Source organism: Leptonotus elevatus, chromosome 1 (assembly GCF_054856555.1).
Source record: "Leptonotus elevatus isolate MCC_2025b chromosome 1, RoL_Lele_1.0, whole genome shotgun sequence".
In the NCBI taxonomy this organism is placed as follows: Eukaryota; Metazoa; Chordata; class Actinopteri; order Syngnathiformes; family Syngnathidae; genus Leptonotus; species Leptonotus elevatus.
The window spans coordinates 47,887,612-48,029,411 of record NC_141239.1 but is presented as its reverse complement, the minus strand read 5'-3'; the positions used below and the strand labels follow the sequence as shown (position 1 = coordinate 48,029,411).

At 39.3% G+C, this 141,800-nt stretch overlaps 9 protein-coding genes and 1 long non-coding RNA gene across 12 annotated transcripts in view; 4 read left to right on the top strand and 6 right to left on the bottom strand.

Moving 5' to 3' along the window:
- Positions 1–4,320, bottom strand: part of xylt2 (xylosyltransferase II) — a 13,829-nt gene extending 9,509 nt beyond the window's left edge. Inside the window, exon 1 of the mRNA XM_086064886.1 lies at positions 4,134–4,320. Within this exon, the coding sequence (XP_085921012.1) occupies positions 4,134–4,265 (132 nt within the window). The 5' untranslated portion in view covers positions 4,266–4,320. The remainder of the gene's footprint in view (positions 1–4,133) is intronic.
- Positions 4,321–6,777: 2,457 nt separating this feature from the next.
- On the top strand, positions 6,778–15,967 carry LOC147182697 (uncharacterized). The gene is made up of 5 exons (XM_086084053.1): positions 6,778–7,030; positions 7,690–7,799; positions 9,612–9,704; positions 11,598–11,768; positions 15,149–15,967. Exons 1-5 carry the CDS (start codon positions 6,880–6,882, stop codon positions 15,326–15,328), a joined length of 705 nt encoding a protein of 234 aa, XP_085940179.1. The 5' UTR covers positions 6,778–6,879; the 3' UTR covers positions 15,329–15,967.
- Positions 15,968–20,753: 4,786 nt separating this feature from the next.
- LOC147182696 (butyrophilin subfamily 3 member A1) lies at positions 20,754–25,169 on the top strand. Its single transcript, XM_086064768.1, has 10 exons — positions 20,754–20,892; positions 21,277–21,383; positions 22,267–22,368; positions 22,722–22,823; positions 22,935–23,069; positions 23,162–23,299; positions 23,364–23,412; positions 23,488–23,514; positions 24,169–24,195; positions 24,287–25,169. The coding sequence occupies exons 2-10, from the start codon at positions 21,324–21,326 to the stop codon at positions 24,844–24,846; spliced, it is 1,200 nt and encodes a 399-aa protein (XP_085920894.1). The 5' UTR covers positions 20,754–20,892; positions 21,277–21,323; the 3' UTR covers positions 24,847–25,169.
- Positions 25,170–27,080: 1,911 nt separating this feature from the next.
- Positions 27,081–46,623, top strand: recql5 (RecQ helicase-like 5). The gene is made up of 19 exons (XM_086064304.1): positions 27,081–27,212; positions 27,400–27,521; positions 27,607–28,128; positions 28,710–28,806; positions 28,875–28,986; positions 29,075–29,237; positions 29,348–29,430; positions 33,491–33,703; positions 33,776–33,869; positions 36,254–36,290; positions 36,604–36,662; positions 40,163–40,233; positions 40,313–40,403; positions 40,485–40,634; positions 43,899–44,434; positions 44,534–44,576; positions 44,644–44,871; positions 44,960–45,032; positions 45,868–46,623. Exons 1-19 carry the CDS (start codon positions 27,101–27,103, stop codon positions 45,996–45,998), a joined length of 2,937 nt encoding a protein of 978 aa, XP_085920430.1. The 5' UTR covers positions 27,081–27,100; the 3' UTR covers positions 45,999–46,623.
- On the bottom strand, positions 29,451–46,682 carry LOC147182694 (uncharacterized). 2 transcript variants are annotated; one of them, XR_015091742.1, is made up of 6 exons: positions 46,494–46,682; positions 32,709–32,856; positions 32,516–32,639; positions 30,696–30,856; positions 30,279–30,397; positions 29,451–30,204 (listed from the first exon to the last, which is right to left on the bottom strand). It is a non-coding gene; the product is annotated as an uncharacterized LOC147182694 (long non-coding RNA). The 2 variants fall into 2 exon arrangements; XR_015091728.1 differs by lacking the exon at positions 46,494–46,682 and having other exon boundaries at positions 32,709–33,103.
- A 759-nt stretch (positions 46,683–47,441) lies between these two features.
- On the top strand, positions 47,442–60,726 carry cdr2l (cerebellar degeneration-related protein 2-like). Its single transcript, XM_086064426.1, has 5 exons — positions 47,442–47,790; positions 49,791–49,903; positions 54,617–54,765; positions 55,059–55,223; positions 58,515–60,726. Exons 1-5 carry the CDS (start codon positions 47,712–47,714, stop codon positions 59,383–59,385), a joined length of 1,377 nt encoding a protein of 458 aa, XP_085920552.1. The 5' UTR covers positions 47,442–47,711; the 3' UTR covers positions 59,386–60,726.
- A 32-nt stretch (positions 60,727–60,758) lies between these two features.
- Positions 60,759–73,599, bottom strand: arhgdia (Rho GDP dissociation inhibitor (GDI) alpha). The gene is made up of 6 exons (XM_086064538.1): positions 73,480–73,599; positions 64,007–64,202; positions 62,281–62,364; positions 61,951–62,027; positions 61,827–61,890; positions 60,759–61,752 (listed from the first exon to the last, which is right to left on the bottom strand). The coding sequence occupies exons 2-6, from the start codon at positions 64,194–64,196 to the stop codon at positions 61,550–61,552; spliced, it is 618 nt and encodes a 205-aa protein (XP_085920664.1). The 5' UTR covers positions 64,197–64,202; positions 73,480–73,599; the 3' UTR covers positions 60,759–61,549.
- A 2,837-nt stretch (positions 73,600–76,436) lies between these two features.
- alyref (Aly/REF export factor) lies at positions 76,437–79,267 on the bottom strand. 2 transcript variants are annotated; one of them, XM_086064105.1, is made up of 6 exons: positions 78,880–79,267; positions 77,454–77,606; positions 77,234–77,381; positions 77,084–77,147; positions 76,827–77,010; positions 76,437–76,722 (listed from the first exon to the last, which is right to left on the bottom strand). In XM_086064105.1, exons 1-6 carry the CDS (start codon positions 79,117–79,119, stop codon positions 76,708–76,710), a joined length of 804 nt encoding a protein of 267 aa, XP_085920231.1. In that variant the 5' UTR covers positions 79,120–79,267; the 3' UTR covers positions 76,437–76,707. The 2 variants fall into 2 exon arrangements, with proteins under 2 accessions (XP_085920231.1, XP_085920310.1); XM_086064184.1 differs by lacking the exon at positions 78,880–79,267 and adding an exon at positions 77,975–78,873.
- A 922-nt stretch (positions 79,268–80,189) lies between these two features.
- On the bottom strand, positions 80,190–82,890 carry mcrip1 (MAPK regulated corepressor interacting protein 1). Its single transcript, XM_086081475.1, has 5 exons — positions 82,768–82,890; positions 82,105–82,186; positions 81,859–81,977; positions 80,934–81,038; positions 80,190–80,838 (listed from the first exon to the last, which is right to left on the bottom strand). Exons 2-5 carry the CDS (start codon positions 82,110–82,112, stop codon positions 80,774–80,776), a joined length of 297 nt encoding a protein of 98 aa, XP_085937601.1. The 5' UTR covers positions 82,113–82,186; positions 82,768–82,890; the 3' UTR covers positions 80,190–80,773.
- A 2,684-nt stretch (positions 82,891–85,574) lies between these two features.
- ppp1r27a (protein phosphatase 1, regulatory subunit 27a) lies at positions 85,575–87,785 on the bottom strand. The gene is made up of 3 exons (XM_086082321.1): positions 87,080–87,785; positions 86,851–87,001; positions 85,575–86,279 (listed from the first exon to the last, which is right to left on the bottom strand). Exons 1-3 carry the CDS (start codon positions 87,483–87,485, stop codon positions 86,159–86,161), a joined length of 678 nt encoding a protein of 225 aa, XP_085938447.1. The 5' UTR covers positions 87,486–87,785; the 3' UTR covers positions 85,575–86,158.
- Between the last annotated feature and the right edge of the window lie 54,015 nt (positions 87,786–141,800).

The following is a 141,800-nucleotide window of genomic DNA, read 5'->3' as shown; positions in this document are numbered from 1 at the left end:
TTCATTCCTTCCCTTCTAATGTGAAAGCTTTTAATATAACACATTGATGTTATTAGGGGGCGCTTAAAATTGACAGGCACGTCGCAGCAAAACTAGATTATGAAGGAAGCAAGTTAATGCAAAGACCAAAAAGCTGGGCGCAATCTAGTTCAACTCACCTGCATTAGGGCTATAACGGGGGGTGAAATTTGAGTGTTCAAACACGCATTGCTGAGCATTATCTACCTACATGTAACATACGGAGCAGTGTCAGTGTGTCACATTTCTTGAGCTAAGGAAAAAGCTGCGCCGTAAAACCTAAAATGCGCATTGGAACCCATCTACTGGGCGTCACTGATCTTAGTGAGGCAGCATACAATGTGTGACATTTTTCAAAGGTGAGCAAGCTAAATGCCTCCTCTACACTCTCAGAGTCATTCTGAGTGGATGACTCATTCCTGGCGCATGTTTCAACCTGTGTGCACCTTAATCAGAAAGCAGAAGAGGCACTGGTAGTTCAACAGAATGAATTAACATCACTTCTACACTGCTGTCCCAATAACACAGCAGTGAGCACTTTAACTTAAGTGCCATACTCCACAGGTTTCAATTGATGAGCCAAGCAATTAAATCAAATCAAATATTGTACCAAATGAATCCCTTGTTAACACTTTTTAAATGTGTTATCAAATACAATACAGCGGGAGCAATGACACCAACCCTGAAGTAGAGAAATACGATGGCCACCAGAAAACTGGAAATTGAACTTCATTCAATAAGACCATGTTTGAGACGTCCCCGTTTTACAAGGTTCAGATTTTCCATTGAACTTCATGTGTTGTAATTTGTAGCTTTTATGCTGTTGGGAGTTGATATTGAATGAGCTCACACACTTTTTGACATTGTCGCACGTTACAATAACAAGCAAAAAATGCACAACATAAAAATATGCAAGCCTGCTTACAGTGTGGACAATAACAGCGTGGACATTTTGGCTAATGTTAGCATTTTATGCACTCATGCTGGACCATCACTTAGCAGCATAACTCAGTAAGCAAACTGACTGTGGATTGCATTAACAACTATATTTCAGATTTCTAAAAGTTTTTTGAAATCAATTGATATTTCATCATGACTGACAGAGTGGACATGATAAGCTTTACAACATCCAGCAACACACATAATATCATTTTTACAACCTAATTCCATTAATCTCCACTGCTAAACAAAAGACAAAATGTCACTGATATTATTCGAGTTTTTGATACTGTATAGTGGCACAATGACAGGGTGGACGGCAATTTCAGGAACAAAAATAACTTGTTGTGGACAATAACACCCATGTTGAAAAAAATATCATCAATAAAGACTCATTTAACCCAGGGGTGCTCTAGTCCGGACCTCGAGAGCTCCGAGCCAACCTGTTTTAGATGTCTTTCCCTCCTCCAACACATCTGGATCAAATCATCAGGATCGTTATCAGGCTTCTGCAGAGCTGATCATTTGATTCAGAGTTAGGATTATCATCGCACAACAAAACTTGGTCAACCTTGGAGGTTCAACTGAACCTTTCTTTCTTTGGCAACCACACATAAGGTAGGGCAGCCTGTGCAATTAATCAAAATTAGATTACCGCAATTTCAATTACTACACTCTACAATTACAAAATCGGCAATATCGTTAACTAAAATAAAAGATTATTAATACTAATTGTGAGTTGTTTAAATGTATATATTTGTACCTTTTTTAATTTTAAAATGACTAATTTAGTAAATCTTGTTTGGTCCAAAAGGAACTTGCATAATTATAGTGTTTCAAAGAAATGTATTTATGTTAATATTTTTTACATGTTTAAACATATTCTTGTTTTGTACCAAATAATAAATTATCATCCTAATCGTGATTAATATTTTCTTCATAATCGAGCAGCTCTACAAAACACAAAGTTTTCATGTTTCATATTTCAAACAAGCATAGATGCATTTCAACTCAGGTCTCAGGTTACATTCCAGAATCTGAGTGAGATTCACACGCCTACATCGGTCACAAAGTTAACAACATGCCACTCTGGCAATGCCTCGAGGTAGTGAGCAGGCTTCAGGTGTTCTATGGAGAATGGATCTGAGTTCCATGAAATAGAGTTGAAATCTAAGTCAAACGTCTCCTAATCCTGAATGAATAATAAGTTTCAAAACCCAGTAATATTGTTGGAAAGATGCTAGTCTGCTTTATGGCTGACGACTGTTAGCACTAGGGGTGTTAAAAAAAAACGATTCGGCAATATATCGCGAAATTGCAGCGCACAATTCTTGAATCAATTCGATATGCGGCCGAATCGATGATTAAAAATGGAAATATAATATTCAACAATTTAGAGCAGTGTGTGTCATCCTTTTTTGAGACAAGGCACATATATCCACTGATTATAGAGATATGGACATGATATTGGTAAAGGATATAATTGAACTAGTTATTGACCCGTTCACATACATTTGCAATCTTTCATTTTCCTCAGTGGTGTTTCCTAATAATATAAAAATAGTCATAGTAATTCCAATTGATAAAAATTGTGGTAAACATGATTTTCCCAACTACAGACCAATATTCATACTTCCACAATTTTGGAAGCTACTTAAAATTGTGCATATACAAAATGTAAAATGTGAATGTAAAATAAGAATCACTTTTATATAGGTTCTGGGGTAGGCCTACCTCAGGGATCGATCCTCGGGCCAAAATTGTTTATTTGTATACATTAATGATTTAATGGCTTTATCCAAAATGCACAAATGCTTTCTATTTGCCGATACTACTTCATTTTATTGTGGAAAAGATGTAACACAGGTGTTGAATGTGGTTAAACAAGAATTTAAAAGAATAAAAACGTGGTTTGATATAAATTCATTATGTTTAAATCTGGGAAAAACTAACTTTAAGCAGGGTTCACTAATTCCCCGAGGACCGGAAATGGTGAACCCTGCTTATGGTATTCAGTAATAAATGGAAAGACACTGACGCTTCAATCAATATAGATGGAATTGAAATCAACAGCGTAAGAGAAACAAAGTTTTGGAGTTTTATTTTGGATGATAACTTGTGTTAGAAATCACATATACAGTACATAAAGGTAAAAATATTTAAAAACAATAGCTCTGTTACACAAAGTAAAGGATTCACTGGATAAGAAAGCGCTGTTCATTTTATATAACACTATCATATGATTGTTCCATATCTATTGAGGTATGGGGAAAAGCCTGCAAAACATATACTCAGTCAATATTTATATTGCAATTTTTTTTAAATCGTAAGAATAATCGCTAGAAAGCCATTTAGAGATCCAACAAATACAGTATTCAATTAAAATTGTTTAAATGTTTTGAATTAGTATATTTATTAGTATTGTACAAATGATGAAGGCTCACAACAAAACTTTGCCATTGAATATTTAAATAAAGATTTGATAAAAGAGAAAGCAAGTACTTGTTTAAGTTAAAAGGAACACAGGTCTTTAAAAACAACAACAAGATTCAGGACCAGACTGATGGAACCTTGTGTTTCTGTAAAAGGAATCGGTTTATTGAACAATTTAAATAAAGACACCACAAAAAAATAATAATCAAAAGTTAAAAAATACATTTAAAAGAATCCAGCTTGATTAAGAAATATGAAAAAGGTTATTCGGTTTTATCATCATGCCATTGATATATCTGTCAGCTGTCACACAATTTTATTTTGTCTGTCTTTTTTCTTTTATAAATGAATGTAATAAATGATTGGGAAAAAAGAAAAATGTATACACAAATATGTCGGCGTAGCGTTGCATATTTGAAATCTTACTATGTACATCAGAGGGGCTGCTGGAGCACTCGAGCGTGTGACGAAATGATGCTACGCGTACCTGCTTCGGTCAGGCAACATATGATTAGTATTTTCTTTTTGAAAGCTTTCCGTTTGTTAGTCGTCAAGTCAAGTACGAGCTGTCGAGTGACAGGCAAGGCTGATTCGATAGCGAAGCCTGTTCGCAGCTAACCTCCCTCAGCTAGCGCTACCCGTATCTGAAGTGACGTTGAGCTAAGCTAGCGGTTAGCTAGCTCCAAATGAGCCCGACCGAATCCGTGTCGTCCCACTAAACGACCGCGTGGACAGTTGCTCACCTCCGCCTCGCCCTCTTCCAGGCTTTTCAGGCTCCACACGACGAGACCTTGAATGAGGAGGATGGTCAGGGCGGCGGCAATCGCGAGTTTATATCGTCGGAGGAGCTTCTGCACTCTGGCGCTGGCCACCATTTTTTCTTCGACTCGGTAACTTGGAAGTAGTGCGTGGATGGCGTATTTGGAGCTGCGCGCAGTCGCACACGCGCCTGTGTTGCGCGTCTGTCCTCTCCTCAGGTTGATGACGGCTCCTTCGGAAAGTCGTCCTTTTGTGCTACACTGTACTCTTACAATTAAACAAAAAATGAATATTGACTGTTGAAATACCAATACAATAGTTGATACATACCTTCAACGCCTGTTGCGAATTTTGTGTTCATCTCTTTGGTGGAGAACATTATCGTGATCAAAACACTGAACATAGAGAAGGTCAGATTAAGTTAATCAGATTGTAGTGTGTTTTGGATGAATCCAGGATTATTATTTTTTAAATGTACAGTTGTGCTTGAAAGTTTACATACCCCATACATGTAAACTTATGAGCACAACTGTAAATGTACAAAAGCTAAACATGGCTTAGTGACACTAAAATGCTATGAATGGTCACCAAAATTCTCATACACATCTCTACTAATGTCAACTCTAACCTCTGAAAATATCAAAACAATTACCACAGTAGTTTGGATTTGTTGGGCATTACGCCTGTTTCTAGCCAATTAGTGTGCTCACAGTTACATACTAATAGGGTATATGTAAACTTTCAAGCACAACTGTACACAACTGGCAGGCTGGAATGCACTTGCTGTAAAGTACCAAACGTATAGCTACCCATTTAATAACTTAGCACAATGTGAAGAAAAAAAAATGCTTAAATAAAGCCATTGGTGGACAATATCTTACTTCTCCAAATCAGTTACCACCATTAAGTCTCTACAATTTACACTTCTCCACGTGATTGTGACTTGTTCCTGTTTTTTTTCTGCCACTCCAACATCTCAACCAAGTAAGATCTCAACAACAAGTTTTCTTTACCAGCAGTTAATTACTGTTTAATGTCATGTTGTCCTCTGGAAATATTGGAAAAAGTAGTAACATTATTTTGGAAAAGGGGTACAATGTACAGTCTCTTATTTGAAATGTACAGGGAATAAAAACAAACTTTGTCAGAAAATATACCCAAACAAAGTAAAAAAATACCTGAGGACAAAAAGTACAGTAATGAAGTGTTGGCACTTTATTACTTCACCACTGGTCCTAGATATTGTTACTCGGGATTTTTTTAGTACACAGAAAAAGATCACAAATTAAGATATTGTATTTTTTTTCCACTTTGTATCTATTTTGTGTACACTTGCAGCTCACTGAACAATTTCCACTTGTATACTTAATTTTTGCTGATTACAGTACACATTCTATATGTACATGTTTTTTGACAGATTCACCTCAAATATACAATCAGGAGCTGAAAACACATTTAAAGCAATAAAAAGTTAATCTTGGCTCTCACACCTAAACCAAACGTTTACCTATTTGCAATGGTGCAGTTAACCAGCAAAAGATGAAACTCAAGCACATACATCCTTAAACTCATAATCCCCACCCCAGGCTGAGGACTGCCATAGTGGCCAGCCTCTCTCAAGTAGATTAAATAATAAGTGACCATATAATCTTCACAGAGCTGCATAATGCTGTTATATGCACATGCATTGGCGTGTGAGATATTCCATTTGGAAAGCATGCACGTACATCTCATTTGTAAGTCCAAGTCATCCTGCCATATGACTGTATGCACATTTTTAGTGCATTTAATTGGATGAATTTACAGTCAGTTGACTAGGGCAACAAAATGGGAGCATATTACATCATGCAGTTACTAAACTAAAATACATTTGTATAAACTAACTAAAAAATATTAGGCACTCTAAGAAATAAGGAATTATAATACAATATTTGGTAAATTTTAGCCCCAGAAAATTACTGTACACTACTTTTTTTTATATATATAATTGTTTTAATTGGCTTTAAAAATATTCAGTATTGTATTTATCATAATAATATTTATTATTATTATTATTACCCCTTATCGTTAATTACCTTTACTGCCCAGTGTCCTTTTTAAGTAGTTTCCCTCCAAAAGGCAAGAAATGTGCCTCCAATCATGGAAAATGCTCATAAACAGTTAGCCCCCCCCCCCTTTATTTTATTTTATTTACACCACTTTTAACTACAACAATAACAAACACTATGTATCAGTTTACATCTTGTTAAATTGTCGTAAGTGTAAAAGTAGAGCCATGATTACTAATTCTAGACTTTGCCTACTTGTGTGAGATAAACAAATCATCTCAATACGGGACCCCTGGTTTCCACGGTAACAGGAAACCAGCTCAGGCATTCAGACCTCCTGGCTGGGATGCCTCTGTGGAGGAAACAGGAATTACATTAATCTTACTATTACATTTGTAACGCCAAACGAATGACTGTCGGCCCTTGTTAAACATGTAAAACATATGCAGATGTACTTTTTCCCCCTTGGAGTTAACCAACCAGTAAGCTGTCTGTAGTCTGACTGCTGCCCGGTGACGTCAGCGCGCCTTCGCCGGCTCATAAACGCGGTGGTGTGTTTACAGACCGCCGGACACTTGGAGATCCGGGTTGCAGAGCGCATGTGGACTGTCAGCCTGTTGGATTACACCATGTGGAAGAGCTACGAAGCTTGGCGCCAGTACGGACGAACACATTTAAGAAGATGACAGCTTTGGTTTTAAACCTGATGGGTTCAGGGACATCTCTGAAAGCAACATTAACTATTTACACAGCAGAAATGTCCGCAACTGCAAGTCCAACCATTCCCTCCTCTCAGATGACGTCGGATCAACTCACCGTGGTCGCTGCGTGTTGTAAGTACATTTGTAAAACGCAAATGTTGTTCTCAAGCAATCCTTTGTTGCATTGTGATAAAGTTAAGATTATTTCATGTAATATTTCTTAGTATGGCAGGAGAGGACTTTTTGTTTTTGTTTATGTATTATTATAACTAACTGCTTGCAGTTTTTATTAGATTAGGACATGCGTTAAACTTTCACCCCATCATGTTATTATATTACGCATTTTTACACTTCATTTCAGTTTACATTAGAAAATGGGAAGGGATATGGTCAAAGGAAATTCTTGGTGAAAATAAATGCTTGTAAAACCAGTTGAAACGCTTGTCCAGCAAGTTTAAGTGAGGATAAAGTGCATTTTTCTGCTAACACTTAAGAAACACGAAGTGGACAGACTGTATTGATGGGCCACATAAAATGATGTGATGTTTGACACCTGTGCACTACTATATTAGCTTTTACTATCTAGTTGTAGTTGTTTTTAGCTGCCAGCTATATTGCAGGAGATTTGGCTTTGTGTCAATTTAATTCCAATTGAATCAACTTTGTTTTAAGTCTTGTGAAAGCATTTATTTATTTATTTTAGACCAATGGTCTTTCGCAAGTTGTTTCATGGGAGTAAGCAGCCTGGTTATCAGATATTAACCCTTTCTTTTTCTCCTGCTCACTCACAGTTTCCTCCCTGGTGTTTTTTGTTGTTATTGTGGTGCTCCTGTCCATCATTTACCGCAAGGATCCTCAGTGCTGCAGATTGTGCTCCTATCAGGGGCCACATGCAGATATGGTAAGCTCTTGGAACAACATGAAAAATAAAAATAAATAAATGCCCTTTGTGCTGTTCTGGAGTGGTCAGCATGTTCTGTCTCAAGATGAGGCTGAGGAAAGCCAGGCCCTAACACAGCACGTGATCCAAATGTGTCGCAATTAGCAAGTGTCACATTCAATTTACAGAGCAGTGTGAGAACTTGATATGATCATTGTCTGATAATGGATTTGCCACAGTTAATTGCATTGACGATAATAAATGCGGCACCACTCACACCAGTGCTATTTTGTTTCAAGAATGTGAGGAGCACAATCTCAGCCACATATGGACTATCAGCTAAAGATAATGAATTTGTAAAGCTGTTGGTGTCAACACGCCAAAGAGGTAACGTTTTCATTCTTTCTGCTTCCTCTTCCTGACTTCGTCCTCACCTCTGTGAGTCCCACGGGGTGAAGTTTGACTGTTATCTTCTTATTGCAGGGACATGACTCATAGCTCCCTCGCCACAACTGACAGGAAACTCTGTTCAGTTACATCTAACAGAGCGTTTCACCAAGAACAAACTGAAGCTTCAGCCGCAAGTAGTTGATAAGAGGCTGGTCGAGAGTCCATCCCCATCCTGTGCCCCAAACACCTAATATAATTTGGAATAACGTCCAGGCAGGAGGTACTTTAATTTGACTGATGATAAATGACGCGGCTATTGAATTGAATTTGAAACAGTTTTTGAAGAACAGACATTCCGCAAGGGAAACAAACACAAGCGCACTTGTTCATTGTGTTGCCGTGGGACAGTTCCATGTCTTCAACTTCATCGTCACATACCTTTCCCTGCTTCACTTTGCATCATGAATAGTGGACAGACCCTACTGTGGGTGTTGGGGACACAAGGCAGACAATGGGCCTCCTTTTTAGTTGGCGCTGGTGAAAAAGGCACATTGCCCTTGGGATCCTCCCCCGACTTCAGTGCTGATTTTACACGGTTGTGCTTTTTCACACAAGCTGAGTCAATGGCTGAGACAAAAGGACAACTCGCCTTTTTTCTCCTTCCTTTTTTTGCTTCTTGGAAAATGACCCCTGACATCACGTTTTTAGTGTCATCACGGTCTCCCTGAAATGATGTGACGGTTATGGCAAAGGTCATTTGTGTGTGTCACTTAATATATAAGTGATGTCATTGTGTATTGTGGCCTGGGAAAAGTTTCATAATTTAAGACAACCTGGAATTATCATAACAAAAAAAACTCCACTTGTCTTGACGTTTTAGCATCCGTTATTCTCCTGCTAAAATTTAATCAGGCAACAAATTGACTTTGTTGTAACGCCGCCCTAAATGACATACAAGGACATAATGTGGAGTGGAGTGTGCTCGTTAAGCAGTACCTACAGCGGTTAAAAGAGGACTGAAGAGATGCTGAAAAGGCCACACTGTGTGGTTTGTTGCCAAGGGACTCTGATGACACAGTAGGACGCCATATTGTTCCCCAAACAAAGGAGACTCATTTAGACCCGAGACAATTACCTCGTTTTCCTCACAGGCTTTCCCCCCCCCCCCCTCTAAGTTGCCAACACCTCATACAGTGAGACGTTGACAGGTTGTGTTGTAAAAAGGGGTGGGGATGGGAGGAGGCAGGGAAATCAACGGGTGGTCGTCTTATTGATTAGATAATTTATGGTATCACTAAACCAGCTAGTGTCCACAGTGATGAAACAAGGCATGGAAAATCGGCCAAAAGTAGCACAAAAAAATCGGACTAATTGAGGCATTTGGGGGTGCTCAGTAAACCTTTGGGCTGACAGATGCCTTTTGTGTTTCTTCTTGTTTTACAGGATGCTCCTCCTCAGTACTACAGCAGCAGGCAGACACTGGTGGGATCATCTTGTTTAGAGCAGACACACTTCCCAGATGACAACAACACCGATGTAAGTGAGACATGATGTGTTTTTGCACAATGTGAGCACATGAGAATTTTTACACCAAATTTGGCCCGCATGATGTGATCTAATATAAGAGCTGCGTTAAATATTGTTTAATTAGATAATGAGCTCAGTTTGAATAACACTACCAGGTATCACTGAATTGGAATGGTTTTGAATGTGTGGTTGTAAATTGCTGTAGTGTTTGAATTACATTGTATCATAATTGGAAACGTTTCTAATGTTTTGGTTACATTAGCAAATTCAACTTTACACCGATCTGACCAGGTGGATTGGGATTGGATGATTTAGCATTTTCTGCAAAATCGGTGATCGGCTGTAATGTCTTAATTTGCCCGATCAATCAATGATGTCATTGATCGGCTCCGCGAATGAAGACATTACATGTTATATTTACAGTAGTGTTTTTTTTGAAAGATTATTTAAAAGTAATTTTTTTCCCCATGCATTTCAATTGTTGTCAATTATACATGTGTGGTCCAATGTAAAAGTTGTTTAAATAGATATATTGCTCCACCTTCTGATCTAATCGGTGATCAGTAATCTTTTTTTTTGGAGTGGGGGGGTCAAACTCGTTACTTGCTAATCAGTGGGCGGTCAAAAAATCCCGACTGTATAAAGCAGGGATGCTCAAACTTTTTCCTCCGAGGGCCACATACAGACAAATTGAAGGATGCAAGGGCCACTTCAAAAACTTTATTAAACGCGCCAAAATCAATCAAAACTAGATATTGTTTATATATATTACAGTTACTTTGAAAAAAGATTGTATTAAAAAATGTGATGAGGCAAATAATTTATTATCCCCCCCCCCAATTTTTTTTTTATTGGGGTGGCTCTGCCTTTTATCCCATTAGAATAGAGCCACCACTGCATTGATCAGCAGTTGAATCCCATCTTTACATTCAAAATCAAAATTAGAGCAATATGTAGTAATCTAACCATTTTCAAAGCAGTTAATTAACGGTGCGGCTGTTTTGAAAGCACTATGTATAAGAAGACCTGACATGTGATAGGTTGAACCTATTAGGTTCACAATTTGGACCGAGACACAAAGCAGAAGGCGCAAGAAACAATTTTTTGCTTCTAAAAACGTATGATTTATTATTCACCACACTTGTCATTTTACATGAAGTTAAATTGTACCTTCTCATATCTAGAAAAACACTATAGAATATAAGTTAATTATTTAGTAGTAATGGTGTAGTCTCCATCAACTGTACAAATTGTGGGCCGCTGAAAAATGGACAGTGGGCCGCAAATGGCCCCTGGGCCATAATTTGGACACCACTTGTGTAAATCATACTACAAATTGCTGTCATTATAATGCATTCCAAATCACAATAGCAAACTACAATCATAACATATTGTGTGCATCAGTCAAAACTGAACATCATTATTTGTAAAAGCAGAATTTTAACACAGCTCTTGTATTAGATGCAGAGAATGCCGAGTTTAGACGAGTGGGGGGCACATACAACATATTGTAAAGAAATGTTTTGGGTTTGACTTGTCTTTCAAATAAAGAAATAATAAAGGCATCTGCTCCTATTAATCAGATTGCTTTACTTTTTGCATGAAAGCCAACTAAATTCCCATGGGACATTCTTGCAATGTGATATTAATCAAACAAAAGTGGAACTTTATCCATAGTATACACTAGATGCACTTTTATAGCGATAGAATTATTATGACACTGTATAGACTGATCGGCTTTATAGTAAATACACATAATAGTAGTTTGTGGTTGACTTCAAAATGGCTTTAAATCGTTACTAGGACAATCATTGGCACATGACAGTCAGCGTGTGTCATATGCCCGTATTCCCAAATAACGACCCCGCTGTGATTTATGGCCTTTGTGTGACATATTTGCAGGGGAGTCAGCTGTTCTATGTCGGCCTGCCCTCCAGCTACGGACTGCCCTCTCTGGAGGCCCCCCTGCCCAGGCTGCCCTCCTACGAGAGTGTCCGAAAAAAGGATCGCCAGAGGCAGATCCACATGATGATTGCAGACCGCTTTGGGCTCAATGGGCCCATTGAGACGGAGGTAGGATACATGAAAGTGGATACAGACAATGGCGTATTTCATCTTTTATGTAAAAAAAATGGGAATCAAGATGAACTTGCTCCATCATACTAATCATGATGCTTAATGGCGGGCCCTCAGCTGTGGCGCCATCATAAAGTATTGCATACACTCCAATCAGAGCTCATTCGAAGATAGATTTCATTCAGGGCCGAGTACACGGAACATGCTATTAACTCATCGAACGCTCACTGCTGGCGGCCACGTTTCAAGGTTTTACAGTGTTGATCTTTCGCTGAGCTTTTGACTCGCTTGAGCAAACAAGGTAATGAGAAAAAGGCACATCAAACATAATTAAAGCCAGCACCCTGAACACAAACAGTATCTGAGGGAGCTGCTTTGTACTCGTGTCATTTTCTGCTGCTTTGACCTTTTCTCCTTTTTCTTAATGAAACAATCCCGAGTGTTAATGCCTGTATGGAAGCACATGCACACATAGTTCTTCCTGCTCATAGAAATGTCCCCCTGTTTTCATACTTGGTTAGACTTTCAATGGATGGTTCCGTAATTTCCCTTGTCTGCCCTATGGCCCGAGGCGTGACAGCAGTAAACTTTGCAGTCTTGAATGTGTGTGTGTGTGTGTGTGTGTGTATAGAGTCACTCCAGTCACATGTGGGTCCCTGTGCAATTAAAAGATAAGAGGGGACAATCTCCCAGATATGTTCAGAGAGATAGAAAACCATGTTCCAGGTGGTTCACTTGAAATAGATGAACTGGTAATGTAAATATAAACAAATAAACATACCTAGCTTATTCTTTTTCTGGGGGTTCTTCAAACAGTTCCATTTTACTTTCTGTTATATTGCTTTAAAGGCTTTGCAGGGTATTGTAATTTTAATGATGTCATTTATTATCACATGCAACTCCTTTGACATTAAGAATCCCTGCAAAAGATAACAAGGTTGTTAATGAATGGATCAGTTTTAATAAGACAGCCAAATCAATGATCAGTTAATTGTTGCGTGTGAATTAATGGTACTTATTTGGTTTAACCGTCTTCATTACCCCCCCAAAAAAGGACAAAAATCCAGACTTATTCTGCTGATACCAGAGGATCACTGTACTTTACCTTGAACTTTTAACACGCCGAAAATAATCTCTCTGCTTTACTATAACCTTCTCAATTAATGACTGTATTTTAGAACATCTTTTTGTACAACAATGTGTAAGAATGAAATTGCATTCATGATGTGACTGAAGGCTACATTGTCTAAATACTATGCAAAGTAGCTAGGGATGTTCAATACCACTTTTCTTTAAGACCGATGCCAGTACAAGTATTCAACCCTGACTATTCACTGATACCAATACTCAGTACAGATACAATTAGTACTTTTGATACAAAAAAATATATATTAAACTGATGACTGATCATTTTAATGAAAGAATTGTGTTCTTTTTTCTCAGATGTCTCAATAAGCATTTTTCCTTATAATTGCATGAAATTAATGGCGATTTTCTCCTATCATTTTTCCATTATGTTCATAAAATTAATACTGTATTTTGTATAGGGCACAGAATAAAATGAATTGAAATAAATACATTAAATAATCCAGTAGAAAAGGTTACAATCAAAATATGTGGTTGTGCAACTTCATTCAACCGATATTGATACCAGATACTGGGACGCAAAAGCCCCGCCCCCCTCAGTTGACGTTTCTGGGTCTGACATCCTTCTGTACACTTACAATGTAAATCAACGTACCAGAGCATGTCAGTGAGTGTTTTTGGAGCAATACAATATTGGTCAAATCTGAGCGGATAGCGCAGGTGCAATACCACTGAGCCAACCACAGCACTTATAAGTCTTTTGACATTTTATCATTCAAGGTGATGATTCAGCAGCCAGGGCAATTTGACCAAGTATACTTAGGTTGGATATAGTTTAGATTAAGACGTTTTCATATGGTGCAATGGTAGGATTTTATTTATTTTTTATTTATTTAAAGAAAAGGGATAACATGTTCACTTGCTGAAACAATGTGACGTTTGGAAACATTTGGGGGCTTATTGGGACGCGAACGGCTTAATGCAACGCGAACGCAGTTTCGATTTTGCCATCACTACACACTGTGTTTCAACTTAACAACAACTTGTCAAATTCACTTTAGCTCTCGAAGCAAGATCATCCACAAACCTCATTCGGTTGCTAGTTAGCTTTAGCCTAGCCCACTATAGTCTTATAAACCAAACCTTGGAGCAAACGTACGAATGCTTGTTTTGGAGATATTTAGCTGGGGGTGAGGCCGCCCACACTGTTTAATTGAAGACATCGCTCCACTTTGTGGATTTCTCGTGTCTGATTTACACAATCTATGGGCCCATGGCTTCACTGTTTTGCTTGTTGGAGGTCCAAAGCCGGTTGAAATTTTGTTTGGTCTAGTTTTATTGAAGATGCAGAGAGGAACTTGGCGACCTTTGGGGCATTTGGGGGCGTGGTTTGCGAAAGGTCAATTGGGATGGAAACTGAGGAGGCTTCCTCCAAGAAAACTGAACAAAGAGTTTATCCGAGCGCACGTACTCACACGCGCACTGTGGACAACCTTGAGGCTGCAGTTATGCGTTAGGCCAGAGGTGGCAGTAGTGAGTAAAAAAGTGACAAACTCCGCAATGCACCTTAAAAAAGTTACGTCATTAAAGAATAAAAACTGTCTTTTCAAAAATAAGGTGTTATAAAAAGATCAGTTAGCTTTACGTCATCACTAAAGAGGAAAATACTTTTGATGGAATTTTGCCCAATTGACCATGCTAATCAGTACTGATAAAGGATGGTAACGAGGCATTTATTTGGGAGTACGGACAGATTGTTTCCATACAAACACATATAATGTTGACAATAACACATCACAATAGTTTGGCTTGTTTTCTCCCCAAAGCAATGATCAACCACTTTATAAGCTAAACCCAACTGAGCATAAATAAATCATTCATTTGTACAAATGTGCATGAAGGCGTTTGATTCAACCCAATTTCCTATTCACGGATGCATCTGTACATGAAAGATAGTACTTACTGACTTGTCGTCAAATGTATAAATGTATCTTTTGAATGCTGGCCACATAGTCAATAGCATCACTTCAAACCAAAAGTAATGTAAATGGACTTTCACATACTGTATATAGCACTTTTGCACCAAAAGGCACACTGACTCCATTCACCTTCTGTAGTGATGACGATTCTATGGGCCCATGACTGATATGGGCACTAGGATCACAATTTCTGTTACACCAATTACTTTGCTCCTGATTGAAACCAGAATCTTCTCACAAAGCTCTACATGACATATCGGTACTTAAATACTGTGTTAATCTGTGGTATTTTATTTCCAACATTTTTCACAGCCACCTCCATCATATGAGGAGAGTGTTCGTCACTCTGTGGTGCTGCCGTACAACATCCTCTCATCCAGTTTGGACACCTCTCCCACATTGGGTAGCGGCACCAACTCTGCACCTGATGGACAAAGTGAGCCATCTCATCCAGACACCTCTGAAAGCAGCCACGATGTTCTTCCTGTATGATACAGAGTTCTGAAGACGTCTGATGAATGTGACTAACAGGACAAGCGTGTGGAATTGAAAACCATAAAATGGTTTGGAACATTGTTCACAAATCTGTTGATTGAAATACCTCAAGACTAACTTCTGTTTAGCAGGAGCTGGGCAACCAAAGAGGAGCTGCCGTGGGAGAAAAAAAAAAAGACTTAATGATGCTGGTACAACTTGAATGGGATGGGGGAGTAAAGACTGCATGAAAACTGTGGACTGAAGGAATAAAAATGCCAAAAAGTTTTTTCTTTTTTTTGGGGTCAAAAGAATATTGCATCTGTGAAAGTTAGTGTTAGATTTTTTTTTTTGTGGACTGAACTGCTCATAAAATAAATGGGACCCATTCCACATAACAATGAGTAAACTATTCTAGTCAAAAATGTTACTTGTTTAAATGATATAATTAATTACAAACAAGACCAATGGAAACAGCTACATAATTCATGGTAGATAAGTATCAAACAAGTGGCAGTTATAAAAAATATCATAATTAAAATCGAAATGATAAGAAAAGTCTTTAACTCTTTGACTGCCATAAACGTTATAAAACGTTTAGCATAAACCTAGGGAAGGGCGCCGAGGACGTTAAAAGACGTCCCCTATGTTTTTTTTTTTTTTTTTCAAAAACGGGTGCAGGAAAGCCTTGGGCAGCTGTGCTGAAAGTATCAGGCAGATATGATTAGTCAAAGACTCGTTTTGGCCCCTAGAGGGCAGCGATGACTCTCTTTGCACAAGGTTGGATGGGCCGCCCACCGTGGGCGTCAGTAGAAGACGTGAGGCGGAGCTAGAGTGTTGAGGAGACAATGGCTGATCCAAGCCACAATGGCTTGACCAAGCAACCGGTTACAAGCAGCTCACGCTTGAGCATTTTTTTCAAAGACGGAAAGCATCAATCAATACTAAAAAGCGCATATATGTCGACGATGATGATGACTCCGAGCTCTACGCCAAAGTTGGAAGCTTTGGCGCGACTGTTACTATCACGTAGTAAGCCTCACCGGCTAAGCGCGGCTAGCGCGGCTAGCGCTGCTAAGGCCGGAAAACGCGCACAATAGCCGGCCGGGTACTTCTGCACAAGCGGACATTCGATCGGGCGATGGAGAGTTGGCATCGACCAATGCAGATTGATGATGATGATGATGATGACTCCGAGTTTGACGCCAAAGTTGGAAGCCTGGACGTGTTTACGATCACGTAGTAAGCCTCACCGGCTAAGCGCGGCTAGCGCTGCTAAGGCCGGAAAACGCGCACAATAGCCGGCCGGGTACTTCTGCACAAGCGGACATTCGATCGGACGATGGAGAGTAGTCGAAAAGCATCGACCAATGCACATTGATGATGATGATGATGGTCACTCCCGAGGTTGACGCCGGAGTTGGAAGCATTGACGCGGCCGTTATTCTCTCGTCATAAAGCCTCACCGGCTAGCGCTGCTAACGCCGGAAAACGCGGAGCTGCACAAGCGGACATTCGATCGGACAATGAAGAGTACCCCGAGTCCAATGCATATTCATCGGAGGAGCGGGTACAGTCTGATCACGGAGAAGACACTGTTTCTGGACTACGATGCCACCATGAATGGAGTGGATAAAATGGATCAGAACATCTCCTACCACCCGGTATAGCAACTGAAGGACACGGGGAAGCGAGACGTAACGAAACCGTAGCATGATCCTGATATTAGACTTGATGACACACTGCAGTATATACTTGCTATTCCCCGGAAAAAAACGGCCTGCAAGAAAGTGGCGCACGCGAAGAGGCAATCTGTTGTGCAAATGCTGTTGCGTCTCCTTGCACGCAGGAGAGTGTTACAAAAAGAAAAACTGTCGTTGAAACATCCACATATTTGTAAATAGCACCACAGTTGCACACATTTGTAAATAGTTTGCCAAATTGTTGTCAAATTGTTACACTGTTGAATGTAAATAAACGTATTTTGCTATCAAAAAACACTTTTTCATTCTTGGTGGTAGTGTTTTATAGAAGTAAAGCACTATTTAGGTGTTTGTGGCATCATTCATGGACAAAAAGAAGTGTCAAATTCACTAGAATGCATGAAATAATATTGTTTCACTAAAAGCTTGATTTCTCCGTATTTTGGTCGAAAACAGGCGAAATTGGGTCAAACTAACCATTTTCTATTGTTGATTACTAAAGAACGGAATAAGGTAGAAACAAACTCTTTTTTTCTGATGAAAGATGAAAGTCCAATCTTTCCTTTGGTAGTACGTGTGTTTCCATAGTCCAAACAGAACATTTTCTGTGGACCTTGAAAGATCAGTCAAAATGCTTAAATCGGCTGGCACTGACGGCATCCCTTTTCTGAAAACGTCTGGCAGTCAAAGAGTTAACTGCTATTTTTTGTTACATCCATTTTCGATACCTTTTGTCTTCATGAAAGTTGCAGGTGAGCGGGAGCCAGTACACCTTTGTGCCTTTAACTCTTTGACTGCAAGACGTTTTCAGAAAAGGGATGCCGTCAGTGCCAGCCGATTTAAGCATTTTGACTGATCTTTCAAGGTCCACAGAAAATGTTCTGTTTGGACTATGGAAACACACGTACTACCAAATGAAAGATTGGACTTTCATCTTTCATCAGAAAAAAAGAGTTTGTTTCTACCTTATTCCGTTCTTTAGTAATCAACAATAGAAAATGGTTAGTTTGACCCAATTTCGCCTGTTTTCGACCAAAATACGGAGAAATCAAGCTTTTAGTGAAACAATATTATTTCATGCATTCTAGTGAATTTGACACTTCTTTTTGTCCATGAATGATGCCACAAACACCTAAATAGTGCTTTACTTCTATAAAACACTACCACCAAGAATGAAAAAGTGTTTTTTGATAGCAAAATACGTTTATTTACATTCAACAGTGTAACAATTTGACAACAATTTGGCAAACTATTTACAAATGTGTGCAACTGTGGTGCTATTTACAAATATGTGGATGTTTCAACGACAGTTTTTCTTTTTGTGTAACACTCCCCTGCGTGCAAGGAGACGCAACAGGATTTGCACAACAGATTAGTTTCACTGCGAATGCCTCTTCGCGTGCAGAAGCTACACTTTCTTGCTGGCCGTTTTTTTCCGGGGAATAGCAAGTATATGCTGCAGTGTGTGTTGCCATCAAGTCTAATATCAGGATCATGCTACGGTTACGTTACGTAGGAGATGTTCTGATCCATTTTATCCACTCCATTCATGGTGGCATCGTAGTCCAGAAACAGTGTCTTCTCCGTGATCAGACTGTACCCGCTCCTCCGATAAATATGCATTGGACTCGGGGTACTCTTCATTGTCCGATCGAATGTCCGCTTGTGCAGCTCCGGCGTTAGCAGCGGTAGCCGCGCTTAGCCGGTGAGGCTTACTACGTGATCATAGCAGTCGCGTCAAGGCTTCCAACTTTGGCGTCAAGCTCGGAGTCATCATCATCATCATCATCAATCTGCATTGGTCGATGCCAACTCTCCATCGCCCGATCGAATGTCCGATTGTGTAGAAGTACCCGGCCGGCTATTGTGCGCGTTTTCCGGCCTTAGCAGCGCTAGCCGCGCTAGCCGCGCTTAGCCGGTGAGGCTTACTACGTGATCATAAACAGTCGCGTCAAGGCTTCCAACTTTGGCGTCAAGCTCGGAGTCATCATCATCGTCGACATCAATGCGCTTTTTAGTATTGATTGATGCTTTCCGTCTTTGAAAAAAATGCTCAAGCGTGAGTTGCTTGCAACCGGTTGCTTGGTCAAGCCACAATGGCTTGAACCAGCCATTGTCTCCTCAACACTCTAGCTCCGCCTCACGTCTTCTACTGACGCCCACGGTGGGCGGCCCATCCAACCTTGTGCAAAGAGTCATCGCTGCCCTCTAGGGGCCAAAACGAGTCTTTTACTAATCAGATCTGCCTGATACTTTCAGCACAGCTGCCCAAGGCTTTCCTGCACCCGTTTTTGAAAAAAAACAAAAAAAACATAGGGGACGTCTTTTAACGTCCTCGGCGCCCTTCCCTAGGTTTATGCTAAACGTTTTATAACGTTTATGGCAGTCAAAGAGTTAAAGTTGCAATATGGAACTTTTCCCCCCAAAATAACTTTACAATAAGCTTTTTATTTGACCATTTATGAGTGAAATGCCTTCTAATTATTAGATTAACACCTTAGCTGTTCACAGTGGGTACTCCTACAAGCCTCTGGCCAATAGTTTTCAAACTGGATTCGGGTTAGAGTTTCCCACGCCCTGTCTGCGGATGTGACGTAATGTGCTTGGTGTGTATGTGAAGAACGGTATGTGCAGTTTGATTTTTTGTCAGCAGGTGGCAGTAGCGATTCAAAATGGAACATTCTACGTTCAGTAGCTTTAACAACATTTTGTCCTAAAAAGCAGGTTATATTTATTTAAAATAAACATTTTAAAAAGTCTTCAAGAGCTTTGTGAATATGAAATTTAAAAAAAGATGTAGGAATACATGGTTTGCCATTTAGACCTCACCTACCATTGTTACATTATCTCACAGACACTTTGGTTATCATGCTTGTTTTGTTGTTGTTTTATTCTTTTTTTAACAAAATGACTGCTCATTATTCATCTGCACAAACGTCTGTAATTACACATTGGCCATTAGAGGAAATTTTCTGTCCCCCAATGGCAAACACATTATTATTCAAGTTTGTTCTCGGAAAGTTAGCATAGCAGCTAAAAAAGCTAGCATGTACTCTTGAGCAAAACATTAGCATTATTTACAACCCTATTACTTGAAAACCTGGCTATTCCTGTCATGAGAATAACACAAAAATTGAATGTGTATTCAAATAAAATATAACTTTTCTTATTCAATTCTAAAGAATTTATTCATCATGTATTTGACTACATTAGTTTTCTGGTGCCTCCTGAGTACTGTATAGGTATCTGTAACACAGTTGCGCTAAAAAGTGTACTATTGATGGTCAAGGGTGAATCAATGTGGGTTTACTATGTTACCTGTAGTTGTTTTTTGTTTTTTTTTTACGTAACAAAAATATAAAATAAATCGTCCATCTTTCAAAACTTTTGGTGCCTCTATCCATGATTTAGACTTTACTTGATTTGACTAGGATACCATTATCCAATTTCTATGAATTTGTCTCAAAGTTATTATGTATTAATTACAAATATATTGGTCTTTGTTTTCGTTCATCTCTCAAAGCCTTCCATCAAATAGCAGAAGGTATAAATAAACCTGTGTATCCTCCTGTTGCTATTTATATTGCAGATATGGATAGACAATTATTTGCTACCGATATTAGTAGGCTACTTGTACAATATTTGTTAGCAGGCAGTGGTGACCTCATAATTACCTTAGAAACATGGCTGCCGCCTGTGCCCACAATCGTGTAGGAAATCGACGAGAAAAGCCGAAGATCTCCGAAGAGCCGAGTGTCAGTCGGATACGTAAACAAGGTCAGCTTCTGCAGCACACAGTCGACGACGAACTTGAAATCGTGCAACTCTTTTCCTGCGACAACAGGATGAACTGAGTTAGTTCCTGTGGCGGTAAGAAAGGTAGGTTTACGTGTGTTTTACTACCAAATATGCATCGAAAACATCCGTACTTTGCGTGCGTAATGGGGAACGGCGTATTTTATTGCGCATTTGGTGCAGTCACCTAGTAAGGTGTATCGTCATAACTTGGTCGCTAGTGCACGGAGGATTTTTATTTATTTATTTTATTTAACCAGGCAAAATGTTTGAGAACTAATTCTCATTTACAAACATAACCTGAGGAGAAAGCTGCATGGTCATTGCTAGCACATTAATAAACATTACACGTGTTTTTTAATTCTAATATTTCTAAATTCGAATTTCTAAAGATTCCTCTAAAAAGTATATGAAAATATAATGTTTATTTTATATTTTATATAATATTTTTTATGTATTTACTTTCAGCATCAACACATTTGCATCAAAGAGGACTCCCATCACAATCTGCCAATATGTTCCAGTGTTTTCATTTTATAGTGGAACCCATCAAATCCATGAGAGTCAAAATAAAGGTAGCATTTCTCTACAAAGTGCTCCAGTGTTTAATGTGTAAGCGAAACTAGATTGGTTCATGTGTCACATTGATACATGAATCAGGTGACTATTCTTAAATATGTCATTGGGCATTTAACCCTATATGGTAACTTTTGAGCAGGTGTAAAGAAAAAAACCCACACATCACTACGATATGATGAAATACAATTACATTTGCATAGCATTTTGAAAATATTATAATGACAATCATTATGACGATTCATAACAAAGAATGCATGCACTCAGTTACAAGTTTGGATTTGTAATTAACGTTGTGGTATGGTGCGTCTGTTAAAGTTTAAACTTTATTCACTGCATGCAGTTGACTCTTTAAAAAACAAAACAAGAGAGAGTGGAGGAGGAGAGAAAGAAAATTATTGCATCACAGGAATTGGTGAAATGTGCCATAAAATCTGTGGAGGATGGGGTTTGTATTCTGCTCACAGGTAAATTGACCAAACCAGTAATCATTGATGCCAACATTCCAGTTTGACTTGAATGTAAGGCAGCAATTACAGTCACCAAAACTACTTCTATTGGCACCTTAAGGCTGCCTAACTTGCTTTTTCGTTCATTAAATCATATAACTCGCACTGTGACCTAGATACAACCCAAACACAATCACTCTCAAAATATCCTTGTGTTATTACAGAGGAAAAATGTTGCACAAATCTTTCAAAAAATAAATTCCCTCCAGTTTGCACAGTGGGATCTTTAGCGATAGAGCACAATATGCAAAATCAAGTCATGACGAATTAGCCAGTCATCAGTTCCGCAGCACGGCGTGCTCAAAACTCTTTTCTATGTCAACTTTTCAACACAAAATCTGTTCCAGGCAATTAACCCTGAGTTCCTTTTCAGGCGTCGAACGTGAAATCCAAGAAAAAGAAGAAGACTGACTACTTGAATGATGATCAACTATTTGTTGTGGAACTGGCTAGAGACCTTGGACGAGTGTGTCAGGTGCAATTGACAGTGTTTACCCAAACATGCACAGTAATTATAGTCACCCTGTGACATTATGTTTCAGAGTTGTCAAAACAGATTAACATGTAATTGTGTCACTTCAGATAGGTGCAACGTGCCCTCCCCACCCACATAAGCATCACTGTCTTCAGGTTATGATGATTTGTCAAAAGAGAGCCTCAATGCCTCTGTGCATACCAAATTTCCTCCTACAGTGGTTATGAATGCATATTTATTTAACTGTTAGAGAGTACCTGCCATTGATCATCTATGGCAGACCTTATCAGCTTGTGTGTTTTTGTCGTCACTAAATCCACCACCAACTCGTTTCTCTTTTGTGCTCACTCTAGAGTTCATCAGTCCTGGAGCACATATGGAACCAGGATGAGATCTGGCCAACCCCTCTCTGCTGGGTCTTCATCCTGGAATGGGCTTCCATGTTAGAGAGAAAGGTACTTACAGTATCTTCTACAGAAATATGGTCCATTGGGAGTGGTGGATTGGTTCAGGGCTTTGCACAATTTCTACTCATAATAACACGTCAGGTGACTTTTTGTCCGCAGAAGAGGCCCATGCAGACCGATGGCTGGCCAGAAACTGACGGTGACAACAAGTGTGATGTGACTGACCAGCAAGATGTGCAGAAGGCCAGGTTAAGCCTCCTGGAATGGATGAAAGACCTGAGGACTCAGCCCGAGGCAAGGAGCTTTCACTGATTTTGTTCCTCCCAAAATGTCCGGCACTAGATAACACCTTCCTCTGTTAATAATTATAATGGATTGTTATTTAGCAAAGCATTTGGCCTGGGGAAACAGTGGCAAACATCCTGGAGGACTTGAGGTCAGCTTGGCGTTGGGGCCGTGTGCCAAACCTTCTGAGTGCCATGGAGCTGCTCTTGTGGACTGTGATGCTGCAGGATTCAAATAAGGTCTGTACATCTTTGAATTGACACGTATCAAAGCAAAGATTGAGCTTTCATCTTGGACCCGCAGGATGCCATACCGCAGCAATGGTTGGTGTGGAAGCAGAAAGCAAAGATTGGTAAAAAATGACTAACTATATAAAGTTATCTTGTGATGACTTTTCCGTCTTTTAATTTGCTGCGTTTTTTTTCAGGTGCTCTATTATACATTCCTCAACCAGGTCCGTAGCCTTCTGTTGATTGTTAAAACAATTACCTCATTGTCTCAAATGTTTAAACTAGTGGTTCTTAATATTAACCTTGTTGAAACCCCACCAGTTTTCAATGAATATTCTTCAACACTTCTTGATTGATATAGAAAATAAGATTTAAAAAAAATAAATCTAATTTAAGATGTAGGTATAGGGGTTTACTAGTGAACAAATTGAACAGGGAGAGTATGGAACACAGGAGCGGCAGATACAATGAAAACAGCAGAGGCCCCAGAATTGAACCCTGTGGAACACCATACGTTCGGTTATACATGTGAAATCATATTGTACAAATTCATCTGACCATTTTCTTTTTTTTTGCTTGTCATAGCATGAAGGGATTACAATCATAAAGAAATCACAACAGCGGCAGCCACAAGTTGACTACTAAGCGCACTAAATTCCCTACAGCACAGATAGGCCAAGCAATGTAGCATGATCACCTGCAGTCAATGATGGCCAAGCGAGGTGTATAATCACGATTTATTTGAGTCAGGTGTGTGTCTTGACCTCCGCCGAACCCCTGTGGTTCGATCGAACCTAGGTTAAGAACCACTGGTTTAAACTTTGTATTTAAGCATCAATTCATATGAATAAAATATGTGTGTTTTTTTTTTTTGACAGTATGGGATTGGATCACAAATGCTGCAGGTACAGTGTTAATTCCATCAGCGTTTTTATTACTATAAACCTTACACAGCCTTTCTTGTTGTTAATTCAACAATTGTATGTGTTGTGTCAGTGGAAGTGACTCTCGACCAAGATACAGCCAATCCTGATCTTCTCATCTCGGGGGATGATAAGAGGATGCGCTGTGGTTTTGAGAGGAAAGAAATTGCCAATTACCACCAGCGCTTTGATGGCTGGTGGTGCGCAGCTGGAATGGTCGGCTTTGACTCGGGCCGCCACTACTGGGAGGCAGAGGTCGGTGAGCGAGACTGGAGGCTGGGCGTGGCCAAGGAGTCCGCTCTTAGGAAAGGGTTCAAATCCCTCAACACCGACACTGGCTATCTGACCCTGCGTCTGGAAAGGGGCACTGAGCTTAAGGCACTCACGGTGCCCTTCACTGCCCTGCCGCCAGGCCTCATCCCTCGAAAAGTGGGTGTCTACCTTGACTACGATAGCGGCCAGCTGTCATTCTACGATGTGGACAGACGTGTCCATATCTACACTTATAATGAGTGCTTCCATGAGAAGCTGTTTCCGCTGTTCGGCACAGTAGAAATCATTAATGATCTTGTGATCAGGACCCCTGAAGCAAATACTCAATGTCTCTGCGGCACATCCTGCCTGTGGGGTTGATTCATTACCTTGCCAACTTTTCCTTCAACGTCTCCAGTAGATATCTTATTAAGGAATAAAAAGGTTACAAGGTTATGCAAATATACTAATCACTGGGAGGAATCAAATATCCTGCTGTCAGAGAACATTGCTGTGCTTTCATATAGCTTCAAGGTGTGACGTACCACTCTCCATGCTGCTGCTACTTTCCTCTTCCCACAATCAAGTTAAAAACTGTGCTCACATTTTTGGTATTTGGAAGGAGAACTGTAGAATCTACATTGTCATGTACTGTAATTGTAATCATATGCTCAATAAAATAAATTCATGTTGATGGTATCGAACTTGCGGTCTTTTTATTATTATTAAGCAAACATCTATATTAATGTTTTATAATTGTAAGGATCACAGTAAATTAATTAAATGTAAATTAATATATGTACAAAATAATAACAATATAAAAATACAAATATTAAAAAACTGACCATCATGCTGTTTAGCGGTTGGCATCACATCACTTGTATCTTTAGTTCACAAAAATCAACCTCTTCACTACATTTCTGATTTGGACTTCCCTTCATTTGTCCACTTCAAATTCCTTAACTTTTTAAGACACCTATAATATAAAATATTAAAACGAGTGTAGATGTAGATTAATATATATGTACACAAAATAATAACAAATATACAGTGCTGCTCAAAAGTTTGTGAACCTCTTAGCAATTTGGACTTTCCAATTGTTTCAACCTGATTTTGGTGTTCAATCTGAACCATTACATTGTATATGAAATAACAGGTGTAGGTTTAGCATTTCAATGCATTGTTCTTTCTTTTTTCTTCTTTTTTTTTTAAATCAATTGTGTAGTCAAAACTAAATTAAAAAGAGTTTTTGGTCAATTCATATCGGTGCAAAAGTAAGTGAACCCTGAGCTGCATTGCTTATTACAAGCAGTCAAGTAGGATCAGGTAGGACAAATTGGTAGCTAAACTAACCACTGAAATGGACCAATAAAATTTAGCAAAGGAATTGTACATCACTGACTTAAACAGAGACAAAAACCACGTCACTTTAGTCTTACCCAGGTGAACCCATACAGGTCAGTCATGCTGAAAGGAAGAGAAATCTCAGGGGACATCAGGAAGTGGGTAGTGACAGCACATCTTTCTGGGGAAAGCTATAAAGTAATCTAAAAAAAAAAGAGCTTCATCATTCCACTGTGAAGCAGATCATCTGCAACTAGAGAACACTGAAAACTACAATCCTGCCTAGAAGTGGACGACCTTCTAAAATATCAGCAAGAACCACAAGAAAAAATATAATTCAGGTAAAAAGCCAACTCGAACATCACATCAAGGGATTTGCAGACCTCTTTTGCTGCATCTGGGACACATGTGCATGCTTCAACAATCAGAAGAAAAGTTCATCGACGAGGCTTTCATAGAAGGCTTGCTAGGTAGAAGCCTCTGCTCACAAAAAAGATCAAAGCTGCCAATCTCAACTTTGCCAGAGAGTACCTGGACAAACCTGAAGCTTTTTGGAAGTGCCTTCTGTGGACAGGTGAGTCCAAAATTGAACTGTTTGGTCACAACTAACAAACAGTCATGTTTGGTAAAAAAAAAAAGTCAACACTGCATGCCAGCAAAATAACCTTATCCCTACAGTAAAGGATGGTGGTGAGAATGTGCGTTCTGGGCTGGCTTTTCATCCTCACGCTGGCTGTTCAGAAAAAAATCGCATTCAAATCAGACCTTCTTTTGGCTCATTCACATTTTATTTGCCACAAACATTTTTTGTCATGATTTAATCTCAATTTAATTACCATAACATAAGGTTTTCTTTTAAAATATACAATGATTCGAAATAAAGTTTTTTTTTAATTATTATTATAACATTTGTTAAACATAAATTCGTCTTATTATTTGAGAATAAGTTTCATTAAGTTATATAGGGGTAGGTGTTAAAAAAACTTATTTCTACTCCTTTTTTTTTTTTGAAGATGTGTATAGGTTATGTTTTTGTTTTATATGATTTCCAATATCTTTGAGTATATTTTTCTCTGTCTTGTTTTTTTATATATGTGTTTGAAAAAATATAATTAATTAATTAATTCATTCATTCATTCGTTCATTCATTCATGCATTCATTCATTCTTAATGCATAATACAAATACCATTCAACCCACTTACATGAATCAAATAAAGTAAAAAAAGAAAAGAAAAGTTGATGCTTCGGTGATGATGTCATTAATGTGCGACACCACCACAGTGTTTGCAAATGGAGGAGCGAGCGACGACAATAAGTTTAAAACAAGCTTTAAATACCCATTTTGGGTTTGAGAGCTTTAGATCGAAAGTGCAGGAAGATGTTATTAAAGCCGTTATCCGAGGTATGTTAAGAACCAAGCGCATTGATAAATTTGTTACTTGCATTAATCTCTGCCAATTGATCGTCATGATTAGCGCATGCAAAGCAAAAAGTAAAATACATTGTCCCTTATCTTTAGGTATGACGGTGGATATGATACATTTCGAACAGATTGTTGTTAGAAGGGTTAATGGTGTTTCTTCCTGTAGGTGACAGGGATGTGTTTGTATGCATGCCTACTGGGGCAGGAAAGTCCCTTTGTTATCAGTTGCCTGCTGTACTGGCTGCAGGCATCACTCTTGTTATTTCCCCACTAATTGCTCTTATTCAGGTCAGTTTGGCGTCATAATCCACTTTTTAATCTGCTATATTACTTATTTTTGCCACTCACCACTGTTCCTATGTTTTTCTCTCAGGACCAAGTGGCCCACTTGAGATCTTTCAACATCCCTGCTTGCTCCATCAACTCCAAGCTCGCAGTAGCCGAGCGCCGTGTGATTCTAGCTGATTTGCAGAGTACTAACCCAAAGCTCAAGCTACTCTACATTACACCAGAGATGGTAGCTTCTCCATCATTCCAGCCTTACCTGGCTGACTTGTGCTCCCGGGACCTGCTGTCCTACCTGGCAGTGGATGAGGCTCACTGTGTCTCCCAGTGGGGTCATGATTTCAGACCAGACTACCTCAAACTGGGTGAATTGCGTGCTCACTTGCCAGGGATTCCCTGCATCGCGCTTACCGCAACAGCGCCTAAAAAGGTCCAAGAGGACATTGCTCAGTCCTTGAAGATGCATCTGCCGCTGTCTTTTACTACGCCAGTTTTTCGCTGTAATTTGCACTATGATGTCATCTTCAGTGAGCCGCTTCCTAACCCCTATGTTCACCTCTATGCCTTCATTCAGAAGGCTTTGGCTCTTGGTGGTGGCTCTAATAAACAGGTTGGTAGTCAATACAAATATTAATACTGTTTTTGTCCATAAGAGGAAATTCTGTTCACTGTGCTGTATTATGATGATGATGTATGCATGAATACATCCATAGAACCAGTTCACACAGGTGCCGCTGGACAGCTTAGGGCTTCAGTTCATTGGTCAGAATTTCCATTTTTACAAAAAATCTGTGATGCAGGTTAAAAAAACCCCTCAAGAACCAAACCAGGAATTGTTCACCAAAGCATACATTTAGTAAGTAACAGACAAACGCAGACTTCAATTAGCCCTACAAGTAACTTTCTTAGTTTTTATTTTTGATTGGATTCAAATATTTTCTTCTTCATAAGTTTTTAGTGTAGCTGTATTCTACATGACCCGTTACTACTGTTGTATGCTGCACATGAGTTTTTCTTGATACATGATTTAATCATAGTAATCATGGTCAAAATAAGTGTAACAATATTAAGTTTATTTTCTAACTTTAGCCTAATGTCTATATCCATCATGTTTTTTTTCCCTAAGCAGTCTTTGAGAAAGTAAGGTATTTGGTCTGGCAGAATCCTGATCTCTATGATGTTCTTGGACAGGGCTGTGGGATTGTATACTGTCGGACCAGGGAAGGTTGTGAAACCGTAGCCCACCAACTTACCAAGCTTGGTGTCTTGGCTAAGCCTTATCATGCTGGTAAGTCGTCATCCACTGTGGGAGATATGGAGAAACTTAGAAGTATTTATTTTTTTGTTTATGCGCAGGTCTGAAGACAGGAGATCGCACAGAGGCCCAGACCGACTGGATGAAGGGAAAAGTGACTGTTATTGCAGCCACCATCAGTTTTGGTATGGGTGTAGACAAAGCTAATGTAAGGTAAAGCTTTAAATCTGTAGGTTGCGTTTTATTTTTATTTTTATTTGTTAAAGCTGTAGCTTCATAGCCTTTTACATTATTCCCACAGGTTTGTTGCCCATTGGAACCTTGCAAAGTCCATGGCCAGCTACTACCAAGAATCTGGGCGAGCAGGAAGAGATGGACTGCCATCCCTATGTCGCATTTACTACTCCCGGAAAGATAAAGAGCAAATGATATTCCTCATCAATCAGGAGATTACACGTAAAAGGGTTAGTATTGCAGCAACTACTATAGCAGTAAAAAAATAAATAAAATAAGAGCTTCAGTTAATTTTACCATAATATCCCTATCATTTAAAATGTGTGCCTTTTGATTGCAGGAAAAACGAAATGCCGAAAAGGAATCGGACAAAACAGCCATGAAAGACTTTGACGCAATGGTGCGTTTTTGTGAGCAGGAAAGGTAAGTGATGATGTCACACATCAGATGCATTGTCTTTATTGGCTTGCACCAGTATATTCAAGCAAATGTCTTTGGAAACGAGCTACCACTTTGCTTTACTCATTAGCTACATTTAATGCTGCATACGCAAGGTCCAGTTGGAAATGAATTAGTCTGGTTCTTTTCTTTTTATGTCCAGCAGAGGGCAGACTTGGCCACTCAAGGAGCAAAACTGTGGTTTTAGGAAGCTCTCCGACAGCATCTCATTACAGTAAACATCATTCCTTCCGAGTGAAGTTAAGGCAGGCAGTAAAAAAACATTTGAATGTGTTCTGAAAAAAACATGTTCATTTAAATCACAATGTTGATTTGCCCATATTCGGCTTATGAGGTGACATGTTTAAATACGGTTTAGTTGCGTCTTGTCCTCCAGCCAGGAGCGATGTACAGGGCAGATTTAAGGAATGTCGATTGTCCTGACAGTTAGCTTCATAAGGTGTGTTAGTGTTGCTTTGTTAGAGGGCTGGTCCTCTTCTCGCCTCGTGAACACACCCGGCCTGACCGCATTTGCACGGGCAGCACTCCCATCGCAGATTAATTTGGCAGCCTTGGTGCAAACCTGTTTTCTCGTTGGATGCTTGGTTTAAATGAACTTAATGAAGATAAGTGGCGTATAAAATGGATGGGTGTAGTTTGGATCTCTTCATATGTTTGCGCCCTCCCTTATGTCCTTGCGGCAGCAGCAGCAACAAGAGTATGTGATGCAGATCAGGACGGCCATGGCAACAATAACCACTGCAGGAGAGCAAATAAACAATCAGCTAGACCAGAATCCAGATTCTTATTCACACCGGAGAGCGGAGTCTCACAGATGAATGTTAGGAGGACGACGAAACCTCCCAGCTCGACGGGGTCGGCATCGGGCAAACTCTGCAGCTTGGCCCAAATCTTGTTTAGAAGATTCTCTGCTTGGTCTTTGGCGTCCATCCTAATGAGGCAACAATAAGCAAAGCATACACTGGTGGAAAGAATTCTGCTTAGAAAGTTTGCATGATATACATTACTTTCCTTCTCTGTCATCATTATACAGTATTTTTTTTAAGAAAAAGAAAGGGCGAGGCTTGTTGTGATAGCACATGGATAAAATAAGTTGCTTTTCTCAGGAAAAGAGGTTATAATTGTATCTCTTTTAGCTGTTTATCGACAACTGATTAAGGCGGAAGACTCCATCCAGATTGAATGCAGTGCATTCAAGTAGGTCATTGATGACGTGGTGATACACTCACCTGACTGTATGGGTGCAGCCAGCGTGGGTTCACTTCCCACTCAGTGACCGTATGAATGGTCGTCTGTCTCTATTTGTGCCCTGAGTGACTGGTCACCAGTCCAGGGTGTAGTCTGCCTTTTCCCTGGCGTCAGATGGCGTAGGCTCCCACTCCCCGCGACCCTGAAAAAGATACATGTATGGAAAATGGATAGATATTTGATGGAAGGTCTTGGCAAATGAATTAGTCTGGCCAAAAAAAAGACTACCACCATCCGAGTGTGACCAGCATTGTCAGTTACCTTAAAAAAGTAACTTATTTACTTTACAGATTAATCTATTTTAAAAGCAACATAGTTACATTACAAGTTACTTTATATTAGTTACTACAATAACAACTGGTTTTGCCAATACTTTATTGGAAATGCATTTTTGACAGTAACGTTTAAAGGGATACTTGACTCGTGTGGCCATTTTCAGCAGTAAGAAGTTAATATTTTGTCTATAATTAATTTGATAACGTCATTATTTTTCATGTACAATTAATTACTATAAAAACAGATTTTGCCACTTGCTGTCAACTGATGATGATATGGGTGCTCAGGGCTCATATAAAGACCAATCATGGCTCAGTTTGCTAATGTCACATGACCAAACCTAGAAAATAGGTAAGCCGTTGAATGGAAAATAACCATGGTGTGATATACCTCTTATATAAGGATATGTTGCTGTTCTGAACTGTTGTACAGTCGAGGTGCCTAACAATCTGGGAACTCTCAGGTTGTATGCCTTGTTTATACTATAGTCCTAAACATGTTTTCGAGGGTGCCTGGGAATTCTCAGGTTGTATGCCTTGTTTCTCACGCTCACCCCTTTTTGTTAACGAACCCAGCCGTTAAGCAGCTCGTTCTACCCGGACCGTCGGCTCTCCAGTCTAGTGTCAAGGTAAGCGCTGATATTATACTGCTTAGCGTTGAAGTGTGTTGATTGCTGTTTGCGGGGAATAAAAGGCACAATTATTCTAGCACAGTATATCAGTCTCTGTGTATTCATTGTTGCCGCCGATCACTCACGATCCTACATAAAAATAAGTAGTGTTTTCCGCAAAACAGCCGTGATTGGTCAAGCACCTGTGATGTCATTTTCAGTTGGCAGCAAGTGGCAAAATGTGTTTTTAATGAAGTTGTCAAATTCATTCTAATCAGAATATTAACTTTTTATTGCTAAATGAGTGAAGTATCCCTTTAATGGGTTCTTATTAACAATAAAATAAAGACTTCTATTTTGACTTAACATAAGTAATTGTCTTTATATATTTCACTAAACAAATTGGTCTACTTTGTTTATTTAAATAGCATCTCTAGACTTCACCTATCATGAGTAAAATAAAGAAAGTCTTTTTTTTGGGGGGGGGGGCCTGACAACTATTAATACTGCAATGTTCAAACTTCACATTTATAATGTAGCCTACATTGCTCATAAATACAGTATGACAAAAATCACAGACTGCTTCTCACAACCTGCTGGGGCTTTGTATGATTGAATGTATTGTGCTCCGGCTGCAAATGTTTCTTCAAATAACACTTTGTTTACAGTGCAATACTAAACTTAATATTTTCATCTCATCAGAGGAGTACCAACAATATTGTCCACGTGTGTAAAGCCCACTTTTTACTATTTGCAGTTTGCACTCATGCCAGAAAAACTCACTTGTTTTTGTCTTTGTTTCCAGACACTCTGCCAAATTCAATTCAATCCAATTCAATCCAAATCTCAGCATTCACAACTAGAAGTAGCGATCAGACAAGTTGACGGCATGTTATTTCACCCTGACGGCCTTACCTGGATGTCTGATGTTTTTGTTGCTGGAACGAGCAGTTCATCATCCAGAGTTCCTCAGACGCTGCATAAGATTAGCCCCCATACTGAGATTAGGAGAGATAATTCTTCAGGAACAGATGACAATCTGCAAGGGAAAATACAGTCTTGAGTGTTTTTGGCCTTATTTTTTAGTTGTGAGTGTTATACTACTTACTGTAGTGCAGTTAGTTTTCTTCCAAAGCTGTTTTTCAGTCCAAGCTGGGAGTATCAACGAGTCTTTTTGTGTGCTTCTTTTTCACCACCTCTTTTGTGGAAACACGTTCTCTGTCATCTCATGGCTGTGTTAGCAGCGTCCCCCTTTCCTGCAAGGTAGTCCGCATGTTGTTAAAAGTAGCTCCCAGCACCGTCTTTGTTTATGTATGCATGTGTGTGCGCGCTCGTGTGAAGACAGATTGTTGCATAACACTGAGGCATGCTGCCTGTTTCTCCTTAATTTTAAGTATTTTAGGACTAAAGGAATTGTAGGTGGAAAACATGAAGAAAGACAGGGAGAACGTCTATTAGTAAATATCAGTTATGGGTCCAAGATATGTTTTTTTTTGGTAATGTTTAGTGGTTGAAGCTGTCACTAAATTCCCCACTAGGTAGCGCAACAACACTCTAAAGCAGTATGGAGGTGGAGCTCAAATCCCTGTTGTCAATTGTTTGGCGGAGAGAGAAATGTCAATCCCACGTTACAATGGAATGTTGAGTGGAATGGGAAGAAAAAAAGGCGGCTCACAGCAACAGACAGAATAACTTACAACGGCTGTGGTGGTTCACAAATGCTGTTTATGTTGAATATTTCTATGATGCACTGTATGTGTACGTTTGAAACAGAATCAGGCCAATGCTACACTAATAATGCTAGGTAGATGAATGCGTGCTAAGATATTAATTCAGGGTCAGGATTAGGACTATATTAACTTGCCAATGTGTTGCCTGTCTTCCCTTTAGTTGCCGCCACGCCACCATTTCCAAGTTTTTTGGTGACCAGCCACCAAACTGCGCAGGTGCTTGCGACTCTTGTTCGAACCCGAAAGGTGTGCGAGCCCAATTGGAGGCATCTTTCAACACCAGAACTGCAGCTCAGAGCAAAGAACCAAATAAGCCATTTGGTTTCGATCAGGAGCTTTATGGAGGAGGGAGGAAGGGCTATGGCTTTGAGAGGCAGGTTCACGCATGTGACATTGATTTGCCACTTTTGCATGGTATGATTTGGTGACATTGTGCAGCTCATAGGTACGACGACGTCACTGAAGGCATTTCTGACGATGACGACAAGAAGAAAAAGGAATTCTCTGATCTCTTCAAGAAACAGATGCGCTTAAGAAAGGTAATGTAGACTCATCCACACACAAATGTGTTTGCAGGAGCCCTTCCTGAAATGGTCTGTGTTTGCCGTGCATGCGTTTTGCCTCTCAACACATGTTCAGCAGCTGTTGGCATCTTGGGCTTCCTTAAGTGAGGCCAGCCGTGGCATACGGAGGAAAAAAAATATTCCTCAGCAACTGGAGCTGGTCCAGACAATTTGCAACGATGTAATAGTCTTTCAGCTTATTGAGTAACCATATTTGCAGGAAGAAGTTACTAATCCGAACACGGTAATTTTACATCAACTTCCCCCCGAATGGACTTGGGATTTTGTTATTGACCTAGATAAATTTAGCTATCTTTGTAAAGATTGCTCAGACTCGCTTCTGTCTGCTGTTAAGCCTAAGTAACAATATAGAGTGGAAAATTCAATAAGAAAGACAAAATAGATTTAAATTTAACATTTAATAGCAAAAAAGCATTAGCCCAAAAGTTATGATAGCAAAAAGTACGACAAAAACAGCAAAAAGAAAAGGAATGAAAAGTTAACCATGCTTCAATCCAGCGTCACAAAACAATTTAACCGAGTTCCCAGTGGATCAGGGAAGCAGCATCCAGTTGTTAAAAAGTCACGGGTAAAATGCCTTAAAGTGATATAATTCAATTTGGGTGGATAGACAGTGATCAGGTCGCGATAATCTAATTTGACTAAAAACAATCTGGCTATTCCAAGGTTTCGGATTTAGATTGCTCAATGGCTTCTTCCTAGCGCGGCACAAGTGCGTTCCTTCTTTTACCGGTCTTAAGTTATCTTTCTTTTGCACAAGACCAATCGAGAAAAACATTATTCTAGCTGCAGAAATAATGTGTTCTAACTTCTGTCAGAGCGATCTGCATAGCTTGTCCGGTCTGACCGCTGGTCAGTATGGGGGAGCGCGACGAGCCTTCCAGGCTCGAATTATTTATACCATATCTCATGGAGCATTCTGGTGACCACAAAATGTCCCTTCCTCTTTCTTCTCATAATGTCATTTGCATATGCGCAACGCGATCTCATGCATCAACTACATTAATCGGTGACACTCAAAGGTCCAATACTCAACACATGGAAACACAATGGGGGTGCGTGTTCTCTTGGGCTTTTCCTCTAAATAACAATGTAAAAAGAAAGCTGTTTCTGAATAAGTATCGTCATAAAATAAGCGCTATAAGCAAGCAACCTTTAACTAAAGGTCTATGTGAAGCTGTATATGTATGTATCATCTTCACAGGCCTTTATAATCAACTCTATTTTGCAGCCCTGATCAGACTTTACAGGCTTCTCTCAAAATTCAATCCAATCTTTTTTTTTCTTCTTCTTTTTTTTGCTCTCTTTCACACAAACATGGTCTCCCAGGCGGGGAAGCGAACCCACGCGGTAGGCAGGTGACAGTACCACTCTGCCACCTGGAGCCCAATCGATCAAATCAATTTTGCAACCCTGGTGGCTGAGTTTAAAGGGGCAATGCGTAAAATTGTCTTTAAAGGGAATGTGTCAATAATCTCAAAGAGGCCATGTGTTTGTAGGCCTCAATTCTTTAACATATTACCATCTATCACATCATTTAACATGGCATCTCACTGTCATCTCTCGGCCCATCCCTTCCTGCCCGTGGCCGTCACGCCTTTCAACAAAGGATTATAGATCTAACATGTTAGATGTAAAATGTTTAAAATTGGTTCTTTATATACATGGTCTTGAGATTCAAGTCGTTAGTTTCTTTGCTTCATGTCCCCCTGTCGCTAAAGTCTCAGAGGGATATTTTAGCTTGATTCTTTTTAACCTAGTCAAACAGGTTTGCTACTTAAGAAAGTGACATCACTTCGACTGAGCACTACCATGGAGGTAGATGTAGAAAAAAAAAGAAGTTACATTTTCACATGTTTCATATGTTATATTTCATATGACTGATGGGTTTCCGTGGCTGCCTCAGTGTGATGTAGTTAACAAAAAGAAAAAGGGATTTTGAAGTGTCTTACAGTGGAGCTCATTTTCTAGTAGGGGAGGCCCCAAACTGTTTGACATTCAGCTCCATTTTATAGCATACAGAATGACAGACAGGTGGAATAGTACAAACGCATAGGTGTCAAACTCCGGTCCTCGAGGGCCACAGTCCTGCAGGTTTTGGAGGTTTCCCTCTTCCAACACAAGCTAATTTCAATCAGCAGGATTGTTATCAGGCATACTGATGAGCTGATCATATATCAGCTGTGTTGGAGAAGGGAAACACCAGTACTAATGTGTTCTAATGGATTTTTCTTTTGGACTATCACTTTAAATGCATCCATTTCACAGTGGATATGTCATCTTTGCATGCATTTAATTATGTGCATTACCGGTAATCTCATTTTGTTTGAATTTTTTAGGGACTTGACAGTGAGAGTGACATCTTTATTCCTCCAGGTAAAACTTGAGTAACTCTTACTAATATTGATTCTTTATTACAGTGGTGTCCAAACTCAGTCCTCAAGGGCCGGACGGAGTCTTGCAGGTTTTGGATGTTTCCCTGCTCCAACGCAGCTGTTTCCAATGAACAGGATCGTTATCAGGCTTATGCAGAGCTTGCTGATGAGCTTCAGGTGCGTTGGGGAAGGCAAACATCCCTCGAGGACCGAGTTTGGACACCACTGCGTTATTATGATGCTGATGATTATTATTTATTATTGTAAATGATTATTATTACGAGGAATCTTTAGTTCTGGTATTTCTGCTGTAGATGCCGACTGCCCACTGAAAGAGGCGAGCAGTCAGCGGATCCCCAAGCTCCCAGTAAAGGTACAGCACAAACACATTCCGCACAGCTATGGCATTAATTAGCGCAGGTTCTGGAATTTAGTGACTCATGTCCGAAGTTAACCCTAGAGCTGTTGATTGTGTCGTGTAACATGTATGACATGACATGAACAGGTCATTTGGACTGATGGAACAAAGTATCATCACGTTCAAGGGTGTTATCAGAAATGTGTTGCAAAAATGGATGTAACAATGTTGTGATGATTAAGGGTGTGCCAACATCATGTCATGAGAAAGGATGGAATGTTAAATGTGGGTTGAAGCTCAGGTTAGGGTTAACACCTGTCGTTTGAGGCCTCGAGACCGATGGCCATATTTTGCAATATTTCCCCACTCCTGATGTAGTCTTATAGCCCTAATCATTAGTCAGCAATTATTAAGTGCTTACTAGGTTCATAAAACTTTTGCATTGGGATCCATCACAGTGCTAGCACAGAATGTGCTGTTTGGAGCTGAGCCTGGCCTTCTGAAATGAGTGATTGTTTTTTGCCTGACCCCGATGCGTTTGTGCGCGTGAGGACACGATTGTACGAGCATGCGCGCTGTGGAACAGAGAGAAGGCGAAGGGAGGGGGCACAGTTTGATTTAAAATAATTGTAGTTATGCCTATATAGTACTTATTTGCGATTAATCTAGATGTTAGCAAGGTTTAAACATGATTGTACTTTAATGTCAGTTTGACATGAACCTGTCATACATATGAGCCAGATGTAATGACATGTAAGTACTTATAGGAATGCATGAGTTTCATATACAGTGGAACCTCGGAGTTTGAACGTCTCGGAACTCGTACAATTCAGACTTTAACCAAAAATCAGAGTAAAAAATGCCTCGGAGTTTGAACTAATTTTCGGAGTTCGAACACCCAAGCAAAGATAGCTAAGCCGAACATACCTTAAAAACGGGAAGCCGAACAATGCTGAATGCTCACATTGCGGTAGTTGAGACGATGCACTGCTCATTTCCAGTCAGATCGTGAATACTCCCGGAGGTGCTCCATACTCGCGAGTGCATTTTGATTTTTCCATGGGCTCAAAGAAAGACAACAGTGCCAGTGGCAGCAAAGAAAAACATACAGTGCTACGAACCACAGTGGAATTAGGAAGGAGATTATCGCGCTGTTTTAACTACCGAGACTACTTCTGTAAATACCGGCACGAGGACCTCCCTTAGCTGTTCAACAACGTGCCTGACGTGAAACAACGCATGCAAGGACTGCTTAGTTGCCTAACGATATGCCCAATGTAAAATATTTTTTTTGTTTTTGGTGCTTGGGAACGGATTAATTGCATTTACATTATTTCCTATGGGAAAAAATGTTTCGGAGGTTGAACAATTCAGACTTTGAACACTTCGCAGGAACGAATTATGTTCAAACTCCGAGGTACTACTGTATTTTTATTATTTTGTTTAAATGACTGAGTATGTGTTGATGATGAGGCAATATTGTGAAATGTTGAGATGTGATCCACTGGGTTAGCGTTTTGTACTTGAACAAGAACATCACACACAGTACAATATGCTGACAGCTGCATTGGTGACGACGGGTGACATTGCACTTAAGTACTCCCATGAAGGGAGGAACCCATTAGAAGGTAATACCATTTTTGGATGAATCTTCCGATACCTTGTATGGGGGTCATTTATGGGTGGACCTTCGGATGTATACTATAAAAAAGGGTATTTCGAGGATTTTAGGGGCTTTTTCCTTGACAATCATCCACGGATCGCATCTCTGTGATGGCCTCAGCTAATTTTGAGGAAAATTAACATAGGAAATGTAGTCACTATTTGCAGCTGTTTAGCAGGTTGAAATAGAGAAATAGACTATGCTATGTTACATATTGGAGACTTCTAAAATATTCCGACTTAGGCAGAATAGGAGAGAAATCTTTAGCTGAGGGAAAAGGGAGCCATTAAATTAGATTTAACCTCTTCAATTTTAGGCCAGTTTGCCCAAGTTTTATTCGACTTTTGTGAATTAAGCGAATTAGCTACCCAATTTATTTCACCCAAAAGGATCACAATTCTTCAACATTATTTGCCTTTTCTTCAATTCTGAGGTTTTACTCTCTCTTTACTCTTTGAAGTTGGAGTTATCTAAACTGTGAGTCCTGCGGTTCTATGAGTCCCGGACGACCACCAGATGGCGGTGCTTCAAGCACTGAGTGACAGAACACTCTGGCGGTCGAGAGGGACGAAATAGAACTTATATTATTTTTTATTTTTAACTATTATTTCATTTTTACTTACTTTTATTGAATATAGAGCTTTGCCTTGCTTTATCACAATTTAACCATATTAAGAGGTTTTGAGTGATGTTGGAAATTGTTTTTGATTTAAGAATTACTTTGTCATTGACTCATTTTTATCCAGTTTACTCAGTTATTAACTAATATTGGAAATTGATTTAAGAATTATTCTATCATTTGTTCATTTCTATCCACTTTACTTATTTATTAACCAAATGTAATAAAACTACAAAAATTCTGATTTCTTTTCGGATTATTTTCTACCACCAAAGGTATAGATTTTATACAAATTTACTTAGATGGTTGTAAAGATATCTATGCAAATTAATAGTAAGCAACTTTATCTAGAATTGAGATTAACTAGATTAAAGTATTTTGACTTAATTGAAAAAGAACATAGCCTTTGAGAGTTGAGATAGTTACTTAAAGGTAATATTGAGAGTTGATTCCCTTTCGACGAAGTTAACTCGATAATGTATAAACTTTCACTGATAGGATTTTCTTATTTTAGATATATTTTTTAAACAATAGAAGAGTTTCTATTTATTACATTTAATTTAAATATGATTGTGGCAATTCTCATGTGGATTTGTGTAGCAATAGATACTCAAACATGATTATTACTACTACCTTTACTATTTTTAAACCAATTTAGAGTGAAGTGTAGAAGCAACAAGGTATATAAGTTCTGGTATTTATTATCTCTTTTTCGCCCCTATTTCTATCGTAGCCATACTCTTGATAACCACTTAGATCTTTTTAGCAAATGAACAACTATACCTTGACATCAGTAACTGCTTTTCCCTGAACCTTTAAAGTTACTTCGTCTTAATTTAGATTAAGAATAAAGTCCAAGGGGGTTTCACCAAACCACCTGAATTTATTTAGGTCTTAACAAGTGCAACCGATCGTTTAGAGAAGGAGCCGCTGTAAAAAGGGCGTGTTCAGATTATATCCTTATTTCGAAAAGGTTCTCATTAAAGTTTATTTGAAGTGAGACCAGGCTGACGCTCTTAAACTGGTGCGGTGAGAGCCTAAACGAATCCTTCTCGAAACCGGCTTGGAGAGCTCCCGTCCCGTGTGGTGGAGATAAAGGGGCGCTTTAACCCTTCGAACGGCGAGTTGGCAAAATATATAACCGTGTGAATGGTGTGACAACCAATCAAGAGTGAGTTTTTATTGTTCAGCAGTCTGTTCAAGGACAACAATCAAGTATGTATTGTATTTCAGTCCAGAGAGCACTGCCTGACACTCTTGCAAGAGGCATTATATGGCCACCAGGGGGCAGATGACCCATTCCGGTAAATGTAGACACAAACTTCCTAAAGTTTTTTTTAATGAAGTATGTTTTTGTAATGATACTGTGTCTTCTCATTGCAGTGATCTTCTGTCCTTAGCTGTGGATATTGAACATGAGGTTTTCAAGAGAAGCAAGTCTTCCAACTTGTACAAAGCGGCAATATTAAAGAAGGTTCCACACGACCCTGCATTACTATGTTGCTTGGTAAAACAAGGTTTGTACCAGATTGATGACTACCATTTTGACATTAAGGTGTCCGAGTTGAAGAAAGCGCCTGCTGTAAAAGAAGAGAAGAGCCTCAGTGGAAGCGAGGCCATGCTAAAACAGGAGGAGAAAGCCAACGCCTCTACTTCCTTTTCTGACGATCTGCAGGGGTTCAAATCGGCATCTGAGGTCTATTCAGTGAGTTGGCACACCTCACATACTAAATGCTATAACCAAGTTTCCACCAGGTGCTACAGTTTTATTTGGCTCCCACGGTACTGTTAGGAATGAGAAACTTGGACAAGTAGCTCCCTGTATTCTTTTTTTTTTTTTTTTTTTTCTTCTTTTTTTTCATCTATCGATAACCTAAACTACACTAAGCCAGTAGTCAATTACAATGTGTATTTAGCCAAGCATCCCTTCCTGTCTTCCTGCTTTTCTACCCAATATCATAAGAGTAACATTATTATAGTTTGACTTGGGATGGGGCAAAAAAGCGCAAAGCATGACACCTCACAAGCAGCGCATTCCCTTGTCAGTTTGGAAAGCCACAGTATAGAAGGCTTCCATTCACATTTGTCCCGTTTGATGGGGGGAAAAATATGACATACTGTAGTTATTAAAGGGGAAGTCAACCCAAACGTTTTCTTAACAATAAAATGTTCTATGCAGCCCCACAAGTCTCAACACAGTATTCTGATTAATATTGCGTTTGTGGATTATGAGTTGAGCAGCAAAATCCACCCGCTTTTAACCATCTCGGGACGACCATTTTGTCACTTGCCATTGACTGAAAATGACACTTGCTCAGGGCTCGGGAAGTTAAGCTGTAATTGGGTCGTTACCTGAGTCCTGGGCAACAATTTTCGGTCGACAAAATGATAAAATGGCCGCCCCCTGAGATGGTTAAAAACAACGGATAGGCTATTGCTCAGGCGTGAAAATCCCTCACCGCCGTTTTGAATCCAAAGTAGGTCACCTACGTGAATCGTGCATATCCGATGAGAAAATATTTCAGGGGGGTGTTGTGGACAACCAGAGAGTCAGTGCATCAGTGAACTCCGGGTGGGATGGGTACCGAAGACGGCACCGATTCACGCAAAATCAAATGATGTCATGCCATGTTCCGAAGCGCGCCTTAAGTTGTGACTGTCCACACCGGGATGTGTTGGCAATTTTCTATGGCGCACTTGAACGCAGCAGTGTACGCACAGCCAGCGTACTGACGTCACCCACTGGCGCTAGATTTCATTCACGCTAAAATGCATTTCCGGGTGTGGGATTTGGGTTAATAAACAAGCGCACACCGGCAACAAGAAGTGGAGAGCGGCCCCGGCTACTAGTCGCACCTGCGGGAATGAACAACAACCAGCAGCCGCAGCAGAGGACCACGTATTCAAAGCCACAACAACCAAGATTGAATGGCAACACAGGACAGGCCCCTCAAGACAATTAGAGTAAGAAGAAAAATCCTGGAGCGTATGTGTCAAAAGAAGAATATGACAAGATGACCCCAGAAGAAAGGAAGGCCCATCAGGAGGCTTTGAGAGATGCTGAGGATATGAGGAAACCGAAGAACCAGCGCAAATCGACAAAGACTGGAGAAGTCAAGAGTGGTCCGTGTGTAGGTCTGACCAAGGTAACACCATCACGAGAGTGGTATAAACCGGTGGATGATCCAGCAGGTCCAGGAGAGGGACCTGTCCTCAGAAGGTAAGGAGAGGCTGACCAGGATTCTGGATAAGGCTTCGGTAGCCAATTTCAAGAACGATTGTGGGGACTTGGGACCAAAATACATCCACACCATTGGTGGAGGAGTGCATCCCCCAGTGAGACAGTACCCTCTTAACCCAGGAGCCGTGGCTGAAATGGACGTGATAGTGAAGGAACTGTTGGTACTTGAGATTATTCGGGAAGAGCCTAACCCAATAACCAACAGCCCGATTCAAGCAGTAAAGAAACCTGAATGAGTTGGAGGTGGCTGGAGGCCAGTGATCAATTCCAAAGCCCTTAACCGAAGAACGATAGCCAACAAAGCGAGCCTCATTAATCCCCAAGCATCTCTAAAGACATCGAGAGTGAAGAAGTACAAATCATGCTCTGATTTGGCAAATGGATTCTTCTCATTGAGACTTGCGAAGGCGTCGCAAGAGAAGACGGCATTCACCCACAAAATAAAGGCATACGTGTGGCAAAGACTACCACAGGGATACAAGAACTTTCCCAACATATTCCAATCAGCGGTTTTGAAAGTTTTGGAAAGATTAGAAGTCACAATATACATCGACGATGTGTTCATCGCCAGTGACGGAGGGTCTCAATCTCAAGAAATGTCAACTTGCCCGCTTCCAAGTAGATTACCTGGGCTTCCAGGTGAATGAAGACTTGGGACTTTCAGAGGGATACAAGCTGAAAGCGGTGCGAAAAGCCAATGCTAACAGTGTGATTAAAATATTGGAAGAAGGCTACATGTGTCTTGGAATACCCAAGGAGTTGAGGACAGACAATGGAACCCCATTCAGGAATGCGAAGGTTGATGGGTGAGGCCAAAAGTGGGGAATAACCAGAGTGTATTCACCACTTTACACTCCTCAAGCCAACGGCGTTGCTGAAAGGACAATTGGCCTGGTCAAAAATTGGCTGGGAAAAATGCTACTGATAAAGAGTGGAGCACGAAATTGAAAAAAAAAATGACGGTTGAAGTGAGTTATATATTTTTAAATATTATGTTATTGTTATTAACATTTATTACCACAAACAGAACAAAATTACCGAAAATTGATATTGTTCAGTACCCGTATTGATACCCCAGCACCAACAATTGGAACCAAACTGGTTCAAACGCGAAAGGTACCCATCCCTACTTGAATGCAGCACACGCTGTTTTTTAAACATCCATCCACGGTCCGATAAATGTTGCAAATTCGTACGCATTTTCGCAAAGTTTTTCTAGACGCCATAAAATCTTGAACATTAAAACTCGCTATCCCATTTATTTATTTTTTACACCGTGGATTCCACAAGATGGCGCCACAGAAGTATTTTATATTAGACTGGCTTTGCAGGGTTGGGTGTGACTGCAGGTATTGAATCCATGAATCTAAAAATAACATCTTAAGTCAGTTTTTCAGAAGTCTTAAAAAATACTTGATAAGTAGGTTTTTCCAACTTTTTCTTTTAATTATTTTAGAAAACTACTCTTATTTCTTTACTCTTAAAAGTTTTTTGTTAATGTGTTTTCATGTTGTCAATATATGTTCTTTTTAGTAACTTTTGTAAGCTACTTGTTTTCTCTGCTTTGCTTCCGAATGTTGTTAACTGTTTGTTGGTGCTTGTAGGTGTTGTCTTTTTGTTTGTGTAAAGCACATTGAGTTGCCCTGTGTAGAGTGGACCACCACATACTCATGGTTTGGCACCTGTGGATTCCAAATATTAATCATTTGTTAATTATCATTCTCGCAGATGAAGCGCAAGAGAGTTGGAGCAGGCTTCGGGGGCTTGTCCGCCCCCCTTCTGTCCACAAAAGATCTGCTGAGGGACATCACGTCCGTTAAGGAACCGCCAAGCAGCGGCTCAGTCGGGATTCTGCGGGCACCACTGAGCAATTGGTCAGATAAGCCTTTGGCTGTGACATCATCCATCCGAGCCAGAGCGAACGCCGTCGCTGCTTCGTCCGCCTTGAGCAGCCCAACAAAGAGAGGCAGAGCCTTGAACAAGAAGCTGGAAGACGCTGCGAAAAGCTCTCACTCGATTTCTCACTATTTTGGCAAGTCGCAAACAATGAAGGAAAGCCAAGCGGTGGAGGCCAGCATCGTGATTTCAGATGAGGAGATGAACCAAGAGCCGCACTCGCCTATCAGTCTGCATTCCGAAGGTAGTGCTATGGAGCCACTTATTCAGGATTGGACGCCGGCACACACCAGACTGGGGGTCATAGTCATAGATGAAGATGTAACGCTTCAGCGAACGTCAGAACTGAATCCACAGTCTACTCAGGAGTAAGACACACTCGCACTCTATTTTGTTGAGTAGCTCACTGTCATCCACAATTGTATAATAATTAACTAGGGCTCTTTGCTGTTTCATTTCCCACTCAGACACAACGCAACAGAAGGCCACAATGCAGACTTAACGCAAGAGGTAAGTCACCATTAGCTTTTCGGATGCATGTCCCACTCTGACTAACCAAGCACACTTTTCCGAGCAGGCGTGCGCTCAGGAAGTCATAGAAGAGCAGCCTCCTTCGGCAAAGCGAGGCCGCCCGCTGGACAAGAGCGACAGCAGAATAAGTTCAGACCCCGCCGCCGTGCGGCAGAGAACCACGCACACGGAGGAGGAGGAGCCGCCATCGTCGGCCGTGACGCTGAAAGAGGCGGCTGGCGTGGTGGTCCGCTACCTGGACCCTTTTTACACTCGGGGGAAGTTTGCCAACAAGGTGCGAGACGAGCAAGTCTCGAGCGAGTCTACAGTTCTCAAATGGATGCTTGCGCTAACTCCATCGTTTTTTTTTTTATTGTCCGTAGGACCTGTTTAAGTCCTTCGCTCGCTATTTGTCTCACCTTCTCACAGAGGATGGGACTATTAAAAAGGAACAAGGTAAGATCATTACTGGACTGAACAATTGACATTTTGAAGTTGCCACTGTACAATTTTTTTTGTTTTTATTTGACCTAGATTTTCTTTTCACAAATATGACCTTTGAACTTTGAGCTGGATGTGCTGCTGTTTTTGTCATGTTTCCCCCCCATCAATTTAATGGACATTGTGCTGCCCCTTGTGGTGGGTGTGCGCACCCTGGCAATTTGGGGGCAGTGTAATACAAATACTGATATACACGGTTACATGGAGAAATATTTAGAAGTTTAAAAATATTAGTTTCTCTTCACAAAGGATGAAGTATATATGCCTGTGTTATCTGTCAACATGTGTTGCTCCACAAAAATACTACCCTATTGTAAACACTATAATTATGTTTAATTGTATACAAAAGGTTGCATTTCGGCCACTGGAATGGGACTCTGTCAGAAATCAAGGATCTCCTGCACTTTATTTTTTATTTTTTAAAGCTACTGAACAGAAATTTTCATTTCGAATCGTTACTACCACCTGTTGACAAAAAAATGAAACTGCACACACCCATCTTCGCATACACAATGCGCACATGACGTCACATCCGCAGATGGGTGGGATGGGGGGTGTTATTCGAACCAGAATCCAGTCTGAAAACTATTGGCAAGAGGCTTGCAGGACTAACCATTATGAACAGCTAAGGTGTTAATCTACTAATTAGAGGATGTTTCAGTCAGAAATGGTCAAAGGAAAAGATTATTGTAAAGATATTTTGGGCCAAATTGTTACAAAGAGCCGCTTAAACTTTTGGAATACTTGTGCACACGTTTGCTTCCTCTCACTTGTCTGTATTGGCCCACAGTGAAAACCGAGGCCAAGGCGCTCATCAGGCAGTTCTTCTGTGAGGTCAAACACTGCAAGAGTGAGGCGGACTGGAAACACCTTAAGAGACCAGACTACTGGAAAAGCACACCCAATCGGAAATTACCATGAGGAAATGAATGAGTGGGCGAATTTCTCTTATGTTAGTGCCGTGTCTTGTTTACGCGGGTTCGGGTCTCTGTGCAGTTGCTGACTTTGGAGGATTCAGCTTCAAATGTTAGAGCAATAAACCTGACACGCTGCTCCTATTCTTCCAATGGACAAATGGTTTCAAGATGTGAGTAACGCATGATTTAATTATGCGTAACGTTTCACAAATGCTTCTGTATTAGATTGTTGAAGACCATTTCAATTAGTTTGGTCCTGTTAAGAACTGTTCATTATCCAAGGAAAGAAATGTTCTTTTATTTCTTGTACTATTTTTGTTTTAAATTGTAAAGATCTTTTTTTATGATACTTAAATATTTTGTAACTGAACCAACAAGAGGCCTGTAGAGATGAGCCAAAGAGCATCCCCACACCAGAGATCCTCAATGCTTACTTGTCAAACAATATATAACTATTAAGCATTCAGAGTGGTTATTAAGAACAACATGCAAGCCTTACTTTGCCGTCCATGTGGATGCCAACATAATACACACAGATGCGAAAGTCCGGGTTGAGTGGGATCTTGATGCTCAGATATAGTAATGCACGTCACATGATCTGTGATGATTAATAAAGTGGAATGTCTTCAGCTGGGCCTTACATACAGTATATATATATTGACCCTGTGTATCGTTGCTTTCGGGTGAATCAGAGTAGAGGGCGCTGCTGTTTGCGCTGTCATTTAAAGGGTGACGTCACCTTCAGTTGTGCTGCGTTCAATGCTCCTTGTAATTTTGTAATTAAAAAAAAAAGCCATTTGCTGGGATGAAATATTTAAAAGCTATTGTAGGCTTCTGATTAGATATAGCAATCGTATTATGTAACATTAACATAGTTAAACATGGATTTAAAAGCATTTACATTTAGTTGGCGGCTGTATAGTAACAGTAGTAGAGCTACATAGTATGCTACTAGTGAAGCAAAATTGCTCTAGTTGACAACCGTGTGGTACTTAGTACTACTAATGTCAAACTACTAGTTAACACCTCGCTCTTGATTAATTTAGTTGCACTAGTAGCGTGCAGTAACTTGTCGATAATTCAGTAGTTCCGAGTGAGTGTATGGCTAGTGCCCTATTCATTCTACAAGCGCACAGACAGCTGTGCTAGTGGGAGGACTAGTCTTACCAGAGTAGAGGTAGAGGAAACAATAAGTGCACTAATATGGCTCTTAACTGGATTTAAAGAATAGCAAATATATATACTATATGCTCAATTGGATTCCCTGAGGGGGTTCAAATAAAACAAGAAAATAATCAACAAAAAACAGGAATTTTCTGTCTTTGAATTACTGATAATGATAGAATTATTGGTATAAATGTGTAAATATAATGACCTTTCCTACACGTAGGCCTTCGCGTCTCGCATTTCCCGATCTCCCATGAACGCCTCAGCTGCACAGCAGAGCGGGCGTGCATGTTGATGCTCATCAAAGCCGGATGGTACCAACACATAAGAAGCACCTCTGTTCTGTCGAACCTCACCGCGGCCCGCTGATGTCAACTCATTGACCGGCCTTCCTCCATCTTAGCGCCACTCCTATTTGTTTCAAAAGCTTTCGCGCCCTCGGATAGGGTTAACGTCACCACGTTTTGGGGTCTTGTACTTGTCGCTTCCGGGGGAGCCGCGGGGCGAATTAGCTTCAGCTGATCACCGGCGAGCAAGTTGGGCGGCCTCTATGCTCCGTGCGAGCAGGATGGAGGAGTTTGTCACGGAGGAAGAAGAGCCATGGTACGACCAGCGAGACTTGGAGCAAGGTGAGGCTTTAGCTGGGTGGTTATAGATTCACGACTGGGGGTGGAAATTGATGACATTGGATGCGAGTGTGTGAAGCTGTCTTCTCTTCCTCTGCTGCCAATTATTTTCCTCTTGTCAGTGCAACCCCCCCGCCTCAAAACAGCCAACCTGTTTCTCCATTATCATCCTTGTCGGTGGAAGTGCTGTTTATGTGGCCAACAAGCAGACTAGTTACTGCGTTTTGATGTCTTAAAAAAAACAACGCAAATTAAAACAGTATTATTGGAAGCAAAATGTGAGTTTAATTAATCCATGTATGCCTTTCATTGGATTTGCCGAGTGCTGGCCTCAGCATCACCCCAGCTCCTGATTACCTGCTGACCCAGAGAGGCAAAGCAGCTTTATGGCTCATCATTGCACATCAGGAACATCCCACTTGAGTATTTTTCTGCACCAAAGTCTGAGATCATTAAGCCCCCTCCTTTGCTTGATCTGATTAGGCAGCCCCAGACCAGTCCAGACCAGAGTTGTAGCTCGTACAACCTTCATTCTGTAGTCGTGCGTAAATTTGCCCCAGGACCGCTACTGTTATGTAACGTTTTCTGCTATCTGGTGACCTATGAGGTCATTTTGATCAAACTTGCGCATGCTGAACAAGGAAATGTCAAGTCAAGTCAATTGTATTTGTATAGCACGTGATAAGTCCTTTTTCGTCCCTTCCCTCCTCCCCAAGTCATTTTTGTTCGTCAGGATGTGTTTGCAGTTCAAAGCCTGTCCTTGCTGATGTGCACTGCTTCCACTAACAACATAGCTGCGAACAGAGGCTAGTTTAAAAAAGCAGATGTCGTGTTGCCAAATTAGAGATTTGATCATTAAAAAAAAATGCAACTATAGTGACTTGAAATCCCGCTAAATACAGACTATATGAAGGTATCTTGACATTGTTTTGCATATGACAATAGAAGAGCTCAGGGAGAAGTTGCCATGATCCTACTTTTGCGGATTACCATGACCTAGATGACTAAGAATCTACACAGATATAAAGAAAATCACTATTATACCAAGCAGGGGTGTTAGAAAAAAGAGATTCTGCAATATATCGCTATATTAAAGCGCGCAATTCTCGATAAATACATTTTCATACAAATCTTACAGTGTACATGTAGTTTACTGATTAGTATTTTCTAAATTTGAGTTTAAAAAAATCGCAATAATCAATTCATAGATTCGTATCGGGATTAATCGGTATCGAATCGTGACCTATGACTCGTGATACGAATCGAATCGCCAGGTACTAGGCAATTCACACCCCTAATACCAAGCATGTTGGTGTTTTTTTTAATTGATATTGAGAAGCTAAATTCAAAATGGCATTACTATTAGGCTAATTAAACTTTTAGGCTAACGATATGGCAGCTTGACAAATGGATGGGTCTTCACAGTAAAACAGCAAATCAAGTGTGCATCATCATCATAGGCAGGAATCAACTGAAAAACAAGAAAATGTCGTAGCTAGTAGTAGTCGAGCTGTGTGCAACCTAGCGTTGAAAATAACAAGTACATCACAGTGATGGTGAGTCGTCTTGCTCGGCTCGTGTTTTCACAGCAGCGTGAAATGACAACGGCGCGCGGCAGCCGTAAGAAATAGAGCTGATGAGTGGAGGCTCCATATCTCACAAGCTCATTTGCGCTTCAGCCACTCGGGCCTTCAGCTGTTTACTGTTAATGTGCTCATCATATTTTACAACCTCATATGATTTGCGCTCATGTTGGCTAATGTAGCAAGTTAGCAACTACGCTCACACTTTCTCGCCTACATCTCCTGGTTGTGACGCTCTTTTCACATTTATTCTTTTCACATTAAGGCCTTTCTGTGTACCAAATTCGAAAAACATGTAAATGTGACTGATTGGTTGTTTATATGTGCTTTGTGTATTTATTGAGTTCGTAAATGGATTCTCCCGTATCCGTCATTTCCCCGCTGTTTACCTTTTTGTCCCGCTTCCTCGCCTCCTAACAGACTTACACTTGGCAGCGGAGCTCGGCAAAACCCTGCTGGAGCGGAATAAGGAGTTGGAAGATTCCCTTCAGCAGATGTACATCAACAATGAAGAGCAAGGGCACGAGATAGAGGTACACAAGTTACATAATTTTCACCATAGAGGAGGCACCTGTAGTTCTTGTAGAGATGCAGCCAAACGGTTGAAAGTGATGTTATCAAAAGATATCGAGGGCAAGCGTCTTTTTTGCCATATTTCTCACAATCAGCCCGCACGGCGGTTTCCGTGGGCACGCCTAAGGCAGCCATATTGTGTTGGAGAGAGTCTTGCCTATAAGCCCTGATCCTTATTCAATTTAAAGGGGGAGGCCACTGATCTGAATATATGACTGGATAGCCGATAGGCCAAGACTTTTGAAGCGGCGAGGCCGCCATATTACTCCTCCCAAGAAACGTTTCCCTGCATACGATCCAGTATCGAAATTGGAGACAGTACTTAGTAGAAACAGTTTTAAATTTGTTATGTCTAAATTAGATGCTTAATAAGGGTGTGAATTGCCTCGTACCTGGCGTTTCGATCCGTATCACGATTCATAGGTCACGATTCGATTAAATACAGATTAAAAAAAAATATATATATATTTAATTCAACATTTTGAAAATACTAATCAGTAGTGATAGACAAATGAAATGTCATGAAACACTTGTGATACTGTTTGACTCCTCTAGATGGAACGCTTGGTTTATATGGGCCAGCTAGCTAGCTAGCTAAACGGCTAACCAGGCAGACAGATGGACAAATGAAGCTTCATGAAGCACCTGTGATGTTTTTTTACTCCTCTAGATGGCACTCTTGGTTTAAAAGCTAACCTCAAGTAAGATGTTTTGTTGAATGTTTCCATCAAAAATTGATGTTTAAAAATCGATTTGGCCGCATATTGAATTGATCCGAGAATTGTGCACGGTAATATCGCGATATATCGCCCAAACTATATTTTTTTAACACCCCTAATGATGTTTACAGGAGGAAACTTGCATTAAAAAAAATTCCGAGCTGTATATGTCTAATCTGTTCGTATACGTATAGTTTACACAGTAGTCTGTTCACAAGATAGGAGGAGTAAGATGGCCGCCCTGTCGCTTTAACACGTGTATGAGCTATCGACTATCCAGTCATATATACAGATCAGTGGGGGTCCATTTTGCCACTTGCTGTCGACTGAAGATGACATCAATGTTGCTCAGGCCAATCAGAGCTCACCTGTTTTCTGAAGCTGCGTTGTGATTGGTTGTTGCCTGAGCAACTACGATGTGATTTTCACTCGACAGCAAGTGGCAAAATGGCCGCCTTCTCGTACTGATAAAACTGCTGGATTTTGCTGCTTAACGCCACAAATGTAATATTAATCAGAATTTCATGTTTGGACTAGTGAGGTCACATAGAATATATTATAGTCCCAAAAAAATGTGTGTGTGGGGGGGGGGGGGGGTGTTCACTTCCTCCAATGGAAATTAACATGCTTTGATTTGTGGTTCAATAGATTTTTTTTTTTTAACTCGTTCACTTCCAGCCATTTTCACTGAAGCAATCCTCTTCGCTCCTAGCTGTTTTACTGATTTTTTTGGGGGGAGGGGGGGGACTTCCTCTAATGGAAATTAACATGCTTTTGATTTGTGGTTCAATAGATTTTTTAAAAACTCATTCACTTCCAGCCATTTTCACTGAAGCAAACCCCTTCGCTCCTGGCTGTTTTACTGGATTTTGACTGATTTTGCAAGGCCCACAGAATATTGTGTTCTATGCTATAAAAACATGGAACCTACCAAAAGAAAGATTAGTCTCTTCTTTCATCAGGAAAAAAAAGTAAATTTCTATCTGTTTCTGTTTTGCACCAATTAGCATTAGAATATACAGTACAGGCCAAAAGTTTGGACACACCTTCTCATTCAATACATTTGCTTTATTTTCATGACTATGTACATTGTAGAGCCTCACTTAAGGCATCAAAAACTATGATTACTAACAAACACATTTGGAGTTAAGTATTTAACAAAAAAAGATGAAAATACTCAAATAAATGCATAAATAAATAGCCACCCTTTTCTCTGATTCATTTTTTTGCACATTCTTGGCATTCTCTCGATGAACTTCAAAAGGTAGTCACCTGAAAAGGGGTTTCCAACAGTCTTAAAGGAGTTCTCAGGGGTGAGAATGACAAAAGTATGAAAAGTAAAGGAGCAAAGGATGGCTTTTGTTAAGAATCTATAATATAAAACATGTTTTCAGTTATTTCACCTTTTTTTTTTGTTAAAGTTTTGACGCTTTCAGTGAGAATCTACAAAGTTACCAGTCATGAGAATAAAGCAAATGGATTGAATAAGAAAGTGTGTTCAAACTTTCGGCCTGTACTATAGCTACGTTTCATCATTATTCACAAATCTGCTTAGAACTGTGGGGGGAAGAGCTTTTTTCAACATGGCCCTGGTTGATCTCTTCTACTCTGCTGCCACCTGCTGGCCGTTTTTGTAATAACTACCATTGCTTCAACCGTTTTGTGCAGTTGAGAGGCTGCATCAAAGCTTTCTTCTGTATGCTCTAGCATAAAACAACAACAACATATAAATATGTCTTTGGGACCATGGTAATATTTAAAATAGAACATATTTATAAGTTTTTGGGAGCAAATGAGTTAACAACGAAAATTTTGCCCCCATATAGACTGGTCTGCATTCGTGCAAATTGCTCTAAAACTATGAAAGTTGGTACACTGGTACTTTTTAACTCTTTCACTGCCATTAAACCATTTCTATTAGTTTAACATTTTTTCCTACTTTTGTTAACAAAAGTATGCAAACCTAGATTTTTTTTTTTGTATTAGAACAGATATAAAATTTGTGAGTAATCGTGAGTTAACTAGTGAAGTCATGCGATTAATTACATTTAAAAATTGTAATTGCCCGACGTCCCTAATTTGTAATAATTTTTTCTTTAAAAAAAACATTCATAATTTTTTTTAAACAATTTTTAAAAAATTTAATCGAGAGTTACCCAGTGAAGTCATGCGATTAATTATGTTTAAAAATTGTAATGGCCAGACGCCCCTAATAAAAAACAAAACAAAAAACAAAACAAAAAACAAAACAAAAAACAAAACAAAACAAAAAACAAAACAAAAAACAAAACAAAAAACAAAACAAAAAACAAAACAAAAAACATTATTAAAAAAGCATTTTTTTTAAAAGAAAAGATTATTAAAATTTGTAATGGTAATTAATCGCATGACTTAACTAGTTAACTCACGATTAATCACAAATTTTATATCTGTTCTAAATGTACAAAAAAATGAAAATTGTTAAAATTATTTTTTGACGTCAATGGCAGTGAATGAGTTAATATGCTCTATTCAAATTTGCCGGGAGCCAAAGCAAAATTTCAATGGTGCCACCATATTGTATGATTCAAAATGGCCACCTCTCAAAAAGTGATTTCCTTCTTATTAATCAATGAAAAATTTTATATTTACAAAATAATAATAATAATAATTCATGTTTTTCACAAGGAATTAGAATCTGGTATTTATTTTCTTTTTTTAACAGTAGTACTAATAGCCATATTTGAAAATCCAGTATGACTAACGGTAAAACATTTTAATTTATAGCGATAACAATGGAAACATTATCATTCACTTAGATTCAGTTCATACAATGAAGTATGTTTTCAGCAAAATCAGCAATATCATTTTGAAACTATCTTGAGTAATATATTTGTTTAAACACACTACAATTGACTATTGTATTTTCCCCCTTAACCTATGTATGTATACGCAATATATATTCTTAAAACCGTTTGCTGCTGTACTCAAAACAAACTTCAACAGGTCAACTTTTAAAGTTAAGCAAACTGTAGATATACATGGGCATTTAAAAAGCATATTCATAGCTGAAAAACAACAAGAGATTAGAACTATTATGGCAATTATTAGCTACTCAATAAATCAATTCATCAAATTTCATGATGCCATGCGGGGAACAGATAGCATCAACCCGTGTTGCAGTTGGAGCGATTTGTGACTCTGCAAATGACACGAGATGCCGTGGCACGTAATCCCCCAATGTGTGTGCTGATGTGGGCCGAACCATGTGTACGACAGCTGCCATGTCAGGCGCCACAAAGCGTGGCTGCCTCTGCTGCATCAGTCACCATCAGTAACCAAGTTATGGGGACTGACTTGTATAGAGCAAGGCGGCGTGTATATTTGGATCTACAACAAAATGACAAGAGCAAAACAAAATGTGTTCTCAGCTATTGAAGCACATGCGTTTTTTACACAACAGGAATACTACGATTTAAATATGTCCTAATAACAAACTGAAATGAATTATCTAAAAAAAAAATCAAGACATAAAATACTGTAGTATACAGTACACTGACAAATCATCTAACATGATACTGTAAGTCAGGCTGGTGCTTGATCAAAATGTATTTTAGTTACTCGACACATCGTTTTACCATTTTTTTATGTTTTGACTTTCGGCCGAATTCGGCTACTCTTATCCACACCACTGTAAACCAGATACCAGATTTAGATTCCTTGGTGCCAAACCCCCTGAAAAGTGCTTTTAGATGTAATTGTTTCACATTTCTTTGACACATAATTAAAATATCTGTTTTTGACAGGTGGCCATTTTGAATTGTCCAAGATGAGAATTGGCTTTGGCTCCCGGCAGATTTGGACAGAGCATATGAAAATCTATCGGTGTACCAAATGTCCCACTTTTCGACCAACTTGCGCAATGCCTCCTACAATCCCCCGTAACAGACCCAACCAATGCATGTATTTTCGTAGTACCTCTCCAAGCAGCTGGAGATGCTTCGGGAGATAAACGAGCAGCACGCGAAGGTTTACGAGCAACTGGACGTGACCGCCAGAGAGTTGGAGATCACCAATGAGAAGCTGGTGCTGGAGAGCAAAGCCTCGCAGCAGAAAATCGACAGGTGAGCGCCTGCTGCCAGCCGCCTTGACCTTTTTTGCAAATTTCCGTTCGTTAAGTTTTGTGACCATGTCTTACCGATAAGCCACCCGAACCTTCTTGAGAAATCTTGCGTTGAAGGCTACGAAATCGAATCAAGCTTGAGAATAGTTCAGAAGGGAGCCTTTGTCCTTTCTAAGTCTGCTCGGCGAGTGGGTAACAATAAATCCCTGTAAAGCTGTAAGTATGGTATGCTGAGAAGTCCAAGCTCCCATATTGATGACATAACATGCGTTTGGTGTGCATGTGTGCGCGCAGGTTGACGGGCACCATGGAGAGCCTGCAGGGGCAGGTGGACAGTCTGACGGGTCGGGTGGAGGAGCTGCAAACTTTGGAGGAGCTGAGGGTCCTCCGCGAGAAGAAGGAGCGCCGCAAGACGGTCCACTCGTTTCCTTGCCTCAAAGAGCTCTGCACTGCGCCGAGGTTACACTAAACACGGGTTCTGCCTTTTTACAGTGGACCGATCCCTCTATGTTTACAGTAAACAAATCACGTTTTGTCTAAAAAAAGTTCTTCAAAAATGAACCTGTTCATTTCTTTTGGCGTATAAAGCAGGATTAAAGAGAATATCAAATTCTATTTTGAGCAAAAAATAGGCTGGACTTGAAATACTTCCTGTTTTCACTATTCTTCTTTTTGACAGTGTCAAACATAATAATGTGCCACCATCTAGTGGCTGACAGTGGAACTACACCCTACATAAACGACCGGCAGAACAGGGAACAGAATAGGGATATAGACAACGGTGTATTAGGGCCACATATGAATATTTTTCTTTTACAGGGGGTGTAATATTCTGAGAAAAAAAACCTCACAAATTTCTGAGAAATAAACTCTCAAATTTGTGACATTATAAAGTGACAAATTAGCGAGAAATACATGTAGCAAAGCGACAGTCTGGACGAGGTGCTGGCTTTTGTCCACCAGGAGTTAACGTGAGGATTCTTTGGTGATTAATGGAACACTTTTTATAAGATGAAAATGCAGGTTGGAGACGCAATTCTTCTTAAACTTTACTTGTCATACACAGCAGCGAGAGCGACAACACTTCCCGCAAGTGAATGACTGAGAACAGCAGATCAACAATTGACACATCAACTTAGCTACATGTACAAAAAAAAAAAAAAAATATGTATGAATGTCTAAATAGTAATTCTGGAAACATTTATTTATTTACAGCACTTTATAAATTTGCCAGTTAATGTCACAAATTTGCGAATTTATTTGTCATAAATTTGTGAGTTTATATCTCGTAAATTTGAGGGTTTTTATCCCTCGCAAATGTTCCACTTAAAAATGTAGCAAATTTGCGAGTTTATACATCATAAGTATGAGTTTTTCCTGCAAATTGCCACTTTATAATGCCACAAATTTGCGAGTTAATTTCTCGTTAATTTGTGAGTTTTTTTAATATATATTTTTTTAGCAAATTTGCCACTTTGTAATATCACAAACTTGTGAGTCTTTTCTCATAAATTTGTTCTGTAAATTTGTTTTTCTCGCAAATTTTCTATTTTATTATATATATTTTTTGCAATTAGTTTTTTCTCTAAATATTAACAAAAAAATGTATTTGTCATAAATTTGTGAGTTTATTTCTCGTAAATTTGAGGGTTTTTATCCCTTGCAAATTTTCCACTTAAAAATGTAGCAAATTTGCGAGTTTATACATCATAAGTATGAGTTTTTCCTGCAAATTGCCACTTTATAATGCCACAAATTTGCGAGTTAATTTCTCGTTAATTTGTGAGTTTTTTTAATATATATTTTTTTAGCAAATTTGCCACTTTGTAATATCACAAACTTGTGAGTCTTTTCTCATAAATTTGTTCTGTAAATTTGTTTTTCTCGCAAATTTTCTATTTTATTATATATATTTTTTGCAATTAGTTTTTTCTCTAAATATTAACAAAAAAATGTATTTGTCATAAATTTGTGAGTTTATTTCTCGTAAATTTGAGGGTTTTTTTTCCATTGCAAATTTGCCACTTAAAAATGTTGCAAATTGGCGAGTTTATTTGTCCTAATAAGTTTGTGAGTTTTTCCTGCTAATTGCCACTTTATATTGCCACAAATTTGCAAGTTTATTTCTCGTAAATTTGTGAGTTTTTTTTCTCTCTTGCAAATTTGCCACTTATCTCACAAAGCTGTGAGTTTATTTCTCATAAATCTCTCGTGATTTCGTGAGTTTTATTTTTTCACAAATTTGCCACTTCATAATGTCACAAATTTGCAAATTTATTTGTCATAAATTTGTGATTTTTTCTCTCTCACAAATTTGCCACTTAGTAATGCCACAAATTAGCACATTTATTTGTCATAAATTTGTGAGTTTATTTCTCGTAAATTTGATTTTTTTTCCCATTGCAAATTTGCCACTTAAAAATGTTGCAAATTGCCGAGTTTATTTGTCATAATAAGTTTGTGAGTTTTTCCTGCAAATTGCCACTTTATAATGCCACAAATTTGCATTTTTATTTCTCGTAAATTTGTGAGTTTATATCTCGTAAATTTGAGGGTTTTTATCCCTCGCAAATTTTCCACTTAAAAATGAAGCAAATTTGCGAGTTTATACGTCATAAGTATGAGTTTTTCCTGCAAATTGCCTCTTTATAATGCCACAAATTTGCGAGTTAATTTTATCGTTAATTTGTGAGTTTTTTTAATATATATTTTTTTAGCAAATTTGCCACTTTGTAATATCACAAACTTGTGAGTCTTTTCTCATAAATTTGTTCTGTAAATTTGTTTTTCTCGCAAATTTTCTATTTTATTATATATATTTTTGCAATTAGTTTTTTCTCTAAATATTAACAAAAAAATTATTTGTCATAAATTTGTGAGTTCTTCCTGCAAATTGCCACTTTATAATGCCACAAATTTGCAAGTTTATCTCTCGTGATTTCGTGAGTTTTATTTTTTCACAAATTTGCCACTTCATAATGACACAAATTTGCAAATTTATTTGTCATAAATTTGTGATTTTTTTTCTCTCTCGCAAATTTGCGACTTAGTAATGCCACAAATTTGCACATTTATTTGCCATAAATTTGTGAGTTTATTTCTCGTAAATTTGAGGGTTTTTTTCCATTGCAAATTTGCCACTTAAAAATGTTGCAAATTGGCGAGTTTATATGTCTTAATAAGTTTGTGAGTTTTTCTGCAAATTGCCACTTTATAATGCCACAAATTTGCAAGTTTATTTCTCGTAAATTTCGTGAGGTTTTTTTTCTCACTTATTTGCCACTTTATAAATTTGCCAGTTAATGTCACAAATTTGCGAATTTATTTGTCATAAATTTGTGAGTTTATATCTCGTAAATTTGAGGGTTTTTATCCCTCACAAATTTTCCACTTAAAAATGTAGCAAATTTGCAAGTTTATACGTCATAAGTATGTGAGTTTTTCCTGCAAATTGCCACTTTATAATGCCACAAATTTGCGAGTTTTTTTCTCGTTAATTTGTGAGGTAAATTTGTTTTTCTCGCAAATATTCTATTTTATTATATTTTTTTGCAATTAGTTTTTTCTCTAAATATTTAAAAAAAAAAATGTGTACGTAGCCGTAATACCCAACCTGAGATAGAAGCGAGTTTACATGATTAAAATTTCAATGTACAAACATTAGTAAATGTTCCTCACAGCCCACCAGTGAAAATGACAAATGTCTGTTTTGCTCTCCTGCGTAAATGTGTCAATTCCTCGTTTTTGAAGGTATGAGGATGGTTTCCTGTTGGCCAACCCGGGCAGCGTGGACCTCGCCGAGAGGCAGCCGGCGGAGGAGGAGAACGAGCGCCTGAGGGAAATCGTGACGTCGCTGCGTTCGGCCATGGCCGCCGAGCGCTCCAAGAAGGAGGGCGCCGAGCGGGAGTGCGCCGCCGTGCTGCAGGAGTTCGACCGCCTGGAGCAGCGTCTGCTCGGAGCCGAGGGCTGCCAGCTGCGAGTTCGCGAGCTGGAGGCGGAGCTCCAAGAGATGCAGCTGCTGAGGAAGTCCAGGGCGTGTCTGATGGAGGACGGCATCGAGACGTTGCTCGGCAACGGCCCCGAGACGGACACGCCGGATGAACCCGCCGTCGTGGACGCTGGAGGCGAAGTGGGCTCGGGCGAGCCGGGAGGCCCCGTGAGGAAGAGCTGCAGCGACACGGCGCTGAACGTCGTCACGGTCCGCGACCCCCCCGGGAGGCGCCAGTCTGGGCGCAAACGAGGCATGTCCATCCTGAGCGAGGTCGACGAGCAGTACCACGCCCTGCTGGAGAAGTACGAGGAGCTGCTGGGGAAGTGCCGGCGCGACGAGGAGAGCCTGTGCCACGCCGAGGTGCAGACGTCGCGCCCCGTCTCCAGGGACCCCTCCTTGAAGGAGTACAGCGTGGCCTCCACGGGGGCGGCCGGCTCCCCGCCCACTCCCCCCCACACCCCGTCCACGCCGGAAGCCTTGGAGGGCATCAGCAGGCAGGTGGAGCAAGTGGACAAACGTCTGAGTCAGAACACGCCCGAGTACAAAGCGCTCTTCAAGGAGATCTTCTCCCGCTTGCAGAAGACCAAAAGCGACGTGAACGCCACCAAGGGCAGAAAAAGTGGCAAATGAGCGCCTTACTGCAGCTACAGCTCTACAGAACATGGATGGATTGTTATTTCTAAAATGTTTGATTTCTTTCTTCCCTCTTGCTTCTAATAAGTGATCACCTCATGGATGTTTATCAGAGCTATGAAGGTTTGTCATTCAACTAATTTGTGTGACATGAAGCAAATGAAACAAAGCAGATTATGTGAATATAGTAAATATAATTAAACAACTGACTTGTGCAAAACAAAAACAAAAAACCTTTTGTATAGTTTTCTGTCCTGGTTGAGATTTATGAATGCACTCAAGCTACTACCGTATGTGGCATTTAAAACAGGGTTTCCCCAACCGTTGTGGAGCCAAGGTACATGTTTTACATTAAAATGTGTCTTAAAAGTAAAATATTAAATATTGTGACATAAAACCAAGCAAATGTCACAAAATGCATATAGAGTAAAGCCTGTCTCACAAATTGACTTAGTGTGAAATTTAGCGCTACAATTATTTTTTATAATATTATTTTGTTGATTAATTTATTGATTTAAAAATTCATTAATTCCTAAACTAACATATAAAAAAAACTAGGACTTCTAATTGACAGTGTACAAAAAATGTAGTTTCTGGTTTGGTCTTTAGCGAATATTTACTGTTGAGAGGCTAAAATGTGGACAGTTTAGCCTCTAAATGATTATCAAAATAAATGACTAGTTTGTCAATTATTAGTTGTAGGTCATTAGTTGTTGTTGCGCGAGTGAAATTAGTTTGTCTGTATGGTGACAAAGTGTTTAAAAGGATAATTAACTCATTTAGTCATTGTCAGCAGTAAGAAGATATTTTGTCTATAACATTTTTCATGTATATCATTAATACCCTTAAAACCTCATTTTGACACCTGCTGTCGACTGAAGATGACATCACGGGTGCTGGAAACGGTATTGACCAATCATGGCTCAGTTTCCTGACCAAACGGTGATGTCATCTTCATTCGACAGCAAATGGAAAAATGTGTTTTAAAGGTATTAATTGTACATGAAAAATAATGACGTTATTAAATTAATTCTGGACATACTCAAGTGTCAGTCAGATTAATTGTACCTTCTGCCATCTAGTGGAGGAGCATTTAATTGTTGTGCCTGTCACAGGGTTGAGAAACACTGCTGTGTCATTCAACATGTAGAATTCTCTTGAATTGGTGGATTTAAGTAAGCTTTTAATCTGCCTTGTGCCCGAAATGTGTTTGTTGAACAACACTAACCTTTCCCCTCACAACTGCCAAATTGTACAGTGTGCATTGCAAGGTGAACTAATGTTTTTGCTCTATAACATGTCAATTTTGTGTTAATTAAAAACAAAATCATTTTTGCATGTTTTTGTTGTGTGTAATGAACGAGCACACATTTGAATTTCAACATTTTAATGTCATCACAGGAGCTCATAAGTGGGCAGCAATGTAGCAAACACTGATTTAACCACGACCCAAACACCAGAAAGATCCGCAAGAAGCTGCAGCTTCTGTCACAGTAAGAAAAATACACTATTGTAAAAATAGACACCACTTGGGAGTGTTTGTATGCGTTTAGAAATTGGCCTATTAGTGACAGGAGCATGACGCATGTTTGCCTCCTGTAGACATGCTTGGGAGAAAACAAGCACGTTTTCCTTTGTCGAGTTAATACCTGAAGGCTAATAGCGCTGTTAAATTTGATTTACTTGTCCTGAGGATTCATGTTAAAAGATCACATGGCAACTAACAAGTTGGTAAGGACAAGACATCTTGTCACTGCAAACTAATATTCAGAAAAGAGGTGACTTCAATTCCAAATCATTTACCAAGACGACAAATCTGCTCAAAGGCTTTAGTAGGGTTGTGTGTCCAGCAAAAGATGCCCCCCCACAAACACTCAATACATACATACAACAATGCTCCTGTAGTTTTTTCCCAAGGCAGACGTGGTGACCATAAAAAAATAAAAAGACAGCAGGATGAAGAGCAGAATAAGAAAACAAAAAGGGACTACTGATTCCTAAACAACGTTTTCATCTCCATTTCCAGAACGTAACATTTGACAGGAAACCAAATTCAACCGGAAAGTAAGTGCGGCGACGCCAATGGACGGAGATGAGACGAATGACAACCGATGGAATGGCAGCGATGGAGGAAAGGAAGCGGCGGATGAATGGCGGGCGGTCAGTCTTTCCAGTCCTTCTTGATGGTCAGGCCCCACTCCCAGGACAGATGGTCGTGCTTGTCGTCGTCGGTGAACTTGGACTTGATGTTGTACGTGCCGCGGGCCAGCATGCCTCTGGGCGCCTCCTCCACCGTGGTGAGGAACTCGTACTCCTGGTCGGGTCTGGGCCCGTAGCTGCCCACCATGTAGTCAGACTTGTCGACTGGAGAGCGAGAGCGGAGATGACAACAGATTAGGAACTCCAAACAACGAGTCTTTCTGTGGAGGCGGCCTTACCCTTTACTCCTTTCCTGAATGACTGCTGAATGTACTTCAAACCCGACACAATCTCCCTGTTGACCTGCGAACACGTCACGGCTCAGTGCGCCAATCACACGACGGATTGGATGGACGCTCTCACCTTGAAATTGATCTTGATTTTGTACTCCACGCCCTCCTTCAACACAAACGGGTTCTTCTTGAAGTTCTCCAGATCTCCTGGCAGACACAGATAACCCGATGTGCCGTTATTTTTGCCTTTCCCTAATTTATTCACGGTATCGGAAATCGCGGCATGTTTAGTGGATTTGTCCACACTGAGAAAGTTGTAGTAAAGATGCTGACCACCAGGTGGCCTTCCGCATCACACAGTTGGACGGTCCAAAATCAAAGTAAACAATCCATGGGAGCACTTTGGTGTCGTGCATTTGCTTCACAAAAAAACGAGGTGATCGGCAAGGCGCACGCTCACCCTGCAGATCGAGTACCAAAGGGTTGGGCGCCGCGTCACATATCAGAGTCATCCGCGTCACCTGGATGTTTGGCGAGTTGGGATCTATGACGGAGAGGCACAAGATGACGTCATCAGCCGGCACAAGAAAGCACGTTTTGCAGTCATGAAACACAAGAAGGCTCATTTCTACTTGATTTCTATTTGTTTTCTTTGTTTTTTATGTAATACTCAATTTTGTGAGTTGGTACATTTGGGACTTCTAAGATATCATTTTCAAAATCAAACTAATTCCCATTTTGCACGATACTCTAATTTATTCCTGTAGTTTTTTAATGCTTTCAGGTACGATGGCGTATTAGGGCCACGTCTAAATATATTTTTTTAGAGGGCGGGGGCAATATTCAGAGAAAAAACTCGCAAATTTGCCACTTTATAAACTCGCAAATTTACACGTTTTTTTCTCGCAAATTTGCAACTATCTCGTGGCAGATTTGCGAGAAAACCCCCCACAGAGACATACACGTAGCGTAGCTATAGTCTAATGATGCGAGTATTCGATGGTGGTTAATGCGACACTGTTTATAAAATGAAAAGGCGGGATGGAGATGGATTCATTCTTAAATTAAATTTCTTTACTCGTCATTCACCTCAGCCAGAGCGACAACACTTCCTGATCCCCTGTCAGCTGACGAACACTATCCAATCAGATGCTAGCATACTTTAGGTAAATGAAAGTGAATGACGAAGAGCAGCAGATTCGACACATCAATTAGATACTTGTACAAAAAAAATACCAAAATGTATGAATGTGTAAATAATAATTCTGGAAACATAAATGTACAAGTAAATTTAACAAATTAACTTAAATGCTTGATCGTCCGGGTGTGGACCTTCGCAAAGCGAGGCGTCTTTGTCGCTGTCCAGTGGCCGTACACAACGGTTCAAAGAGCGTATGCTTAACATGATATGGTTAATCTATGCTAAAGCAATAACTATCTCCTTATTTGGAAACCCGACCGAAAAGTATTGACACAAACAGTTGAGTAGTGCGCTACGTGTATTTCTCGTACGTTTTTTTTTCTCTGCAAATTTGCCACTTTCTAAACTCGCAAATTTGCGAGAGAAAAAAAATCTTAAATTTGCGAGTTTATAACTTTTTTTTCTCGGAATATTGCCTCCGCCCTCTAAAAAATATATATTTATACGTGGCCCTAATACGCCGTCGTGAATACATCACTTATGCTGCATTTGAGGAAGGTGGGAAATTGGATTGATCCCACTCTAATTGTCCCAGTTCTGACGTTCGAGGTGAAAGTAAACAACAAAAAGATGGCCGATTACGGTCCAAATCATGTTGTGTTACGTGAACCCGTATCAATTAACTAAATTAAAGTAACAATAAATATTCATTTATAATCTTTTAAATGATGTTTTGGCCATTCCCAGTCTATCTCCATGGAGGTCGCCCATTGCCGACTGACATCACATTGGAGCCGGCCGGTGAAGTCGGGGACCCTTCCTCAAATGGGCTCAGGTAACGACTGTCACGGCTCGCCTGTTTTCTGGGTTTGGTCATGTGATGTTTGCGAGCCGAGCCCTTAGGCAAAATGGCTGCCCATGGATTAAAAACCACAAATGCAATATCAATCAGAAGGCACGTTCAGAGGGCAACTAGAACATATTTAATAGAACTTTTTGGACTTGTCCCCTTTAAGTGCCGTCTTTGCCGGCAGAGCGCTCTCACCTGCATTCACAGAGGTTTTGCCCAGCAAGGCCTCCTTGTACTTGCGCAGGCTCTCGTCGTCTTGGTCCAGTTCCTGGATCTCCTGCAAGCTCTTGGGTGCCGGCGGTTTGTAGTTGACCGCGGCGTCCGCGTCATCGTTGGCTGCGGCGAGCGCGGCCAGCTGTTCGGGTGTGGGTTCCGACTCCGCCATGATGTGCTGATCCAAGTGACAAGGGACGGAAAAAAAAAAAGAATGAAGAGGTCATTAACACTTTTCATTTTCTGGGCCTTGTTGATAGACATCTGGACCGGTGGTTCTCAACCTGAGGGCCCACGAGCAGAACTGTCAAATGTTCAATGCTCAATGTGTTCGAGCTCAAACCGACCTGCAGCATCCATTGCCTCATCGGCACCGTTGACCTTTTTTCAGTTCGCTGTTTACTACCTCATCATCTGTGATGGTTGGGAGCGAGCGATTATCAAATGAACTATTCTAATAATCCACTCATGGTTTAGAGCCATTGTTTAAAATCCTCCAATTTCAATCTCTCAACAATAATTTTTCTCTGATTTCTGTAGCCCATCAGAGTAGACTAATTCATTATCTTTTGTATTCAATCGAAATAAGACATTAGCAAACAATAACCGAACCAATGATTGAATTCGTTTCAAATCAATTCCTCACAATTATATTGCTTTATTAATATTTTTGTTTGTTTTTAGCACACACATACAAAATATTAAAGGGACAATAATTGGTTAATAAACAGTACCGGTAATTGTGTTTTGCAATACACTAAAATTTGATCACATTATTTGATTAATCAATGGAATAATCGATAGAATAATCAATTGTAAAAATAATTGCTAGTGACTAGCATCAACTTTGTCAACGAAAACTAGACAAAAATATTTTCATCAACAGACATTTATCACCAGGCAAAAACTAGACTAAACCCCTAAATATTAAACAATAATTGGCACTAAATTAGTGTACATTTTCATCGACTAATGAAGACAAGATGAAAATGTACTTCACTTAATAAAAACGGGACTAAAATCTATGGACATTTTAATTCATGAACAAAATCGAGACGAAAATTTAATGATTTTGTAAAATCCTGTGTGTCTGCTAATCTGTCACTGTGACACGGTCATGTGACACACAGTGACACACCCCCTTTCAAATCTGTAGCTAGCGAGTGCAACATGCACAAACACATGGGACAGACAGGAGGTGGATTCATGGCGAAAGGTTAAAAAAAAGAAAGAAAAAAAAGTTAATTATAGTTCAACCGTAACATTAATCCAATGGTTATAACGTTTATCCGACCGCTAACTAATACTGGCTAATTTACTAGCTCATAGCATGAAGCTATAGTAGCCACTTGATGATATACTCATCAAAAAGATGAGAATTTTTTTATGTAAAATATTCCTAGATCCAAAATGTTCAACATAATCTGCTGACAAAAAATATACAGGAGTAAAATGATTGTTCTGACTAAAACGTTGAGTTTTTGTTGACTAAAACTAGACGAATAAAATTATGTTTCCTTGGCCTAAAAGGCTAGCTTTATAGATGACTAAAAATGGACAAAATAAAAACATTGACTAACTATGATAAAAACTAACAAGTGCGATTGAAACTGACTAAATTTAAAAATGGCTGATAAAATGAACACTACTAGCGACAGCTCGTAGTAGCGAGGAAAGAATTCTGCTCCCTGTATCTCACAGCACTCAGTTAAGTCAAAGGCTTAAATGGTCAAAATGTGTTCTTAAAGGCCAATGGAACAGCAGAAACCCCTAAAAAAAGAGCGCTCACCAAACACATTTCTCATTATATGTGTTTATTTAGTTGCAAATCACACTTTAAGTAAAATCATTATACAAACACTGGCAATCCTCTCCAAATGCAAAGTCAAACAAAACCGACTGCGTAATCTCAGACAAAACAACACCTGAGAGTTTTTACATTGAGGTGTGAGTCGTAATTTTTTTTTGTTTTTTTTAAATCACAGAAAGGCTGTGGATCGGTTGCACAAAGTCAGGCAGTTGGGTAAAAGCCAAGTCGGACTTGCATTTCCTTACGGGCCCCACTGTGCTTCCATTAAAAAACACCCATTCCTTCGGTGCCGCTTGCGTGCGATGTCTGCTTGACTGTTTGTTGTTGAAGTATAGCGAGACAAAGAGACAGGAAAATAAGGCCGGAAGACGCGGTGCCGCCGTATTATTTGGTGAGGAGGAGACTTCAGGTGCTTTCGCTCACTTCCTCTGCTCTGCTCGAGTGTGAGCCCACATAGTGACAATTACAGCAATGTGCTACATACCGACTAGCGCCACCTCCAACAGATTTATGTTTTTTTTTTTTTTGGGCTAGCCTGAAAAGTGACGGCAACAGCGTCTGCTTCCATTAACAGTCATTTGAAACGACGTGAATACCACGGAATGCGTGTGTGACTATAAAAATTAAGTAAGATAATAATTGATGATGATAATAATAATAATAATAATAATAATAATAATAATAATAATAGTTCTGTTTTAAGACTAGCACAGAACATTGATTTTGCTTTTCAGTCATAAAAAAAAGATGCAAGTAGTTTGTTATTTAAAAAAAAAAAAAAAAAACACTGGTGGATGATAAACTATGAATTGTACATATTTCCTCCAAGTGAAGTTTTGGGAATGACGCAACAGCTTTAGAGACTATTTATCAGATGACTCCCATGTCAAATATTTTTGAGAAATTGGGCCTGGAATAATATTTAAAGGGATTTCTTGGAGCCCTTTTGCCCCTTTCAGTAAAATAGACAAAAGTATGCCTGTGGCTGCGTGCTCATACTGAAGGTGCCAAGTCCACGACTTATCTTGGCACTGGGGAGAAAAGATTAAACACTGACATCATTACATACAGTAGTGGGGCCGGCGTGCATGCTATTAAAAAAAAAAAAAAAGGAAAAAAAAGAAAAAGATTTGTATTCCTTGAACTTGTATGTATGCGTTCCGCCTAAATGCAAATCAGCAAATTCAGTCCAATAGAGAAGTAAAATAGATCAACTCCAACAGTCATTACGACACACATTCTTCCAGGTTGAGTGTGCGCAGACAACACAACTACGTCTGCAGGCCGCACACATTGTTCCCGTCGTCTGACAATTGTCAGGTCATGAGATCGTCCAAGCAAAACGCTGGATCTTTTTGTTGACCCTCGCCCAAGATCATGGTCCACATACGCAGATGATAACCCGACCTCCTGATGTCTAAAACTGAGGTTACGTTTGCAACGTCAGTGTAAAGAGTGAGATTACAGCAAATGGGATTATGCCCGACGAAGCATTGAGCGACTGCGACATGATTGGGAAGAAGCTGGCCAAAGAGGATTTTCTTGATGGCAATTGTTAGTGTCACAGATGACTGACCTCTCCTTCATTTTGTGTAGGGCATGTGGAGTTTTATAGGGGCGGTACCGATTCCAATATTGATAGCCTTATTTTTCAGATGCATGATGTTATTCAAAATTACAGTATATTAGCGTTAGTGGCTGCAAAGAGGTTCTTTTCCCAACTGTCAATTCTGCCAAAACGAATCTGCGTGCTTTGTTTTAAGAGGCAACAGCAGAGAATACAAGTAGAGTAGGCAAAACACACGCAGCCCTCGGACGATATCCATAACAACAAAGTCACCCAAGTGTCAACTCAGTCCTGGAGGACAGCATGAAATCTAGGGGCGGGAATCTTTGAATGTCTCACGATTCGATTCAATTCCGATTTTTGGGTCTGCGATTCTATTCAGAATCGATTTTTGATTCAAAATGATTTGATTGACAATGATTTTTGCTTCAATCTATAGATGTGCAAGGAATTGTAATGATCTACTCCAGTCTGACTCGCTAATGCTAATTAGCGCGCTACTCGCGGCACTTTTATCACTCAAAAGAACGGCTCCACGCTGAAAAAAAACCCCCAATTTATTGGAATAACTTGATCGTGTCTTTTTCCTTCTACTTTCTAATGTGGCTACAACTTGACAGTGTATTAGATCGCGTGGAACCACACTGCCCCTCAGTGGCCAAACCGGGTATAACATGAACAGCGCTCCCAATAAAGGCACACGAAAAACAAAGGGAAGACAATATAAAATAATTTTAATAAAATAGATTTTGGGACATCTAAAATCGATTCTGAATCGTACTAAAGAGAATGAGAATGAGAATCGATTTTTTTGGGCACACCCCTAATGAAATCCAAATCATTAGTAATCAAATACAAAATCCGCAGAATCTCAAACAGTCAGTTCAGGTTAACTAAACTGTGCTTAACTTAACTTGTGGTATTATTCATCGTTTACCTCCATCATGTTATCCCTTGAATTGGTTTTATCCCCCCCCCCGTCAAGATAAGCTATTTACATATAGCCTACTGTGGCTATAAAAAGTCGACACACCCCTGTTCAAGAAGCAGGAATGAAGGAATGAATGCAGAAGCAGGTCAATGAGCGCTTGATAAATCTTTTTTTTTTAAACTATTACCACCATTGGAGTGACATATAACCTGTTCCACTCCAATGAAAACAAAATTCTCTTAGCAAGGGTAAGTAACAATGAATGACATCCTGTCTGCTCAACTGTGCAGGCCTTCTTATGACTGGGGATGCAGCTGTGTTCAGAATTAACCAACCACATGGCAGTCGCACACCGCTACCATTGTAGGTGCCTCTGATTAAGCCTGAATAAAGTTCTGCTGTTCTAGCATGATTTCATGACATGTTTTGTCATTCTAGCAAAAGCCTGAAGGTTTTATGCAAACAGTTTTTAGCATTTGGAACTGTTCATAAATCCCTCCCACAAGAAAATATACTTACATGCGTCACTATACATATGAACTTCAGCCGGACCATTAAACATTTCCCCAAAAGTATTTTACAGCCTGGAAATGTCATAAATTCCTGCAGCTTCTTAAAAGTTGCCGTCAGCCTTTTGGTTAGCCTCCCTGAGCAGTTTGACTTGTGTTGTGTCATTTCACTTTTGGAGGGACGTCAAGGTCTTTGTAATGTTACTGTTGTGCAGTATTTGTTTTAGTGCTGTCAAAGTTAAAGCGGTAACTAATTCATTAATCACAAAGCATTATCGCATTAATCATGTTTTAATTCATTTTAACCACAGATGATCCTTTAGCTGAGGGTGTGTTGGAGCAATAAACATAACTAACATAAAAAAAAAATTCCACTTGACAATAACTGTCGTTACATGCAATATTTAAACGGGTATGGCCCAAAGGTTTTGTTTTGGCCTGTCCGGGATGTTTCAACATTTTCCTTCCAGCCAAGCTACTCAAGTGGTATATGCAAATTTCGTTCTGCGAACGCCCGCTTCTGATTGGTGGACTGCTTTCACACTCGTTCCTGGTTGGCTGCTTCCTCGAGCGTCCGTCTTAAATGACGCAGCAGAAAACTTCGGCCCATAGCTTTAATGTCTGAGATCCCTGCACTGTGGAAGCTCCACAAAAACGCCAGGAAAAGTCTACTCCAACAGCTGAACTTTACATTTGGGGTAAACCAGAGACTTCAAATGCTGGCCGCTGTGTGTCGTCTCCCATTTCATGCAAGTTTGAATGTGATTAGTTACTTTCCAACATAGCCACATAAAGAGGTATAACAGGGTGTGCACACTTTTGCAACAACATGATCTCATTTGCTTGTTTGCTTGTTTTTTTCACGTCCACTGTTCAAATTATTTCAGTTATTTATAGCTTGGGGGTTTACCTTGGTTTCATATCAAAAACCCGGCACCTGTTCAAAGGTGTGCGTGACTTTTAGCGCCACTGTGCATCTTTCATATTTGACAGCTCTTACTGAAAGGCTCAATTGTTGGCTGTTAAAAAGCTGACTTGTCTGTTTGATTTGACAAGTTGGACAACTTGTGCTTTTAGAAAATCTCTAACAACAAATATGTACTCCCGAATTCACACAATTGCGTGTAACTAACTATGGGCATCCACGCACGATTTGACGAGCCAAACTAGCATTATAGATCCTTCAAGCACACAGTAAACTAACCATTTATAGGGACACATTTCTGCGTGGCTCAAAGTGACAGTTGTGGGGGTTTTGAGGTGACATTTAGCTAGATGCCTGCCGCATCACGTCACAGCAACATCTGCAGCAACATCTGTAGCTGTTTTGACCCTTTGCGACCGAATGGTACCACTACTGATTTGTATTTACATTTGCACTACAGCCAATGTTTTGGGATTAATATTCTACTTTATCAGAGATCCAATATACTACACTATGAGTTATGCAATTTTAATAGCGGTGCTGTTGCTCTCCTAATTAAATTACAATGCAGAAAACTTATCATGTGAGAGACAAAAGTCCAAAACGTGAATAAGGCCAAAGCCTGGGTATTGTGATTAAATGTGAGATTATGCTTTCAAAGTCTTCTTCCCGTATACACTACTCACAAAAAGTTAGGGATATTTGGCTTTCAAGTGAAATTTCAGGACCAGCCTAAAATGCATTGAAACCTTTACATGTGAACTTCATGTGACCTTTGCTAAGCTTTTGAATGCACATGTCCAACTGTTTAATGTTTCCAGAACTGAATCCTATTGAAAAGCTGTGGGATCTATTTTTTTTTTATATCTGTATTAAAATACAGATCAGCTTTATTACACATAAATGTTGAGTTTTTATAAGTTGCATTTATTTTGAAATAAACACAAATGAATGGTGAAGTAATCGACTTAAATTAAGAGTTGTTAACTTACTAAACATTTGGACTTGCAGTCTTCTTCTTCGTAACAAAAAAATTCTACCAAATAAGTGTGGCGTCAAAGCAAATCCGGAAGTCATAAGTCAGATAACAACAATAATACAAACAAATCTGGTTTTATTACTTCAACTTTTCATGAAAAAAGTGCATTTCTTAAGCACTGAACTTCTCTTGACACTATCATTATTATTATTATTATTTTTTTAATATCCACATCATCCCTAGCAACCGACCAAATCGATGGATGGCACAGCCCTAGTAGTGAGTGCTGTTAAAAATGAAGATTTGGGCAGATAACACTGCAACACCATGTCACAAGTACGCTATCGCACCTTTTTTTCCCCCCTCCTTTCAACTTACACAAACTTCCTTTAACTGACGAGAGAGAGCTCAATGATTTGTATCCTCTTTACCGCTGAACTCCAAAGCACAATTCTATCAGTCCATCTTTAACTTGCCACCTGTGCACACATGAGCCAACTTGAATTGCTGCAAGGATCGTTTACAGATTATGCAGGCAAAGAAATTAACAAGCTGTTATACATCAGTACAAAAACAATTTAAATGAGTTAAGCACTGGCTCACAAGTCAAGTAATGAGGAAGTGCGGCAACAAGAGCTCCTGTACAACTGATGCAATGCAGCGGAAGTCCAGTCAACGACAAATAAGTTATGCAGGCAAAAGAGAAGATGAAGGAAATAGTTTCGGTAGATGTACGAGCTTGTTTTAGATGATAATGCAAAGTTGCTACTCGGAATTAAAATATTTCACCTTTTTGTATTTTTTGGCCCTGGTGAAAATAGTCAACGGCACAAGAGTCGAAGGCCCGTCATCAACGCAAACGAATATCACACACATGCAACTCGCAGACATTAAGAAACAACGGATGACCAGCACAGGAAGGACCAGAACAAATAGAAGCTTTAAAAATAGCCGCTGAGAAATCCCTGCAGGCAGTGGCAGGAAGTTGTGACAGAATGGGATAGCAAGGTGCCCAGCTGAAAGGTCACAGACAAATTCTCCCACACGCTGACCCCACCACCCACACCGAAGCCCCCACCTCCATCCCCACTCGCTGGAGGAGCCTGTCCAGACTTGGCTGGCTCTACACTATGTTTATCAACTTCCCAAAGCTATCATCATGTTCTCTTTTTAGTTCGCAAACTACTTGAGATTTAATCACCAGCGCCTCTGCTGGTTGCAGCCAAGTACTGCAATAGATTCAGAACAAAATGCTTAACAATCAATTGATTGGTTAATCAATCCAGCCCTTCAATTAATATGAGCCATTTATTTATTTTTTAATCTTTGAAGCAATTTGGGCATTTAAGCAAGTGGGTTGTCTTCCTGTTCTGTCAATATCAAACAGCCAGTCAGGTATTTTTTTTTTTTTTTACTTGAAGTGTGCACATTTCAAAACTGGATATTGAAATTGTAATTGAGCATTTGGACTTGTGTAAATCAAGCCTAAGGGTTGGCCAGCCTCTGTGCAACGGTTTGGGTTACGAAAGTTGGCTGAATAATTTAAATATTGTCAGATGATAAACCTCATTTAAAAACGACATGGTAAACACCAGACGCTTCTAAGGTCATTCAATTAGGAATGTGACCCAAACTTTGCGTTTAAAGTCACACAAAAATGTGTAGGTCAAACTGTCACCATGTGGTGACTCCATCATATTGCTAACAATAGCTGTTATCTGCTGTAAAGATTGTATCTTACTAAAGTTAGTGTTTTATAGTTTAGTTTTTACAAAAAAAATAAAACCTATAATAGATTACTCTGGGATAGAATTATTCAATCCGTATAATTTCCTAGAGGAACATTTGCTTTAAAAATTCAAAGTTTGCCGACACCCCTTCAGTCAACGAAGAACGTAAATTGATTTTATTTATTTATTTTTGGGGAGAGTTGTAGTCATTTAGATGCTCCATGGTTAAAGAACCAAAAGGACAGAAATGGTGTGACGTGACGGTAACACTTAATCGCTGAAGCTGGGTAGAAGCAGAAGGGAGGATTTGGAATAATCACCTATCAGCCACAATCACTTGGAGCGCATTTGATCCAAGCATTTGTGATGTTTCACACACTTGCCGATGAGAGACTTCACAGAATCAAACACAATTCAAAAGTTGACATTAGGCGTGAGCCATGCATGGAAATGTATCCATTCGGACGAGAGGTTGGGGGAGTTGAGATACAGGAAGTTGCATGGAATCTTCCAGTAAGGCCACATCGGACTTCAGAAAAAGTGGCCATACAGTTTTTTAAGCGTTCGTGGTGCAACTATAACAAGTCCTTGTTGTATTAAACATGCCTGTATGCTAATATGGACGATCCGAAGCAAGTGAGCGATATCGCACTACCACTTCGGTCAGAACAGATTTTACACCCGGAAATGCAATGCAAAACGTTTCTTTCCCTCTCCCTCTCTCGCTCTCCAAGCCACGCCACAGAAGAACGGATTCAAGAAGACAGCTAACAGTGGAGCAGAAAATGAGCACGAAAAAGATCATTAGAATTTACAATGACAAATCAAATGTTCTATAAAACGCCTATGTAGGAGGAAGTTGCTCTTTGCACAACCAAACTGTCTTCTTAGTTTGGGGTTACTGGTTGAGTTGGCACCTACTTCTTCTTTCAGAGGCTACCAACAACTGTTTAGTATTCATACAAGATGACGAAGTCAAAAGTTTGTTTTTCCTTGAGTCTTACCGTTTAAACTCTGGAGGACTGGACAGGCTTTTGCGCAAGCAGGCGAAACTGGCACAAGTGAAGTGAACGAGACAAGTGACACTGGGGGGAAAAAAAGTGAGAATTCCCGCTAACGGGCGGAACGACATCCGGCAAATTACTATCAAAATAAAAGCACCAAAATGTTGTTGCAATGGCGAAATCTCACACGGTTCATTGCACATAGTGTTGATTTTATCCGCCATTTTTAGATTTAGTCTCAGTTTTAGTCCAGTTTCAATCACGCTCGTTAGTTTTTATCATAGTTAGTCAACCTCGTCCTGTTTTTGTGTAGTCAATTATATATATATATATATATATATATATATATTTTGTCAGCAGATAATGCTGAACATATTGGATCTAAAACTATTTCACATAAAATGTTCTCATCTTTTTTTCTTTTCTTTTTTATAAAAAAAACATTTTGACACACAGTTACAGTTTATCAACAAGTGGCTACTATGGCTCCATGCTACGAGCTAGTAAATTAGCCAGCATTAGTTGGCAGTTGGATTAACATTATTGTATTGAACGTTATAGCTGTTGGATAAATGTTACGTTATAACTCAAATTTACTCTTTTTCTTCTTCTTTTTTTTAATTATTATAATTTACTTCTTTTTTAACCGGCTCTCTGTCCCATGTGTTTGTGTATGTTGCACTAGCTAGCTGCAGATTTGAAAGGGAGGGTGTCACATGACAGTGACACAAATTTTACCAAATGATATAATTTTCGTCTCATTTTTTTTCATGAACTAAAATGTCCATAGATTTTAGTCCAGGTTTTATTAGGTGAAGTACATTTTCGTCTCGTCTTTATTAGTCGACGGAAATACATACTGATTTAGTCCCAGTTATTGTTTATTAATGAGGGTTTTAGGCTAGTCTAGTCTAGTTTTAGTCCGGTGAAAAATGTGTGTTAACGAATAATTTTTATTTAGTTTTCATTGATGAAATTAACACTAATTGCACATTTTTGTTTTGTGTCCAAATGTTGGGGGCAAACAGTGAACTGAATTCCATAACATTTGGCAGAAATGTCAAAAGTACTCACACTATGCTCATACTCTGGTAAAAGTAGAAGTACTTATTCATAATTTAAGAAAAACTTATAAAAGTAGGCCTGAAAATGTACTTCCTTTCATATGTCAATAATGTACACGCTTTGATAACTTGGCACAACGTGGGGGGTGGGGGGACTTGCACACAAAGTAATTTACCTCTTTTATTATCTTACATACTGGGCACAACATTGCCATTCTAACAGAGGACTGAACAGACAACAGGAATCACCTGGAAAAATCTTACCAGGTTTTTATTTTCTTAATTGGCTAATGATAACAACATACACACAAAAAAAATCTTACTTGTATGTTGTCTCGTCGGCAGATTACACGGAAAATGTTTGAATGCAAAAACCCGACTGTTTTGAGGCTGGCACAAGGCAACACTTTCCACAAATCCTTCTTGGAGCCACCAATGTCCATATTGCGGAGGCGCCGCAGTAGCGCGTCATGGCCGCACTGTCAACTTGTCCAATGTAAAAAAATACTATTTATTTATTTATTTACAGATAGATATATTTACACTTAATCACATATACATGACAACATTTTAGTGCTCTTATACTTTTAGCCATGTGACTGAATCTCAGTTTGTGGAAAACTATCACTGACATAATATGCTCATATGATGGTGGTTGTCAAATGCATATGTGTCCTCGTCAATGTGACCCCAGAGAAAAATATGGCCTGTGATCCAGATTCAGCGCGGACAAACTGGTTGAGATAGGATACACTCATATGTTATGCCCAGCCAGTTCTGTGAGCAATATGTTAGTAAGAAATGTAAATCATTGCAGTTTCTCGACTGATTTCTTCTAAAATGCACTGCAACAGAACTAGTCAAATTACCTCCCGTAAAAAGGGAAGCACACGCTAACATCTAACATTGGACCAGTCGTCTGTTGCAAGATGACGGTCACCTTGACGTATCCGAACAGCAATGAGGAGTCTAGTGTATAACTTTAACCGGAAGTGGTATGCACGACAGGATGAAGACGAACTATATTACCATCAACATTTTTTTACAACTCACTTAAAAAGTATTCGATTTTAGAATGGAGATGAAATTGTCATCGGAAAAAATACACTACTAGGTTTACAATTAGGAAGAATTTGTCCTAGAAAAAAACTGCAAATATTGATTTTAAGAGTAATGAAACCCAGAAACAATTAAAACGGCACATATGGAAAGTAGAACATAATATATTTGTGAGTCTTATTAAAACTATCAGTGACAACATTCTAAATTTCAATAAACCATTGTCCTCCAAAGCACATACTGTACCATTTCACAACTTTATAAGAGCAGGACAAATTTTGAGTCAAATTTCTACAATTTAATGTAGCCCTTAATCACACAAGAGTTGCAACGGATTCCTAAAGGCCCACACTTGATCAATAAAAATAAAATATTTAAAAAAAGGCGGGGCGGGGTAAGGAAAATCTCACACGTAGCAGTTCCGTATGCGATTGGCTGCGTAATGACATCTAGTGGTAAAATGGGGGTAGTACAGCGCTCGTTTCCACTAAGAATGCACAATTTGCTGTTGAGTTTTATTTTGAGAGGTTATTGGTACAGTACTGAGGATTGTCTACAATAGGTAACAATCTAAAACCATAAAATAAAAATATATTGAGTTAGATTATATGCTGATTAATATTAGAATTGGGACGCAGTTTCCAAAATTGCAGTCAGTTTTTTTTATCCCCCAAATAGTTTTTCTCTCTCCATAGCGTACACTCCACATAAGCAAAATTCCAGATTGGTTGTAGTGAGCCTGTATAGTAAGGAGAGCTGATTATGACTGGACTCTTCTCAGCTACATAGCCACCCCCCCCAAATGTAGTAAGCAATAGAAAAAGGAAACAGTAGTTGGTTAATATACACTGCAGGTTTTATTATAAGTTTCATTTACTACAAGTTTGGAGGAATGGACTTGGAAATTCCAACTTTCAACCTACAGACAAAAATCTTTGTCAGAAAAAAACAAAACATAACAGTAAAAAACACTTCAGAGCAGTTAAGCGGCTGGAGCAACGACCAATCACATCAGGACAACATGTGTAAAACAATGTGTACTATTGTAACAAGCATCCTTCTGTGCAGAACATGAAAGGATGACCAACAAGAGCAGCAACACTTCTTAGCTGGTGTCCATCTGAGAATACAGAACCAGATTAACCATTAGACAGGTGTAAGTGTTCTCTCTCTCTTACCCCCCCCTTTTTTTTAACTGTGCACTGAAAGAAAAGCTGAACTCACTCTTGCATTGTAGGCATCTAACTGAGCATCAAGTTCTTCTGCTGAAAGCTGCTGCTTGCTAGCACCTCCTCGGCCACCTCGACCCCGTCCTCTGAAGCCACCTGCGCCACGACCTCGGCCTCCTCTCTGCATGCCACCGAAGTTGCCCCCGCGGTTCCTGTTCATTCCACCGCCTCTGTTCATACTTGGAAGAACCAACAGCAACATCACAAATTGTGTCACGCTTGAGGACCAAGTTTGTTGAGTAAATGACCTACCCCTGCATTGGCCGCCTCTGTGTGTCAATCTGTGACGTGACTAGCTGTATGTTCATGGGCCTCCCTGGAAGGACAAAAATCAGAGATTTGGCCAATTGGAATGCATGGATACAAGTGACCACGAAGGCAAAACTAATTGTTAGTACTTACCATCTAGCGGGATGCCATTGTACTGCTTCATAGCCTTGAGCGCATCTGCCCTTCTTTCAAAATGGACATCTGCCGTTCCTAAGCTTCGTCCTGAACGATCGTAATGAACTGCAGCCTTTTTCAGTGTCCCAAACTCGGCAAAAAGTTCCTACGCAACAAAGAAAACTTGAGCAACAATCTCTTAGCCCCTCGTCTTTGACAAGACAATGTGAAATTGCACCTGAATATCTGCATCAGAAACACCAAAGTCGAGATTGGAGACAAGAAGCTTCCCTCCGGTTTCCACGCCAGCACCACCTCCAGCTGCGCCGTTGAATCCACTGTAGCCGTTGTCGAACATGTCGTGTTGCCATTTATCTGGAAGTTGTTTGGGCTGCAACAGATGAGAGAGAACGCACCTGCTGACTTGAGGAATCCGCTTGTCTCTGTCAATCAGAGTCCACACGGCTGGGTGTTGGGGCAAGCAGAGGCTCCACTTCCAACATGGCCGGGGTGTTCAGCTCCCTCAGAAGGGTGGCCATTATCCCCTTGCCCACCCAATGACTACAAGCATGGCATTCCTCACAGTAGGACGTAAACAAAGGGGGCTGTATTGCTTTTAATGCATGCATTATTTAGCGTAGTCTGATGTTTGGTGATTTATTTTATACACATTCATCCAAAACACCACACCATCGCTTTTCTTTTTTGTTTATGGTCAGCTGTCCCACCCAGACTAAAACAGCAGCAAATGCGGCTCACTGCTTCTTCCGCCACAGGCTCTCCAGAACTGATCCTCAACTTGTTTGTCGCCTGCTGAAACAGCCTTGCCTCCGGCGATGAATAATGACTCCTGGCCGACCAAAAGTTCATTTAAGCCAAAGTATTGTAGGGTGGGGTAAATGTCCATGAAGAATGTGGATGGATCAGAAAACTAGCGCTGCTACAGCGCCTATAGGAGCGTAGAATTAGCCGAGCGTCCATTTTGAGAACACGCCATTTTGACTCGGGCTTTGTCTGGTACGTTCAGAGACGCACTCAAACATGGGGCTGGTGATAAATTAACTATCAGAATACTATGCATAGGGGGGTGAAGTCCTCGTATCCATCCACCACTCCGCTTGAAAAGAATGGGCATTCAAATGGAGCCGGTCAGCCACTCCCGGACAAAGGACATCCTGGTCGCTCGCAAATAGCTGCTCCTTCCGAGATGGGGAAAAATTAAAATAAAAATAAATACTGGATGCTCTCTCGGTGTTCTTCTCTTGCCGCCATAAAGACACTCGATGAAAATCAAAGATATTGGCGGTGGACAAAAAAAAACATTGTGCGGTTGTAGATTCAAAATGGCGACGCCAAGACCTTCCACGATCCAACTGTAGCTAAAGGCTAAGATGGCTAGCACATTTGCGGTTTCAAAAAGGGGCTTCTTCTTCAGGGGGGAAATGTAACATAAGGTTGGTTCGGGGGTAAGGACAGACACATTAAGCATACAAATTCCTTTTAATGCTTAACCGCTCGTGTTAAGAGCTCTCCGTCGAGAGAAATTTGGCGGCTAGCAATCACTTTTATTTGTTGATTAGCAAGCTGGCTGGAGTATAGAAGGATGTTACCCGGGCATTCCGAAGTTTGCCCGGGGTTTTTCCCTTTCCTGCCCATTCTCATACCCTGTTGTATGGCGTCGGTCTGCCTCGAGCGCGGTTCGTGTTTTGGCGGTTCCTCATGGGGCCGGATCCTCCGCCTCGGCCTCCAAATCCTCCGCCACTCATTCCAAGGCGCCCAGCGCCTCCTCGGCCGCCGCCGCCAACTCCTCCGCGGCCTCGGCCTCTTCCACCCCTGCCACCACCTCTCTGCTGCCTGTTCTGTTTGATAATGTCGTCTAAAGACATATCCATTTTGTCGGTCATAATACTGTCTCCAAAAAGCTTAAACTGTTGGCAAAATAATGGTTTAAAAAAGGTACACCCTAAACTTGCTACACTTGCTTGTCTGCCTTCACGCGCTCGAACCACTGCTACACATTACACAAAGGGCTTACAAAACCCCCACTTCGGCTAACCTTACGTCACCACGTAATGTACGTAACTACGTGCTGACGTCACAAGCGTATTCACGGGTTCTCGTTCCCTTCCCTTCTCATTTTCAAATGTTTTATATTTTTGTATTTAGGCAAAATGGTTTCATTCTAGACTCACTCAAAATTTGAGTGTTTTTATGTTTTCTACCAGATTACATCATGTATCAAGTTTTGGACAAGGAAGCAATTTCATGTACTGTTACTAGTAAGAAAAAGTGGCAGTTTTAAATACTACATACAATTTTGAGATTCTTTCCAATCTGTGCATTGTGCAAAAAAATAAATAAAAATCTATATATATATATATATTTTAACTGGTGACAAGAACTGATGTTTGTTAAAAACTTAACGCATCAAAGGAAGCAAAAACACGTCGTAAAAATTAAACACTATAAATGGCCACAAGCTGTGGCCATTTGGTAGTTTTAAATTGTACAAGGCCTGAGGGTTTTAACAGCAGTGGTCAACAGATTTGGTGGGTGGGGGGGGGGGGGGGGGAATATTCAACATGATAAATACTGGACTTTATTATTGGACTTTTATCTGCAAGATCATTGGCAGCCTTTGGGACATAAAACAATAAAACAGCATTGGTACCATGGCATAGCCTGAAAGCATTTTAAAAGCATACAGATAAGTGTGTTTTCATTTTTCTGTTCTTTGCCCCATTTGCATGGTACTGGGCTTTGCTATGGCACGCTCTGCTGAGATGTTTACAATAAAACAGCATCCCAAATTAATTTCTTCATTTAGGTGACAGCATCTTTCAGCATTCACAAGCTGTTAATTTCCTTTTAAAAATACACAAGTCATACATTTGCATTCTGACCTGGGATGTTAAGTACACTAGAGTACTTGTAGACAATTGGTCAGTATCTGTGGTAGATGAATACACAAAAGTGTATTGTAAAAGTATTTTATTCAACATTTTGTTGCAAGGCTTTAGGAAGAGGTGTTACTCACTTGCATTTAATGGAGTTTTTTTTAAAGTAAAGTCTGTTTGAAGGAAAACAATTTCAGATTAAGAATGTTGGCAATGCATTTGGCTTTTCAAAATATGCTCATCAAGTGTGCATCTGATGTGTCACGTCATTATGCTACACCTTATCTAGCCAACTACCTTTTTACAAATCAAACGATAAAACAGAAAAGCCCTTTATCATTCCCCCCCAGGATCATGTACGTAGTAGTAGCAAAGACTGCAGTCTTTTGTGTCCGGTGGAACAGTTTGTCCCTCAGCATCCGATGCCAGCAACATCTGAGGGAGGTTTATCAGTCCTTTTCATACATTAGGAGGGTTGTGTGGCCTTCAACATGGTTCACGAAAGATTTTTAATATGTAGAACTCTTCTTCATCACTTGTAGGGTGTAAAGAAAGACAAGGGCTTGCTGTGGTTCAAAGTTCACAGAACTGACTTTGGATGTCAGAGGAAAAGTTCTCGATGATGATGGGTGAAAAAAAAGTGCTTGGACCAACTTGAGGACTAGGATTTCTTTGAGTCCTGTGTGTTACGCTTCTTGAGGTCAGTCAGGTCCACTGGCGTGAAAGCTGATGATCACCGAGAGGAAAAATGTCAGTATGTCACTTTGTATTAATCCTTTACTGATGACTGGGATGTACATTTGGATTTAATTTATGCTTACAGTGAAGGTTAGGATTTGGATTCTTCTCAACGTATTCCTGGGGTCCACGGTCATTACGCTCAGCGTTTTGTGCTGATCTGATTTCTCTGAGCACAAACTGCCAGGCTGTGAATAACAAAACAAATAACTTGGTAAATTTAGGATATCTATTTCTGGTATTATTCAATAAAGTAAGGACAGGATAGTACAGAAACACTCAATGGAATTATGCTGTTAATCTTAGGGTGTCTTCAGACCTGTGCTGTTTGGTCCATTTTGAACGGCCCAGAGAGTGAATACACACAAATGAATCTTGATGCGGATGAAACAACCTGACCAAACACCCACTTTTTGAGGTGGTCTCAGTGCGCTTCCAAAGAGACTCGGTGTGGTTCGCTTCAAGTGTGAATACAAACTACTGATGAACCGCACCAGTTACAGGACACATGGGTTTGTGGCGCTTACAAGCCACCGTAGTCAGGCATCGTGGGGGAAAAAATTGCCCGTAGTGAATGTTGTAATTTATATGTGATCCTTGTCTTTTATTTAGCCACGCTGGTGCCAGCATGTTGTGGGTCAGGGCACGCAGAGCACATCAGCTCCTTCGGGTTACCGAACGCAATCGCTCACGCTGTTCCAAAATTAGAAACAGCGTTGCAGAACCTGTGTTGAATAAGGTGCTCTTGACGCTCACAATTATTTTGCAGCTCTAATAACAATACACATGCAGAGCAGAAATGCAGCAGGTAGGAATTCCGTGTTTTCCTTCATTTCCGGTTTTGTGCTCTGCATGCTGCCCTCGGCGTTTATTCTGTCCACTGGGAGCAGTGGTTGTCACACGTGTCAATAGGTTTACATAATAATATGAATGTCTTTGTAAATCAGTTGGTTTGTATTAAGGTATGTAAATAAATAATAATGACACTTGGTCTGAAATGATACTTACTATCATGGATAAAACGCACATTTTCCTCATGCGCTGGGGTAAAAAGCTCCCCACAGTTGGTAGGTGATCTGGGGCTTGTTGTCCGCTTATAACTATTCACCATCCTGGGAGCAGATGAGCTTGAGAAATGTGAAACAACCACATCAGGATAATGAAATGCCTGAAGCACGTAGATTGGAAGAATATTAACTGATTCATTAATCTGATGTATTATTACCTGTTGTGTTGTAATAATGCATGACTTACCTTGTCATTCTGTTTACAGTCCAGCTCTCTCCTCACTGCTCTATGGTGAGTACCTTTAAACAAGTGGTTTCGAAGTCTTCAACTAGCAATGAAAATGAGAAATTATTTTAGTAAATCCCCATGATTTAAAACGTCAACACACAATGGTAAACACAAAGAAAACGCACTATTTCTTCACTCAACAGGAATGATGATGTTCAAATTAGTGTAATATCTGTTTATTCTGAGTTGTTGGTATTAACTCTGTAGCAAAGAATCGCCATACGTCAGCAGAATTGAGAAAACAATCACGGTCACTGACAAAGAAGCATTGTTTACGTTTCGACTTTTCTTCGCTCCTGTGACTCGGTTTTACCATCAGGCAATGCAAACAAAACTACAGTTGATTGTAGTTTACTGTATGACTTGTTTTGTTTTTTTAAACTCCGTAAGAAATAGTGGGGTGTGCCGCCTTTTGGTAAACCCGGGCGACAGCAACCGCAGCAGATTTGCTGACACAATAAATGTAGCTAACATTAGCCTACATAGCTAGCTGTTAATTGTCTTGACGTAACGTTAGCTTCGAACGCCAAATTGTTTATCAACAAGAGCGCTAAGTAAATTGTTATGTAAGGTAAATCAATTACATCTATGTATGGCGCGAAGTAAATCGCATATACAAACCTCTTAAAAATATTTCTTTTAGATTTCTTTATGCTGTATACGACGCTAGATTTAGCAAAATCGTTGCCAATGCCAACCAATCATTTCCGGTAAAAAACACGGAAGTGTTCTTCTTCTTTAGCGTATTTTTCTTTTTATGACGCTAATGTGCTACACACTGCCCCTCAGTGTGGGAACAGAATATTGCAATGCAGGAGAAATGATGGAAATTATGAAATAATATCTCAGTGAACATTTGTGGTCTGAGAGAAGGAGAGACGTGGCTCGGGAGGAAGAGCGGTTAGTACAGTAACTCTTTACGAGTTATGTGTCGTTGTGTCCTTGGGCAGTAGACAATTTCACACTCATTCAACTAACAGTGGTGTTTAATTGGTGGCGGTCGGAGCAGCAGCCTGTGACTAACGTAGTTTACTCATTGCTATCAGAGCAAAGTGTGAGTACGTGAATAATGTATCCATTGTAAGCGCTTTGAGGGTGCGAAAGAAAAAGTGACATAGAAATGTGATGTATTATTATTATCATAATCATTATTATTATTATTATTAGTGGTAGTAGTACATGTAGTTATTCTTAGAGAGAGAGGCGGGGGGGAGAGAGAGAGAGAGAGAGAGAGAGAGAGAGAGAGAGAGAGAGAGAGAGAGAGAGAGAGAGAAGAGAGAGAGAGAGAGAGAGAGAGAGAGAGAGAGAGAGAGAGAGAGAGAGAGAGAGAGAGAGAGAGAGAGAGAGATCCTGTTAATGCCAGGTTGGCAAACATAGTGAGTGGAGGCTTTGAACTCACTCTGCCTACCTGCTCATAAACAAGGAGCCCAATAGGACAATGACTATAATTGTCCCATACGCTCTTTGACAACTATTGGTGTCATTGGAAGTTGGCCCTTGATGGAGGGAAAATATCATGTCTTATCCAACTTTGAATAAAGTCAGACCTGTGTGCCTATATGTACAGTGTCTTTGTTCATCTATGTCAATTAAGTTAAAACATGAGTTATTAAAACCTTATAGCCATCTGGAGGAAGAAGGAAAAAAAGGGAGCTATACACCCTAAAAACAGATTGGTCAAATTTACAAAAAAATTGGTTAAATTTGACCAATTTAGCTGGTAGTTATGTGTCCGACAGATCCTTTGGTTAAAACAACCACTCTAGAATGGCAGGTGTTTTCAACCATTATATATTGATGATTGGGCCAACCGATACAAATTGGTCATTCTGACCAAGATATTGGTTAATCTGTGTTAGAGGGTGACATTTTTTCGGGAATCCCGCAGGTCACGAATTCCTGAAAAAATGGTACCACTGATTGTCACACCCACCCACGCATTTGACCCATCCCCTGAAGGAGCGGTGAGCAGCAGCGAGGGCCGCGCTCGGGAATCATTTGGTGATGTAACCCCCCAATTCCAACCCATAATACTGAGTGTCAAGCAGGGAGGCAAATGAGTCCCATTTTTATAGTCTTTGGAATGACCTGGCCAGGGATTGAACCCACAACCTCCCAGTCTCAGGGGAGATACTCTACCACTAGGCCACTGAGCTGGCGACGCCTAGTGATCTATCTAGACACACATTTCCATTTTTAGGCACTATATTCTATAATATATTGTAATCACTTTTGATAATTAATAAATACATTTAGACTACAATAAATTGATACAATACATATATTTCCAAGTGATCTATCTAGAATTACTTTCTAATGTAACCAATTTCCTTGGTTGTTCTGACCAATCTATTGGTTAATCAAGCCAATATGAGCTTAACCTACTAGATTGGTAGTTTATTTTTTAACCAATCAATTTTTAGAGTGTAGGACAACTGACATTATCAAGGTACAGTACTGTACTGTATTTAATTTCTAGGTAAGTCCTCTCTTCTATTTTCATATTTTTTTTTTCAGTATTTTTCACTTTTCAGCCACAGTAGTGTTTCATTAAAACCAACACAAACCTTTGACTAATTATCTGAAAAAATACACTATGTTAATAAAGATTGTGAACACTGCTGTACAATCATCATCATCATCATCATCATCATCATCATCATCATCATCATCATCATCATCATCATCATCATCATCATCATCATCATCACCAACATCATCTGGTGGTAAGAAAAACAATTGCTACCAAAGTACGCTTGAGTTGTATTTAAGTTATTAGTACCATTTTCTGTAATTGCATTACATTTTTAAGAATTGTTTAAAAAAAACATTTGCAATGCATTTTAACTTGATCCCTATTGAATCCTTTCTCAGCACTGCACAAAGAGCAGTGTTAATGTTAAAAATGTATATTGTTAATGTACACAATGTTACAGTGGCTTGCAAAAATGTTAAATGTGTTTTTAGGAATAAAACTTTTTTTCTTGTTATTGATAAACACTTACGTTTACTATAATATGTGAATATGACTTTCGGCTTGGGCTACCACAGCAAGTGACTTGCATGATATTTTGCATGCTACCTTTAAAAAATAAATAAATCCTTGCTTGCAACCAGCATTGGCTTGGTCATGGGGCGCTGCATGGCCAGCAATCAAACCCACACAATCTGTGTGAGTGGCAGCATATTTACATAAATTGCTAGTGATGCAATATTACTAAGTTCTAACACCAATGCTAACAAAACAGTATTACAGTATGTAAAATCATTATGGCTAGTTGGCAACAATACGATATCCTTGGTAAGGTGACATACAAAAAAAGATTTTCACAAAGAAGAAACTGACATTTATAAAAATATTTTTTATTTGTGAAAATGTACAAAAAATTATTATTGAAGAGAAAATGATAAGACTTTCCTTGCTGACATAGATTTTTTCTTCAGCACAGCCTCTATGACAAAAACACAACACCAGTATATGATAGAGAAACAGTACAGTATTATGTGAGGAGAATAAAGATTTTCCTGACTAAAGTACTAATTTATAAATTTGTATGCTCCTCTTTCTGCCCAGCAGTAAGGATTGACAGGAATAAAAATCGACTGCATGTCTACAAGTACGGTATCTCAAATCGTGTGTTTTAAATTAATTTCAAAGAGTGCTAACACTGCAAGTAATTCACAAAATTACTTAAACCTGCACATAACCCGTAATATTTCATTTGGTGACACATTTTAGGCATTGTGTTACACTAGTAAGAGTTAAGGAAAAAATGAATTACTGTCAGTCACACACTAACAGTAGAACATAAACACAAAAATAGAAATAAAAACCCAAAAGTGACTCATTGGCGTTGCAACACTCCATTGATATATATAAAAAAACACATGACAAATTGCCATAGCCATCAATAGCAAGTTCTGTGTAAAACCTCTTTTGAAAAAAACTATTTTCCAAGCAATTTGTCAGCTTTTATCTCTTCAGCTTCACTGCGGTGTCGTAAGTTCCTAATTACATGCAGCCAGCCTCGAACAGTTTGGACAACTCTGTGCAGTCGGGGTCAATCAGGTCGGCCGGCTTCTCCCCGCTTTCGTTTTCTGCCTTGGTGCTGGCTCCCAGTGAAAGGAGATAGCTGTGTGGAGGAGCGTGAGGTTTGCAATTTCACACAGCGTACGAACGGATTGCATTCAATGTTTCCCATCTGTTTTGGGCATCGTCATAAACTTCTGATTAAATATATTATACATGCGCTATTTTTTTTGTCTTTGTATGTATTGCGTGTGTGTGTTTTATCTTATCAAAATTATGTCCAGACTATAATTATAGATTTTGTCAAGTGAGTATATAATATTTTTTTAGGCAAAATTCAATATTTCTGAAAGGGCAAGTTAACCCCCCAATTTTTTTTTTTTTTTTTTTTTTTTACAATAATGTTCTATTCAGCTCCCCTAGTCTAAACACAGCATTCTGACTAATGTGTTTGTGGAATAAGTGTTAAGCAGCAAAATCCAGCCATTTTCATCCTTCTCATGGGGCGGCCAATCACGGCCAAGTAACGACCAATCACGGCTCAGCTGTGATTTGCGCCCTAAAAATATTGAAAAAAATCTATCCATTGATTTTCTACTTTTATTATCATTTGAGTCACGATTGACCGAGATTCAAACCCAATTGACTGTGTGAAATAAATCCGTGCGGGTTACCTTGCAATCTCGGGGAATCCATCACTGCACGCCATGTGAAGAGGCGTCCAGCCGTCCTCGTCTCTCTGATTGACATCAGCACCATACTTGACCAGCAGCTTCACCACCTCCAGGTTTCCCGTCAGCACCGCTTCATGTAGCGCTGCCATACCTGCATACATGGCATGCAGCATTGTATCACACGCACCTCCGGCCAATGAGTGATTTAAGCAGTGGTGCACCAACTCACCTGAGGGAAAGAGCGTATCCACGCGGACCTTCCTTGTTCTGACAAACCGACCAATTTGCTCCAATTCTCCCCGCCTAACAACATCCTGGAAGATGATGTCATTAGGAAAGTGCACAGTTCTCTTGACAGGTGTGATGGGTATCACAGGAGCTGGATTTTCTCGTGCTTGGGTGAGCCGCGTTGAAGTGTACCGGGAAGGGATGTACGTTGACGTCGATTTGTAGGAGGGTGTGTAGTAAGACGGGGTGTAATGTGTGCCACTGTATTGGGTTGGAGTGTACTTTGATGTAGAGATGTATGATGGCGTGTAATGACTGGATGCATAATGTGTAGGTGTGTGGTAAGTTGGTGTGTACTGAGAATGCCGTGTGTACGTTGACGCTGGAATATGGCAGCTGTACTTCATCCCTGCGGTGGTTATAGATCTTCTCCCTCGATGCTGTCAACCCAGCAGGGAGCACATGAGAGCTCAGATGACCAATAGTCCGAAAAAATGATATCCTTTTTTTGTTCCTTTTGTCCTTCTTGTTTGTCTTCTATCCTTTTAGATCCCGCATGGGTCCAACTGTTACTTGCTCAGAATGATGAAAGTTATTTTACCATCATTCTTTACAAGTCCGAATTCCCTTTGCTCTTCTTTCTCTTGCTTTTTTTTTGGGTCGACGCTGCAATTCTGTCCTTGTTGCACAGGAAGTTTTCAGGCAGAAGGAACTGTCAGCTGATGGCGCGAGCCATGCAAGGACAGCTATATAGCTTCTGTCGGGCTATTTTGGGGCCTAATATCCAGTGACTTCAACGTGAATATGAGAAGTCCATGTCCGACTCCACCCACTGTGAAGTCACTTGACCAGTGAGTGAAACTGCACGCACGTCAAGCTCATAAAAATGTTTACAGCCATGATGTTCCTTTTGAGTCTTGCAAAAGTCAAAAGACATATTACCACTTTGAAAACATATAAAAAACATAATGGTCAATGCTGAAGCTACAGTATGTGGTAAAAAACGTTATTGTGGCAGATTATTTGTGACCCTTCATTTTTTTTACATTTTCAAATTCACTGTATGTATGCAGCGAGAATAAGTAGCAGCATTGTAAGTGCATTGTGCATGGAGAATAAATATGGAGGCTATATTGTGATGAATTTTTCACAACAAGACAGTAGAGGTTTTCTGAATGCATGACTGGTGGCTTATGAACACTTAATGTGAAGCCTCCTCATAAATGTCATTCAAAAGTAACATGGTTCCCAGAATTTTAGCTATTTACAACTTTGAACTTTTGCCATGTTCTGCAAGATGTGCATAGCAAATACAGCATGCTCGTCGGGACAAACGTTTGTCATATTACTGTATTCTTTGTATTTGTTTACACAATAAGGTCAAACATGACTAAAATGATTGTTGTCACGTTTGGTCAACAAATACAAATGCGTACGTGTGAATAATGCTGTAACATTGTGCCGGTGGCACCAGCTGTCCTCACACCGCTCAGCTGGGCCCTGCTGGTCATAACTGGCTTAAAGGAAGGAGAACGATTTGGACCTTTAATCTACTGTTGAAAACAACAGTACATTATCTGCCTCCAAATGCTTTTCTTCACAGCAGGAAATGATCAATTGCCATCACCAGGCCCAAAATCCCAAGAGGTAATGTTTTGACGCTTCGTTATTCAGCAGGATTACCATCTATTATTAAAGGCAACCGTTTCCAGAGACCACAAATTAGCCTGCTAACTCACAAATGGACATATAAACAAACACAAATATGGTGTTCCACAAGTCTTCAGAGGATTATTTTCTCTGTTTGCTGTTTGTGCCAACATTTAACATATCCCCTTGCCCTGTAAAAAGCTTCAAAACTAACTATGCAATAACTAATGAGGTTTATAGAAAACGATTACAAAGAGCAAATATGGAGTGCAATAGAAATGATTGCAAATAGAAAATAAAGTTGCTGTTAGCATACTGTTTATGGACAGTATGTAACTCATGCCAAAGTTAGGGAAAGTATAGCATATTGTGCAATAAAATCGAACATTATAAAATATAATGATTCATTTCATCAATGTAATACTAATAATGCTGTTTTCTAAAACAGTAAAGACAGTTTTGGACACAATAAATGTCTTGTGTTGACATATTGAATTTCCAAGTTGACGCGACTGCCCTCACAGTGAACAGAAGCTCCGGGCTAATGACTTAAACAACTGTATAGTTCCAATTTTCACAGCTTGAGAAGGAGCCCCTCTCAGGTTTCAGCCCCTCATATGAGTCCAAGGGTGTCCCTGAGCTATGCCGACCTCCCTTCCCGCTGAGTCCCCAAAACAGCACATTGACCGCAAAAAGAAACCTGGCCTGGTGGAAAATGTTTGTTTGCTACAGCCCGGTGATAGGCCTCCTCCTGGGCGTATGCCAAACAGAGGTCTCACACGTCCCACCGGCTTTCTATACTTAGGCTCAGGGTGCCCTCCCTTCCACCTGCTGTTTGGGGGTGCAAATTACCAAGAAGTCACAGTTGACATTCGGATGTACGTAACACCACCAAATACATTGCCAGCCGCACTCTGGCTGGGTAAAAAGGGATTGATTTGAACATCTGATGCCCATGTTTGGCAATCAGCTCTGTAACGTGAGCTTTGAGTGACTCGCTCTATTGCGACTTGACACATTAAAACAAACACATCCGTGTCAAGGCCATGGATTTAAGTAGCACTGGCCACTTCTCAGTATTCCATGCCAGGGATACTCTTCTTCATGAGATTATGATTCAGTTACCAGTTACATTATTTTTAGTCCCATTGCAATGTGACACATTAGTATTTGTGATCAGCTAATCCTAATTTAATTATGGCCAGTTATGTCTACATAGTCTGAGGCACCGCAGTGGCGCAACAAGTTGACCCTGTTAATTTAACTACCTTTCTCAGCATTGCTGTTTTCTAAATCAAATTACTTTTCAGTAATCAAGCTACTTCTGTGATCATATAGCAATAGAGTGGTAGCGTTCACATTGGGAAGTCAACGCATTTTTTTTTCTCTACAATATGTTGTTGATGACCACACTAGTCCAAACAAAGCATTCTGATTTATATTGCATTTAAGAAATATGTGTAAAGCAGCAAATTCCACCAGTGTGTATCCATTTGAGAGGGCGGCCATTTTGCTACTTGCTGTCATCTGAAAATGACATCACAGTTGCTCAGCGCTCAGGTAACAACCAATCACGGTTCACCTGTTTTCGGATGTGTTTTTGGACAACAAGCAGTCGTCATCACCTGAAGAAATCTTAATTATTTTTTTTTAACCAGCAGACATGTCAAGTCAAAGCAGGCACTTTGGTATTGAAATTTAGCCCGCCTGTCATATGGCCGTGCCATACCGCAGTCCTCATAGTCATCGTGTTTGCCGTGCCTCAGGCCATTTCAATTGCTGACACTGTCCAGTCATGCACACATAGCTTCCATGAAATTTGGACCCCAAGCACGAGCAAGAGCTTTCTGTGTTAGGCAATGATGTCACGTTGAACTGTTTTCAATCTGGGCGTCATATCCAGCTCGTCATTAAGGCCTCATTTTCTGAGTTGTGGTATTACCTGACAGCATCGATTATGATACAACACTGTTTTTCCCCACTAACATTACAAACCAACTCTTTGCAGTTTGTGGAAGTGAAATAGCGTCACTCGTGCTTTGCCATTGTGTCTAATGTGCATGGCCCATTTATTTACCGAGACGGAAGAAGGGTGTCGAAGAGCGTATTTAGATCTTAGTCCACTGTGTTCCATGATGTTCAAGTGGTCGAAGATATATTGCATATGACCTGAAATGATTGAAGTATCAAAAGTATTATTATTTTGATTAAAGAATCAATTGTAGAGCATACATATCTGGTATTGAAGGTATCTATAGTTCAGTATCAAACCACACATCAGTACAAATGACAGTGTTTTGAGAATAACTTACAAAATAATAATATGTCACAGTGACTTTCATAAAAGCTGTATGCGTACATAAGTAGTAATAGGGGCAGCGGAGCAGCTGAGGACTCAGTGTGGTAAGCTAGGTGTATAGGTGAGTTTTGTTCAAGAGAGGGAGAGAGAGAGAGAGAGAGAGAGAGAGAGAGAGAGAGAGAGAGAGAGAGAGAGAGAGAGAGAGAGAGAGAGAGAGAGAGAGAAAGAGAGAGAGAGAGAGAGAGAGAGAGAGAGAGCGAGAGCGAGAGAGAGAGAGAGAGCGAGAGCGAGAGCGAGAGAGCGAGAGAGCGAGAGAGAGAGAGAGAGAGAGAGAGAGAGAGAGAGAGAGAGAGAGAGAGAGAGAGAGAGAGAGAGAGAGAGAGAGAGAGAGAGAGAGAGAGATCCTTTTAATGCCAGATTGGCAAACAGAGTGGAGGCTTTGAACTCACTCTGCCTACCTGCTCATAAACAAGGAGCCCAATAGGACAATGACTATAATTGTCCCTTGGATGGCGGCCCTTGATAGAGGGAAAATATAATCTCTGTTATCCAACTTTGAATAAAGCTTCCCTGCAAATAGGTAACGGCAGTAACGGATACAGCAGCTGTCCAGAATGGGAGAACTGAGAATTAGCACGCGGTTGCACGGGGAGTATATCATGGAGACTCTGGCTGACTGCTTGTACGAGGATAAGGTTACGAAGGGCGAAAACTGCATCCGTGGAAAAAGATGCCAGGGGTTGGTGCATATGGCTAATGTGTCTTGATGTTTGATTGCACAATAGGGTATGTGTTTCACAGTGCGAATGTCAATTACAATGAGGTTCACTCAGCAGTCACCTTGTACACACTCTGACCACAGAGTGTGTACAAGGTTGTTGAATTAATTCCTGAGAGCTTATGCAATGAAATATGTATGACATTAATCAGGTGTACTCAGAAAGACGTCACCTTGGCTTTTCTTAGCAAATGAAGGATGATGGAATATCAAACTTTTACACAATAAGAAAGAAGACTTTACAATTAACCAGTTTATGACAGCCAAAAACAACCACATCTTCTTTCTGCACATTGTACACAAAAGGAATCTACTCTTAATGAAATTCCAGAAAAGTATATTAAATGTTTATCCCACGTGCTTTGCACACACATTATTTAGCTGAACACATTGATTTTTCTATGGCGCAGTTGTGTGTGCCCTTGGTTGGTGGCGGCAACTGATTGTTGCTTCAGTCATCATCAGATCAATAAATAGGTACTGAAAAGGCTCCAGACCAGACTCCAAGCTACAGTTACGTTCCTCAAGTTTGAGGTTAGTGGTGCAAGACTTTCAAGGTTACTGTAACAAGTCGGTAGTTAATTGTACACCTAGAGGTAACATTTTGTGTGTGTTAATAGCCTAGTCCAAATGCCGGCCCCATTGCTGTGCTGTATCCGAAGACCACAGATTTGACCCCATAAGGCCAAGTCAAAACAAGATATTCTCAGAGTGCATTTCACAGGGGTCAATATGCTAATATTATCCCAGCAGCCAATGGCAAGTCAGGAGAGCTGCGCCAAATAGAGGCGGCGTCTGGGTAGGGTTTCATGGCGAAGACATGAACAGCATATGTGCAGTAATAAAGAGGAGGCAGAAGACTGTTCCATCATTCATGCGCATACTCAAGTCCCTTTCCTTATTTAGTGTCAGAGGAATTGAACATGTGACAGCACCATTCCGGAGTTGAGCGCCTTCTTGCAACAGAGGTCTTAATTAGGGTCAGGGCAACATCTAGGACATTTGCATCTTCCACACCTCACCATTTTCTTTTTTTGTGTTCAGGTTTTGTGATTTCCTAAAATAAAACGATTGATGCCATTGATGTGGCCAAAAGCTCAGTGGCCATTTTCGAATGAGAACATCCTGTTTAAAACCTGGCAATGATGAGGTTCAGTTCATCACTTACAAGTGTTGATAAAGGATTAAGCTTGATAATGAGGACTGCTTAAATATCTACTGAACGAGAAAATGTATTGTCCCTTAATGGTTTAGACACCTGTTGTGAATTTTGCCATTTGGTAATTCATTTTATTAACAGAAGAATAAAAAAAAAAAGAAGTCAGAATACAGGCCTGTAATGTGTAAAGTTATGCTTGTTTCCAGTATTGTAAACATTTTATAGTCAAGTCTTGTTTGGAGGAAAAAAAAGAAGAAAATTTAAGAACAAATGACAAGGCTACAATTGATGCAGATCAATCAATCAATCAATCAATCAAACTTTATTTTTGTAGCACTTTTTATACAATAAAATACACCTCAAAGTGCTTTACATGAATTAAAAACAACTTCAAAACAACCCCAACCTTCGCACTACTAGTACACAAGGATAATGATCCACACACAAACATGCAGGTTAAAAATAAAATGGAAAGGATCCGAAGAAACTTGAGGCTGAGCACAGAGCATTCAGGTGATGAAAACACCATCTCAAGGAGCCGTCTGAGCTGGAATCGCACCAAAAGTTGTGGCCGCAGACCATCAACATGGAGCGCCTGGTGTAGCTCAGGTCGCAGAGGGCTCCCGCTGAGCAAAGACCTATATAAACAACAACAAAATACATAAAATACAACATTTAAAAAAACGAATAAAATATTATTAATGTATAGTTTTTTGTTTTTTTTAAAGACACAGCTTAAAATACTATCAATTTACCGTCCTAATTGCATTATGCATTTGCCAAAAACACTCAAATAACATCAAAACGTGAACAATAACACAGTGACACACCACTCAGACAAGAGTACGGTAACTAGATGAGCTCCAACAGTATTAAAAACAAACATAAATAAAAAATACAAAAATAAAAAAAACATTGTGGGGGCGCCTGAAGCAAACGTTGTCCCCTAGACAGCATTGACATGTCTGCAAGGACACTGGAGGTAGTTAAGCTATCTCTGGCAGGGCACAATTTGGCCAACTATACTGAGTGAGGGGTGAAAAAAATACACCTACAGAAGATGAACACTCTTATTTACTATAATTAGTTTTGTTTTACACCTTGCAGGTGTACGAAAAGATGTGACATCAAAAAACAGGCCTGGTAGAAAAACGAATTTGTAAAAATTCATTAAAAAAAGTTATACTGTTTATTGTTTTGAAGAAACTATGGGAACTTATATACCATATCCTTGTACAAAAGAGTGTCTTCAAAACTTCAAAGTGTTCTAATGTTTCTAATGTAGCTTTCAGACTAATCAATGAACAAGTGTACAAAAGACAAGATCAATTGTACTTACTGACAACCTTTTCATATAAAAAAGAAGAGACGATAGAGAAAGTGAAGGAGCAGGTGAAGCTGAGCTTTGAGTCTACCTACAGCACATATATGAATGCTGTGCAAGGAAAGATGTTTCAATAATTTAGCAATTAAGAAACTACAGGATCCTGATCATCATCTCACCTCTAACGCCACATACATAGGCTACTGATTGGGAACGACACGCATAATTAATAAAGAGACATTCAATCATATTAAGTAATTTATCAGGTGATAGTTTGAAATTGCTATCCGGGACATACAATTGTTCAATTGTATCTAATGGCTGGATTAGAAAATAAATATAAGGCCATTTCTCATTACATTTTAATGAGAAATTGCCCAGATTTCATCATGATCTTGCAAGATGCTTATATTTCCACTGAGGGGTGCTCAAGACTAACAAAAAAACATGACCAGCAGAATCTTCAAGAGACGTAACAGAATAGAGAAGAGGCTTATAATATAATAGATATAAGAGAAAATAGCCATGGTTGCATATACAAAGGGCAACAAAGCACAGCTGTATGCATCATAAAATTAATAGCATCGGATATCCTATATGCTGCTTTGATGTTAATGGATATTTGTATGAGGTTTGAGATTGAAGTGTTATAAAACTATTACTTTAATTAAAAAGAAAAGAAGACATTCTTACGTCCGCCACTGCAGATCAACAGCACGTGGTTGGATACATACTTATTTATTTTTTGCTCCCTCCCTTTGATAGGCCACGCAGAGACACTGTTGTTGACTGCGCTGTCCAGCACGATTCTGCGCTGGCAGAACAGCTGCATCAGGTCGACTTTTCAACTACTTTAGTTAAAAATGTATTTCTTATTTTTTGTAAGGTCTGGGTAACATGGAACGGTGTGATTGATGGTGACCGTGGCATTAACATTGACACTGTCAAATTTGGATGGTCCAATGGGCCTGCGTGATTGATGTTTCTTGTTCAGCGCTCGATGCTGTCAGCACTCCTGTCTACTCGAACAGGATCACAGTCAGCTGCGCGCAGACATGCATTGCGTGTGGGCTGTGGGTTACATGAAAATGCACGATCTAAAAATCGGACAAATGTGACCAAATGGTTTACTGTCCCAAAATCATTAAAAATTACTTTATTTCCAGTTGACCACAGATTAAGTTAAAATTGAAGTCTTTGAGCCCCTCTGGTGTGCTTTTACTAAATGATGCTTTTTTAATCTTAAATTATTTGTCATCAACATTGTGCTGAAAATAAAAAACTGAATTAAATACGTTTAAAAAAAAGCTGAAACCTTGTTTAACTCATTCATTGCCATTGACGGCTATAGACGTCAAAAATTCATTTGAACTATTAATATTAGTTCTATTCTATTCTATTTTCTACTTTTGTTAACAAGAGTATGAAAACCTAGATTTTTTTATTGTACATTTAGAGCAGATATAAAATTTGTAGTCATGCGATTAATTGCAATGGAAATTTTTAATCGCCTTTAAATTTTAAATTACATTTTTTAATTGTAATTAATCGCATGACTTCAATAGTTAACTCACGATTAATCACACATTTTATATCTGTTCTAATCGTACAATAATTTTTCTCTCTCTAGGTTTTCATACTCTTGTTAACAAAAGTGGAAAAAAATGTTAAACTAATAGAAATAGTTCAAATGAATTTTTGACGTCTATAGCCGTCAATGGCAGTCAATGAGTTAAGTATACTGGTACTTCTATTTTGAATCTTCGTATAGGCTATTTATAACACTAGACTAGATCATAAGAGAGCAAGTCATTTTCAGCAGTTTACATTGGTCAATGATGTGTAAAAATAACAGGTGCAATTGGCCAAATTTGGACATAGGAGGTTCTGGCCAATTTGATTGAGCCTTAAGTGGTGTAGGACAAGAAAAGGAAAACCACTTTAAACTGCAATATCTGAAGGCCATGTCATTGTTCAACAGTGTAGGCAGCTTGTGGATCTTGTTTGGTAGTGAGTTCACGTTTCCCATAATAACCAAAGGCACAGGAGGCTTGTATTTCCACTACTTATCCACTTAGCCTTTAGTTGAGCAAATGTACTTTTTAGAAATAAAACCTCTCTGTGCCTACTACTTTACTGCAATTTAATGTTGGTCATGATGGTGTTACTTGATGATGGTACTTGATGTAAACACTGTTGTAAAGCTTTTATCCTCATTGGGCTTGTGGCTGAGCTGGAGCCTATCCTATCTTATTAATACTCTGACTTGCCTTTTTTGCTAAGTTCAATCAATTACAAATGCCAACTGAGATAATTAAGTTTCTCATTATTTTCAAATTCCATCTGGATTCTTTTTGTACTTTTGCAAAAATAAATTTGATGTCCAGGGAAATCTCGATGTATGGCTCGGGGGGATGGGGGCACACAATACTTCAGGCCAATAGATTGGAAAACATTGAAAGACACAATTTTAATCAGGCTGCTTTTCAGGGCCAATTACTGATGAGTATTGTGGCATTTACCACCCACAAAAGGTTTAATCACACAAGCAAAAAGAAAAAAAGAAGTGCACTTTGTATTAGGTGAACCAAGAATGTATAAATATGTATACGTCCCTGCTACTGGAACTACAGGCAAGGAGCAAGTTGCAATAGGGTAATTGTCGAGGCTACCTCCCTCACACTTTAACCCACACTTCACTTAATCTGTCCATATATATGTTTTTTTTTTACTTTAATGGACAGCTCACTTTTTATTGAAAATGCTTCAAGCGCACTTTTTTAGTCTTGTCTTATCACACATTTGTCTTATGAAATTCTTTTGACACTCAACACACTCATGTCTGGTGAATCAATAATGAATATGTCAAGAGGCTTTGCCAATCTCTGCAGGCACTCTCTCTGTGGGTTACAATGGGGAGCCACCCAAGCTCCTCATGCTGGTGCTGCAGTAAGACCTCAGAGCAAAGGGGACATACTCGTTGTTCCGTAATGCAGAACATGAGAGTGAGCATTCACGGATGTGCGTTTCAGAGCACAAACCTCCACTTGTCCCCTGCTGGTGCGCATGTGGACAGCCATATCTGCAACTCCACAGGGAGATATTCATTAAAATCTCTGCCTATGACGTAAAAAAAAATGAAAAATAAAAAACCTGGATTCAAAGCCTCCTGTGTTTCAACATGCCCCTTATTGTCATAGGGTGTCAGAGTATAATCTTCATTGGCAGGTGCTTCTATAGAAAATCCACATGCTTGCTAATGATTACAAAACTCATCATGTGATGTTATCATTTATGAAGCTCTTGACTGACTCTTTTCCATTTTGAATGCTTAAAGTTGAACAGTGATTACATAGAGAAAAAATATGATAACCATACAAAAGTTTAATGAAACTTGCTATAAGTTTTCTCCGGGTACTCCGGTCTGCAGCCCTTGTGAAGAAGGTAGTTGGATGGAGATACCATAAACCAGTGGTCCCCAACCACCGGGCCGCGGGCTACTTTGGACCGGGCCGTGGGGGGCCGCACAGTTGAAAGAATAAAAAACGTATTATATTCCCGGTTAATTGATTAGCCGAGGCTTAAAAATATTTTATTTTGAAAAGCGACTGGATTCTCTCTGTATATGACGGACTCTTGATAAGCAAAAATGAGTAAAAAAACAGACATATTTGTCCAATGGGTTGCCGGTCCGCGAAAGTTGTGGACTTGTATGCACCCCCTAAAAAAAAAACAACCAACATTTTTCAACTCACTCCGCATACACCCTCTTCCATTCTCTCTCCCTAGGCAGAAAGCTACGAATGTGCAAAGAATCGTAATGATCTACTCCAGTCTGACTCGCTAATGCTAATTAGCGCGCTATTCTCGGCACTTTTATCACTCAAAAGAACGGCACCACGCTGCAAAAAAACTACTTTTATTGGAATAACTTGACCGTGACTTTTTCCTTCTACTCTCTAATGTGGCTACAACTTAACAGTGTATCAGACCGCGTGGAACCACACTGCCCTTAAGTGGCCAAATCGAGTACAACATGAACAGAGCTCCCAGTAAAGGCACACACAAACAAAGGCAAGACAGTAAAACATTTTTTTTTTTAAATAAAATATATTTTGGGACATTTAAAATAGATTCTGAATCGTACTAAATGAGAATCGCAATTCTTATGAGAATTGATTTTTTGGCACACCCCTAATAGATAATATTTATATGACATCATGTGCCCCATTCAACAGGTCCATGGAATGTCAAATTGGAACGGACAAAGAAGTGTCCGGAATTGCAAAGATAAATCGAAAGGATTTTCAACCGACAAAGTCTACCAAAGTGTGTTCTGACCATTTTGTGTGTCATTGTATGATGGTAAAAATGCTTTTACCATAATGCGATCGTGATATAGCCTATGTGAGCCGCTAGCCATGGCTAGCTCTGGCTAGCTCTGGCTAGCTCTGGCTAAAAATAAATCTGGTGGTCAAGATGTTCAATTTTAAGATCTCTCCAAACACCCTCATTTAAGTATCTTATTTTCCTTTCCCAGCAGCCCCAAAGTTGAAATTGTTGTTAAAGTGTACGGAAATAAGTGATGAATCAACAATGTTGTTGTTTTTGTTGTAACATGCTAGTGCTAGTAGCTAAAGCGCGGTCGGGAAATTAGTAATTAATTCTTCACCTTGAATTCATAAATGATAAATGCGCATAGCAACCAATAAAAGCTGAAAGTACAGAAGACGCAATAATGTCCGTGTTTTGGGATCGAGCCATCCTACCTCAGAGCAAACGTGATGTGTTGCCATGTAGTCCTGTCCGGGCAGTAACATCGGCAAACGTTTGTAATCCAATCGATTCCACTAATCAAACCTTTCAACGTGTGCCACTGCAAGGAATGCTGAGCTAAATCTTCCGCATACATCTTGCTTACACAAGTAACATTAGAGGAAGCTGGGGGTGACATTCATCAATAACAAAAGAACATTTGGTGTAAACACAATAGAAACACAACTGAGTCTCCTGGAAAGTTGACCCACCATGAGGGGCCGACTTGCGATCCCGTGACGTCAGTGAATACTATCTATATGACATAACAGTTACATTTGCATTTTTATACCTGCTGCTTCCACACCTTGATTCATTTGCATCTTTGCACAAACTATGAAAAAGTATTTATCTTAACTTTTTGTTGTTGTTGTTGCTTTATTTCATCTTATTTTGTTCTTCTATTTTTCATTTTCACAATTCTTGAGACTGGGAATTATAATACTATTTATTATTTTTTTCCATTAAAAAACATTACGAAATGTTTTTGCTGCTTTTTTGGGAGGCTGGAACAGATTCATGGCATTTCCACTCATTTCAATGCCGAAAGACGATTCAAAATACGGGTTCATTTGACCCCCACTATTCACAGGGGATGGGCTATTGCTATTTTCTGCATATAGCAAAATCCATGTATAATTGATTTCCTTTAAAATTTATTCGGGAATAATAATACTTTTTTTTAACCCCAAAAAATTATTCAGAAAAAGCTGTTTAACATTAAATCTATGTTTTCAATTAAAAACGGGTGGATTGGGAAGCCCACAAAAAGTAACACAAGGAACCAAAATATATATTTTTTAAAACACTGATGTGTTTCGAGGTACGAGCGTGGTCATGAAATGAATTAAACTTGTATTTCAAGGCACTGCTGTATTATAGAAAAAAAAAACCTAACAGTCACCATTATGTCGCCTTTAATGACTATACAGACATTTCAAAGTAACATTTTAACATTCTTATTGTAATATAGGAATGTAATAAATACACCACATGGCCATTGCAGCTCCTGACCAATTAAGCCACGCCCCTTAAAGGCACACATCAACAAATACAAGACTGCAACAAATTATTTCACGCTACATTACATGTCGTGGATATTTCTATATTCTAATTTGTAATTCAACCTTCATCACAAGATGGATTCTGTTGAATTTTGGAGTACGAGATTTGAATGTGCTGAGATTATGAAGTGATTGACCGGCTATCATGTCAAAGAAATACACAAAGAGTTCAAGAAACAAGATAGATTATAGATAAGACATTAGACTACGGACTACAGAACCTATTGAACAGAGAGAGAGAAAGCAAATATCTTGTTAAAGGAAGGAAACAATACATAAAACATGGTGGAGAACACATGAACTGCAGGATTTGACAGTAACTCGGAGCAGACAGATTAAAATGATGAGTGGATGTGAGCGACTCAGTGTCAACATTGAAATAAGGCTCAAGACACAGGAGGAGACACACAAAAGCAGAACGAGCGACATCTTTTTTTTCCTGCTCTCTCCTTTGGTTCCCCTGTACAGTAACCATAGAAAAAGTAGACTTGACCTGGCTTGTTGCCTGCAATTTGTTTTCATTCATTCATTGATTCATTCACTGTCCGAAACGCTTATCCTCACTAGGGTCGCCTGGATCCTCCCTGAACTGGTGGCCAGCCAATCGCAGGGCATAAGCAGACAAACAGCCATTCACACTCACATTCACGGGAGTCTGACAGTTAAATTCGTTTTCAGCCATCTTTGCACTATAATAACGTAAACGACAACCCCCCAATCCACACACATGCACACTCACACATCGGGACGCAAAGGTGATGTTGCTGCTGCTTTATGTCATTTCCAAAGCATTGTGTACTATTCTGTAAACAACTCTGACTTTTCATTAGCGACTTTTTGACCGGAAAATAACAAAACAGCAACTATAGCAACAGGCCAAAAAACCAACAGAAGACAAGTAAAAATCCTTTGGATTCACTCGTTACACAAGCCCAACCAAAATAAAAATATAAAAACACTCTTAAAGACAGTAAGAGAGTTCACTTTTTCAACTCCAAACTTTTAGGACTAAAAGGCCAAGTTCCAGCTTTATACAGGGTCAATATTATTGTTCTGATTTTTTTTTCATCTAAATGTTGGTGTAAAAAATTAAGTGTTTGTTCATGTTTATGTTATCTTCACTTGTAAACGCCAAAACTCACAGCACTTCATCTGAAAAGTCACCAATTACACTTGACATCAAGGTGGGTGGATTTGTCATTGACACCACCGAATTTCACAGATGACATAAGGATATATACCAAACATTCTACTTATTAAAGTAAAAACAAAAAAAGTAGATCAGTCTTCTGATTTAGTCTAAAAGTTGCTCGATGTCCGATTTTGCCCAAAAATATCTTTCCAATAGCCTTTTTATTTGATATTATTAATTAGCACATTAACGCCTTAGCTGCAATCCTCTGGCCAATAGTTTAAAGACTGGATTTGGGTTCGAATTTCCTGCCCTCTGTCTGCAGATGTGACGTCATGCACATTCTCATGTTAGCTCATTGTCTCACAGAGTCGAGACCAGGAGCTAATATTTCGCTGAAATGGATTTTACATTTGCTGAGAAGAGATGGCCATCTAGCATACACCAGATACCCACAGTTACTCTGCGGAAGTCTGAAAACAAAACAAAAAACATAACAAGTGCCACAAAAAGATTGAAACCTGATAGTGACCGATGCCGGGCAAGAACTAGAGTAAACATTGGTTTTGCATTTGAGCAGTGGAGAGAGATGAGATGTAACTTTCTTTCTACTCCAAAGGTAAGAAGTGATGATATTGGCATTTAGAAAGAAATGTGTTGTGTTGTTTTCAATTAGCAGTTACTTCAAAATCGCCCACTTTTTGGTCGTAACAGAAGGTGAAAGTGAAGTGGACGGTGACATTTAGCATGAAAGGAATGACAATTTGGATAACTTTTGATAAATAGCCGTTCCATTCTGTGGCGTTCCATTCAGATAGTACAATTCCCTACAATTTCAATTCCACTACAATTCCCTATGTTTAGTGTTACTAATTTGTATCGCTGTCAAACTATTATTTTTTTATCTTCAAATTTTGATTAACTCATTCATTGCAATTGACGGCTATAGACGTCAAAAATTCATTTCAACTATTTCTATCAGTTTAACATTTTTTCCCCACTTTTGTTAACAAGAGTATGAAAACCTATATATTTTTTAATTGTATTAGAACAGATATAAAATGTGTGATTAATCGTGAGTTAACTAGTGAAGACATGTGATTAATTACGCTTAAAATGTTTAATTGCCTGAAAAAAAAAGATTAAAATAAATAAATAAATACAATTATTATTGTTTTAAATGAAAAGATTATTAAAAATTAAGGGCGTCAGGCGATTACATTTTTTAATCATAATTAATCGCATGTCTTCACTAGTTAACTCACGATTAATCACACATTTTATATCTGTTCTAATACAATTAAAAAATATATAGGTTTTCATACTCTTGTTAACAAAAGTGGGGAAAAAATGTTAAACTGATAGAAATAGTTCAAAGGAATTTTTGACGTCTATAGCCGTCAATGGCAATGAATGAGTTAATTATTACTAACCCTTCATTAAAAAAGGCTTTTAATCAATATTTTTTGCCCACCAAATTTGAAGAGCACGTGTTATGTGTCAATTGTTTCTACATTTCATGTTATGAGGGCATTTTCAACATTTTTTGATCCACTGCACACTCTTATCCTCCTCTTTTTCTAATCACTTAATTACGTGCATAATTCAAAATGGAAAAAAATGACCCCAATATTTTGACATAAACAAATATTCAGAATGTCATTGTCATGTGATTGTCCATTGTGTTTAATCTACAGGGCAATTATTTCCAAACTGCACAGCTTTTCTGACTTGGAAACTTAAAATGTGTGATAGACTGTAGAATAATTGGGAAGGAAAAAGTGGAGACTGCATTGTGCTCTTAAAAGAAGTGTAAAAATAACTGAATGGCCATTAATAATAAAAATGTAAAAACAATAGCAGGTTTAAGAAAAAAAAGAAAAAAAAAGAATGTCATACGCAAACATTCATTAAATGCTTTACTTGAATGCATCTAGTTATGTTTCTTACTCAAACACAACCTGTGCTACCTTTAATGTAACCATCCGCGATAATGTTTTGTGATTAATCAATGAGTTAACGCCTTAACTTTGACAGCACTACGTCTACAACTTAAAAAATATAGTTATTACAAAGTTATTTTGTCTAAATGTATTCCCTCACAAAGGCTTTTTGCTTTGTTATTTTACTGTCTGCTTGAGCACAGCACCAATTTACTGTCGTTTTCATGACCGCCTTCATGGCCTCCACCTGACCTGGCAGCTGCACGTAAACATACGTAGGTCTATGTGTGTCATTAGAAAGCACACCTGCACCACACAAAGGCGGTATTGGCAAAGGCTTTGATGATGGGGATTGAAAAAGCTTTTTGAAAATGGAAGAAAATCGCACAAGCATCCACAATGTCGGATGAATCAGCTGGATAAAAGGATATCAGCAAGCTCATATTTCAGATGGACTTGAAATGCGCTCCTATTGCCACACAGCAGTTGTAATATTATTTGTAACGACGCGGTTCTCACAAAGGTTCAAACGCGATCAATGTCACATTAATTCACGTGTCTGACAATTGCTGTGTGAGAGTTTGCATTACAGTGTGGGTGGCCTCACCTCCCATTCAGGAGAGTGCCGGCAGGGACAAATCAAGACGGTGACACCAACCCACAGGGATGTCTCTCTAAAACGAGTACAGAGCACAATCACACTCAGCAGAATGAAACACGCATGATGATAATCTTTGTCATGCTGGTGATGTATAGCAGCAAATGGTGATTAGAGTGGAGAACAAAACCATAATCCCACAGGTTTCAATTATAGGATTTAATTATGGCAACAGCTATGCACACATTATTCATATCAGCTGTGTATATAAAATGACTCAAGGGTAGGGGAAATCTTGTAGCATATGCAAAGTGATGCAAAGGGGGGGGGGGGGGGGGGGTGTAGCAAAAGCCAGTTTTTGCTGGATGCTTGCTGGTGACATGCAAAGAAGTGTCTTTCTCCAGATTATTTTTTACAGCACTTGTAAAACGACAGATTCATTTGGCCCTTCACAAAACACGCTGCATCAACTGTAGGTAACAGGAAGTATTTCATACATTTCAGAATAGATCTAGAATATGTTTTATGCTCCAATAGTTTGAAAACAGGCCTCATAGTCCATATTTTGGAAATAACAGTGTTATTCTTGTCTAGCTACTCAACATTTGAGAGGTATGCACATGTGTGATTAAGTGCCGTGCAAAAAAAAACAAGAGCAAAACAGTCTTTTGTTGCAGTGATGTTGCGGTTCCATTTTGGAGCCATGTATGTACTGTACACTGATTCCATTTTTAAAACATGCAGAATGGGCTGAGGTTAAAACTAAACACACAAAAATGAAACTTCTGTGCTGAATTATTTATAGTAAGTGCTCTTTGGAAAAAGAACAGGGATCATCAGACCCTTCAGGAAGTAAGTCCTCTGGGTTGCCAGGTTCATGCAAAATCATTATCGCAGCTTTTCTTTAGCCTAATGATCACAATGCAGTGAAATGCAAGATATGGATGCATAAATAAAAATGAGAAGAATTTAAAAAAATACATATAAAACGTACAATGTTTGTTTTTAACATCTTTATAATATCAACACAAGTGGGTCTTTTACTGCATGTGGTCACAAATATGGTGAGTTCCATTTGGTTTATTTTTAACCTACGGGAATTAAAACGGTGCTGTCAATTAATGCAAAGTAATAACTCTGATACAATCTAAATGTTACATTCTTTAGCCCTTTAGAAGTCTACTGACTTCTTGTACTCTTGGACAGACTATTTTGTGATTTCCTCTTTATACCTGACAGATGCTAGTTTTTTCTTTTCTTGGTGTGAGGTTTCAAATAATAATCCGTTTTTTTTTTTCAAGAGCAGCGGCAGAGATAATTCTGTAAACGAACAGCAATTTTGCTTTTCGGTTAACTCTAAAAGCAGTTAATTTGTTGCTGAAATCAGGGGCAAATTAGTCACAGCTGTGGTTTTTAAAACAGTGTAAATTTCCAGCGTCTTAAAAGCAGTGATGCTTATTATATTTCTGTTGCGTTCCACGGAGAGGAGTCAGAAAGATCAAGTGCAAGGCACAGCACAGATATGGAGCATCTGAGGAACTGATCTGAATTCTAAAATAAGGGGGATGGGAGTGTTTCAAAAACTGCAGGTGGGATCCAAGTGACAGAAAATGTGGCAGGATAAAAGAGCATCTGATTGGCTGATATAGGTGCAAGCACGCCAATACTCCTTCTTAGATTGTGCAGCAACAAGAGAAACAGAATGACAAGACAGCTTTTATAATTGTAACTGCCCACATGTTCCAGTTTAGCATCATCCACCTCTTTGCATGAATGTTTGTTTTCTATTTTAAAAATGTCAAACGATACTCTTACAATCCATAACAATTAAGTGGACTTGATTGGATTTTGCTGTCCAAAAGGTTCCACAAACGTTGGAACAATGACACTTGAGAGAGTTAATTGCTCTGTCTTATTACCCTGAGAAGCAAACTCACCGTTTAACGTGAGGCATAGCAAGATCGCTCTCAAATAGAATGTTATTAAAGTCTGACAGATGGGGAGTGAATTCTAACTATGACAAAAACCAACCACAAAAACATAAAATGCAAGTGAGTGGGTGGAGTTGGACCTTGAACCCCAAAGTAAGCGTCCTATGTACAATCAAAATGGTCTCAGTTGGCTTCCTGATCCAGTTATCGGATGCAATTTACAAGGTGGATAAAAAGAGGAGAATTTAAAATGAGCAAATTTCCATGACCAACTTGTAATTAAAAGAAACCTTTTCACATAGCAATTAATTTGCCGTAAATTTCTCTGCATGCGTAAACACATTATTGCACTATTGTATTACATATTATAGAGTAAACATATTAAAACGTGAAATACGACGTATGTCCAACACTTTCTGACTTAGTGCTCTGTTTGTTTTTACGTATTGTCAGTGTTGTGTTTCTAATGCTCTCAGTACCTTGGACCAAAATCAATGCTACAGCAAGCAGTGATTAGAGCTCAATTGGGAATTGTGTTTTTCCACACTTGCTTTTGTTTGGACAGAAATCATGTCGCTGATTTAAGGCATTGATTCAAAACATTTTGCCCATTATGTGCAAGGATTTTTTTTTCTTGGCTGACTCATTGCATCCATATTCAATGATCAGATTCATTGCCTGCTACGTTGCAACATGGTTGCACAATCGAAATCTCATTTATTACATGGCATTAGTTTTGAGAAGGCCACAAAAGCCAGCTCTGTTGCCAACCTTGATATAGTGGTGAAGTTTACTATGTGATGTGAAGAACAGGAGATTTAGCTGTGTTTCTTCTGCAATGTGGGAGTTGTTTTTGTGAAAAACTAAAGGAAACAAAGCGCAACCTCACAAATGTTAATAATTCAAAATAATGAGCAACAGAATTTTAAAGGAAACTATGTACGATTTAGTGCCACCTAGTGGTGAACTAATATAACGCAACCATTTTGAACCATGCGCACTACGGTGCCTCAGACAGTCCACACGTTGCAGGCCTACCACAAATTATCTACCCATTATTATTTGGAATGAGCGAGCAGTCTGGTGAGCAGGAGCTAACGAGAGCGGCAACAAGAGAAATAAATAACTGGAGTGGCTAACAAGAACAGCTAGCAAGAACTAGCTCGAGTGGCTAACAAGAGCGACTAGCGGGAGAAGCTAGCTAAAGCTAGTGACAGCACGGAACTCAGCGACGGCGATCTATGGCCGTCTGTGGCGGTCAACTCATTGCGTTCGACACGAACTGTAGACACCACCAGAGGCTAACTACATTCGCAAAGTTCTTCTTTTTTGGGCATCATCCTCCTGTATGGTGCGGAACGACCTATGTAATATAATTAGCGATTACTAGACCTATGATTTTATATATTTTTTTAAATGTACGGTGATGTGATAGAACATATTTTTTTGCATATTATTAAAATTACTAGTGTGTTTTTAAAATGAATGAATTGTTAGTTCATCACTAGATGGCACTAAATCCTGCACAATGTACCTTTAAAGAGGTACTATGATTCTGTCATTGTTTGCATTGTTGGTTGGTTTTGAATTAGCAATAGAAAATGTCAGTGTGGTTTTGTGTTAGTCAATCCAAAGCCAGAAAAGGGACACACCAGGGAAAAACAAAAACCCAAGTGAAAATTGGAAAGAAGTAATTTTCTGATGGCATAATTTATTTATTTTGATGACAAAATGGACAGACTTTTAAAACACTAAGATGATCCAGAATGATGACAAACTTTAGATTTCCAAGAGCTGTGATTTGTCATTCAAGGACTTCTTTCAATCAAGAGTTAAAAAAAAATACCCATGGAGAAAGTAAACCTGGTAAGACATCCTCACTTTTTTTGCATTTGAAAGTTTTTCCGTTTAATCCATGCAAACTGGTTTGGTTCTTGGTTTTGGAGTTTTGCGTTCTCCTGTTTGTGCCTTCCTTGTCTGCTCATCTTGTGTCAACTCTATCTACTCATTTTACCTAGTTGTCTTGTTAGTCTGTAGGCTGTTATTTGTCTTCATGATTTCACTAGTAAAACAAAATATACACCTTTATGTTGCAGTAAACTAAACAAAGTACAAAGTCAGCAACAATCCTCAAGTCGCAATTAAATATTTAGGCCTACTTTGCTCACACTATAAAAATTCAGGCAGGCATAATTTACCATTAACATGACAACATGTCACTGCGTCAGAGGAAAACAACAGTTCAGTTCCCTTTGCTATACGTGACCTCAGGGTGTTGACACAATAATGACCTCAATCTGTCTCTTGCATGATCCTCTGGCATCTGTCAACGCGATACCTGTTTAGCTTACTACAAATGTGACACTCTCAAGACAGATGATAAATGTGTTTGTATTGGTGTTTTTACTGTCCGTTACTTTTCATTAAGCATATGGCATCTGTCAGGTCAAGTGTGAGTAGTTTTATTTCATTGTTTGGATGTTTTTGGGATTAAACTCAATGCAGACATCCCAAAAACCTTTAAAAAAAAGAAAGAAAAAAAAGAAAAGGACACAAGTGTTTTTCACATAGCAGCGACAAAATGTAAAATGATATAAAACTACTCCCACTTGACTGATTGCAGACATTCCAGAAATGTTAAACAAATAAATAAATAAACGGACATAAGTGGATGTTTTTTAACTCACCTTTTTCATACATTACAAACAATATGTTCCATTCTTAATGGCAACTCATACTTAACCACAAATTAAAATACCAATGTATAAGCTACATAAAACCCACAACAACATAAAAAGACTCAATTCCTCATTTTTTCCCATAAAAAAAGAAAAAAAGAAAAAAAGAATAACAAACAAAAAAAGAAAAACAAAACAAAAAACAAAAAAAAGACAAAGAATCTGACCAACAGTCTTTATCAGACTATCTAGCCTACAAAAAAAACAAATGTTCCAAACATAACCAACAAACCCCGAGAAACCAAACCAAACAAAAAAATAAAATAAAATAATAATCCGAAAGACAAGCTAAACCAAGGTCTATGTAAACAAAACAAATATAATTCCGTCCCAACACCACAAAAACACTGACATCTCAGACATAACCTAAAAACTAAAAACATACGGTACTTGTTAAAAACATATTCACATAACCTATAGATATATACACGTACACATGACCTACACTAAAAACACTTACACGTATACACACAAACACAATATATTCCCGGTGCTACTTTCAACATACAGTCGTCATGGAAGAAAGAGAAAAAAACCAACAACAATCATTGAGAAGACCAAAAAAAGAAAAAAATACAATAATTTAGAGAAATAGTAAGTAAATAATACATCTAATACATTAATTTAACTCAATAATACTAATAGTATTATCTTAATTAGCTTAGCACATAAGTGTTTTTCACATAGCAGCGACAATTTATTTGATCTCATTATACAATAGTCTCATTACACTTAAGTGCCAGGTAGGAATGTTCAAATATTTCTTTCAATTTTGCCTATTGATTTAATGAAGGTTCAATGATGGCAGCCAATTTTAAATCAGATGACTTCCCATGGGAAATTAGTATATGCACTGCATACTGTACATTTCTTTTTCCTCGCCATTGCCTCATTCTTCTCACGTGCTGCTGAAGGTCAAGGATACGGAGCTGATCTGATTGCATTCTGTCTGCTGGAGACCCTTCAAGTTGTGATTATTCATGAATTCACAGCAGTGAGGATGGAACCTCACGGTTTTATATGCATGGTGAGGGTCCCTCAAGAGCTGAATTCAAAGCATCAGCTGTTCCTGGAGAGAACATGACCATGAGATTTCGGAATGGTTTTCTGGGAAACCACAGACCATATTTGTGTGCAGTACATGTCGTACTTCTGGCTTTTTATCCAGCTAAATCCGTACAAAGAGCGAACATGTTTGTAATATTAAAGTATTTTGACATTGTGTTGTTTTTATATTCAAACAATCTCAGTAGTATACAATTGCTTACATTTGTGGATCGTGATGTTTTCCCTGCTTTGTTTTACACGTTCAGTGTTCTGAAGTAAAAATTGAGATGAAATAAATTCACGCGTCCTTTGCGTTTGAGTTGTTGTCAGTTAGTTCTGAAATCAGGAGAGTCAGAAGCCAAAGGGAGGCAAACATAACGTAGTGCAATTAAATTCCAAGTTGTGGCGTGAATTGCGCAACTGAGTAAGTATAAAGCCGACAAAGATTCAATAGAAGCTATTCATAATCCGGTTAAAAGGAAGCTACTTAATGAAAGCTACACAACTACTCACACTTTTTCTTATGTGATCAAAAATGCCGTTTTTGGCGTCTCCTGGAAAGTAACAGTGACAATCTTGGAGGTACAAGGTTTAGGCCCAACGCCCGCAATATAGAAAACTGAAGACGAGAATTTGGGATGGCCAATAGGCTTAACAATTGTGTGCTTTAGGGTTGACTCAAAGTTTTTAGTAGTCTTTTCTTTCTAAACCGACTGCTAATGAAAATCCCAGTTGATTAACTGCTACCTGTCATCTTATCACTTTTACATATAGATAATGATATATATATAAGTCAGACCCTTTGTACTTGTATTTACATGAACAAATTCAACCCCAATCGTTTTAACACATTTCAAATTGGTATGAATTTAACCTTAAGAAACAGGCTTCATTCACTCTCCAGATGTAGTAACAGATAACGGATTAAAGGCTTTAGTGGGTTCTGTTCATCCTTTACAGTTGAATTGATCCCAATTCATAATGTATGCTGCTGCACCGATGTCTGACGCACATGACTACGCTCCGTCTCCGTTCAACTAATTCACATTAAACAGAGTGTCCCGGCGTGGGGCAGAAAGGATGGCGCAGCCGTGTCCTCTGTTCCCTCCAGATGTTGCAACAGAGTCACAGCTGCGTGGCACATGTGCTCTCTTCTGCCTGCATTGTGATTTGCTCGTTTTCAATCCCAAGATCCTTTTCTCAATGGATTAGAGATCGTCATCCTGCGACACACGAGGCTAATCAGAGACTTACTTTTTTTTTTCTTTTTTTTTTGGAACGAATGAATGAATAAATAGTTTGTTTTGGCTTTGTTTTAGTGAAGGGATTACCACAAACAAATAACAAACAAAAAAAGAGAGCGATCATGATGACATGTTGACTCGGAAAGGCTGCCGAATGAATAATAAAACAAAAACTGAACAAAACAATATACAATCAAAGCATAACCAAACTTAAAAAGTAGAGTAACTGTCAACATTATATTGACTTAGCTAGGTTAAAGTCTAATGTTCTTGTGTTCATTGAACAAAGGATAAAGAAAAGATGACTTTCCAAATAGGGGTGTACTCATTTATATTGAGCTCTGTAGGCACATGGATAGCATGATAACCCAGTGTGACACTCGCACCCTCACACCCACATGCTCACACCCCACCGAGCACACATTCCTCTGTACCCTTGATGGGATTATCATCTTGAATGCTATTTGATGAGAACTGGACCTGCCGCAGCAGTAATCCATGCTCTAGTGTCACCTGACCTCAACATCCCCTCTACACCATGTGACGGGCGTCATGTGTGATTTATGACTGGGTTATGAGAGAGCGCAGTGGTCACCCAGAAAAAAAGGTTACAGCTCAAAATTACATTGTGTGACTCCAATTGACATGGGAGGACACGTCTTAGATAGAGCATCGCATTTTTACATTGACTAAAATGGGGGAATGAATGATTTATTCACAAAAACAATCAAGTCATTGCTTTTTGATGGAACTCGAATGTATTTATTTCAATAAGGAATTGAAAATGATACAACTACGAGTGCGCATGTTCTCCCTTCGTTTGTGTGACTCTTCTCTGGCGTCCTCCCACATTACGAAAGCATTTCAAGAATCTAAAATGGCCAAAGGTGAGAATGTGTGCATGAATGACTCATTGTCTTATGCGACCTGTGAACAACTTGTGGATCCAAGGGAAGACGTACATCACAGCACACACAGATTCAAGTGTTAAATTGATTCTGTGAGTCTTGGTAGGAGTAGAAAAAAAAAGAAGAAGAAAGTTACTAACATCGTGTCTTACCATGAACCCATTGAACATCTGGTTCAATGGGTTCCCTAAAAGTAGTTAAAACAATTTTGATTATGTTTTTTTTGCAGTATAAACTCAAACTAAATATTTAACATTTGACATTTTTGGCTTTAGGCCTTGTTCAAGTAATCCCTTACGGAAAGATACAATACAAATATCAGTGATGATTGACCAATTTAAGTGGTTGAACTCAAAATATTGTGTAATAAATATTAACAAAATAAGAACTTGTTGATTTCATTGTATTTATGTAAGAAATGTGTACAAGCTCCAGTCGAGCCAGCGTCAGTGAACTTCAGGAAGCGCCATAACTCTAATTTTGGCAAAGGTTATGACCAATTTTTTAAACAAGTGAAGAAATCAACAGTCAAACCAATATTTTTTTCAGATGTGTTTAATCTGACATAAACTGATAGAAAGTCACGAACCACAATTCATTTCCCCAAAGATGACAATAGTGTGTGTCCGCATTCGGGAATAGTTACCATGTAATGGCACTTAAAAGTCCAGACAGCTGCTGCGTTCTAATTTCTCATGATCCTATAATCCTTCAAGTCATAACCTGCCAACGGGAACATGATGATGACGCAGCAGCAGCATCAAAAAAAGAGGTTTCAGGCCATACACAGCATAATAATAATATTATTAAAGAGCATCGTAACTAAAGCTGCGACAACTGCACGGAATTGCGCCGGAATTAGCCCAAGATCAGAGACCGAAATATTTAATCAGTCTGCACTGTATCTGGGTCAGACTATAAAGTGATCATAAGCAACATTTGGAATGGGGGGAATTTGGAAAGACTAAAATTGGGCATGTTTCTTTTTATATACATACAGCCACATCCATAGGAAGCAATGATTGAATTGTCATGGTCTATTTATAGGGTAGCTTTTTTTCTCCAAGAATATAATATCCGAACAAGAGTGCGGTGACTTTTCCAAGCACGACCATCAGTTTATTCTCACTAATGTTGAGCTCCTCGCTGCATCCTCCACCACCATCATGTTTCTTGTATGTGGGATGAGATATCATAAAACACCCGTGAGTCAGGGTTGCGCCAAAGGCTGAGACAAGCCGTAAAAGTCAGGGACCAGCTGATGATTATGTGCTCAGCAAGTCATCAGCCTTATGGAGGCTGTTTTATGACCTAACAGCACACGCCCACAAACACAGAATGCTTAGTGTTGCATAATTTAAGTTAGATGCATATACTTAATGGTAAAAAAAAAAAAAAGGCACCATTTTGATCAGAGAAACGCAATGTTCTCCGTATTTTTGTGTGCGACTAATGCATGAATTGTAATGACAAAGTAAAGAATATAAAGAGTTTGTGCGTATAGCTATACTTTTAGTTGCTAATTCAAATTAAGTATTGTTCACGCTTGAGTGCAATTCTAGCCAAACACATGGCAGTGAAAGGCACATAATGCAATTTGACTGCTATAGTTAAACTCATTTTGTCTTCATTTATTATTTATATTCACAGCAAGCACCACCCCTCCGTTATAATTGCTTGTTATTTCAGATTTGAGATTTGCAAGACGGCTGGATGACACCGTACATTTGAACTGTGTCACCTCATTATGAAGGCGTGTGGCTGGCGCTGTTATGCCCCTCGCTTAGATTTACATGTGCGATATACATTTGACTCGTTGATGGAGGTGAACCCAGCCCGTAATTAGGACCCAGATGGCATTGCAGCAACTAATTATTGATGGCGCCAATATGTGACAGCGGCATGCCTAATAAATTAATACTCATGCGAGCTGAATGTACAGTTAAGGGTTTTGTTGTAGGAAGATGAGAGGGAGGATGAAAAAAGGCTGGAGAAAAAATAGATTCATCCGTCATATAGAATGTGATATATCTGTGTCATTGAAATGAGAAAGAAAATATATATTTTTTTCATTTAAACATAATTTCATGTCTCTTATTTGAATTACCGAGACAGAACAAGTTACCAGACATTTATTTTCAGTCATCATTTCAAAGTTCGAATCATCAGCGTCACATGAAAATGTATGAAACTAAGTGAAGCTTATCAATTACATGTTAAGGTATCGTTTCAGAGGGCCTGTTTCGTATAAGTGCTTTCATTTTCCTACTCATCAGCCTTAAGCTTGTATTTTCTATCTTTTTAATCATTCCTTTGAAATCGTCCCTCTCATTAAAAATGGATTATATTATTGGCTGGGAACAGCTGCCAGATGTTGAGCTCCCATATTCGTAAAACTACACTGTACAATTGACCTCAATTTACCACGAGCTCAACTGTTAAGAGAGCAAACTACTATTAGCCCCAATCATAACAAATGACATCAAAATCTACACACAACAAATAAAAACTCAATCATTCCCAGCCATTTTGACTGAAGCAACCCCCCTTCGCTCCCCGCTGTTTTACTGGATTTTGACTGATTTTGCAAGGCTCACAGAATATTGTGTTCTATTGCTATAAAAACATGGAATCTGCCAAAAGAAAGATTAGAGTCTCTTCTTTCATCAGGAAAAAAACACATTTGTATCCGTTTCCATTTTGCAGCAAATAGCATTCGAATATAGCTAAGTTGAATCATTATTCACAAATCTGTTTAGAACTGTGGGTAAATGAGCTTTTTTCAACATGGCCCTTGTTGATCTCTTTTGCGCTGCTGCCACCTGCTGGTCGTTTGTATAATAACTACAATTTCTTCAACCGTTCTCTGCAGTTGAGAGGCTGCATCAAAGCCTCCTGTAGCATAAAAAACACACACATGAAAATGTATAAATATACGTCTTTGGGACACTTAAAACATTTCAAATAGAACATATTCATACGGTTTTGGGAGTAAAGTTAAATGTGGTATATTAAAAGCAACTTATTTATGCTAATATAAGCCAATATCTAAAGTTGACCAACAAAGGCAAATGACAATAAAGGAATATTGTTGTGACTGTGTTTTGGGTTGGGTCCTTGTGATATTGTCGGTTGCGATGCAGTTGCTATGTCACCCTTACTTTGTTATATGGACCTTTATTCTGTCATATAGAATTGAGCATGACCCTAACTAAGTGTTTTCTTCAATGCTATCTGCATCCAGCCCTGCTCTCTCTACTTGTTACTTTGTATTTTTTGGATATATAAAGACTCTCTGTTATATAACATCCGTGCCCTGTCTGCTTTTGGGTCCAAATTCCGCAACTGACGTGACCGATCTATAATGATATTCTTCTATATATTTAAAACAATCATTTTTTAGATGATTCCAGAGCAACAGTATGAGCTACATTGCTGTTAGTGGACCAGCCAAAGATACCTCACATGAATTGTTAGCTCTATGGGATTTACTCTGACATATCTAAATGTTGTGTTGTCTCATTAATTTGTAGATTCACACATTAACAATTGATCATTGTTGGCCTAAGCGGATTCTTTTTTTGATGTGCACTGAATTGTATTGTTTTCCTCATTGACTCGTAACGAATCATAACATTGCTCGCTTACTAACATAACATTAATACAAACATAAGCAACTTGAGGCTATCAATTATTTATGCTAGCCCCCCTCCTTTGAATCAAAACTGACTTGGAAAAAAGAGCAAATATAACTGTCTGTGAAATACTACTCTTTGTTCACTTACGAGTCTCAGTTGTGTCTTTCGATGAATGCTCTCAAAATTGGACCGGATGACACTCTCCAGCCACCAAGAAAACAATATCCCTCCCAGTAAGGCTGTCAGAACTTTCATCATGGCAAGTCGTTGTTGCCAACCAGCCTCAAATCTTTAATTACAGATCCATTACTTATTACAGACTTCCATTTCTTATTACAGAGTCCAATGAGGGGGGAAAATGGCTGCCTGGAGACCTCCTGCAGGACTATTGAACCCATTTCACTGTGATGAATTAGTTTCAATAGACAGAACAACAAATGAGAATGTCGACAGATGCGTGTCTTCAATAACTACAAAATGTAAATAATTTCTGGAGGCTTATTAGCACGCGGATTCACACGAGGACATATTAGATTTGAGCAATAAAGCCAACAGGCGTTCCAGTTTCGCTACGCAAGTGTAATTTGTGAGGTTGATGAAGCCCCAAGACCGAATGTAGGCCATCGTGTGATACTAATGCTCTCCACTGACACTCATAAAACTGTTGGAGCCTAAAAAACTTTGGAAGGAGTAAAGTGTTGCATAAATTAAACTTCAAAGGAAGGAAGGAACAATAAGTAAGTGTAACTGCTGCTGCACGAATCCATCCGATAACATAACGGTGTACCTGAATACCAATGACATTTTAAGAGCCTATTTCTGAAACCGTCACGCAACATTTGTCCGCTTCAGTGGCATTAATGGATTGAAAGCTCACGAGCGTTTGTTTAGCGAGTCGAGAGGGCGGGACAAGCAATGCCGCAGTACATTTTAATCACACGGCGTCAATTACACAGGATGCCAGCAGAGAACAGACAAATGTAGGAAACGAGCACAAGTCGAGTTAATATGATGCATACAGAGTCTAGACAGCCAGAACGCTTCAGACCACTGGTGACACATTAATGGCTTTTTATGAGACGGGGATTAATCTCTAACTAGGTTATCCATGTTGAGTGTTGGAATCTGTTTTGTTCTTTCTACTGCAGAGTTGTGCAGACAGCAGCGGATTTGAAAAGCATCACTTTGACTAACCTTCTATCCAAATGTTGCATGTGTATGGATTATATGAAGATGAGCTACATATCGGAAAAGTTCCCTAAAGGCCAAAGAGCAGCCCACTTACAGTGTTTTTTAGTTTTTTAAATGAAAGACATTTTTAATTTAATATTTAAACTGGAACCTCTGAAGTTTCCCCAGATAAGGTCTAATTCAATTACGCCAGACATCGTCTTATCTCAAGTTTGTTGTTGTTGCTTTTTCTGTGTTTTTTTTCCCCGATTTTGCTATAGGGGATATTTTCGGTCCGAGGAAATTGTTTTAAAATCAAAACGACCAGAATCAGCAACAGCTTAAGATTGACCTTTGGGTTTAGTTTTAAGACAGCTTGACAGATTCCCACAGTCAACATTTGAGTACAATGATTCATCTTCGCAGAGACTCGATTAGCACTGCCTTGAACATGACAACAATGCCCGGAAAACTGTCTTATTACAGTAAATGAAATTTGGTATATTCTGCAGCGTTTAGTTAACCTGAGGGCAACCGTCAAAATGTCCAACTATTTCTTGGCCTGATTACTTGCCAACTCGAGCTTGCACTCAGAGTTAAACTTCACATTTAGCAGGTAGATGCTATTATAAATTGATGGTACTCCTTGTAGGAAGATAATGGACTTTAAGAGCACTACCTTCAATTAAGGTTTGGAAGTTTCCCATCATTTATTTAGGTGATGGCCTTCAGAGTGCTGTGGCCCCCACTTTGCAGTGTCCATGCAGCATGATGTTATTTCACACTTTTGAAGTTAACAGGCATCGTTGACGTGCGTTTGTCATATTACCCTATTTATCAAGAATTATTATAAACTTTACACCTAATATTACTTGTCTTGCTAAAACCAGAAATCTCAAGAGCTGGCCATGCAATTAAAATATGAAATTATGTTCCTTTTAAAAATCAAACTCCAATTAAGACTGGGGTCAAGACCAGTACAACAAAACATAAATGGAAGTATTTTTGTGCTTACATTATCTTGAACTTGAACTCTTTGGAAAATATGATACATGCTGCAGTATTCTCAATTAATTAGCTTCTCTCTTTCCAGCTGTTCTTACCCACATGCTTGTGCCAAATAAGACAGCATCTCTTAAGGCATCCAGGAGTCAAGTCATAATTAAATGGGTAAAATCTCAACTTCCTTTAATTACAGCTGCAGCATCACACACCCCTCCCGTTTTCCTGTTTCGTAATATATATGCCTTTGTTGAAGAAAAATAATTAAGCTTTGATTAGGAGGGATATCTGATACAGTATGTGTGCATATATACAGATGTGTATGTATATACACTTTTCATTATCCAGTATAGGGTTGTATTTTTGCTCATGGTATATATTTATTAGAGCTGTCAAACGATTACATTTAAATCAGATTAATCACATTTTAGAATTTTGATTAATTAGGATTAATCACTTCATTAAAAAAATGGCTTTTTTATCACCATTTTTCCCCGCCAAATATGAAGAGCACCGGTTATGTGTTAATTTTTTTTTTTGGACATTTAATGGTATGAGGACGTCTTCAAAAAATGTTGACCCACTGCACAAGCTCATCCTCCTCTTTTTCTAATCAGTTAATTACTTGCATTTAAAATGGAAAAAAATGACCCCAATATTTTGACATGAACAAATATTCTAAATGTGATATTAAATGCTTTACATTAATGCACATAATTATTTTTATTGCTAAAATACAACCTGTGCTACCTTAAACGTAGCCATCCGCTGTCACGCTAACGGATAATCTATGGTCAAAACTAATTAATCTGCGTTAATTCATGATTAATGCGATCATTTTTTGTGAATAATTAATCATTTAACGCTTTAGCTTTGACAGCACTAATATTTATTGACTAATATTTCTGTCATACAGAATATGCAATCTTGAACTTGTTTGGTTTATAATGGTGCATTTGGTTTTGAATACACCAAAATATAACTGCTAGATATTAAAGAACATGACAAGGCTTACTTCACTGGGAAAAAGTAAAAAAAAAAAACGTTGACTATTTTTCTTAGTTATGTCGTAGAATTGTAGAAGTCTTCCCTTTTTTGCACAGTGTGAGTGAAAAAAAGATGATGTTCACAAAGCTGTAATGTGCTGCATGAGATTGCATGCCACCCTCAGACATTGCTCATGCGGAGGAGGGGCTGAAACACGAGGGTTGCATGGAAGACCCCTGCTGTTTCTCGAAGACAGCAGCACATTCACAGCCTGCACACAAGTGAGTGCAGTGAGACACAATGCACCAAATGTGTGCATTTGAACAAGCTATACAGCACTTTAAGGGCTTACACACACACACACACACACACACACACACACACACACACACACACACACACACACACACACACACACACACACACACACACACACACACACACACACACACACACACACACACACACACACACACACACACACACACACACACAATACAAGTAATGTGGGAAAGGATTTCCTTGAACTGGCTGATTCACCATATGAGTAACTCAAATGTACTTCTCAATATTCAGCAGTTATAGTAAATGAATAATAAGCAATAGAGCTCATGTTTACTAAAACACACAAAACACTTCAATATCTTACTGGTCATAAATGTCAAATTAAAAGTGCAATTAGTGGAAAAATATCATGTTTTTGTTTTTGCCTTTTTCATTGTCAAACTCTGCTCATTGTGCCTATTCCACTTCACTGCAGGAGAAGCAGTTCATTGCTCTTCACTTGTCTTCTATTCAATAGCAAAATAATTCAAAATGAGAGCTCAATCCAAAATTCTGCCTCACAGTCGAGGAAGTTTGAATCACAGGCGTTCCTGTATGGAATTTGTGTGTCCTAAAATGTTTTCCAACCTTTATTGAGCCAAAGTTCATGGTTTACATCTGAAAAAAAAAATATATATATATATTACGACGGCTACGTACGCAAAAAATTCTCAAAAAGTAAACATGGAGGGTATTTACGTACTTTCTGTTATTAGTGGAACGGCATTCCATTGTTGAACAAAGTTGAACACACTTACAATTATTTGTAATACATAAATAAATGAATAAATCATTTCAAACTAATTAGTTGAAATTGGCTAGTTTTAATTAGGGGCTGGGTTTAAAATATCGAATAGTTGATATTGAATCGATTTTTGAACCACAAATCAATTATTTTAATATCTCTTTTTCCCATAAATTCATAAGAAAATATCATTTTAAAAGCCCAATTTTTTTTTAATCTGACTGTTTTCTTGAAATGTACTCTTCGCATGAATTTAAAAGTATTTTCTTACAATTATGAAAGAACTTCACTGTAACAAATTTCAGTAAAATCTACAGTAAAAAAATTACAGCATTATCTTGTTTTTTCCTGTATGCCGCAGTGCATTGTGGGTAAACACAAAGTACAGTAATTTGCTGTATAATAATAATTCTCCCCCAAATTCTTGTGGTTTAAGCTTTAGTTTGCCTATGACCCTAATGAGGATTAGAGATCAACATGAATCAATGCAGACGTGCACTGCATTACAATATGGGGGTGTTTTGGTTTCTGTATTTAGAACTCCAACAAGGTCAGCTTTCACTATGACGTCGTGCAGTTCAACACCACAGCACTCTCCGGTGCGTTTCTCCCTTTATACAGGTACATGGAATACTAATGTATTTATAGGACCCTCTTGCACAGGGGCAGTGGGAAGAAGATGCATGATAAAGATGGAGAAGGATTTAGACATCAGAGAGAGGTTCAGGCAACATCCATGACTCTCTGCCAGGAGCCTTCAGACCCACACGGGGGATCAAGAGGGGACAACGCTGTAAGTAATGAAATAAAACTTGATGTAGCACTGGTGGTGGATTCCCACGGGTTGCAGTTTATTTAGATTTCAATGTTTTTGTCTATTTATTATTATTTATTATGTTGTTTATTTTCTCTCTCTCTCTCCCTCTCTCCCCCCCCCCCCCTCTCTCTCTCTCTCTCTCTCTCTCTCTCTCTCTCTCTCTCTCTCTCTCTCTCTCTCTCTCTCTCTCTCTCTCTCTCTCTCTCTCTCCCTCATTTCAAAATTAGACACAATCACCCCTCCAAACCCAACATATTATTTATCTTCATATTTGAAAGAAACACGAAACTTTATGGTCACATTGTACAAAACACGCAGACTACTTGTGTATTTACTTCTTGTTCCCTTCTCCCTAAAAATGTATTCATGGCACACGGTTCGAAAATACAGCAATTGAAGGGTCTTTGCAGGTCAACACAGCCATGAGCTTTGATGCTTTCTCACGTGTGAATGCGGCTTCCCTCGCTTGAATATGTGAGTCAGCCTTGTGAACAGTTCTTTCCAAATACAAGAACTAATCTAACTCTTCTTTGAAATTAGCTTAACCGCCGTTTCTCAAGGTTGCCTTCCTCAATTTAGTAAACATGTTTTTCACACCTTGTAAATACATTTACTTAGTCACGCATGAATAATATTCACTTAATCTCTAAATGTCTACTCATGGAAAAATATGAACAAAAATTGCGAAATAAATCAATCCAAATATCCATAAGAATCTTGAGAAATGAGGATTAATATTTCCCATGGGGAATAAATTTTCCCCTACAGAATTTTTTTTTCTTTCATAGCACATAGCAGCCTCTTGCCATCACAAGACCACGATAAAAAATATAGGCTGTGTTGGAAGTGACATTTTCCCACCTTACTATATAAACTATTTAGAAATGTGATACTGTTTGTGCATAAAACCCCCACATTTAAAGTGTGTCAGACAAGTCCTGGTAATGGTGGTGCAAAAGTTTTCTCAAAAAGGAGAGAAAAAAAGACATTGTTCCAGAGTCTGAGTTTAGGCTGGCTGCCAATAATGAACAGGGCACAAATAGAGACAGACAAACATTCACTTCATTTATTGAACCCACACGGCCTCCACTGCAATCAGGCAAAAGTACCCCTATTTTTTATTTGGTTTTTTTTGTATGTGGGTGAGTATGTGTATGTGCGTGTGTGCGTGTGAGCGTGCATGTGTGTGAGTGTGTGTGTATTCATTAGTTCACCAAAAACCTATTAAAAAATCCCATACCGTTCACCAAAACCGAACACTTCCAGCCAGAGTCGTGAGGCCGTCAGGAGACCCGAGGAAGGACCAAACAAAAGAAATGAAAGCGAAATCCAGCACCGACCAGACACCACCCAGAGTCCTTCACCAACCCCAGAAACATCTAAATTCCAACAAATCAGGGAGACCTCAAGAGACCAAAGGAGAGACTAAGGAAAGGAAGGAAGGACAGACGAAGCCGAGTGAGATCCACAGACATCAGCCTCCACCGATTCAACGACCAGAGGAAGAAGCAGATTGTGTCTGAGTTTCGATAGATGCTGGTGTGGTGGATCTGGCATGCATGAAAATCTCCACCAAAGAGGGGAGCCGTCGACCCCTGCCAGGACAGAGCAAGCGCAACACCTCAGGGCCCCCCAGGCCGCGGCAGCGCCAAAGGACGAATTCCGGGCCCCGCCAGGGCCACCGGCCGGTGAGCAAACCCAGGAGCAGGAGCGCCCCCCACCCCAACCCAACGCAGCAGGACGGGGCACTGCAGGCCCGCCAGGCACCCCACCGGTCCACAGCCCCCCAGCTTCCCCCACGCCCCCGCCCCCCATCCTCCCCCGCCATCCACCCCAACCCAGCCCCAGCCGCCCCCAGGCCCCCAAACACCCAGCACTCCCCAAACACCCAGCACCCCCCCCCCCCCAACCAAGCAGACCGCCCCCTCTCCCCCGACCCCACCCCCACCAACCGGCCGCTCCCCAGCCCCCGACCCCCAGATCCCGGGGATCCCCCTCACCCAGGCATCAGCGCCGAAGAGGGGCCGGACAGCGGAGCGGAGAGGACACCCGCGCCCACCCCACCCCCCGCCGCGTGGAGGCAAAAGTACCCCTAAACAATCAGTAATGCTCTCCTATCAGTAATATTTCATCTAAATGTGTGAATCTGATTGTATCATTCACCACAATATGTTTTGGTATTCTGTATAGTCTGACCCCAGTGGTAGTAACCAGCAGTCGAGTTACTTCGGGTCACTGCTCCTTCCTGTGGCAACCCTTCATTACTACCAATTACATTGTAGGAGGTCAACCATTTTAAATGACAGCCGCAATCAATGAATGAAAGGCTCTTCCATATATTAACTAGAGCAGCAGTGTTCTTCAATGGTCTTGCAGCTATGACTGACTATTTGGCGCTCTCATTGTTTCACAGTTAGCAAACAACCGTAGACATCCCGGAGGGATAAATAATCACTTCCTCGATACAGTCTTCACTCCAGCGTTTTAAAAATAAAAGCATGTTGCTTGGAAACAGAAAAAATATCAGTTACTCAGTTCAAACCGAAATCAAGAACCAACATGTGTATCTGTAGGAGGAAAGAAATCACTACTGCTATTATTAATCAATAGACTAATTTGTCTCAACAAGTCTGCCTATTGGTTGTTGATGAATTGTGTCTTGATATCTGTAGTTTGCTGTGTGTTGTCAACACTAGGTACAGAAAATGGATTACAGTTCTAACATTATTATAGTAGGAATACATTTACAGACTCCCACACAGATTCAGTCAGAGCAGGAGATGTTCGCTCCCTCCTCATCCAGACAGAATGAATCGTACTTGCGCAAAGCTGCCGCTGGATGAATTGACTGCTGCCCTATAGGGAATTATGTGGATCCATGGAGAAAACCACAAGAGTCTGTATCTACTTATTTTGTCAGTTGAGGGCTCATTGGGGACTCCTGGTTCAAGATGGCGGGTAGGTCTGCACATCCTCCACAAGCCGAGGCTTGCTCTAGTGCACTGGTTCTCAACCCCCGGTCCTCGAGTATCCCTATCCAGCCTGTTAGCTGATGGTTTGAAACACCTGTGTTGGCTGTGGGAGAAATGGGAAACAGGTTGGATAGGGGTAATTGAGGACCGCGGTTGAGAACCACTGCTCTAGTGCTTATGTATGTCTCTGGACTTCTTCTATGCGCCATTGGAGCATCGCACTGCCACATGCTAGCAGTGGCAATGCACTTTCTGGGTTCCATCATTAAATATATTAGACAGACTGCTGAACCTCAGCATGTGCAGTACATGTGTGATAAAACAAGACCAACATCTCTTGTATGAATGCTTACCCCAACTGTTTTTTGGGCTTGGTCACTGGAGGCGCGGAATGTTCAATGCTTCTCTTCACTTCCTGCCCATGTATATGAACATGAAAAGACACACATTTGAATGATGAAATCATCGATAATTATTGGATTGAAAAATAAAGCTTTTTTGTCTTTCTTTTTTTGTTTTTGCTCTTCACATGCAGTGGAAGGGACAACCTTACTAGCCTACCCTGACTGGCCCGCACGTCCCTGCTCCTTTACAGACAGCATTATTCTGTTACGTGTGGATTTTTTTGGTCAACATAACAAAATAATTACCATTGTATTAAAAAACTACCATAATTAAAATAATAATCATCATCATCATCATCATCATCATCATCAATAATTATAATTTTAATTATTAACATAATTATTAACATAATATTTAAAATAATTATAAAAATAATTATAAAAATAATTATAAAAATAATTATAAAAATAATTATAAAAATAATTATAAAAATAATTATAAAAATAATTATAAAAATAATTATTAAAATAATTATTAAAATCATTATTAAAATAATAATAATGCGGGCAGGGCCTCAAAGTATGTACTGTACATACAAACAATTTAGGGGCATGCAATATAGGCCCTAAAACAAAAAAGTACATACTGTATGTGGGACTTCTTCTACTGTATGTGCTTGCTGTGAGGCAAATCTGCTTAGACTTCCCACTGCTTGCAGGATCGCCGCCATTATCGTAAACCATGCTGAGCACAGGGTATCTTAAAATGTTTACTCGGTGCATGCTACTGAGTGAATGGCCGTCCGATCAATACATTCTCAGTATCGTACGTGCAACCTGTCAGCCTTTTTATGAGCGTCATCACTAGACTGAGTGATAATTTACTTCAGCTGCAGGAATCTCTGGAGAATCAACAAAAGTTAGTGGTCAAGGATATAAAATAAAGCACAAGAAAAACGGTGAGTACAAAAACATAAATCAAAGCCTCAGTGAACTGACGTCGGTTTATTTCAAGTTGATATTGAATTCTCAGTTGGATGACCAATCGTTCAAAATAGGACATTTCACCCACAGGACTGATGATGCATGGTTTTGATACTTTTAAAGTGCAATAGATTGTGATATACTGTACAGTGAAAACGTCTTTCAAATTGAAAGTCCGTAGATGACATCAAAAATGACCTTTGATTAAAATTGCTGCGACAATGCACGATTAAAGATCAGCTTGTGGGTGAGACGACGTGGCAATTGTGTGGAATCAGAACAAGGTCAGCAGACAGAAAGTAAAGTGGATTATGCGTGCAGGTGGGAACGTGCTGAGTGAGCACATGGCAACATGAGGCCGAGCATTGTGGAAAGGGCTCAAAAAAATTGGGGCAATGACTGCATGTGAGAACAGTGGATTTTTTTGAAGTCACTTTTCTAAACACAAATTGTTGAAATATATTGGGAATATATACAGTATATTGGATATTAAACAAAAGCCCATTTTTGAAATAATCCCAGAGATTGTACCTAGATGCAATTCATGTTACATTCAGTAAAAATTTACTGTTACTACAGTATCAAATGGGAATCAAACTTTAAACTGAGAGAAATACTACTGACAAAGAACATGAAGAAGCCATGTCAATGGATGCACATGCTCGAGAGGATTTCAGATTTAGGGCTCTATTTCGTGGACAGCGCATTTGTGCCTTGCCACGAATGCTGGCCGATCCTGATTTTTTTGTGTCAGCGTAAGGCAGAAGGAGTGTCTTGGAGATGAGCCGGCACAGTGACAATTTGGTGGCAGAAAATCGATGTAAACCTTACGCCTGCTCAGAATAGCTAAGTGTCGGTGTAAGGTAGACAGCTGGTCAAAGAGCCACTTTGATAAACCATGATTGAAGTCGGCTGTAAACCCACACTGTAAAAAACAAACAAACTGTAATATAACAGAATTTTACTATTTTTTTTCCTGCATTTTAAAAATATCATTTATATATCATTTAATTTACAAAAATAAACAGATTTTTCATGTCAAATGTAAAATAACATGAGATCACTGCTACTGTAAAAACAAACAATATTTATGTTCTTTAAAAAAAAAAACTCCATTAGAAATACATATATTGATTGTTAAAATATGTTCACAAATGTATTGTAATTTCACAAATATTTGTCTGTTATTTAATGTAAAATTCTACTTTAAAACCCTAAAAATAAATAAATAAATAAATATATTGACTAAAAAATTAACAGTAAATTTAATAATTTTACCATAATTTCTTTGTGAATTGACAATTTTTTAAAAGTGAAAATAACTACAATTTCTAAAATGTCCTACTATAGATGGTAGCATTCATTGCATTAACATTTATTTTAAAAGGACATCTAATGAGATTTCCACTGCAAAAAAAAACACACACAAAAAAAAGAAGTAATTTTCCAGCAGCTGGGGCGCCAGAAAAACACTGTGAAATAACAGAAATTTACTTTCTCATAAAAAACCCAAATTTTCCATAATTAAAGTTTTTTAACAAGATTGTATGTAATATAACAGTACAATATAACACGGGAAAGCTTGAGAGGGTGAATAATATGCAAAGCAAACAATTGGACTTACGGATGCTGCCTCTGCTGAGGCATCAGCACGACCAAATATACATTTCATGAGATCTAAAATTATAAACACCAGTCAGTGTGGATTAGTGGTAGAGTGGCAGTCTGGTATCCCTGAGGTTGGTGAACATGTTGAAGTACCCTTGAGCAAAATACGGAACTACTAATGCTGTGTCATCAGAAGGTGAATGACTAGTCAAAATGTGAAGCAGTTTGAGAGCCTCGTAAGGGGGAAAGAAATGCTATCGAAATGAAATACCCTAACAGTAAACGGTTGCAATTTTAAGCCCCAAATCTAGTATTTCAACAGTTATTGGCCATGTTTTGATCACATTATTTTTTTTGTCATATAGATTACATACATATTACATACAATCTTGTTAAAATTACAGTTAAGAAACTGTACTTTAATTATGGGAAAAAAACCCGCGTTTTCACGAGAAAGTGATTTTCTGTTATTTCACAGTATATTTCTGGCGCCCCAGCTGCCGGAAAATTACAGTTTTTTTGATGATTTTTGTTTTGTTTCGTCTACATTGGCAATCATTAGTTATGAATATTTACTCTTTGATACTTGCGTTATCTAGGGGTAATTTCCATGGGAATTCACAAGGTTAAAGCATATCCTATTATTTTCTTTCTTCTTTTTTCTGTATTACCTCTACCACAGTTGTCATTGATCCGATAGAGCGACCGCGCCTTCATCAGACAAGGCTCACATGTCTCAGGAACATTGGCACTGAGCAACAAGCTCCTAGCTACATTATTTATTTTTTTAAGTATTGCTTTTGTAGAAATTTTCATTCCCCCATGATACGTTTCTTCATTTCATGAGACGCTTATCTTGGGGGAAATAAAAGGATTCCACAATTTGCCATGCACAATGATATTGTGCTGTGTTATATTCTGTTGAAAGTATTTGTTGTCGGGTATATTATATCAGGTAAATGATACAGTACCTGATCTATGTGATGGTGTGTGTTTACTGAGCATTCGTTTTCCAGAGTTAATAAAAGAAGACTCATTCACTCATGTTTAGTCGTGTAACTCTCCGTCAAATGTGAGGATGGAATTCAATTTATTCTTTTATTATGGTTGACTTTGATAGGCACAAATGTTACAATGTTGCCTGCACAGTTTGCCACTATTGAGTTTGACATCAGTGAATCACCTTTATATTGTTTCAATAATGTCATTGTGAACAAGCAGATTGCGTGGTCAGAATCCCCTGTCACACATTAGCAGGTGATCATTTCTGGCCCATAAGGTTGACATATTTTTAACGTTTTACAAAGCAGATGCCAAGCGTCTGCTTCGGAGCCAACGTTTCCCAGTTGGTGTGGAACACCCATATGTGCCAGAGTAATTATTAGCTCCGGCATGGGTCTTAAGCCTCCCGGATTGAGAGAGAGGGCCAAGGCATCTGCATTGTTCCAGATGGTGACCCGCAAACCCCCGAGACGGACTTGTGGACAATTCCGAGTAAACAAATTAAGAATGCAAAATGGGGGATAAACTGCAGCAGGGCATTTCTGCTAGATTTATCTACGACTGCTGACGCTTTTTGAAATGGTCCTGCTACATATGTATATGTAATGTGCTTTGTTTAAAACGGCGTCTGCTTTTATTACATTGGGTTTGTTTGCATTTTTTTCCCCTTGGGTTTTCCTTCAGTTACTTTGCATTCACTATATCTTAATAGTAAATCCATAAGGTCCCTTAAAGGGAGCTAAAATACTTTCCAAATACGTTCCAAGTTTTGTCACATCAATTTTCCTGCAGATTGCGTCCTCGTTGTCGTGTCGGAATTGTTATCGGAAAACACATCTCGAAAAGCCATTTGAAAAGTGGCAAAGAGCTTCGAGACAAATGCGTGCCTGGGCGGTGAGATGGTGAAGTCGAGCACGGGCGCAGCTCAGGAATTCCTTTGACTGTAAAGAATAGATGGAGGAGTTGCTGTCTCACTCGGACTGGAATTGAAATGGCAAGAGTTTGCGTGACTGCTGGCTGAGTCACAAGCAGGCAGGCGAGGAGAGGAGAGGAAATGTGTCAGCATGGAACTTAAATGATGTATTCACATCAAATCCATAAATCGATATCACCACATCAATACCTGAATAACTAATTGTTAAATAAATCACATTCCATGTCATCGTGACTCACTCCATCCTGTTCATTTTCATTTTTAATAGCTGGAATACACTATAAAGACAAAGTGACCCTAAACTCTCGCTGGGTCACTTTCCCACCAAACAAAATTAGAGTTCGACAGGTATCAAAACATTTTTTTTAAATTAATTAATGTAAAGGCTGTGTTAATATTTGACCTATTCTAATGCATTATTCTGCAAATGATCAATGATGGATAATGCAAGTTAGACACACAATTTATAATGTAGAGCCAATTAATTTATTTACGGCCTTGGGGTGTTTTTTTAAACACACACACACAAAAAAAACGATATAATAGAGGCCACACAGAATAGAAATCAAATAATAGTAAAAGATGAAAGACTTCATATCTTGATGAAAATGCAATTTGATGAGAATACATTTGGAATACAGTATTCCAAGAATAAGCGTGAATACCTCAATGACTAGTTGACAAGTTAAACCTAGCATAAGTTGCACAAAAAAAATGAAATAAAGTGTCTTTTGTTGAGTTTGCTTTAAATGAAAATACATACATACAGTATTTGTCATGGCCTGTGTTTTGGTTTGGGTTATTTATCATGTATTCCGTGTGTGTCTCCCTTCGTCAATGTCTCGTCAGGTTTTGTCATGGCCTCCCGTGCTTGTCATCCCGGTCCCTGGTGTGACCCAATCGGCTCCCCAAGCCACGTGTGTCTTGTCTAGGGGTCCATTTCTCAAAGCAGCTTCAATAAACTGTGAGACTAACCCTGAACTGTGAGTTGACCTACCCTGAGATCGGAAACCCTGCGTTCTCGGCTCCAGGACAGCTGATTTGAGTTAGTTTGATTAACACAAGCAGTTTCATCTGGAGTTAAACTCGTGCGCTACCACTCTAAAAAGATCGCATCAATGGAGCCTCAATTCAACAAGTCACCGTGGTAACCATGTTTTTTGTAATTTTTATTGTTTTTAATTTGTTTTTTAAATTTTATTATTATTTTTTTTTTTTTATAAAATATATATATATTCTTTTTTTTACCCCTGTCGAACTGAAAATCTTAATGCGGTCGTATGGCGAATTTGAACCTGTCTTTATAAAAAAAAAGTGCAACACTACAGCAGCTCCCCATAGAGGGAGGCGTCGTGGAAGAATGCTACTACGCCGGTCAATGCTTACATTTAAATGTCGTCCTTTGCAATCACAATAATCTTACAGGTTGGGAAAACTGCTAGAATGGTAGCTCATTAATTCCTTTCATTTAGGTGCAATCCTGCGCGGGAGAAGCGCACTTGACTTGAGATGAAATATACAAAAACGGTTATAAGGAAAAAAATGGAGCGCAACACACAATATATGCTGTAAACGCATGACTACGGCTGGTAATGTTGCAAATGTAAGGACAGATTAAGATGTGTAGATGATGGACTGTGATGTGAAACGCTACCATTCAAAAAGAAAACTGCGGTCTGATAATCATTTCACGACCGATATTGAATTCCCTGCGCAGTAATGCTGCCTGCACACTCTAAAAAGAGAATTGTTGACCCAATTTAAGATTACAAACTGAATTGTTGACCAATTTAATAAAATTGCCTCCATTGGTAACACAAAACTGAATTAAGTTAATCCAAAGTGAATAGAGTAAATGTAATAAATTACGAGTTCTTAAACTTAATATATTCACTTGAATTAAGTCAATCCAAAATTAATCCAAAGTGACTATATTATATTTAATGAACTCATAATTAATTAAACTTGCGCGTTACCAATTTGAAGCAATTTTATTAAGTTGGTCAACAATTCAATTTGTGATCTTAATTTGGTTCAACAATGATCTTTTTAGAGTGCACCTTCATCAACGGGGATCATTTTTCAAAAGTGGACTTTTAATATAGGCCTATTGACAGTTTTTTTTTTTAAATAACAGACGGCAGAACTATGCGCCCAAAAACTCGCCGCAGCGGACTGAATGAATGAGGAAATCAAATGTCGTGTGCGGCGGAGACAGAGAAAACATCGAGGTTCATTGAGATAAACCTGGTACCAACCAGGTTAGGTTCATTGGCTCTGTTACTACGGTAACTGACCGACAACTTTATTGACCTCTTTTTATGGAACCGGCTAGAGTTACCTCTTTTTCTCTGGTTTCAGTTAACTCCCTTTCTGAAACGAAAAACGAGGTTTCCCACATTTCAGGGTTCTCCCTAAACCTGCTTTTGTCAGGGTTCGTGGTTGCAGAAAGAGGGCCCGAGTGCCGAAACTGGGAAGAAGGCAGGTAGCGTGCAAATAGTTTAGTGGAAGGTTTCAGTATGGTCGGGGTGGAAGTGTAGTCCAGGTGCAGACAGCGTGGCAGGTGATCCACAGGCAGGCAGGCAGGCAGGCAGGCAGGCAGGCAGGCAGGCAGGCAGGCAGGCAGGCAGGCAGGCAGGCAGGCAGGCAGGCAGGCAGGCAGGCAGGCAGGCAGGCAGGCAGGCAGGCAGGCAGGCAGGCAGGCAGGCAGGCAGGCAGGCAGGCAGGCAGGCAGGCAGGTAATTGGGCTTGTGGAAGCTGTAGTAACGGAAAAATAAAAACTGCGTTTTGGTATGTACTGGAACCCAGGCGGAACTTCGGGTGTCATGTTTTTGCAGGTCATTCTTTTTCCTCTCTAATACTTTCTGTCAAAACTTGATGCCCTGTCCCAAAAAAATAGCCTTTGAAATGTAGTCTGGTGCAATGTAGTTTTGGATTAATTAAATGTGATAGCACTGGGAGTTTCATCAAAGCATTTAAGTCATGTTGACAGGCAAATTTTTAAACAAACCAAGTATCAGTAATAAAAAGCTCATTTGTACTTCGATACTTATTTTGACGGGGTGGGGGTTATTTAGTTTTTGTTTCCCATGATATTATTTCTCTCTTATGGCGCTCATTACAATTATAGCCTGATTGCCACTTGTGTAAATTAGGTGATGACAGATAGTCAATAGTTAGTTTCCTGACTGGGGAGCTGGCAACACTGAACTACTGTTTGATTGTAATATTTTACACTTGGCCACCAGATGTCGCTGTGGGGAAATGTTTCGAACATTCCAAAAGATCGATTCTTTTTGTGAAACAATCGTTTCAAATTATTTGATGGTTTCAATGTTCCATTTCTGCCATCCCTACAGGCATGCACGCAGGTAATTGGGCCCGTGGAAGCAGGAGCACAGGGCGATCTATGGGCGGAATGCAGGCAGACTAAGGCCCGTCCACACGAAAGCCAGTTTCAATGTATCCTCACAAGTTTATTACTGTTTAGGCCGCTCGTCCACATAATGGCGCGGTTTCGGAGCTTGAAACCGATCACTTTTGAAACCGGGCTCCAGAGAGGAAAGATTTCAATACGCGCCCCGTACGCGTCCGTCTGGACACCATATAAAGGATACTCCTCCGGTGATGACGTAATGGTCGCAGCTTGATGACTCGCGCGATTGCGCGCGAACCGTCAGTCTGTCAACAATGGCGGACAGCCGTGCCGTAGTCGTTTTGCGCAGCCTCCTTAGCTTGCTTATGCAGCAAAATATTTTGCTTCTAATATTCCCACGTTCAACAAGCGGTGTTGTACTTGAATCACCCGCCATTGTCACTTCTCCTGTGTTCGTCTTTTTCATGTTGTTTTGATACATGCAAAGCCATGTTTGTTCTGTAGATTGCAATTAAGTTAGAAAAAAAAAGTGCTCGTCTTCTTCGTTGATTCTTCTTCTACGCTTTCCGTTAACTCCCTGTGGCTGCGCTACAGCGCCACTCCAGACTTGGCATATACATTACAGCCATTAGACGTCCTCGGCGTCTTCTTTTGGACACACGCAAGTCTTGAAATGCTTCTGTGTGTACGAGGTTTGTTTGAGGAACGACGCCGGCTTTGCTTCCGTCTGGACAGGGCCTAAGTTCACATATTCAGTTTACTCTAAGCGAGGCAAGCGACTAACTCTACTTGCAATCTGGCAAGTGGTTGGTGTCTCAGAGCGTCTTAAGTAGCAGCAGCCACAATTAGGGAGATGGGACTCAGCTGCTGACAACTCCAACGCACCACACCTGCAAGGCTTCCGAGCACGAGTACACACACACAAACACACGCACGCTCACGCACGCACGCACGCACGCACGCACGCACCCCCACACCCCCCCCCACACACACACACCCACATACACACACACACACACCTCATGGTGTTAAGGCAGCAGCCCTGACAGCTTTGTGAAATGGACCCCAGGTTAGGTTCATAGACTCTGTTACTATGGTAACTGACCAAGAGCTTTAATTACTCTTTTTATGGAACAGGCTAGAGTTACCTCTGTTTCAGTTACCTCGCTTTCTGAAACAGAAAACGCAGAGTTTCCCCGCATTTCAAGGTTAACAGACTCAGGGTTCTCACTAAACCTGAACAGCGAGTTGACATGCCCTGAGATTGAAAACAGCGTTTTCGGTTCCAGCACAGGTGATTTGAGGTAGTTACATCAACGCAGAGTAGTTTCACCCGGCGTTACCACTACACAAAAAGGTTTGTTGAGTCACCATGGCAACGGGGAAGCGCAGAACGCAGCGCCACCCTCTGCTTCCGCGCTTTATTATTTTTTTTACCCCTGTCAACTGAAAATCTTAATGCGATCATATGGCGAATTTGAACATGTCTTTAGAAAAAAAAAGTGCAACGCCGCATCGGCTCCCCATAGAGCATAGGCGTCAAACTCCGGTCCCGGTTTCCCTCTTCTAATTCCAATCAGCAGGATCGTTATCAGCCTTATGCTGAGCTTGCTGATGAGCTGATCATATATCAGCTATGTTGGAGAAGGGAAACATCCAAAACCTGCAGTAGTTTGACACCTATGCCATAGAGGAAGGCGGCATGGGAGAACGTTGCTGCCCGAGTCGGGTCAATGCGTAAACTTAAATGTAGTCCTTTACAATCCCAATAATATTACATGGGAAACCTGTTGAATGGTAGCTCATTAATGAATTTCATTTAAGTGCAATCCTGCGGGGGAGAAGCGCACTTGACTAAGATGAAATATAAAAACATTATTTAAACGGTTATAAAATAAAAAGCGGAGCGCAACGCACAATATATGCTCTGATGTGAGCGCATGAGTACGGCTGGTAATGTTGCAAATGTAAGAACAGATTAAGTTAGTTGCTGTCCTCAAACTGTTGTGTTTGGGTTTGTTGACAGTCTTCTGATAAAGATTTAATTATAACTGTTTGATTTTAGTTATAACTGTTTAGATTTAGTCATAACTGCTTTAATTTCCTCAGCAAAGCTTGATGAGTGTAATAATGTGACGGAACGTTTGAAGATTCTTCCTTCCTTTTCCCACGTAATTAGCCATCTGTTTTGGGGGAGAAAATGTGTTAAAAAGGATTTCCTTTGTGAAGTTTTATTTGCTGCAAAGGTGCCAGGTTGTTGACCTACTATATTTCCACATCAATTGGCCATCTGTCAATGTGTATTGAGTACTGTCTATCTTGGGACTTAAGGGCAGCACAGGGGAGAGGGGAGTTTTTTTTTGGGGGACCGCTATGCTGAAAGTATAAGAACGACTACAAGTGGGAGGGATAGACACACTCACAAGGGGAACTGCAGCGTTTTGTCTGTAACTTGTCTGTGTCCAGAAATTTCTGTAAAATAAATCCTTCGAAGGACCTGTTCACCGATCTCCAGTCTGTATTCAGAAAATCAACATTCTCATTATCCGGAATAGGACGAACACGCGGAAAACTTAAGGATCATTTTCTAACAGGTTCTTGCTTTATTCTCCTTAATTACAATATTTTGAATACAAGGTCAATATAGCTAGATAGCTATAAATAGTGAATACAGTATAGACAGGCATTAAATATAAAAGCTGCTCTTGTCTGTGTTACATAACTGTCTGTTACCAACATCAGATACATTTTGATGTTGTTTTAATCCACGGCTTATCTCTGCTGAGTCTCAGGCATCACAAACTGTGTGTGTGTGTGTGGGGGGGGGGGGGGGCATGTGTCACTCTATGCATATTGCATGCATTTGTAAAATTCCTACAGATGTTATGTATTACCATTTAAATACATACACACCTTCTAATCAGTCCTCAAAGCGGACTAAACAATAATTGCATACACGCATGGTTCTAATCACACACATGACGTCAGGTCACATGATCAGAAGACATTAAGGTCAACTCGGGGAGAAATACTATACAGCCATAAATGGCATATGACAACATGCAGTTGAATAGAATATAAACGGTACAGGCCCGGACTGATACAAAGGGAGCGCCGGGATTTTTCCCGGTTACCCGCCAGGGGCGTTGTCTTTATTTCGGGCCACACGTTCGTTTCAAAAGCAGCAATTAAAGTGCTTTTGGTAGAGACCTAGCCAGACCCAGAGTGACTAACTTGGAGTGGCCTGCATTATCAACCTTTTGGCCGCTATTTTGTGCAGAATGTATCATACGCATTTTTAAGCCGTTTTTAAATGTGACTGAAACTAACTTTTGCATGTTGGACCCGATTTTGTAAACCCTGCCCTTGCTAATAGTAATTGAAGCACATTCTAGTACAAGAAAGTTCAAATGTGATTGCAGTTCATTATTTGAGAAAATTTGTCTTGTACCGTGCCTTATTATCTCCTTGTTTAGAGAATATGACAGGTGGTCAAATCAATTTCTTTAGCACTCTTGACTTTATTTATGTTTTCATAATTGTTCAGATAAACTGATTGTGATCTAGTAAGTTATTTAAATTGTTGATTATATACAATATAACTATTGATGTTGGTTACTTATTCGAATGTTTAATTTATTTTAGATTGATACATCAATACATATGAAATATATATCTTCATTAAAACACTGTAACTTAAAGTGGGCCGGTCTGAGCCATGAAACTCCAGGGCTGAAATTGAGTCCCAGTCCGGCCCTGCTCTTATGTGACATTTTAAATGTCATTTTTAACATTTGAATACTCATGTGCATGTTCAAAGGAAGAATATGATAACAACCAATCAGAGTCCATCTTTTAAAACGTGTGTGCCTTTGCATAGGTCAAATGCTCCCAAGTCATCATAATCCCTTGATTCTTATCCACTATCATGGAGTGCACCGGGCGGTCTCTAAACAATCCTTTGGCGTCATGCCAAGACTTGCACAAGTCAAAGCGCGCGCAAATTGGCTGCCTTTGCAGTATCGTTATCACATCCTGATGTGGTTACCAAATGTTTGTTGCGTCGACGGCACAAAGCAGATGCAAGCATGACTCAGCAGGAATGGTGATGCTGTAACGGGATCCCTTCCTTTAGTGGATGTCGTGTTTTTGGTTCGCTCGAAACACTCAGGTGCATGGCTTTGGAAGCTTTTGGTACAAACATATCACAGTCAGCATACCCCTGAGAGGAGACCCAGACAGAAGAGACTGCCTTGCTCCTGCTCAAAGAATTAGGAAGTAGTTTGCAAACAAAGACACACAGACAAGACTTTTGGGCACTCAGTAGAGAGAGCAAAGCTCAGTTGTTGAAATAAAATATTGTCACTTTCCTTCATTTTAACTCATTCATTGCCATTGACGGCTATAGACGTCAAAAATTAATTTGAACTATTTCTATTAGTTTACATTTTTTTTTCCCACTTTTGTTAACAAGAGTATGGAAATCTAGAAAAAAAATATTGTAGATTTAGAACAGATAAAAAATGTGTGATTAATCGTTAAATTAACTTGTGAAGTCATGCGATTAATTATGATTTAAAAAAATAATCGCCTGACGCCCCTAATTTTTTATGTTTTGTTAAAAATAAAAAAATTATAATAATTTTAATATATATTTTTTTATTTTTAATAATAGTTTTTTATTTTTAAAGAAAATATTATAAAAAATTCGGGGCATCAGTCGATTAAAAAAAAATCGTAATTAATCGCATGACTTCACTAGTTAACTCACGATTAATCACAAATGTTATATCTGTTCTAATACAACAACAAAAAATTCTAGGTTTTCATACTCTTATTAACAAAAGTGGGGAAAAAAATGTTAAACTAATAGAAATAGTTCAAATGAATTGTATGGCAGTAAATGAGTTAATTATACAAAAGTATTGCAGCCATTTGGGTTTGACATAAACATACAAATATGAGACATGAGATCAACATTTCAACTTTTATTTGCAGCTATTTACAACTTAATCTGATGCACAAAATAGAAGTTTATTTCTCAGTATTTTAACAAAACACCTCTGGCTTTATGTGAGAAAAAAATATTGAAACTGAGTAAAAATAATAATATTATGAACGTGAATAAACCTGATATTTAATGGCAAATAATTTTCTTGCAAAAAAAAAAAGTGTGTCATTGGTGTGATGCATTGACACCTCCGAACATTTGCATTTTTTTTTTTTTGTGCTGCTCTTGCAGGATTTCACAGCAGCCGCTTTCAATTGTTATTTGTCTTGTTTGATTTGAGCGGTCTCCAAACATTCCACTCACTGCTACTGATAAACTCCTTTGTTGTTCCGTTTCATTATTTTTATTTTTTCATCTTCTATCTTTGGTTCTGTGGTCTGATTTTTGCGATGCCGATTCATCAGCCCATTTTCAAAGAAGCCAAGCAAAGCCCAGCCATGATGTTTTCTTTCCCAAAGCTTTGGCTTTTCCATCACTTTGTCTTATGAGGAGACTTTACAATCTAAAGCAGTAGCAAATGGATGAATGGATTTAGATTTATTTAAACAACATTGTTGAACCACTTAAGGTTATCGTGTTTATTTAGTCTGACAAAGTGTTTTCAATCGTTTTAGTGGAGAGCCTGCTTGTTTTTCTTGCAAACTAGGAAGTCCCGGGTAATTAGGAAACTAAAATGCAGTATACTGGTCTATAAAAAGTTATTATTCTGGGATACATTCCAAGCCCCCCAGTGAACTGAAGGGAACAAAGTGTTGAAAATAGATGCACGTATTTTGTCATTTCTTTTCAAGTTTTGTTTTATTCTAAAGCTCTAAGGTAATCATTCAGACTTTTTTTTTGCTTCACATTTGATGGCAGTTCCTCTTTGCAGAATGTGACCTCTTTATCACCCAGCATCTTTCTCTCTCAATCTTTCGCCTTTTGTCTCCCCGCTTCCAGTTTCATATGCTATCTAGGTTTGGACTGCTTGCAGGCCCAGCAGGAGTTGGTCAGTCAGGTTGCCATGGCAGATGACGTGTTGACAACATGGCTCAGTAAGCAAAGATTATGTAAATCTCAAACTGACTGCCAGAGAACAGCAAAGAATTGTGTAATGCTTCCCAAAAAACTGACTAATAAATGTGACTGAAGGAAAGAGGGGGGCTTTGGTCCAGCGTTATGGGTTAGTTACATCATGTACACTTGTGTAATGTTCATCATTAAAAAAAAAAAGATAAAAAGAAATGAAGTGCACACGTTAACCCTCAAGAAAAAGAGCCTTTTATTATATTTAACGGATGAACACTGTCTGGTTAGTTGCTAGCATAAAATGGCATAGGATCGAACTCACAACCTCTGGGTTGCGAGACCACCACTCTACCACTGAGCCATGCCACCCCCATATATATATATAAATATATATATATATGTATGTATATGAATTACACATTAGCTATGAAACAGTCAAACAGACAATGTAGACAACAGAATAAATATGTTACATGCATGTGCAAAAAGCCAATTCTGAAAGTGCAAATATTTAGTCACACGGGTTGAATAAGACCTTTTGCTTGGTCATGATGACTCTCTACCAGAAAGCAAAGAACTGCAGTTCTGTAAATCCATCACAATTGTTTGGCCTTTGATGACAAATTGTGTGTCAAATGATTTTTAGACATTCCCTAGACAAATCATGACTGATGGCTCTATTCTAACAGTCCTAAAAAAAAAGTGCAGCTTTAGGAACCTGATGCAAGGAAGGTTGTTTCTAACGTTACAAATGAAGTCAAATTATACCCACAAATAAGGTCAATATTGTAGTAATTTAAAATATGCATATAAATGGTGACATTACAACATACCCACGCCACTGTCATCCATTTAAGTATTATTATTCACATTTTATAGGAAGACTAAAACAATAAATATATGTCTACTGTATAACTAACTTGTAGTACATGGTGCAATTCTTCTGCACACACAAACAATGCCTGGGATATTTGTTCCACATTTAGCTTGAAAGCGTGATGAATCATCTCAATATTCACCCTTTTCTCTTTGGGCTAATGATAATTAGCGCGCTACTCGCAGCATTTTTATCACTCAAAAGAACGGCTTCACGCTACAAAAAAACCAACACTTTTATTGGAATAACTTGAATGAGACTTATTCCTTCTACTCTCTAATGTGGCTACAACTTAACGGTGTATCAGACCGCATGGAACCACACTGCTCCGAAGTACGAGTTCGAGTACAACATGAACAGCGCTCCCAATAAAGGCACACACAAACAAAGGCAAGACAGTATAAAATAGTTCAAATAAAATCGATTTTGGGACATTGAAAATCGATTCTGAATCGTACTAAATGAGAATCACGATTCTTATGAGAATCGATTTCTTGGCACACCCCAAATGAAAAGTAGACAAAATTAATGGAAGCTCCTGCCGTCATCAGCCTTTCTTCATGTTCCTTCAAACATTGGTTATCTTGCAGTGCTGTTTTGTGCGGAATTTGGAAATGAGTGCAAAACTCTCCAAGGTACCACTTAGAATCATTTCTTGGAAGAACTTGGTGTTGACAGCCAGCATTGTTGTACATGTGAGGGTGAAGTCTGAAAAATGTGCATGCATTCTGTATAAACATCTCTCTTTTGTGTTATCCAAGGAGTAGGATGGGATTGGATAACAAAATAAATACATAAATAAATACAAATGGGAGAAAACCTCAGTTTGCACTTTGTGTTTCGACCTCGGCTGCCTTTGTTCTCTGCAGCTGTCGACCTTTCCCCAATAAACTCTTATGCACAGTTTTATCCCTGTTTATTCCACACAAAAAAGTGCCAACAGTAGCAACGTGCTTGCATCCGCGCTGTTATCTCCTTGCCACACAAAAAGGGCGCAGGGCTGAAGATTCAGTGAATTGTGTGAGCAGTCATTATCTTCAAAGTGCATTGATGTGATTGGGCATCAATGAGACATGGTTGACCTTGCGAGTGTCGAGTCACAAGGGGGATTACATAATCTGCAGTCGCAGGCCACATTAGGTACACTTACACAATATGTACAGTATAATATAACAAAAATGCATCGTTTATAAACAACAACACATTCTTGTGCATACTGTCAGAGAATGTTTTTTTTTTTTTATGTGGCTGCAGTTCATAGTGAGGAAGCGGCAATGATGTTTAACAGTGGCTATCTGGTGTCGCTTTCATAGCACAATCTGTTTAATTATAAGTGGGACAAAATCAGTAATTTCTGATGCTGACGGTGCCTGGGACCATATTGGTAATCAGCAAGTACCTTCGAGGTCTTAATACTGCTTGGGTCACTCCACAGGTGTCTAATCTTTTTCATGAACACAATTCTGGCCAAAGCTACAAGAATCAATCCGAAATTTGACTGGTTGTTTTTCAGGCATCTTTTGCCATGCATGTGTGACAAAATCGTGAAAGCCTATTCTGCATTCACTCAAAACCCGAAATTGTAAAGAACCCACGAAATCTCAGGAAAACATTAGGAATCGTCACCCAAATTCACATGCACATCTCGACTCATTTCAACCTCAACATCTGATGATATTAAAACAATTGCCATAGTATTTTGCATTTTATGGGCGCTCATAAACAAACACAAACAAACACAACTGTAAATCCTTATCTTATATTAATAAAGGCTTTGAGCATTGCAATAGCCCCCGCCCCAAAATCTCATCTCAGTCACATTACTTGAGTTCCTTCCCAAACATTTGATAGCTTCCGGCTTTTTGACATATTTTATCATAACTCCCATTGTATTCAACCTGCCAGTCATGATGATCTGCTAAGTTTCTCCTTAAATTGAAATTTTAACCTCTGAGGTACAAAAAGCCCTCAAGCTTTTAGACTCCATGAAAACGGCAAGTCCCGATAAATTCAAGCCCAACTTTTTAAAACAGCAGATTGCATTTATTTGTGTGTTCCACTTTTATGGAAGACATCCCATGTCCTCAATTGATCTTTTCCAATTTCCGGCTTTTGTTTGTCTAACTTTTGACAACGAGAAAAATATCTCAAGTACTGTTTCTTGGTTCAACAAAGATTGAATACAATTAAATGAGAAATAAAATCAAGGGTAACAGTGTACAATATTTCTATACCACTACAGTCTGTAACTACAAAGGCGTGACCCAGTAAATTCATTGGGCTTTTAATACAGATAGATAAACTGCCATCATATGAAGAAGACTTTATTGATCCCACAGCTGAGAAATTCACTGGTTGTGTAAGCAGAAGTGTACATATGCTCCGTCTGCCACATCACACAGGTGAAAATGTTTCCCATGCGACGCATACAGTAATAACATTAAAAATAAAAGACAGAGCCCCGCTGTCAAATCGCACCCCTCCGCTCTTCTGATCACTCTTTGAATGGCTCAGGGTACATGCTCTGGTTGTGAAATGAAACGCATAAATCATAGGCCTACTGAAACCTTGCCAGTCAGAGTGCATACAGTATTTACCAGAAGGACATGCATTTTGTATTCATGATGATGCCCGTGTCAGCAAAAACTCAAGATTCGGGAGAAAATATGTCATGCACTCCACTCTCAAAACACGTTGCAATAGCGGTACAATCTTTTATGATGGAGAACATTTCAGTACAGCACGTTTCAATGTTGCAACTTTCGGCTTGTCTGATGAAGGGTCGCCGCTGCAAGTTACTTGCATGATATATATATATATATATATATATATATATATATATATATATATATATATATATATATAATAAATACGCACATTACCTCATGTTTGTATTTAAAATTATGATACTTGAATTTTTATTATACATTTTTAATTGGGCAACATGATATCTTATCAATTAAACACAATGGTTAAAAGAATGCTATTCAAGTTCTTTTTAAAGCTTATGTAAATTGCAGATGGAGAGGGTGCCATATAACCTTGCATTGGGTAGGACTGACCCAGACGAAAGCATCCATGATGCCATAATATCATCAGTATACTGGAGCCCAATGCCATCTTCCCGGTTCGACCCCTGACAACTCTGACAAGTGCGTGTCTGAGCGGGGCCACTGATGATGACTTGCTTTGGCACTTCACATGGCAGCGCCTGCCACAAGTGGGTGTCTGTGCTGTAAACTATGATGATTCATTTGTAGAGATTAATGTTGCTGTGGAATTTGATCAAACTA

What these genes read in the sequence shown, in the direction of transcription:
- ppp1r27a (XM_086082321.1), bottom strand. Translation starts at nt 87,485, where the DNA reads ATGAAGTACAGCTGCCATATTCCAGCGTCAACGTACACACGGCATTCT. An exon ending in GGATACGCTCTTTCCCTCAG is followed by an intron (nt 87,002 to 87,079) that starts GTGAGTTGGTGC and finishes CCATGTATGCAG; the next exon opens with GTATGGCAGCGCTACATGAA. An exon ending in GGATTCCCCGAGATTGCAAG is followed by an intron (nt 86,280 to 86,850) that starts GTAACCCGCACG and finishes TCCTCCACACAG; the next exon opens with CTATCTCCTTTCACTGGGAG.
- recql5 (XM_086064304.1), top strand. Translation starts at nt 27,101, where the DNA reads ATGGAGGAGCGAGCGACGACAATAAGTTTAAAACAAGCTTTAAATACC. An exon ending in GTGGTGGCTCTAATAAACAG is followed by an intron (nt 28,129 to 28,709) that starts GTTGGTAGTCAA and finishes GTTCTTGGACAG; the next exon opens with GGCTGTGGGATTGTATACTG. An exon ending in CGGCATCTGAGGTCTATTCA is followed by an intron (nt 40,635 to 43,898) that starts GTGAGTTGGCAC and finishes TCATTCTCGCAG; the next exon opens with ATGAAGCGCAAGAGAGTTGG.
- mcrip1 (XM_086081475.1), bottom strand. An exon ending in TGTGCGTTTTATCCATGATA is followed by an intron (nt 81,039 to 81,858) that starts GTAAGTATCATT and finishes TGTTATTCACAG; the next exon opens with CCTGGCAGTTTGTGCTCAGA. An exon ending in TCCAAATCCTAACCTTCACT is followed by an intron (nt 80,839 to 80,933) that starts GTAAGCATAAAT and finishes GGTGATCATCAG; the next exon opens with CTTTCACGCCAGTGGACCTG.
- LOC147182696 (XM_086064768.1), top strand. Translation starts at nt 21,324, where the DNA reads ATGTTCCAGTGTTTTCATTTTATAGTGGAACCCATCAAATCCATGAGA. An exon ending in ACCTTGGACGAGTGTGTCAG is followed by an intron (nt 22,369 to 22,721) that starts GTGCAATTGACA and finishes TGCTCACTCTAG; the next exon opens with AGTTCATCAGTCCTGGAGCA. An exon ending in TGCTGCAGGATTCAAATAAG is followed by an intron (nt 23,300 to 23,363) that starts GTCTGTACATCT and finishes TTGGACCCGCAG; the next exon opens with GATGCCATACCGCAGCAATG.
- cdr2l (XM_086064426.1), top strand. Translation starts at nt 47,712, where the DNA reads ATGCTCCGTGCGAGCAGGATGGAGGAGTTTGTCACGGAGGAAGAAGAG. An exon ending in CCAGCGAGACTTGGAGCAAG is followed by an intron (nt 47,791 to 49,790) that starts GTGAGGCTTTAG and finishes GCCTCCTAACAG; the next exon opens with ACTTACACTTGGCAGCGGAG. An exon ending in GAGCTCTGCACTGCGCCGAG is followed by an intron (nt 55,224 to 58,514) that starts GTTACACTAAAC and finishes TCGTTTTTGAAG; the next exon opens with GTATGAGGATGGTTTCCTGT.
- alyref (XM_086064105.1), bottom strand. Translation starts at nt 79,119, where the DNA reads ATGACCGACAAAATGGATATGTCTTTAGACGACATTATCAAACAGAAC. An exon ending in TTTCTGATGCAGATATTCAG is followed by an intron (nt 77,382 to 77,453) that starts GTGCAATTTCAC and finishes TTTGTTGCGTAG; the next exon opens with GAACTTTTTGCCGAGTTTGG. An exon ending in CAGAGGCGGCCAATGCAGGG is followed by an intron (nt 77,011 to 77,083) that starts GTAGGTCATTTA and finishes GGTTCTTCCAAG; the next exon opens with TATGAACAGAGGCGGTGGAA.
- LOC147182697 (XM_086084053.1), top strand. Translation starts at nt 6,880, where the DNA reads ATGACAGCTTTGGTTTTAAACCTGATGGGTTCAGGGACATCTCTGAAA. An exon ending in AGGGGCCACATGCAGATATG is followed by an intron (nt 7,800 to 9,611) that starts GTAAGCTCTTGG and finishes CTTGTTTTACAG; the next exon opens with GATGCTCCTCCTCAGTACTA. An exon ending in ATGGGCCCATTGAGACGGAG is followed by an intron (nt 11,769 to 15,148) that starts GTAGGATACATG and finishes CATTTTTCACAG; the next exon opens with CCACCTCCATCATATGAGGA.
- arhgdia (XM_086064538.1), bottom strand. Translation starts at nt 64,196, where the DNA reads ATGGCGGAGTCGGAACCCACACCCGAACAGCTGGCCGCGCTCGCCGCA. An exon ending in CAAAACCTCTGTGAATGCAG is followed by an intron (nt 62,365 to 64,006) that starts GTGAGAGCGCTC and finishes TCTCCGTCATAG; the next exon opens with ATCCCAACTCGCCAAACATC. An exon ending in ATTCAGGAAAGGAGTAAAGG is followed by an intron (nt 61,753 to 61,826) that starts GTAAGGCCGCCT and finishes CTCGCTCTCCAG; the next exon opens with TCGACAAGTCTGACTACATG.